The sequence below is a fragment of the Copadichromis virginalis genome, linkage group LG22 (assembly GCF_057382275.1).
Source record: "Copadichromis virginalis isolate Kocher_CV1m ecotype Utaka linkage group LG22, C_Virginalis_male_GT1.1, whole genome shotgun sequence".
Classification (NCBI taxonomy): Eukaryota; Metazoa; Chordata; class Actinopteri; order Cichliformes; family Cichlidae; genus Copadichromis; species Copadichromis virginalis.
Window position 1 is genome coordinate 24,733,609 of NC_140638.1, and position 121,896 is coordinate 24,855,504.

General features: G+C 41.5%; 7 protein-coding genes, 1 long non-coding RNA gene and 1 pseudogene across 13 annotated transcripts in view; all 9 read right to left on the reverse strand.

Annotated features, from left to right (window-relative positions):
- The window catches only part of LOC146683412 (glutathione S-transferase A-like), a 2,617-nt gene extending 1,463 nt beyond the window's left edge, over positions 1-1,154 (reverse strand). Inside the window, exons 1-3 of the mRNA XM_085445076.1 lie at positions 911-1,154; positions 762-827; positions 476-581 (exon numbers count right to left, since the gene is read on the reverse strand). Coding sequence (XP_085301202.1) covers positions 476-581; positions 762-827; positions 911-1,078 — 340 coding nt within the window. The 5' untranslated portion in view covers positions 1,079-1,154. The remainder of the gene's footprint in view (positions 1-475; positions 582-761; positions 828-910) is intronic.
- A 582-nt stretch (positions 1,155-1,736) lies between these two features.
- LOC146683413 (uncharacterized) lies at positions 1,737-2,949 on the reverse strand. Of its 2 annotated transcripts, none has more exons than XR_014917506.1 (2): positions 2,657-2,949; positions 1,737-2,576 (listed from the first exon to the last, which is right to left on the reverse strand). It is a non-coding gene; the product is annotated as an uncharacterized LOC146683413 (long non-coding RNA). The 2 variants fall into 2 exon arrangements; XR_014917505.1 differs by having other exon boundaries at positions 1,737-2,581.
- Positions 2,950-5,111: 2,162 nt separating this feature from the next.
- On the reverse strand, positions 5,112-7,593 carry LOC146683414 (glutathione S-transferase A-like; annotated as a pseudogene). The gene is made up of 6 exons (XR_014917360.1): positions 7,405-7,593; positions 7,196-7,261; positions 6,894-7,017; positions 6,175-6,293; positions 5,492-5,577; positions 5,112-5,398 (listed from the first exon to the last, which is right to left on the reverse strand). The product of XR_014917360.1 is annotated as a glutathione S-transferase A-like (transcript).
- A 2,208-nt stretch (positions 7,594-9,801) lies between these two features.
- Positions 9,802-16,782, reverse strand: LOC146683415 (glutathione S-transferase A-like). Its single transcript, XM_085446068.1, has 6 exons — positions 16,456-16,782; positions 12,074-12,139; positions 11,859-11,964; positions 10,725-10,843; positions 10,502-10,590; positions 9,802-10,373 (listed from the first exon to the last, which is right to left on the reverse strand). Exons 1-6 carry the CDS (start codon positions 16,621-16,623, stop codon positions 10,241-10,243), a joined length of 681 nt encoding a protein of 226 aa, XP_085302194.1. The 5' UTR covers positions 16,624-16,782; the 3' UTR covers positions 9,802-10,240.
- A 2,835-nt stretch (positions 16,783-19,617) lies between these two features.
- Positions 19,618-23,451, reverse strand: LOC146683416 (glutathione S-transferase A-like). The gene is made up of 6 exons (XM_085446065.1): positions 23,225-23,451; positions 20,725-20,790; positions 20,522-20,627; positions 20,198-20,322; positions 20,033-20,121; positions 19,618-19,928 (listed from the first exon to the last, which is right to left on the reverse strand). The coding sequence occupies exons 1-6, from the start codon at positions 23,390-23,392 to the stop codon at positions 19,796-19,798; spliced, it is 687 nt and encodes a 228-aa protein (XP_085302191.1). The 5' UTR covers positions 23,393-23,451; the 3' UTR covers positions 19,618-19,795.
- A 3,036-nt stretch (positions 23,452-26,487) lies between these two features.
- On the reverse strand, positions 26,488-31,717 carry LOC146683417 (glutathione S-transferase A-like). The gene is made up of 6 exons (XM_085446067.1): positions 31,452-31,717; positions 28,964-29,029; positions 28,761-28,866; positions 27,187-27,305; positions 27,014-27,102; positions 26,488-26,909 (listed from the first exon to the last, which is right to left on the reverse strand). The coding sequence occupies exons 1-6, from the start codon at positions 31,617-31,619 to the stop codon at positions 26,777-26,779; spliced, it is 681 nt and encodes a 226-aa protein (XP_085302193.1). The 5' UTR covers positions 31,620-31,717; the 3' UTR covers positions 26,488-26,776.
- A 7,909-nt stretch (positions 31,718-39,626) lies between these two features.
- On the reverse strand, positions 39,627-42,721 carry LOC146683418 (glutathione S-transferase A-like). The gene is made up of 6 exons (XM_085445656.1): positions 42,442-42,721; positions 41,384-41,449; positions 41,181-41,286; positions 40,415-40,533; positions 40,242-40,330; positions 39,627-40,138 (listed from the first exon to the last, which is right to left on the reverse strand). Exons 1-6 carry the CDS (start codon positions 42,607-42,609, stop codon positions 39,994-39,996), a joined length of 693 nt encoding a protein of 230 aa, XP_085301782.1. The 5' UTR covers positions 42,610-42,721; the 3' UTR covers positions 39,627-39,993.
- A 1,324-nt stretch (positions 42,722-44,045) lies between these two features.
- LOC146683419 (glutathione S-transferase A-like) lies at positions 44,046-45,649 on the reverse strand. Its single transcript, XM_085445210.1, has 6 exons — positions 45,362-45,649; positions 44,917-44,982; positions 44,708-44,813; positions 44,498-44,616; positions 44,325-44,410; positions 44,046-44,244 (listed from the first exon to the last, which is right to left on the reverse strand). The coding sequence occupies exons 1-6, from the start codon at positions 45,527-45,529 to the stop codon at positions 44,112-44,114; spliced, it is 678 nt and encodes a 225-aa protein (XP_085301336.1). The 5' UTR covers positions 45,530-45,649; the 3' UTR covers positions 44,046-44,111.
- Positions 45,650-45,750: 101 nt separating this feature from the next.
- fhod3a (formin homology 2 domain containing 3a) lies at positions 45,751-115,731 on the reverse strand. Of its 4 annotated transcripts, none has more exons than XM_085445400.1 (30): positions 115,280-115,731; positions 108,668-108,777; positions 103,321-103,388; positions 73,659-73,726; positions 72,745-72,850; positions 71,676-71,770; positions 70,370-70,481; positions 70,161-70,255; positions 69,702-69,845; positions 67,184-67,419; positions 66,995-67,021; positions 65,713-65,829; positions 65,106-65,525; positions 64,133-64,192; positions 63,016-63,150; positions 62,652-62,702; positions 58,927-59,150; positions 56,855-57,163; positions 55,999-56,687; positions 54,697-54,837; positions 53,225-53,383; positions 52,938-53,120; positions 51,949-52,068; positions 51,696-51,857; positions 50,271-50,461; positions 49,889-50,093; positions 49,661-49,684; positions 49,258-49,465; positions 49,009-49,173; positions 45,751-47,498 (listed from the first exon to the last, which is right to left on the reverse strand). In XM_085445400.1, exons 1-30 carry the CDS (start codon positions 115,442-115,444, stop codon positions 47,416-47,418), a joined length of 4,872 nt encoding a protein of 1,623 aa, XP_085301526.1. In that variant the 5' UTR covers positions 115,445-115,731; the 3' UTR covers positions 45,751-47,415. The 4 variants fall into 4 exon arrangements, with proteins under 4 accessions (XP_085301526.1, XP_085301525.1, XP_085301527.1 ...); XM_085445399.1 differs by having other exon boundaries at positions 56,855-57,166; XM_085445401.1 differs by lacking the exon at positions 66,995-67,021 and having other exon boundaries at positions 56,855-57,166.
- Between the last annotated feature and the right edge of the window lie 6,165 nt (positions 115,732-121,896).

Here is a 121,896-nt window from a genome sequence, read left to right on the forward strand (position 1 = left end):
TTCCATATTTTGTATTTTTGGTATGTCTGTGCATTGCTGTGTAACATCAGGCTGTAAATGCTTGCTTTGATAAACGGAGATTAACATCCTGTTGTGAGGGTTACTCCCAAGGAAATAGTGCATTATGCCAGAGCCTAATTATGTGAACACACAACTTATTTTGGGTGGCATGTTTTTTGAACAACGCTGACCTCGGGAAGAGCAGGGGAACCAACTCTGAGGAGGTTTGCTGAACGCATGAAGTATCAGTGGTTTAAAGGTGACAGGTTCGTGCGTGATGTTGCCAATCATTGACTCAAAATCCCAAAAGGCAGATCTTTTAATGGCAACAACAACAGATAAGTCATGTAGAGAGTGAGCATGTCCCACTAAAACCTCACTAAATGTAATTTGGGGGATCGGACGTGAAAGTGCAGGAACTCAACAGTTATGTCTTTGTGGTTCAAAACCAGAGAGAAGATTTAAGCTAACATACCCATTTTCTGGTGAAGCGTGTTACCCTCAAAGGTACGCTGGAGCACCAGGGCTTTCTCGCTGGAGTTCACAGGGATCAGTTTGGTTCCCTGGGACATGTACTCACACTGTTGGTCGAGACAGGAAAACAGTAAGTGTTATAAAGAGCAGCAAAAAGCTCTGGTTTCTTTTACTCTGCAGTGTAGGGTGCATGTCCAAACAATCATGGTAAACCTAGTAATCCCTCAACTTGACCTCCAACAACCTATCTCCTTGACAACAAGGCAGTAGCTTGCTCGAGTTCTCACCTCCAGGAAGAAGCATGCACCGTAGGACTCGTTGATGATTTTGTCCCCACATTTGAAGGCAGGAAGCTTTAAGACAAAGTGGAAAAAATATGAATAGGTTCAATTTCAAGCATTCAAAGTCCAGATTGAAACCTGTGATGCAAGCCTACCTGACCCCTGGGGTTTACATCCATGACTTCCTTTGACTTGTGCTCTCCTTTCTCGAAGGAGAGCAGTTTTTGGTTGTATCCCTGCAGTTTCTTCTCCTCCAGAGCGATCATTACCCGCCAGCAGGGAGGAGAGCCGGAGCCCCACCAGAGAGTCATGTCCTTGGCCATGGTTTCAGAGTGAACAGCTTAGTATGGCAGCTGAAATTACTGAAGGTTAGAGATAAGAAGACTGAAGCCACAACGACTGAAACAGTCTCGTTTTATAGCAAAACTCCAGCCCTCCACATCCGGATTGGTGGATTTAGGTACCGTCCCATTTTGGTCTTCTGACAAGAGATCTCTTACCCTCTTACATCACAACCCCACAGTTTATATGACATGATAATGAAAGTCAGAGATTTCTGCAGCAGCACAGTTAAATTTATTGACTGTGATTTAATCTAAAGCTGCTCGTATTCACAGGTGTGCAAAACTGTCATTTTTATGTTGAAAAGCATTTGGAAATGCAAATGTGACCAAGTGGTCGGCGGGGTTATGCACAAAATAAATAAACTTGACAACGCCACCTAGGGGAATTACACCCCCAGGAAATATATTTAAGAAAAATAAATAAAAGGAATAAAAGAAGACCGCACAGATTCAAGGATGCACACTGAGGCAGGTTGGCTTCCAATATTAAAACAGTTTTATTTATAGAAATAAATAAAATATTATAAATAATATTTTATAAATAAAATATTAAAAGTCAAGATGTAGCGTCATTATTGACAGTGTCCTACAGTAAAAATAAACAATCGTGGAACTTGGACTTACCAGCAGCCGTGGAACAAAAAAAAAAAAAAAAAAAAAAAAAAAAAAAAAAAAAAAAAAAAAAAAAAAATCACACCAAAAGAATCACTGCAGACCACCCAGTGCTGTACAAAAGAAAGTGTGAAAACGACCCACCACCTGAGGTCCCAGGGCCACTGGCTCGTCCTCCTTCACTGAAATAAAACACAGAAAAGTATGTTAAAAGAATAAAAGGACACTGAGCGTCAGGCTCGCTACAAATCATAAAAAGACAAACACACTTTAATAAAAGAAATCACACACACACACACACACACACACACACACACACACACACACACACACACACACGAAAGGCTTATTCCCCACGGGTCAAACTACCACTCATGCTGGTAATAATTATTCTCAGGCGTAGGCCGGTCTGGCTCCCCACCGGCTGAGACCGGCCACCCAGGCGATTTAGAGTCCCAGCACGACACTCGGGCAGAGAATCACTTCAGCCCGATCACAGAAGTGTGGGTACGAGCAACAGTCCAGGGTAAAATAGAACACCAGGCGAACCCAAAAAAAAGGTAAGCCTACTTAATAAAAACAAGATAAGACAAAACGAGACAAGACAGCAGACTCCACCAAGGAGGAGTTCACAACAGCAACTGAGAAGGCAGTCCACTCTTCCAATTTAGGTTGGACAATTTACCATGGAGAGGTGAGTACAGCAGTGAACCCTGAAACAGATAAGTGTAACCTTAAACTCTTATAGCTATGAATGCTAATAAAAGTAGTTCTAACAGCTTACCCCAGGACCGGAGGCACTATACTCTCATTGGTGGAGATACCACGAACACCTCTCTCCGCAATGGCAGAATTAAACAGACTGCTGCGCTACAACAGGCCGGAAAAGGATATTAACACCAATTCCAGTATTCGGAGGGAATCCAAGGTTAAGCGAGAGCATACCTGTAGCTGTCGTATAATCGGCTCTTGCTGATCAGTCCGTCGCAGTACGCCAGCATTTACTGCTGTATCGTACCAGAAGCTCGGGAGGAATTAATCCAACAAGACATCGGCTTAGCTTTATACAGGCTAGCGCCACCCTGCAATCAATGTGCAGGTGGGTTCCCAATTAACCCGATCACCTGATACAAGGAGCGAGTGCAGTGGAAAGAGAGCGAGGGTGGTAGAGCGAGCGAGAGAGAGAGAATGAGAGAAGAAAAACAACGGAAGGCGAGTAGCCCATCTGGCTACACAAACAAAACAATTCACCTTCAGATCAAATCAAGTGCACAGAGTAAAGTGACACTGGGCGCTTTGCTGCCGTGCTCCCGTGCAGTTCGTTCAGATGTCATCATTCCTGCACGTTACTTGTGTGTGCTTCATTAATACGGTTGCATGTCAACAGTCACAATCTTGGTATCCATCTAATGTGCATATGTTAAACCCTTAAAGATCGTTCTTCATGCATTCATATATTCTTACAAGTAATGCTGTTGATTTGTTGAAACTCACGGTGACTTAGCACTTTGTTTTCACCCCCTGTACACACATGCACACAATGCACACACGATTCTGGCACGTCTCTCACGTCCATCAATCGCATTAGTTCTGAATGTGTCTAATATCAACTATTTTATGTATCTTTGTACTTGAAATACAAATTTCATTTAGCACTAAAATATACACAATATAATACTAGTTGCTTTGTGCTTCATTCTGTAAGCCTTTGAATTCTTGTCAAAGTGCACTTGAACAATTGCCAATGTCACATAGCGGTGAAATAAGCTACAGTGGACACATTTGCTGCGATCACTATCTCTGCTCTTCTGGGTCAGTGGACTGTTTCCTGAGTGAATGATTGCTAGAGGAAAGGCAAAACTCGTGGTTTTTACTGAAGTCCCTTTGTCCAAGTAACACACACACACACAGCTGCAGCCCTGCAATATTATTACATGCAAGTTTCAACAGTAATAGGCTGCATCGGGATTTCTCTACACCTAAAAGGAAAGAAAAGGCATATGCCGAGAATTTAATTTGAAAATGTGCTTTCCTGTGTTTCCATTAATTCAGTATTTTCATTTTGCAGACGTAGCATGACACACTCCTTTTTTGAGCAAGCGTATATTCAGACGGACCATGCAGCAATGTTTCAAACAAGTCAGAATTGTTGTGGGTTCCCAACACACACACTCAGAAACAATTGTGCTTTTTGGTCTTTGTACTCTCCTTGTTCCTGTTGGTCACCTCCATACTCCATTCAGCCTGTTTTAAACTGCTGCCAGCTCTCCTTCTCATTGTAAGCCCGCTTCCGTCTGGTGTGCTACTGAATAAATAATGGAGGCAGGTTAGACAATGTGTAACAGGTGTCTCACACAGCCTCTATCCCATAGCCTTGCAGCCTGAATCACCTGCTCTCTCCCTCTTCAAACAGCTGAGCCAAAAAACACACCCCACCGAAAGACAACCAAATGGGCCTATGAGGTTTTAAACTGTGATCACAGCAAACTTGGTGGACAGATTTGGACACCTCATCCAAATAATATTGCAAATGCATTTTCAAACTGAGCTTTCACTGATCCTTAATAAGGAGAATGTGCATTTAACATAGCAGTGAAAATTCACAAATGACATAAAAAGGATTAATGCAAAGTGCCTCATGTATGCAACCTCATGCTGTCACGGGCCATTTGAGTTACCTTTGTGCAGAGAAAAGTGGTTGCACCACACCCAATAGATAAAGGACTCTTTTGATATGATGACCTTTCATTGCACTTTATTTGTTTAAGCTTGTAAATGCTATAAAAAGGAATTTTACTATAAAGTTAGGCTATTCAAGCTTTTCTGCTGAAGCAAGCCTGTTTATATTTTAGCAGCACAACACCACTGAAATTATCGTAGCTTTAGTAACAATAACTTCAACAATCACTAGAGGGTTTTATTGATTTTTTTTGATCAGCTGAAGGCATAATAGTGTTATTGCACATGAATGCCTAAAATGTAGGCATTAATATGCATTCATATCAAAAGAGTGGGTGAGAAAAGAAATTACTATGACTTCTACTGCAAAATGAATGCAAAAGCAGTTTCTGCACCACTGCAATGTAAGCAAAGGCCTGGCCACCCCAACAAAAAATCTGATGGCTTTGCCACTGCTCTGATTGTGACACGGCAGCATAATTATAGAAATGTTTTCGTAAACATGACTGTGCGATGTTTTCAGAGAAAACAAAGCAAAAAGTTTAATTTAAAGTTTCTGTTTGGTGATCTCTCCTGTCAAGACTACGCAGCACTAATGTGAGTGGTACCTCGTTAAAAATAGCATCAAAACTTTAAATTTACATTGACGGGCCAGGTTTGACGCCAAAGGTCAAATTTTATTGGTGGAAATTTAACTTGAAAATAATGAAGCAAACAAAAATAAAACTTAGTTTTTATTGCTTTTACTCACAGCACAACAGAAATAAGATGGCATGTTCAGTAACAAATGTTCAAATATCCACTGCAGAGCAGCACAGGGTAACAAATTAAAAATGCAACAGGAAAAATGTGCTCGCCAGCTGATGGGTTTCTCAGTCTCAGATATCTTTTAAAAGTTCCTGTCCTGGGGTCTCCTTCCAAGTAGGAGGCCAGGTGGCTTTGACGCTTGGTCTGCCCTGCAGCTTTTTGTAGTATTCTGCCAGTTTGGGGTATTTATCCTCGCTTAGCCTGCAAGAAAGACGAAAGTTGGTGTGAGTTTGTTGCTGTTTGTTATTCAATCCAGGCAGCTACAAGTCAGTTTTGCAAATTTAGCTTACTTACCCCATGCGTAAGAGAAGAGCAACACTTGGAAAAACAATCACATCAGCCATGGAGAAGTTCTCCCCTGCCAGGAAACCGCCTGGTGTCTTAAAAAAGAAGACAAAGAAAAAAAGATTTTGGATGGAAGCTAAAAAAATCTTTTAAATAGTTGGTGAAACTTGGCTTACTAATTCTTCTACATATATTGTCTCCTTAACAGCAGCTGCTGAGCATATCTCAACAAAAGACTTCAGACAATCAGCTCGTCATCATCCAAGCATCGGCCAACTGTCAACATTCGGTACTTGTTTTTTTGACTTGCCTCTATTTCCTCTTGAGGCAGTCTGGCCACTATTGTAAATAGGAAGGTTTTGCCAATGACTTGCTTAGTTAAATAAACATTACACTGACTTCCTGCACAATCTTGTACTGTGAGTTGGTGTTTTCAGGAACGTAAACATCAAATGTTCAACATCAATTGATATCTCTGTGAACAGATGTTTTGGACATTTTTTTCCCCTTTAAATCATTATAATGAGTCAAAATACCGAGGGGATAAAAAGAAAAGAAAATAGACAAAGTGCTTTTACACGGTAGCACCCATTACATCCAACAGCTTATAACTTCCTGCTAGGGTTATTGCCTGTTTCTGCAGCTTTGTAGCTGTCGTGCTCTGGGTGCTTGTGAGTGCATGCGCATCATACCTTCTTCAGGTGTCCCTCCCACATCTGCAGCTCAGTAGTCAGCGTCTCCTTGAGTCTCTTAAAGGCAGATTCGTGCCTCTCATTCTCCGGGACCCTCCGGTTGTACATAAAAACATCCGCTGCAAAATATCAGAACAGACAATTACTGTCTAACATCAGGCTGAAGACTATAAAAAGGTACCCAAATAACATCTATAGCAGCTTATTTAAAAATGAGTGATCATGTTAAGCAAATGTTCATTTTGGTTACATGGGATTTTCTGGTGTCATTTCTACACTGTCTCAGGAATTTACTTGCAAGGCTAATTTGAGCAGAGATTAACATCCCAGCATGTTGTGAGGGTTACTCCCCAGAGAAATAATGCATTATGTAACACTCTTAAGTGAAGGCACAGCTCTTTTGTGTGTTGCATGTGTTTTGAACACCTCGGACCACGTCGGTGAAAGTTGATGTCAAAGCCTCTGAGGAGGTTTGCTGAAGACATGAAGTCTCAGCGGGTTAAAGGTTGCAGGTTTGTGCGTGATGTTGCCAAGCATTGTTTAAAATCCCAAAAGGCAAATCTCTGAATGGCAACAACAACAGCTAAGTTATACAGAAAGAACTTTATAAGATTTTCTTTATAAACTCTGTAAATCCCCTGGTTTCAGTGTCCACATCAGCATACAGGGATATCGAGCTCAACAGGTATGTTCAGAAGGCCATGACAGAGTTAACGTACCCATTTTCTGGTGAAGTGTGTTGCCCTCAAACACACGCTGCATTATTAAAGCTATCAAAGCGCAATTGTTGTCGGAGCCGGCGCAGTCAGGAATCAGCTTGGTTCCCTGGGACTTGAACTTGGACTGAAAACAACACATGAAAGCACACGGAAACACATGAAACGAGCAACTGTTCTGAGGTGCAGTGCACCCTGCGGTGTAGGGTGTCTGCTTATACAAAGCATTGCAGAGCATGCAATCACCAGTCGCCCTCCAACTTAACAACTTCTCAGTGACATGAAATTTTAAGTAAGGTTCTCACCTCCAGGAAGAAGCATGCACCGTACGACTCATTGATCACTATGTCCCCAAATTTGAAGGCAGGAAGCTTTAAGATAAAGTAGAATGAATGTTATTAATATATACTTCAAAATTAGGCATTATTATTTGTAATTGCACAGTGAATATAAAGTACTTCAGGAGGTGGGGGTTTGAGTGCAGTTTAAAGGTATGAATGTGATGCAAGCCTACCTGTCCCCTGGGGTTTACATCCATGACTTCCTTCGACTTGTGCTCTCCTTTCTCGAAGGAGAGCAGTTTTTGGTTGTATCCCTGCAGGTTCTTCTCCTCCAGAGCAATCAGCACCCTCCAGCAGGGGGGAGAGCCGGAGCCCCACCACAGTCATGTCCTTGGCCATGGTTTCAGAGGTTAACCTGGGAGCTGAAGTTAAAGGGAGGTTAAAGATGAGAAGACTGAAGCTAGAGCAGGTAAAGAGCCTCATTATATAGCAAAACTCCAGCCCTCAACATCCGGATTGGTGGCTTTAAGTCCCGTCCCATTTTGATGCTCTGACAAGAGATTTCTCACAGATAGCGGGGTGTGAATTATTTTTTGAGCGAGATCACGCACCTGCATTTTACCTGACATGCTGCTGTCGGAACATTTTTGTAGCAGCACAGTTTGAAACATTTTGTTTGATAAAGATTGTTGTATTCACAGCTATTGCAAAACCGCACCAATATTCTGAATTTCAGTGAATAATAATGTTTATAACGTTAAAATCAGGTGTAGAAACTAAAGTGAAAGTGAAAGTCTCTGTGGGGTTTATCAGAACCCAACTTTATTCCTGTGGGCTTTATTATTACGGTTGCATGTCAACAATCACAGCTGTAGTTGACATCCATCTGTTATACGTATGTTAAAAACTGTTATCATCCTTGTTCGTGCTTTATAGATTCTTGCAGTGTTGTTGCTGATATTTTGAAACTCACAGTGACTCAGCAGTCGTGTATTTACAACTTCACACGCAGGCACTTACGCAACACTGGCACAGTTTTCACATCTCTCTGTCTGATACCCCTGATTTTAATGCATTCTTTCATTTGACATCCACATTTCTAGCTTCACCAAATCCCTGCTTCTGTTTTTATTTTCTTCTTTTGTGCTTCTTTCTCATGTTAGTGTGCACTTGGCAGCATGGACTTCTGCATGAACAGCGGTGAAGAGAACTGCATGTTTGCTGCGATCGCTGTCTCTGTTATCTTGGGCTGTTTTTCAAAGAAGAGCTCGCTGTGGGATAAACTTCTGCAAGATTTCCCCATACATGTCAGAATAAGAAGCACGTTTTTCTTCTTGCCTTTGACTGATACATACATACACATATATTGTGTTTGTGCATTACTTTCAGTGTTTTCATTTTGCTTAGTTGGCATGATGTAAGCATTTTTTGCTGACTACAGCAACAGTTTGTTTCTGATGTTTTTATCAGGTCCACTGATAACCTGGCAACCTGGTTGCATGCCACACGCATTACTTGTCCATTAGTGGAATTTTATATCCGTTCTTTTGTTTTCTTTGTCACACAAGGCTCCCATTGAAAATAGAGGAACTCCTTAGTGTACCACCTTATATGAATAAAGGTTAACTGAGAGGCTAAAGAGAGGGCAAAGTCACTAGGTGGAAGTATTTTCTGATCGACTGTACATCTGAACATTTCAAATTCATGTGTATGCGCTCTCCTACTCGGCAGAGGCTTTCGGGCAGGTTTGTGCAGCTCCATGATAGTTACTTTAACCTTTCCAAGCAAGTACAAAACCAGGTGAAGCTCCAAGAACTGAGTACCTGACTCAACTCAATTCAACAGGTACAGCAGAGGCACATACTATGAAACATGTTTAGCATAGTAGTGATATCTTGGGCCTTATCTGGCTTCATTTAACCATAACAACTGCATTCAGGATAAGCGGTCACACGCAGTGTTTACCAGCTTGGTAATCCAGCCCAGGCTTTTTCCAGCACGTTCACATGAAAGGGGCAGAGCTGGCAGCATATAACCAGTCACAAACTGCTTCCTACAGGAAGACGGGAGGTTTTTTTTGTTTTGTTTTTTACAAAGAAAATCAAAAAATATTAAGAGATTAAATGAACAATAAAGGCTATAAGCAACACAGCTGCTGCTGCTGCTGCTGCTGCTGGGTGTGATAGGAGAAGCACTAGTGTAGCATTGTACAGTATAGTATTAAAACATGCTGCATGAATGTGTGGAGACTTGAAAATGCCGTGGTTACGACTGGAAGGCTATCGTATACAGACTTTATTCTGCGTGACACCAGGCGAAAAACAAAACTGCTGATGTCAGAATGAGTGAAATGACGTTGGTGTGCGACAAAAAAGCAAACAAAATGCTGCAAAGCAAAAGAGAAATAAAACCTGTGTGAGCTGACATTAACTGTGTCCCTCTCATACAAGTTCCCTGATAAGAAGTTGACCAACTTTATAAAACTAAAAAGGCTGGGTTCATCCTGAAATTACCTCACTCAGCTTCTGATCATGCTTTGCAAAAAAACCCTCACGTAAAAGGGTTTTAGTGGTGCCTAGATGTGCAGGATCTGAGTTCATGTTCACAAGCATAATGAAATACGTCAACAATGCTGATTGACACAAGTTTATTTTTAACTGAAGTGACAATGGCCAAAATACAGTACACTCAGTGGGTATACATGAGGCTGTGAATTTAACGTAGCAATGTAAAATCATGCAAATGATATCAAATTGAAGCATGAGGCATTGGAGTTCCCTTTGTGTACAGAAAACTAGTTCTTAGTCCTTTTCTTCTTTAGCAAAAAATGTTCTGACTCCAGTTCACTGATATAAATTTATTAAAGGTTAAAAAAAAAGTGTAGATTTAATTTTTTTGACTGTTGGTTGATGCTACATGACATCTCATATTAAAAACAAACAAACAACAAAAAAAACTGCTGTTAATGGAACCTGAACTTGTATCAGTCAACAGAAACTGTTGTTCGATATACACACAAACAAAAGCTGCAATATTATTATGTGACATTCATTCACGTCTGCATGAATGTCAGATGTCTTTCAGTGTGTCTTGTCCCTCAGGGTTCTCCAGCCAATGAGGAGGCCAGCTGGCTTTGACACTGGGTCTATCCTTCAGCAGATTGTAATACTCTCCCAGTTTAGGATAACGCTTTGCAGACAGCCTACAGATCAGAGCAGAAGGTAGAATATAGAATATAAAGTTCAGTGACTACAGATCATCACTTATTATACTGATGAAACATGAAGGAGAAGCAGCTGTCATTTCTATTTCCTTCTCTGCCACTCTTACCCAAATCTGAAAAGATAAGCAACTGTAGGAAAAATGACCACATCTGCCAGTGTGAAGGACGGTCCTGCCACATGAGAGCCTGAGCCCAGCTTGGATAAAAGAAATGCAAATTACAGCACAGTTTGAATAAACCAAAGCAGGCGATGTCAGCTTGTGTTTCTGTGTGTGTGTGTGTGTTTGTGTGTGTGTGTGCGTGTGTTTGTGTGTGTGTGCCTTCACATACCTTCTGCAGGTAACCCTCCCAGAGTTTGAGTTCAGTGGTCAGAGCCTCTTTGTTTCTATTCAGAGCCGATTCATGTCTCTCACCTTCAGGAACAAACCAGTCGTAGTAGATAACCGCATCTGAAAATAAACAAAACTCAATCACATGATGCTAAAAACATTTTTTACTGTAAAGGCATCGCAGCACTATTTTTATCAAGCACTATTTTTGGTAAAAGACTACCCACTCTCCAAGAGCCCACACTGTGATTTTGAGTTCACTGTTCTTTACAATATTGATGTTGATTTTATTGGGCAGCTGTAGCTGAGGAGATAGAGCAAGTCATCTACCAACTGGAAGGTCACTGAATTTTATCCCCTGACTACTCCAGACTCCAGTTTTCTCGAGCAAAATCCTGATGATGACCACCTGATGCATCTGTATGTGCGCACAAAAGCATTTAGGTACAGGAAAAAAGTGCTTTTGTGTGACTGGGTGATGAATGAGGCTTGTAGTAAAAAGCACTCTCTGTGCTTTGTTAGTGTTATATAAGCAACACTCCATTTACTATTGTACCATTTCTTTTATCAACTCAGAGTCATTGCCAAGATAAAGTCCGGACTTCCTCAAAAGGGCCTGGAAAACCCTTTTATCACTTCCCACCTGGACGACTTTCTACTTTGGTACAGAATAACTATCTCTGTGCCACCTGCTGTAAGTCAAGAATACAGCAGTTCATCTTTTCACTGGTATTGGAAATCATGAACACGTCCCTTCATTGGTTCCCTGTCCATTTTGGAATTGACGTTAAGATTTTATTGCTAATGTTTAAGATTTTTAAGTGGACTGCGACCTTTGTATCTGTCTGAGCTGCAATCATAAAACACATTCATAAACCTGTAAGAGCTAGGATATAAATGGCTTTCAAATACATACAAAATCCACTGCTCATAAACTGTCTAAAATGTTTTGTTTTGGGTCTGGACTTATTTCAGTTACTTATCTCCATCATCATCTAACGTGATGGAACACCAGTCTAGTAAGTTTGGCAGGCTCTGAAGGGAAGAGACTGCTTCCTCAAAGTTCACCCATATCTCCTCAAGCTGCTACTGCTAAGTCAACTGTAAAACTGTGTAGGCAAAGTTTTCGTCTTACTGAGTTTCTCGTAGAATGTGAGACCCTCAAACATGCGTTGGTACATCAGAGCTTGTTCTTCTTGGCTGTCCGGGATCAGTTTGTTTCCTTGGGACTTAAACTGGCTCTGCCATTGAGGAAAGAAAAAAACGCGCACACATATGAGCTTGTTACTGTTTGTGATGTTGAATTTAGTTTTAGGGTCAGTATAATTCTTAATGAATTAGAATCCTCACCTCCAGGTAAAAACAGACTGCATAGGAGTCGTTCACAATAGTGTTTCCATGTTTGAATGTTGGAAGCTGTGGAAAAAAAATTAGAACGTGAGCAAGACAAACTATCAAAGCTGCCATTTGAATCACTTGGATACCCGAAGTTTGCTATGTTAATTGCACTGAGAGCCGCCAGTAGCAGATTGCTATGATTACATGTTGTAGTGCATCACAAAGTGCAACATATAACATATTGTAGTTTGTTTTTGCCTAAGTTAGCTGCTAAAGCTGTAGCAGGCGTGTCACCCCTCCAATCTGCAGAACAGGTCAATATACAGTACTGTCATGCTAATAACGTCTTGCTAACCTTTAGCTTCACAAAGTATTTGGCCCTGTTGTAAAAAACAAAAATCCTCGTGACTTTGACAGCTTTAACTACACTCCAGGTTCTTGGTGCTAACCCGCGTGTGCTGAGCAACTTTTAATCCGTTATGCCCAAGGAGAAATCAGGTGAAGTAAGTAAGTAAGTAAAATTTTATTTATATAGCACATTTCTAGATAGAGATCACAAAGTGCTTTACAAGATATAACAGATTAAAAAGACAAAATACAAACAAAGTTAGCAAAAGGCAGTTTTAAAAAGATGTGTTTTTAGCTGTTTTTTAAAAGTAATCAATGAATCAGCGGATCGTAAGTCCTGAGGAAGGGAATTCCACAGTCTGGCGGCCACAGTAGCAAAAGCTCTATCACCCCTAGTTTTCAGTCTCGTATACTGAATGACAAGTAGGCCCTGACTACTCGACCTCAGAGACCTACTAGGGGCATAGGGCTGTAAAAGTTCAATGATATATGGTGGTGCTTGTTGTTGAAGAGCCTTGAAAGTTAAAACCAAAATCTTAAACTGGACTCTAAATTCAACAGGAAGCCAATGTAACTGCATGAGCAACGGTGTTATATGTGAAAATTTCGAAGCTTTCGTCAAAAGTCTTGCTGCAGCATTCTGAACGATCTGCAGACGCTCCAAAGAACCTTTATTTAAACAAGTAAACAGGGAATTGCAATAGTCCAGTCGTGAAGAGATAAAAGCATGAATAACAATCTCCAGTTCGGTATAGGATATAATAGAGCTCAATTTAGAAATATTTCTTAAATGATAAAAGCAAGACCGAACAAGAGATTTAACATGACTATCTAACGTAAGAGCAGGATCAAGGATAATCCCTAAGTTCCTGACAGATGGTTTTACAAACGTTGAAAGAGGACCAAGAGCATTTATTATACTGGGTATATGTCTATCTGGGGCACATAAGAGGACTTCGGTTTTACTTTCATTTAGTTGGAGGAAGTTTTCAGCCATCCAGCCTTTAATGGTTTCCAAGCACACATTTAAAAGCCGCAGCTTAGAAGCCTCTTCCGGTTTAAAAGATATATAGAGTTGGATATCGTCCGCATAACAATGGTAACAAATATCCTCAAAAGGGCTCAAAATGTGCTGAAGAGGGAGTAAATAAACTAAAAACAGTAATGGCCCTAGCACAGAGCCTTGTGGCACACCAAAAGACAGGGACGCAGAAGATGATCTATACTTAGAAACTGCCACAGAAGAATATCGTTCAGAGAGATACGAGGAGAACCATTTCAATGCAGTCCCAGAGACACCAACCCAGTGTTTCAGCCTGTTAAGTAAAATATAGTGGTCAACAGTATCAAAGGCCGACGTAAGATCCAACATTAAGAGAACAGAACATTTACCTGCATCGCTTTGTAACAAAATGTCATTAGAAACTCTAAGAAGGGCTGTTTCAGTGGAATGAACTTTACGAAAGCCAGATTGAAATTTGTCGAAAATACTATATTTATCTAAAACTGCTGTAAGCTGCTTAGCCACGATCTTCTCTAGAATCTTAGCAATTAACAGAATTTTTGAGATCGGTCTATAATTGCTAGTGAGAGATGGGTCCAGCATAGGCTTTTTTAACAAGGGATGTATAACAGCAGTTTTAAAATAGGCAGGGACTATGCCCGAGGCCAAGGAGGTATTAATTATAGTAAGAATACAGGGACCAGTAGAGTAAAAGACATTTTTAAATAATGATGCAGGTAAAAAATCAAGAGAGCAAGAGGATAATTTTGTTGCACTAACTATTTTTCCCAGCTCTGGTAGTGAAACAGGTGAAAAACCTTCTAAAACAACAGGCCGAGCTGGCGTGGGAACAGACAGCGCAGACGCTGAAAAAGACAGGTTTTTCCTTATGTTGCTAATTTTTTCTAAAAAGAAAGCAAGAAAAGTTTCACAATCTTCAACAGAAGAAATAATAGCAGCAGGTGGAGCAGGAGTAATAATATTAGTAATAGTATCAAATAAAACTTTAGGATTACCTCTGCTCCTTGCAACCAACTGAGAAAAGTAAGCAGCCCTCGCAACTCTAATAGCATTGTTAAAGGAGGCTAAAAGATCCTTTAAATAGAGGAGATGAACATTTAAGTGAGTTTTCCTCCATAACCGCTCGGCTTTACGGCAATTACGTTTTATAAGACGAATGTTGTCATTTAACCAGGGTACAGACTTGGAAACAGGCACAGGTCTCATTTTAATCGGACAGATTTCATCTAAGATCGAAAGACAATGATAATTGAATAGATCTATAGAAAAATCAACATCGTTTTGTGGGGATAATGTTAAATTAAAAACATCAGAGAACTTCTGTGCTGTGGAGGAGTCTAAAGTGCGGGAAATAACTGTCCGATGAACAGGAGACATAGGCTCATAAAAAGACATATTAAAAAAGACACAATAATGGTCAGAAATAAAAATGTCCTTAGAACAGATATAATCAATATTCAGACCCAAAGAAAAAACAAGGTCCAGTGTATGGCCTTTGTTATGTGTGGGGCCAGATACATGTTGGATAAAATGAAAAGAGTCCATGATACTGGTAAAACTCCTAGCAAAGCGGTCGGACTCATCATCAATATGTATATTAAAATCTCCCACAAGAAGCAATTTAGACAACCTCATAGTAGAGGACAGAAAATCACTAAACTCGGCTAAAAACGAGTTGTTTGGGCCAGGAGGGCGATAGACCAACGCACAGTAAAAAGGATCCTTCTTTCCAATTTTGATGAGCTGCAGTTCAAAAGACAGAAAGTGTCCAACTTTCACTGAACGGCAGTTAAAACGGCTCCGATATGCCACCGCGAGGCCTCCTCCACAACCAGATCCTCGAGGCTGGCTAATGACAGAGAAGCCATTTGGGCACATTTCAATAGTAGACGAATAATCCGACCCCCGTTGCCAGGTCTCAGTCAAGAACAGGAAGTCCAGATTTTTAGAAACAATAAAATCGTTAAGCACAAACGATTTATTCGTCAAAGATCGGGCATTAAAGAGCGCCATAGACAGCGGGGTGAAAACATTGTTGTTGGAAGAAGCTAGAGTTTCTCGAATTAAAGGGCGTAAATTCTCGGGATCAGACCCTTCACGTTCATATATTCCACTCACCGAGGGGATGAAAAGCCAGTCGGCAGGAGAGTCTGGATGAACCCTTCTGAGATAACACGGCCTTGGAAAGCCGGGCCCCCTATATCCAAGTAGGGCCTTGGGAGACAGATTCCTCTCCATATAGCTGTCATGTGCGTAGGCAACGGAAAACGCCCGACATCGCTTTCCAATTCGTCCCCGCCGCCAGAGGAGCCTAAGCTTCACCTGGATGCCCGATCTCTTTCCTCTTCTTCTCCGTAGTCTACGGGGAACGCTGAAAGCGCTGGCCGAAGATCCAGTCACAGGCAGAGGGTGGAAGGTACCAAAGGAGTGCGGAGAAAAGTGTGGAGAATGGAAAGTCCCACAAAAGGAAGGAGAAAAAACATCTTTGGCCGTCATTGACGAACGGATGGATAGCAGCGTCAGACGATCGTAGACCAAGGCAGCCAGTACATCATTAAAACAGTTAAAAAACAGCAGAGTAGAAAGAAAAAACACGACAATAGAGCGAGACCAACTACACCCGGCAGCGGCGAAGCCAAACACAGGCGCCATCATGCCGGAAGTCTTTCTGAAAAGCCAGGCCAGTATGTTAAGATCTACATTGGATAAGATTTTGTAATATACCAACAATCAGTGTTGACAGAAGGGCACTGAACTGAAACAGCTGCTCTTGGGACACAGCCCACCATTGGCCAAAGGTCAACTTTCACAGCTGCCTTTCTAAAACTTAAAAAAAACTAAGATGGGCGGGCTGAATAATGTTGTGTAACCAGCTTTACTTAGCTAGTAGAGCAACAATACATATATCATGTTGATGAGGATGAGGTTGTTGAGGTTATTATGCAAAGTGTTTTTAAGCATTAGACTTAATGATAATATTGTATGGTACATTAGCTAAGGTGAAATTTTCTTAAGGCCCTACCTGTCCCCTGGGATTTATATCTAACACTTCTTTGGACTTGTGCTCCATTTTATCGAAGGACAGCAGTTTTTGGTTGTAGCCCTGCAGGTTCTTCTCCTCCAGAGCGATCATCACCCTCCAACAGGGAGGCGATCCGGCCCCCCACAGGAGAGTCATTGCCTTAGCCATGGTTTCAGAGGGAATTCTTACAACTGAGAGTGAAGTTGTGGAGGGATGATGAAATGAAGACAGCAGCTAGAGGAGCACAGACAGATTTATAGCAAGCTACAGCCCTTCCCATTTTATTGTTACGTAAAAAGATCGGTGCCTCAACACAAGACAGATCAAACACGAGCAGCCCCCTTAGTAACAGCACTGCTGATTAACTATTAACTACATCTGTGTGGATTATGAGTCGCCATGGAGACATTGTGGCTCCCTCTTTACAACGTTGCTTCAGTTCATTGTGGTTTTCAAGCATTCATTCATGGACAGCTTTGTTTTAAAAGGCCTGCGACAGCATTTCAAGGTTGAATCCAAGTTTCTGACTGGGACTCTGCAACACATTAAGTTTTTTCTTTTTCTGTTATAGATTTGCTGTCTTGTCATCTTGTTGCTTGAACCAGATTCAGCCAGGCTTTAGCTGTTGGACAGATGGATTCATTTCACCCTAGAGGACTTTGGGATCCAGAGGAGTTCATGGTTGACTCAACATTTAACATGCTAGCTGAGGTCCTGTGGGTACAAAACAAATCCTCCTCAACCGAGCTGTACAGCTGGTGTGAGGTATTTGTGCTAATATGCTGCATTTGGATTTTGCTACATGTGGCGTTGTGCATTACATCGACTGTACAATTTGGTCTTGTCTGTTTAAAGGACACTGTTCCCGAAGTCTTGTGTTTTGTTGCAGTCTCTCTGAGCATTTCCAGTCTGACCTAGGGATGAAATTACTGGGATGTCCACTGCTAAGAAGATTGTGGCGTTGTGTTAACACAGTGTGTGACCAGCACACTGCCAAAACCTTCCTTTTTATAGTGGTGCTCAAAAATATAATTAAACATTTAATTACCAACACTTGGCTGTGACTTATCCTCTCAGTTTCTATGGAAGCAGAAAGTTTGAACTTAGTTTTTCATAGGACTGCATAGAAGACTTTTTTTTCACATGACTATATAAACTGTATTTTTTTAAAGTGACAAAACCTGTAAAATATAACACAAAAGTTTAGTGAGTGTTTCACTGTGCACATTGGTGGCTAATTTCAGGTTTATAGAGCCCTCGAGTTGTTTTATTTGCAGTTCCTGATACCTCTCAAAATAGTCCTTGATCATGGTTTACATTTTAACAACCTGCTGTTTTCACGTTGCACATCCACTGGTGATATCGCTGGATGATTACAACTGATAAAGGTTATACGGGGGGGCAGATAACATTCACAACTCACGTGATCATCTCTTAATATCTGTTGAAAACTCACGATGACTTAGCATGTCATGTACATGGAAACTGTCCAATGCATGTCTCTGATGCCACCTATGTAAAAGCAACCCCAGTTTCTCTGTGATGCTTCCTCACAAAACTCAGAGTAAATGTCCACCTGAGCAGTTCCAGAATCAGTGTGGCAGTGGAAAAAAACGCAATCACTCTCCACTACTCTAGGTCTGTTGTGGCTTCCAGATGATAATCTACCACAACAAAAGCACGTGGTTTTCCTCCAACACACTCCTGCAAAGTATTATTTTCATGTTTTTAATGGGTTTGACATTATAATTAAAATTTTCTCCATAATAAGAACTTTTGCACAAGTCTTCTTTAGCACGTCATGTTTATTTATTTATTTTTTATTGGATCAAAATGCAAGATTGCGTAACACTGAACTATGTGATTTATGCAAAGTCATGACAACACATGCTTTCCTGTACTATTGTATGACTGAGGGGATGAGCCTGGATAGCTACTATACGACTAACTTTTGTTAAAATGCAAAATCATGCAAATGGTGCACTACTGAACTATCAGCCTAAAGAAATGTTAGCACAATGGATTTGATCAACTGTTGAACAGGAAAAGCCAGTTCTAGTCACGTAGCAGAATTCCTTTACTGTGGTGTGACTGGGAGGATGAAACTGGATAACTACATGGGTTACTATTGAAGTAACCTGAACATGGTTAGATCACAGATTGTCTATTAGGGTAACAAAAGCTGCTGTGATATTACATTAAGTGTGAGGAACTCCCAGCATGAATGTGTGACTGTCTTCATTGCTTCTGCTTGAATTTGTGCAAGTCTAGCATACAGTGTTTCCCGTAAGGGTGAGACCTTCCGTCATGCATCGGTACATTAGTGCTTGTTTCTCAGAACTGAAAATATTCAACATTTTCCATGTTTTAATTCTTGCTGTTTACATCGAGGTGTAAACATGCTGCACGTGGGTGAATGCAGGGAGCTAATAGAAAGAAACTGACAGAAGAAGTCAGGCTGTCCGGCTCAACATTGTGTTCCATAAGCATCTTAAGACTTTTGTTCATTTCAGAAAAACAGAGAAAGCTTTGCACTACACAAAGAGTACTGACAGTAAGAGTGCAATGCCTGAGAACGGATCAGTCAGCAGTTTCCTATATCTGTGATGCCCGAGATGTGAAAAGAGAAGCAGACACACCAAAACGGCTTCAAATATGCGCTACAGTTTTTTATAGAAGTTCATAGATTCACAATAAATCGACAGCTGTTAATGAAAAAAATCATTTAAATTATTTAAGGTGATAATTTATTTTGCCACTCTTTCCTACTTCCAATATTACAGTACATTTTAAAACTAGAAACAAGCTTCAGTCTATTCTCTGAAAGCAGCAACAATAAAGCCAGGAGGTGTAAAAAGAAGCAGTGATTTCTGGAAGTGATCCTGGGCCCACGCAGTGATTTCCATGACAGAATCATGCCAGTTTTTAATGCATTGCCGCTTGAGGCAAAACATCCTATAATGATTTTTGGTCTGGGTGCTCGCACACAGAGCTTTCTCCAGATTCACTGAACCTTTTGATGACATAATGTGCTGTTTTTTAGGCTTTTTGTTCTCTCCTTCTTTTTAAGATACATGGTAACTTGTATGGAAGCACAAGAGTTACATTGTTTTAAATGTGAAAATCCTAATAAAAAAGAAATAACTCCACAAAACTAGTGAATGTTTTTGTTTCTTGGAAGGTTTTTTATTGACAGGATAGAAAAAGATGCAAAGTCATGACTTCTGCGGTGAAGTTAAACTGCTGTCAGAAAAAACGGAATACGTATGAGTTACCAAAAGCTGCAAGCAAAAAAACAAGAGCCGCTCTGTCATTATGCAGCATCATCTATGGATGAATATCAGATGTCTTTCAGTGTATCTAGCCTCTTGGGGTTCTCCAACCAATGAGGAGGCCAGCTGGCTTTGACACTGGGTCTCTCCTTCAGCAGATTGTAGTACTCTCCCAGTTTAGGATAACGCTCTGGAGACAACCTACGAATCAGAATTAAGAAGACTTTCAAGTCCCATGTCTACAGATCATCTTTCATTTTACTGATGAGACCACGTGGAAATGCAAACAGCCTCTGCGTGCTTACCCAAACCTGAAGAGTGCGCCAACTGTTGGAAAAACGACCACGTCTGCTAGCGTGAAAGACGGTCCTGCCAGGTAAGAGCCTGAGCCCAGCTTGGAAAAAGAAAATACAGTTGGAACAAATCAAAGCAGGCCGAGTCTGTCTGAGTTTGTGTGTTCATGCACATACCTTCTGCAGGTAACTCTCCCAGAGTCTGAGTTCACTGACCAGAGCTTCTTTGTTTCTCTTCAGAGCCGATTCATGTCTCTCACCTTCAGGGACAAACCAGTTGAAGGTGTAGTAGATAACAACGTCTAAAAAACAAAACATTAAAAGATGGCACATTCATCTGTTAGCAGGTTCACATGATGTGAGAATCTTTCCATTTTAAAACATAAGTTATCCAAAGAGGCATTATTTTGGAAGTTGATCCAAAGGTTTTCTGTGTAATAACTTAATTTTTTTCCTTGAAATTTCCTGAGAGACGAGGCTCAGAGGAATAATAACACTTACTGAGTTTCTCGTAGAATGTGAGACCCTCAAACATGCGCTGGTACATCAGAGCTTGTTCTGCTGGGCCATCTGGGATCAGTTTGGTTCCCTGGGATTTAAACTGGCTCTGCAAGACATTAGGAAAAGACACACATTTAACTGGTGCACATTTTGTGATGTTGCATTCAGTGTGAGTGAATATTTTGTCAAAATGACGTTCTCACCTCCAGGTAAAAACAGGCTGCATAAGATTCATTGATGACATTGTCTCCATGTTTGAAAGTGGGAAGCTGAAAAATAAATAAAGAAATGAATAACAATAATCATAATAATGACAAGTTATAAAAGTGTGTTAGAGTCAATAAGCTGCTGTGCTGGATCAAACAGGAATCCTTAATAATAATTACAAGAACAAGTGAGATTACACACAACGTGTCACATATTCAGACACCAAACCTCACATTTCTGTGTTTTATTTAACGCTGTTCCCTAAACAAACTAAACCCAGTAACACATTTTTAAAAATGGGCCAGTCTGGCCATTCGATTAAACCTGCTCGTCAAGTTCAAACTGGTTCTTTGGCAGTACTGGAAATCATCATGGTACTTGTGGGCAGGGCGCTTCAACTCCAAGCTCTTATTCATTATTATATAACCAAGTGTGAGAAAAAGAAAGAAAAAGTTTGAAACCCAGCTGCAAACACAAGAGCTCAGTTATCTCTACACCCATATTCACTACGTGTCAGCTCACGATAAGTGCTCGTCCAATCAGGTGCTGCAAGGCGTCTCTTGGAGCGTCTTAAAAAAAATAAAAAATAAAAATAAAAAAAAGTCTACTTGAATAACGGAATCTTTTCCGCCAGAGCAACAACCCATATTTCAATGTTAATTAATGACCGTGATGTCGTCAAGGTTATTGTGCAATGTATTATGCAAAAGGATCAGATTCAAGGATATTCGTCAGTGTTGTGTTAGTAACAAGCAGAGGTGTGGACTCGAGTCACATGACTTGGACTCGAGTCAGACTCGAGTCATTAATTTTATGACTTTAGACTTGACTTGAAAAAATGTTCTAAGACTTGTGACTTGACTTGGACTTTTACACCAATGACTTGGGACTTGAATTGGACTTGAACCGGTTTACTTGAAAAGACTTGATATTTTACCCCAAATATAAAATTTAACATGCATATTATATGGAGATTGAAAATGTGACGTCATTCACGGGTAGAACCGCAAAGGATTCTGGGAACTCGTGGCAAGAGGTACTAGCGCACGCAGGCTTTCAATTAAAATCAGTCACACAGCCATAAAAAGAAACACAAAAATGTCAAGAAGCTGTTGTATTATTAACTGCAATAGCCGGTCGCATGACAGCCACGGGAAGCCGACGGGTAAAGAGATCGGTTGTTATCGGATTACGTCGTTGAAGAGAAATTGTTCGAGCCATGTTTCCGAAGTAACAAAGAGGCGACTGGATTGCAGCCATTCAAAGATCAAATATAACGTCCCAGAACCCTCCAGCTCACAGGTTAGTCTGCTCCAAGCATTTACACAAAGGTCAGTCTGCTGTTGTAGTTAATGCGTCATTTTCATAACATAATTGGTGATATAGGTTACAAGCAAGTCTGGCGCTGAACAGAAATGGTCGCGCTATGCTCCTTTGTTTATTGTGCATAAATAGTGAATTGTCCTGACACAATATTGCGTTTCGCTTCTGTTATTACCATGGTACATTGACAAAAACATATACTTTTATTCACAGGATAAAACAGGTTTTTTGTATCACTAATTGCCCAGTACTATTACAGCATACAATATTATTGTCACTGCTACATTTCTGTGATGCTACCAGAAATTATTTCCACTACTAATTAATTACCGTTGAGCTCAAAGGTCCTATTAATAAACGGTTAAGGAATGTGTATTTATGACGACGATTTGTGAGACTGGTAAACTTATGATATGTACGATGGTCTTTCGTTCTACACGGTGCATTTCAAGGTCCTGCACCCATCCGTCGGTAAACTGTACCTGGGCTTGTTGCAGTGACCTGAAGTTACTAAACTTCATGAGTGTATGCGCTCACTCCAAGAACCGTATGATTATAAATATGCATATAAATATGCTAAGATGAGATAGCTGACTTCATCTAACTAGCAAATGTTTTCCAGGCTACGTTGGTGATGCAGTTTTTTTTTTAAAATGATATTTAAAAAAAAAAAATCATTTATTTATGTATGATATTTTTGTCATGCGATTTCAAAGCCAGTCCTACAACCGCATCCAAGAATAACATGCAGCTTATCTCAGAACTGTCGGTGAAAATTATTCTTGGAGCTAGGTTTAATTGAGCTGCATTTTAAAGAGGTGCAATTTCACAATTTGTGTATATTTTCTAAGTTCACTATTTTGTCATGTGTTGAGAAAAACACAGATTAAAAAATTACATGGTCTAATATTTACATTTAGCATAACTGCAACATGCTTTTTTTCGTTTTTTTTTAAAGACTCGAAAGGACTTGAAATTCAAAGTTTCAGACTTGTGACTTGACTCGGACTTTTACACCAGTGACTTGAGACTCGACTCTGACTTGCCTGACATTACTTGAGACTTGACTTGAGACTTGAGGATAAAGACTTGAGACTTACTTGAGACTTGCAAAACAATGACTTGGTCCCACCTCTGGTAACAAGGGCTTGTTTGCAAAATAGCTCACCCTACCTGTCCCCTGGGATTTATATCTAACACTTCTTTGAACTTGTGCTCCAGTTTTTCTAAGGAGAACAATTTTTGGTTGTATCCTTGCAGGCTCTTCTCCTCCAGAGCGATCAGCACCCTCCAACAGGGAGGAGAGCCGCTTCCCCACAGCAGAGTCATGTCCTTGGCCATGGCTTTAACTTGAGATTCACGGCGTCACGCAAAACACAACAGCACATTTGAACTTCTCTTAACAAGTGTGTCGCTGTCCAGCTTTTAAAAAAGCGCGTATTGCCACCTACTGGTTGGAGAAAGTAACTGCAATTGTCACGAATCCATTTGACTTTTTCGTAGGGTGCACTGCAGTGGTCACTTATACTTAGGAAGGTCATCCTTAGGAGACCCGGATGAACCTGCGTGGCGGCCATAATACGAGCTATACTTATTCTCTAAGGCAGGGATCTCAAACTTAACTGAGCTGTGGGCCACTGCTGGAGCTGTCACCTTGTTTGAGGGACACTTTAGTGTTCAAGTAGTACAACCCCCAAACAAACAAACAAGAAAACAATGCCAAATATTTACAAAAATGTAGTGTAGTGTTTGCTTTTCAAATTTTCAAAAATATTTTTTTAAATATTGTATAACAAGACATAACTGCAGAAGTTTCTCACTCTTAACTACCTGAAGCCTTTCATTGAACCAAATAAACAAACTGGTACTCTCTATCGGGCCACACGCGTGGCAGCACTTCTGCTATAATTTTGTTTGTATTTAACAGAATAAAAATGCAGACATAAGTACACACATTAGTTTTTGACTGCTAGTGAAAACTCTTTTAGTGAAAACATTGCACTCAACAACAAACAAATCCTCCCTAACAAAAAAAGTAACTTTAGGGGCCAATTTGCATTATATTTCTTCACGTCAACATAAAAGGGGTGATGTGGGCTTAGTGGACTTTTTTAAGCATACTGTAAAAATCATTATGTAGTTTTAATAACAATTCATTACAATGTAAGCACTCACAAAGCTACTTTGTAAGATACTATAGCTCCCTCTTAAAGTTGTCAGTAAAACCTTCTTCCCAGGATTGCTTTTTGAACTCTCTGAGCTAACAAGCTAAAATAGGCTCATGCTGAGACATGAGATGGAAAAAATTCTTAATTTTATGTATTGATTACATGTTTTAAAATAGTAATCATCATCATCAGTAAAAGAAATAATTTTATGGTTTGAAGGTTCCAAATCAAAGAAACCATTGCCTCAAGTTATTTTAAGAGAAAACCCCCAAAATTGAGTAATGATGATGTAAATTTGGTTTCTTATTTGGAAATGTTCTTTTGCAGCAAAGATCTCAGACTGTTTTTAACACTGAATGTAGTCAGCTGTATGAAGCTGCATGAAGCTGCATGAGATTTTCTCTGACAACACTAATCTGTCTGATGACAGATAAAAGATCTTCATTTGTATGATAAACTAGAAACTTTAATCTGAAATTATTTAACACTGTGTTAATGTTGCTAATGTTGTGTTAGCAGCTATAAAGTAATTGAGACTCATGCAATTCATACAAGACTAACCAGAGAGGATCATTTCACGTTGAAATATATAAAGTGATACAGGACTGAATATAACATCATTGTGTAAAAGTCCAGAGCCTCTGAGCTTCTAACATTACACAGAGCAAAGGTCACTATCATGAAGTCCTCTGAGGGAGCTGCTGGTGAAGATGGAGAGTCCTGCTTGTTCCCTGCGATGAGCTTACAGATGATGTTCCTGAAAGGACAGCTCAGCTGTGATGAAAGAAAGTTTCTCCAAACCTCTGAACCCCAGAATTCAGACCCATCCCTGTCCTGTCCTCACAGTAAATGTAGCTGTTTATAATAATGTGGGCTCAGGGGGCTCTGTGTTGCATGCCGTCACTGGTTCAAAGCAAAATAAAAAAAGAACACTTGTTATCACACTTTGTCTCTGCTTGTGTACCTTCTATATTTTGTTGTCGGTGATAAAACAATCGTATTTGACAGGAGACACTCCCTGCCCCCCCCCTCCATATTCAAATGTGGTCACCCTCTATCACAATATAATATATTTAAATATTACTAGAATGGAAAGTTATCTCAATATTTAATGTATAAGGCCAGTGAATAAAATAATTTAAGACAGAAGAAATGTTCCCAAATTGTTTTTTGCATATTTTATATTGCCTATAACATATTGAGTTTGTAGGTTTGTGGCTCGCTTTCAGCTATACAACGTACATCATGTACAGAGGAGAGAAGGGGGTCACAGCTCCTGCGACAGATGAAATGTAGACAAAATGCTCAAAGAATTCTGAATTGAAATCATCATCATTGTCACTTTGTCTTCTGTGGTTTTCAGGCGTTTTGTGCATTCCTTCTTTTTAAGAATGTGCCAGACTGGATTTGGCCACTCGTAGTTTAACACGGCACGGTGGTTAGCACCGTTGCCGCACAGCAAGAAGGTCCTGAGCTCAATTCCAACATCAGGCCGGGGTCTTTCAAATCAAATCACTTTTATTGTCACATCACATGTGCAGGTACATTGGTACAGCACATGCGAGTGAAATTCTTGTGTGCGAGCTTCACAAGCAACAGAGTTGTGCAAAATACAATAACATAAACAGGCAAAATATACGAATGGATAAATCTGAAACTAATAAATATATGCACAATGTATAATAGTATATGCAAAAAAAAAATAAAAAAATTTCTGGATGTGTATACTAAATGTTTTTCTACGTGTGTGTGTGTATACACATATTTTACAAATTAAATAGTCAACAATAAATAAAATATATAAACTTTCTGTGTGGAGTTTGCATGTTCTCCCCGTGTTTGCGTGGGTTCCCTCCGGGTACTCCGGCTTCCTCCCACCGTCCAAAGACATGCAGCTTGTGGGGATAGGTTGATTGGATAATCCAAATTGTCACTAGGTGTGAATGTGAGAGCGAATGGTTGTCTGTCCCTGTGTGTTAGCCCTGTGACAGACTGGCGACCTGTCCAGGGTGTACCCCGCCTCTCGCCCTATGACAGCTGGGATAGGCTCCAGCACCCCCCGCGACCCTGAAAAGGATAAGCGGAAGCGAATGGATGGATGGATAGTTTATCACAGCAAGTTCAGGAAAATGTCTAAAAAGCTCAAGAAATTGATCCAACAAAGAATAAAACATGAGGTGACTTTGTATGTGTATGGATTTTTTGTTACAAATGTGCAAGTCTTGAATCAGTGCTCAAACATACAAAAGAAAAACATCTCTACAAAGCTAATGCACATTTTTTTTATTGACAAGACAAAAAAAAAGATGCCAAATTGTGGAAAGGATGCATTATTGAACTATGCAAAGTCATGGAAACACAAAGCATTTGAGCTAGCTTTGAGCAGGGAAAACTAGTTCTTTACTTTACGATAGTGTGACTGAGTTATTCTGCTATTAGACAAAGCTGAACATGTATGAGTAACCAGAAACTGTTGTTAGATATACACAGAATGCATAAGGGCAACAAAAGCTGCTCTGTCATTATGCAGCATCATGTTTACATCTGTGTATGAATATCAGATGTCTTTCAGTGTATCTTGGCCCTTGGGGTTCTCCAACCAATGAGGAGGCCAGCTGGCTTTGACACTGGGTCTCTCCTTCAGCAGATTGTAGTACTCTCCCAGTTTAGGATAACGCTCTGGAGACAACCTACGAATCAGAATTAAGAAGACTTTCAAGTCCCGTGTCTACAGATCATCTTTCATTTTACTGATGAGACCACATGGAAATGCAAAAAGCCTCTGCGTGCTTACCCAAACCTGAAGAGAGTGCCAACTGTTGGAAAAACGACCACGTCTGCTAGCGTGAAAGACGGTCCTGCCAGGTAAGAGCCTGAGCCCAGCTTGAAAAAATAAAAAACAAAAATACAGTTGGAACAAATCAAAGCAGGCCGAGTCTGTCTGAGTTTGTGTGTTCATGCACATACCTTCTGCAGGTAACTCTCCCAGAGTTTGAGTTCAGTGACCAGAGCTTCTTTGTTCCTCTTCAGAGCCGATTCATGTCTCTCACCTTCAGGGACAAACCACTCATAGTAGATAACTGCATCTGAGAAAACACAAAACTTTATACGTAAAATATTAGCGTTACAGATGCAAAATGTTACCACTAGATGTCAGATTGCAACTGAAAACTGTTCTCGTACCCCTCCCAATTCAAGTGCATAATCGTCCCTATGGTGGCCGCTGTAGGACAAAAATACTTCAGTGAGCCGACAGAGATCATAATAATTACATTTAGACGGTTTCACATCAGAGCTACAGCACTGTTTCTAGTGCTGTTTGTGTAACAAAAGATTGTTGTGCACACTTGACTTTAACATATTCACATAATATCAGCACTTAGTGATAAATCTGGAAATTTAAAAAAAACATATGGTCAATGAAATACACTGCTCAAAAATTACAGGAACACTTTGAAAACACCTCAGTCTCAATGGGAAAAACATGCTTGATATCTACACTGATAGGGAGGAAAATGTGTCAGAAATTAAAATCACCAAGCTACAAAGGGCTGAATTCAAAGATGCCCTGAAAACCAAAGTGAAAACGACGATGTAGCAGGTTAGTCCATTTTACTGAAATGTCAAAGCAGCAACTCAAAATGGTGTGCAGAGGTGCTGAAATGGATTTAGGTCAGATGAGTGTGAGGGCAAGCTGATGTATCAATTCCTTGATCCTCCATGAACTCCCTGCATACTCTCATCATATGAGGCCGGGCACAGTTGTGCTTCTCTAGACCCTTTCCACGTCTGTTACACGTGCTCAGGGTGAACCTGCTCTCATCTGTGAAAAGCACAGAGCACCAGTGATGAACCTGCCAATTCTGCTAGTCTATGGCAAAAGCAAATCTGGCTCCATGGCGTCAGGCAGTGAGGACAGGGGCCACCCTCATGAAGTCAGTTTCTGATTGTTTAGTCAGACATTCATGCCAGTGTCCTGCTGGAGGTCATATTCAAGTTCTGGCAGTGTTTGCCCTGTTCCTTCTTGCACAAAGGAGCAGATACTGGTCCTGTTGATGGGTTAAGGACCATCTACAGCCTTGTACAGGCCTCCTACAGCAACTTCCTGTCTCCTGGAATCTCCTCCATGCTCTTGAGATTGTGCTAGGAGACACAGCAAACCTTCTGTCAATGTTTTGCATTGATGTGCTATCCTGGAGGAGTTGGGCTACCTCTAGGGTCCAGGTATCAGCTCATACTAGCAGTAGTGATAATGACCCCAGCGAAATGCAAAACTAGTGAAAAAAAAACCAGTGAACAGTTAAATTCATCAACAGCAAAGCAGCTGAAACTGATTTAAAAAAAACCTTCTGCTACTAAACTGACCAGATCAATATCCTACAAGTGTAACTGACTTTATGCAATACTCTGATTAAAAATGGTTCCTTTAAAATTTGAGATATGCATTTTGCAGCATTCCTAAGTTCCTTGAGAGAATTGAGGCTCAAAGGAATAATTTATAAAAGGAGAAATCAGGATTTGAAAATACAGATAACACTTACTGAGTTTCTCGTAGAATGTGAGACCCTCAAACATGCGCTGGTACATCAGAGCTTGTTCTGCTGGGCCATCTGGGATCAGTTTGGTTCCCTGGGATTTAAACTGGCTCTGCAAGACATTAGGAAAAGACACACATTTAACTGGGGCACATTTTGTGATGTTGCATTCAGTGTGAGTGAATATTTTGTCAAAATGACGTTCTCACCTCCAGGTAAAAACAGGCTGCGTAAGATTCATTGATGACATTGTCTCCATGTTTGAAAGTGGGAAGCTGAAAAAGAAATTATAATAGTGTCAGCAAGAAAACTGTCATTAGGTACTGTATAACAGGTTTTAATGCTAAGGCTACTGGGTGTTAATTAGGTTAACCGTTTGTATATCAAACAAATACAATTTAAAAAAATTGATTACTTATTTTAACAGAACTTTACTGGGATAAAATAACACTCTGCAGTGTTTCCCGTATTTATGGTTAAAGGCCAGTTTCCAGTCTGAGATTTGGAAAGTGTAAAGATGTAAATTAAACTGCTTATTTTACTACACTTAGTCAGCTGCAGGTTATATTCAAGAGCCCATATTCAACGATACAACCCCTCATTTCTACATTTTATTTAACACTGTCCTGCTTTTGTGCTGTTCCCTAATAAATTCAATAAGACGCATTTAAAGTCTGATGGAAATGTGCTAGTATATGCTAGTCAAGTTCAAACTGGTTATCTTAAAGCTTTAATATGCATTTAAACATTTTAAACTAGTCGGTTTTTATGATAAATGAAGACAGCTACACGGTGCATTTCTCGCCTAAGATGCTTTCATAAACACATTTCCGTTAACTTTTCTCTAACGTAAACGAGCCGCCATGTTGGTGCAGTTCGGCTTCAAACTCGTGTGCTCATTTCTACACGTGTCAGCTCACGAGAAATGTTCGTCCAATCAGGTGCAGCAGGGCGTGTCCTGAAGTGTTTTCCTGCACATCTTTAATAAAGATGTGCGATACCACTGATTTCCTTTCCGATCCGATACCAAGTAATATTCAGGGTGGTATCGACGATACTGATACCGATACCGATACTTTGTACAAAACGGATTTTATTTATTGTATCTCAAATTATAGCGTCATAATGATTACAGGACATCAGAATACCTTCTTCTTATCACTTAATAATGCAGAGTTCATCATATAGAAATAAAAAAAACTAAAGTTGTGTGCTATTTGAACACCTTGCCTGCCTGGAGGACTAAAGGACTCCGTGAGAGACTCTCACCCTAGCAGCACCTGTCCCTCTCCTCCTCTTCAGTTCGCCTCAACATACGCTCGTCATATTTTGTGATATGATTTACTCTGAGGTGTTTGACAAGGTTAGTGATGTTGCCACAACCATACATGCCAACCCTCCCGATTTTTCCGGGAGAATCCCACCTTTCTCCAGATTTTCCACCCGGACAACAAAGTTGAAAAACCATATCGCAGAATTCATAGCGCGGCCCAGCCAATTCCAGTTTCCAACAATGACGGCAGCGACTTAGTTTTAATATCACTCTTATTTCTCTTTCTGGGTCGCAAAAAAACTTTTAACATATTTTCAGGTGAGAATGTAGCTGTGTAAACTTCAAATATCTGAGCCGACCGACACATCGTCTTCAAACCCCCGCGGTCTTTCACCACTCGGGTTAAACATGATGTACAAGTCACTTTGATAACTTAAAAATGTTCTTGTTTGGCTTTTTCAGTGTTTTATTTGTTCGTGAGTAAATCGGTTTGGCTGAGATTAAAGTTATTAGATTAGATTAAATTAAATTAAACTTTATTATTCCCTCAGGAGGGTTCCTCCGGGGTTTTCACACAGCTGAATAAACGTCAAACAGAAAACTGATTAAACAGAAGAGTTTACGTCAGTGTCCGGTTATATTTTAGACAGCAAGGAGCAGACGGCAGAGTTTCACTCCACCGAGGGAGCTCGTGACGTACTACCCGGCTTTCTTTAGACCGCGAAGGCCGGTCCTCAGGTGGAAGCAGCCTCTGAATTTGGACACCCCCGCTGTTTCCGGGCCGGCCAATAATAACGGTGACATTTAACGTATTTTATCCGATAAATAAACCCTGTAAAATATATTTATCCGCCCAAACAGCCCTTTTGAATGTCTCCCTAATTCTGAGGTCTCAAGGTTGGCAAGTATGGCCACAACACCTCACTTTTTTTGCCACATTTATTGCAAACCACGGCTCAGCTGTTTGTGGAGGTAAAATACATCCGCACAATTACGCTCAGCCATTGTTGTGAGTGCGCACGCCAAGGGGCTGCGAGACATTTATACAGCCGTATTTCGCACATGACTATGAAAGGCGGAAGAGGAAGTAGTTCCTTTGAATGTAGGCAATCCGAATGTTATAGTTTCTTTCCACTGTGTTCCTGTTAATGATGAACTACAAATTTACTCTAAATTACTAAAATATCGATATTTTAATGTGAGAATCGATTCTAGAACATAAATGATTGGTATCGCAGGAATCGATATTTCAGGATCGATCCGCACATCACTAATCTTTATCCGTTAACCGTCCTGCAGCACAAAAGCGCCGATATCAGCGTTTATAACCGTGACGTTAACGTGAGATTGTTATATAATATTATGGCGCAAAGTCAAGTGTTGTGTCAGTTATAAGGGGTGGTGTGCTAAAAGCTCCTCCCTACCTGTCCCCTGGGGTTTATATCTAACACTTCTTGGGACTTGTGCTCCATTTTCTCGAAGGACAGCAGTTTTTGGTTGTAGCCCTGCAGGCTCTTCTCCTCCAGAGCGATCATCACCCTCCAACAGGGAGGAGAGCCGGTCCCCCACAGCAGAGTCATGTCCTTGGCCATGGCTTTAACTTGAGATTCACAGTTTGGACGGTCACTGAACTGGACGCACAAAGCAAATGCGCAGACGACAAACTCAACTTACTTTTCTTATGGTTTGTAGGAGGGGATGTCAAGCTTTTATAAGAGCGTGATTGCCATCTACTGGCTGGAAGAAAAAACTACAACTCTATCATCATCTTTCATTTGCCTTCTTCATATTTTTGATAGTCACCACTGAATGATTTGTTGAAATAATAATAATAATAATAATAAAATAGGTTTGTTTGTACCTTCTGCACTTTGTGTAGTCGATGACAAGATGGTAGTCACATTGTACACTTCCTCCCCCAAATATTCACATATGCTCTGCCTCTATCCCAATACAATATAGTATTATATAGTATTTTAGCATAATTAGAAAGGTGACTGACCTGAAATAAACAAGCTGTTTTTATGAAAAATAACTGATGGAAGCTGTGTCAACATTTAATGCTATAAAACTTAATTCTGTTCCCGAACATTACTTTAAGTCATTTTATTTGTAAGCAAATATATAAACAACAAGCATCAGCCCCGGTGATGTAAAACAAAAATTTAAGTTGGTTTTGAAGACAATGGTCAGGTCCTGATGTGAAGCAGCAAGCAGGTCCAAAGTTCAGTGGCAGCTACAGCAAAGGCCCGATCTCAGGTATATGCAGAAGCATCTGGTCAGATGACCTCAGTGATATTTTGGGAGAGTGTGTAGTTAAAAGATCAAGAAGGTTGAGATGATGATGTATTCGATGACTCAGAAACAATAAATAGTCATAAAATTTTTTAAATCACCTCTTAAACACATCAAAAAAGCCAAAGCAATGGGACTATGGTCTTATGTGGTGACTGGCAAAAAAAAAAATCCAAAAACATAGCAAAGCCTGGCCGATGCCAAAATAAAGCCTATTTTAGTAGTCAACCCTGGATAAAATACAAACATGAAATACTTTCTCAAAGCCAGCAAAAAAGAGAAAGGGCTTAGCATTTGTAAGGAACCTCAGTTTGAAGAAACTAGCTCTGATTTGTTTATCAACAGCTTTATTAACAGCTTTTATTTGTTTATCAAACTTGAAGCTTCCACCTTTAGAGGAGGGTCAGGAGGCCCGAATACTACCACTTGTGTTTTTTGCTCATTCAGGTTTCAAAATGATTATTTATTTAATTTTGAGAGGGAGATGGATCAATGAGTCATCAGCATAACAGTGAAATGAAATTTCATATTCTTTGAAAATTGATCTTAATGAGAGAATATAAAGGGAATTAAGTCATCCTAGAAATGACCCTTCCAGGACCCTACGTGTCAGTGAAGGAGGTGAGGATGAAAACCACCCAACGTCATGGAAAGATTTCTCCTCAAACTACAAAAAGGTCATATTGCCACCCACTACATGGGACAAGGACCCATGACTAAAGTGCTGTATCAAAGCTTTACCTCTTATAACGTGATTTGCTGCTGCTGTGGTCAAGTTTTAAGAATAAAAAAATTAATAAAAAGAAAATCTCGCGAAAAATTAAGTTTACAATAAGCAAGCTGTTAAAATAAAAAAAACGGCCATAAAACGAGCTGTTCTAATCCCTCAACATGTTTGTGCTCTCTGCTCGTATTACCTTCATATTAAATCATTTTTTGGATTTTTTTCTTTTTTTTTGCCTGTCCCGTTTGGATCTTTAGCCATCAGAATTGTTTTCTGAAGGCCAAGAAAGATGCCAAGTGGATTTACTTTACCAAGTGGATCATCATGGCCTTGCCATATTGGTCCATTTGATTGACCTTTATTATAATTATGTATTTATTTGATTTGATTTTAGGTTGTTACAGACGGGACAGACATGACTGGGGGATAGGACAAGGAGAAAGAATGAAAGAAAGAGAGGGAGAGGAAGAAAAAACAGGGGAGAAGAGATGGTGAGAAAGGGAGGAAGAAGAAAAAAAAGAAAAGCAAACAAAACACCTGGATCACCTGTATGGAGATAATTTAAAAAAACAGAAGAGAAAACAAACAAAAAAGAGCAACATAACAAATACAACACCATCGCAATAAACTAGCTAACAGTAGATACTAAATATTAATTATTGTGCAGCACGTAAGATCGACAGCACACAGTGTGCTTTGAGGTAGGAGCCAAAAAGGGTGTAGTTTGTGTGTGTGAGCACCTGTGTGTACACCTGTGACCATGAGCGCGCTTGTATTCAAAAGGTTCCTTCATGTGATGATCTGCTAGAGGGTGTGGGGAGCCATAGCCCCGTCCTCCAGGGCATGAAGAGACATCCAGACATCCAGAGACCCTCAGAGCACGAGAGACCAAGGAAGACCAACGGAGGGAAAAGAGCTGAGGAGAGCCCCAGATGAGGGGTCACTCAACAGCCGTGGAGCAGAAGCCAGGGGGGGTTGCAGTGACGGCAGCCAGCTGTGCCAGAGTGACCGAGCCCCAGGCCCAGAGGCCGAGGGCACCCCACTCCCCGAAGGGGCCCAAGCTAGCCCCAGGCTCCAGGCCCCGACAAGCAGCCACCAGGAGTGAGCTGGTGAGTACCTGAACGCCCATCCCCGGACACCAAGAACCACCAATGCACTGATGTCTGAGGGCATCTGCCACTGGCAGGGGGAGTGGTGGGGGAATGCCTCCCCTGCACCCTGGTGACACACTTTCACCCCAAGGCCCTGCATGCGTGGGTCATTGTGGTGGAGCGGGAAGAGGGAGGCAGCTAGAGATGGGGAGGGAAGGAAGGGAGGGGCAAGTGGCAAGTGGTTTTAGCCATCCAGAGATAAATTGAAGCCTGTTGGCTAAGAAGTAGTGCTGAAAGTTAGGTAGATCTAATCCTCCTTTATCCTTGGTCTTTTGTAGTGTTTTTAAGCTTATACGTGGGGGTTTATCTTTCCAAAGGAATTTAGACATATATGAATCTAGAGATCTGAACCAATCTTGTGGCGGTTTCGTTGGGATCATTGAGAATAAATAATTTATTTTTGGTAAGACCATCATTTTTATAGCGGCAACCCTTCCCATGAGTGATATGGGTAAACATTTCCATCTAGCCAGATCACCTTCTACTTTCTTTAAAAGTGGGATATGGTTTAATTTAGTTAGATCTGCAAGCTTGGGAGAAACATTAATACCTAAATATTTTATATTTCCAGATTGCAGGGGAGTAGAAGAATAATTATGGAAGCAGCAATTAATCGGAAGGACTGTAGATTTTAACCAGTTAATTGAGTAATCTGATATTCTTGCAAAAGGGTTTATCAATGCAATTACCCCAGAGGGATTGGTTTGTGAGTTTTGGAGAAAAAGTAACATGTTCTTGCATTTTTTGATTTTTAAAGAATTTAGTTTAACATTGCACTCAACAACAAACAAATCCTCCCTAACAAAAACAGTAACTTCAATGCCAATTTGCATTATATTTCTTCATGTCAACATAGAAGCGGTGATATGGGCTTAGTGGACTTTTTAATAACAATTCATTACAATGTAAGCACTTACAAAGCTACTTTGTAAGATACCATAGCTCCCTCTTAAAGTTGTCAGTAAAACCTTCTTCCCAGGATTGCTTTTTTGTAACTCTCTCAGCTAACAAGCTCAAATAGGTTCATGCTGAGACATGAGATGGAAAAATTCCTTAATTTTATGTATTGATTACATGTTTTAACAATATCACTCTAGTAATTGAAATATCACTTTTGTGTCATTTAGTTAATTGGAACCCCAATTTGTTTATGCAAAAATATGAATAATCACTGCTGCAGATTAAAAGGAATAGTTATATGGTTTAAAGGTTCTAAATCAAAGAAACCATTGCCTCAAGTTATTATAAGAGAAAACCCCGAAAATTAGAGAATCCCCTGTGAGCAAGCACTTGGCGACAGTGGGAAGGAAAAACTCTTAACAGGAAGAAACCTCAGACAGAACCAGGCTCAGGGAGGGCTTCAGCCATCTGCCGTGGCTGGTTGGGATGTCTCTTTCACAACTGAGGAATGATGATGTAAATTTGGTTTCTTATTTGGAATTGTTCTTTTGCAGCAAAGGTGCCAAACAGTTAAATTCTTTACACTCAGGAGCATAAATAGTTTGCTGTTTAAGAAAGCTGCTGATCTCAGACTGTTTTTAACACTGAATGTAGTCAGCTGCATGAAGCTGCATGAAGAGGGCATGAGACAACATTAACAAAAAAAGTAACAGACAAAAGGTCTTCATTTGTATGCTGAACCAAAAACTTTAATCTGGAATTATTTAACACTGTGTTAACATTGCTAATGTTGTGTTAGCAGCCATGAAGTAATTAAGACTCATTCATACAAGACTAACCAGAGAGGATCATTTCAAATTGAAATATATAACATGATACAGGACTGAATATAACATCATTGTGTAAAAGTCCAGAGCCTCTGAGGTTCTAACATTGCACAAAGCAAAGGTCACAATCATGAAGTCCAGGGGTTGTTCATCTTCTGGGGTGGAGCTGTAAAGATTTCCCTCTGAGGGAGCTGCTGGTGAAGATGGAGAGTCCTGCTTGTTCCCTGCGATGAGCTTACAGATGATGTTCCTGAAAGGACAGCTCAGCTGTGATGAAAGAGAGAAAGTTTCTCCAAACCTCTGAACCCCAGAATTCAGATCCATCCCTGTCCTGATGATCTCAATGTTTTTTTTCTACCAAGAGTAAATGTAGCTGTTTATAATAATGTGGACTCAGGGGGCCACCGTGTTGCATACCATCACAGGTTCAAAGCAAATACAGAAGGACACTTCTGTTATCACACTTTGTTTGCTTGTGTACCATCGATGTTGTTGGTGATAAGACATATTTGATATTTGACAAGCAACCCCCCCTCCATATTCAAATATGGTCACCCTCTATGTCAATATAAAATATTTAGACATTAGTATAATTACAGTGGTTTTCATTAAGGATAACTGATGGAAGGTTATCACAACATTTAATGTATAAGGCCAGTGAGTAAAAAGAACATTTACAACAGAAGAAATGTTCCCAGTTTTTTTTTTCCCCCTATTTTATATTGCCTATTACTGACTTCAAAGGTCTGTGGCTCGCCTTCAGCTATACCACGCACAACATGTGCAGAGAAGGGGTCACAGCTCCGGCAACGGATGAAATGTAGACAAAATGCTCAAAGAATTCTGAATTGAAATCATCATCATTGTCACTTTGTCTTCTGTGGTTTTCAGACTTTTGTGCATTCCTTCTTTTTAAGAATGTGCCAGACTGGATTTGGCCACTCGTAGTTTAACACAGGAAGTTCAGGAAAATGTCTGAAAAGCTCAGGAAATGGATCCAACAAAGAATAAAACATGAGGTGATGTTATGACCCGGCTCAAAGGAGGCAACAAAAAAAAAAAAAAAAAAAAAAGAGAAAACAAAAAAAGATGAATACCAGAGTGTTAGTGAGAAGAGGTTTTTTTTTTTTTTTTTCTTAAAATGGAATGCCTGGTTGGCTAAAATGGCTGGTGCCACCAAGGCAAAGACAAGTGATCTCCCTAGAAGCTTGCCTCAGGTATGCTTTTATCCACACCTGACTAGGTGTGGCCAATTAGCACCAGCTGAAAACATTGAGATTAGGGGCTGCAGAGGGACGTAACACATCCTCCCTCAAAAGGGTTCCTCTAGGACCCCTAAATTTATTAAAAGCCCCTCTGAAGCCTTCAGGTCCTTGACCCACAAACCTGAAATAAAACTAAAAGCTAACAGAAGCACAGTGTTCACATTATAGTTGGCATCTTTAAGCATGGATGCCCCTGCATGAGGATTTGAAGTTGCCACACTGAACACACAAAAAGGAACATGTGACCAACACAAAGGAGCACAACAGTCAAACCCAAAATGATTACCTGACCTGCTACAACACAAAACCAAAAGTAGCAACCAGAGATGGGCAGTAACGCGTTACTGTAATCAGATTACTTTTTTCAAGTAACGAGTAAAGGGATTACTATTGCAAAACGGTAATTAGATTACCGTTACTTTCCCGTAGGAACACTGCGTTACTAAAACTGTGATTTTTTGCGAGAATGTCTCACGACAGTGACGTAAGCGAGTGCGCCGTTGGTGACAACAGCTGTGTGCAGATCAACAATGGATCACATATCGATTGTGGGAGAGAGTATGAGCGTGCAGCGTTTAAAGCGTGGAAGTACTGACCTTACTTTGAGTTTGATTCCATAAAAAGTGACAAAAACATTAGCGTCCATCGTGCGTGGGAAGACAACTTCTTTTTACAGCGAAAAAAAACCCTAAACTTCCGAGCAAGCACCGAGTGCGCAACGACGTAATGGGAAACTCACAGAGAAACTCGCGGATCCTTCCACTGACCGCTGCGGCACACCTGCACCAGGGTAAACCTCCGCCTACCCCAGTCCTGCTTTACAGGTGAAAATAGAGCAACAGGACCGCTGAGTCTTTGACTTTATTGATTTTCTGCTGTGTTTTACTTTCATCTATTTGAAAGAGTGAGTGTAAACACAAAAAATATTTTATTTTATGTGCTGGAATGTGCAGAAAATAGCTTTAAATGTTAAACTAATTTATTCAAGTCAGAGAATGTTGCATATAGTTAAATTTTTGCTTGATGCATAAAGTTAAAAGATTAAAACTAATAAAACAAGTTTTAAAAAGATACTTTTCCATTTGATTACATTTTGTATGATGGATTATGCAGAAAAAGTAGAATTGGGCTGAAATATCTATCACTTTATCACCTATTCAGGTTGTAAATCATGTTTTTAAAAAGTAACTAAGTAATTAATTACTTTTGAAAATAAGTAATCAGTAAAGTAACGGGATTACTTTTTTGGGGAAGTAATCAGTAATTAGTTACTGATTACTTTTTTCAAGTAACTTGACCAACACTGGTAGCAACAAATAATCACAACCAATTGATCGGTTGTCTCCACCACACATACAAGTGGCCTCATACCACAACAAGTTACTTTAATCCACAAGGTTCAGTAAAGCAAGCATACTAGTGACCAACCACAAAATGGAGAGCTATGGCCACACAATGATCACATCAAGGGTGGCTCAGCACCCCACAGTGTTATTGCCATCACCTGGCCAACAACACTCACAAGTGATCCAACAAAAGTAGCTAAATTCCCCACAACACTAAAGGTCACAGCACAAAACACTCACCTCACAAGGATCTCATTAGCATCCATCAACACTGACATTAGATGCACACACAGTGTACACACTACGCCAACTTAAAAATGCCCTACCTGCCTCAGCTGCAGACCATAATTAATGGTCTCAAACCTCTTGCCAAGTTTGGTGCCACTGGTTTACTATGTGCAACTCCCAGCCTAAAATGCTTTAAAAAAATAAATAAATAAATAAAACTTTACCCGTCTAGTCTTCAGTGGTGCACCGGGCTCAAGGCAACTTTAAACGCAAACTCAAGGGTAGGCAGCAGACCGGGGTACAGTCTCCCACCAAACCCTGAAGCGTACCCCCACCCAGGATAACCACCAAACACAATAAACTAAAACAACAAAGCAAAATAACAAACAAGTGCTTTGATGGAAGGGCAGCACAGCCACCCAGCTGAAACACACTTACTAAAGGGACGTTGCTCAATCACAGTGAACACTTTCACTCACCCACTTAAAAGTAAAACAAACTGATATTTAGTCTCCACAAAAATGTTCAAACAATCCTGGACGAGCCCCCACTTATGTTACGACCCGGCTCAAAAGCCGCGACATATAAATTTTTTTTTAAAAAAGATGAATACCAGAGTGTTAGTGAGAAGAGGTTTTTTTTTGTTTTTTTTCTTAAAATGGAATACCTGGTTGGCTAAAAAGGCTGGTGCCACCAAGGCAAAGACAAGTGATCTCCCTGGAAACTTGCCTCAGGTATGCTTTCATCCACACCTGACTAGGTGTGGCCAATAAGCACCATCTGAAAACATTGAGGAGATTAGAGGCTGCAGGGGGCCAACCGCCAATATAACTGTAAGAAAGAAAGAAGGCTGCAGAGGGATGTAACAGGTGACTTTGTATGTGTATTGCAAATAGAAGATTTTTGTTACAAATGTGCAAGTCTTGAATCAGTGCATGTCTACAAAGCTAACGCACTTTTTTTAATTATCTGGAAAAAGATGCAAAGTTGTGGAAAGGATGCATTATTGAACTATGCAAAGTCATGGAAACACAAAGCATTTGAGCTAGCTTTGAGCAGGGAAAACTAGTTCTTTACTTTACGATAGTGTGACTGAGTTATTCTGCTATTAGACAAAGCTGAACATGTATGAGTAACCAGAAACTGTTGTTAGATATACACAGAATGCATAAGGGCAACAAAAGCTGCTCTGTCATTATGCAGCATCATGTTTACATCTGTGTATGAATATCAGATGTCTTTCAGTGCATCTTTCAGTTTATCTTCGTCTTTGGGGTTCTCCAACCAATGAGGAGGCCAGCTGGCTTTGACACTGGGTCTCTCCTTCAGCAGATTGTAGTACTCTCCCAGTTTAGGATAACGCTCTGGAGACAACCTACGAATCAGAATAAGGAGACTTTCAAGTCCCATGTCTACAAATCATCCTTCATTTTACTGATGAGACCACATGGAAATGCAAACAGCCTCTGTGTGCTTACCCAAACCCAAAGAGTGCGCCAACTGTTGGAAAAACGACCACGTCTGCTAGCGTGAAAGACGGTCCTGCCAGGTAAGAGCCTGAGCCCAGCTTGGAAAAATAAAAAACAAAAATACAGTTGGAACAAATCAAAGCAGGCCGAGTCTGTCTGAGTTTGTGTGTTCATGCACATACCTTCTGCAGGTAACTCTCCCAGAGTTTGAGTTCAGTGACCAGAGCTTCTTTGTTCCTCTTCAGAGCCGACTCATGTCTCTCACCTTCAGGGACATACCACTCATAGTAGGCAACTGTAGCTGAAAAACAAAACATACGTAAAATATTAACGTTACAGATGCAAAATGTTACCACTAGATGTCAGATTGCAGACACAGAGCACCAGTGATGAACCTGCCAATTCTGCTAGTCTATGGCAAAAGCAAATCTGGCTCCATGGCGTCAGGCAGTGAGGACAGGGGCCACCCTCATGAAGTCAGTTTCTGATTGTTTAGTCAGACATTCATGCCAGTGTCCTGCTGGGGGTCATATTCAAGTTCTGGCAGTGTTTGCCCTGTTCCTTCTTGCACAAAGAAGATGGGTTAAGGACCATCTACAGCCCTGTACAGGCCTCCTACAGCAACTTCCTGTCTCCTGGAATCTCCTCCATGCTCTTGAGATTGTGCTAGGAGACACAGCAAACCTTCTGTCAATGGTTCGTATCCTGGAGGAGTTGGAATACCTCTAGGGTCCAGGTATCGCCTCATGCTACCATCTGCTACTAAACTGACCAGATCAATATCCTACAAGTGTAACTGACTTTATGCAATACTCTGATTAAAAATGGTTCCTTTAAAATCTGAGATATGCATTTTGCAGCATTCCTAAGTTCCTTGAGAGAATTGAGGCTCAAAGGAATAATTTATAAAAGGAGATATCAGGATTTGAAAATACAGATAACACTTACTGAGTTTCTCGTAGAATGTGAGACCCTCAAACATGCGCTGGTACATCAGAGCTTGTTCTGCTGGGCCATCTGGGATCAGTTTGGTTCCCTGGGATTTAAACTGGCTCTGCAAGACATTAGGAAAAGACACACATTTAACTGGGGCACATTTTGTGATGTTGCATTCAGTGTGAGTGAATATTTTGTCAAAATGACGTTCTCACCTCCAGGTAAAAACAGGCTGCGTAAGATTCATTGATGACATTGTCTCCATGTTTGAAAGTGGGAATCTGAAAAAGAAATTATAATAGTGTCAGCAAGAAAACTGTCATTAGGTACTGTATAACAGGTTTTAATGCTAAGGCTACTGGGTGTTAATTAGGTTAACCGTTTGTATATCAAACAAATACAATTAAAAAAAATTGATTACTTATTTTAACAGAACTTTACTGGGATAAAATAACACTCTGCAGTGTTTCCCGTATTTATGGTTAAAGGCCAGTTTCCAGTCTGAGATTTGGAAAGTGTAAAGAAAGATGTAAATTAAACTGCTTATTTTACTACACTTAGTCAGCTGCAGGTTATATTCAAGAGCCCATATTCAACGATACAACCCCTCATTTCTACATTTTATTTAACACTGTCCTGCTTTTGTGCTGTTCCCTAATAAATTCAATAAGACGCATTTAAAGTCTGATGGAAATGTGCTAGTATATGCTAGTCAAGTTCAAACTGGTTATCTTAAAGCTTTAATATGCATTTAAACATTTTAAACTAGTCGGTTTTTATGATAAATGAAGACAGCTACACGGTGCATTTCTCGCCTCAGATGCTTTCATAAACACATTTCAGTTAACTTGTCTCTAACGTAAACGAGCCGCCATGTTGGTGCAGTTCGAAACACGGCTGCAAACTCGCGTGCTCATCTCTACAGCCCATATTTTTTCGAGCACGTGTCAGCTCCCGAGAAATGCTCATCCAATCAGGTGCAGCAGGGCGTGTCCTGAAGCGTCTTCCTTGAAGAAAAAAATCTCCTTGAGTAAATGAATATACGCTAAATGAAACGTTCAGTTTTTATGATTTTGTAAAAGCATTAATCAGAGTTGACACTATTTGCCGCCGTTACTGCAACTCTTTATCCGTTAACCGTCCTGCAGAGCAACAGCGCAGATATCAGTGTTTATGACCGTGACGTTAACGTGAGGCTATTATATAATATTACGGTGCAAAGTCAAGTGTTTTGTTAGTTATACGGGGTGATTTGATAAAAGATCGTTTCTACCTGTCCCCTGGGGTTTATATCTAACACTTCTTTGGACTTGTGCTCCATTTTATCGAAGGACAGCAGTTTTTGGTTGTAGCCCTGCAGGTTCTTCTCCTCCAGAGCGATCATCACCCTCCAACAGGGACAAGAGCCGGTCGCCCACAGCAGAGTCATTGCCTTGGCCATGGCTTTAACTTGAGATTCACAGTTTGGACGGTCACTGAACTGGACGCACAAAGCAAATGCGCAGACGACAAACTCAACTTACTTTTCTTATGGTTTGTAGGAGGGGATGTCAAGCTTTTATAAGAGCGTGATTGCCATCTACTGGCTGGAAGAAAAAACTACAACTCAGTCATCTTCTATCAGTTTGCCTCCTTTATATTTTTGATAGTCACCACTGAATGATTTGTTGAAATAAATAAAATGAATTAATAAAAAAAATAAAATATTTGTTTCTTTGTTTACCTTCTGCACTTTGTGTAGTCGATGACAAGATGTACATTGTACACATCCTCCTCCAAATATTCACATATGCCTCTATCCCAATACAATATAGTATTATATAGTATTTAAGCATAATTAGAAAGGTGACTGACCTGAAATAAATAAGCTGTTTTTATGAAGAATAACTGATGGAAGCTGTGTTAATATTTATTGCAAATTGCAACATTAAGTCATTTTATTTTTAAACAAATATATAAACAGCAAGCGTCAGCCTGAGTGATGTAAAAATAAAATAAGCCAGTAAAAGCAATAAAAAAAAACACAATACACACAAATAACGAATGTTAAGACTCAGAGAAAAAGCCAAGGAATAAAAAATATGTTTTAAAAGACAGTGGTCAGGTCCTGATGTGAAGCAGCAAGCAGGTCCAAAGTTCCGAGTCAGCTACAGCAAAGGCCCGATCTGAGATATATGCAGAAGCATCTGGTCAGACGACCTCAGTGATATTTTGGGAGAGTGTGTAGTTAAAAGCTCAGGAAGGTAGAGACATGCTGATTTTAAAATCACTTCTCAAACACAACAAAGAAGCCAAAGCAGGGGGAATATGGTCTTATATGGTGACTGTCAAAACAACCCAAAACCAAAGCAGAGCCTCAGAACCTCAGTTTGTAGAAACTAGCTCTAACAACAGCTTTTATTTGTTTATCAAACATGAAGCTTTCACCTTTCGAGTAGGAGTGAGGGTCAGGAGGCCCGAATACTACCACTTGTGTTTTATGCTCATTCAGGTTCAAAATTCACTGCATTCATTTATTTATTTGAGAGGGAGATAGATCACTAAGTCATCAGCATAATAGTTAAATGAAATTCCATATTCTTTGACAATTGATCTTAATTGGAGCATATAAAGAGAACAAAGTCATCCTAGAAATGACCCTTCTAGGATCCTACATGTGAATGGAGGAGGTGACTCTGAAAGCCGCCCAACATGATGGAAAACTTTCTCCTCACACTACAAAAAGGTCATATTGCCACTCACTACATGGGAGAAGGACCCAAAACCAAAGTGCTCTAACAAAGCTTTATCTATAAGGTGATTTGTTGCTGCTGTGGTCAAGTTTTAAGAATAAAAAAAAATCTTGTGAAAAATTAAGAGTACAGTAAGCAAGCTGTTTAAATGTTTTTATTTCACAGACTTACAGGAATTCTCTAAAATGACAAAGGGAGGATTCTTTGTGTTTCAGAGGTCCTTCAGGATGTCATAACCCTGTGGACTGGCCACCCAGTGTGGGGGCCACGTGGTTTTAATGCTGGCTCTGTTCTTCAGCAGGCTGTAATATTTGGCCAATTTAGGATAACGCCCCACAGACAGCCTAAAGAGAAAACACATCATGTTACTGGAAAAAGGCGATTGGACTGCAGCTTCACACAAATCAACTGCTTAGCTACCCACCCGAAACGAAATGCACAAGCGATGCTTGGAAAGACGATCACATCGGCTAGGGAGAAGGCCCCTGCTAGGTATGAGCCAGCAGCCACCTAGATGGAGAAGTGAAAGACGCAGTACTGTCAACACAGTGTGTGAGTGCCTGCAAGTGTACACAAGTGTGTGCGTATTGTTCGTACATTCTCCAGGTAACCCTCCCACAGTTTGAGTTCAGCAGTCAGAGCCTCTTTGTTTCTCTTTACAGCAAAGTCGTGCCTCTCCTCTTCAGGGACGGAGCAGTCGTAGTAGATAACTGAATCTGAAGCAGAACGCACATTAATGTGTGACTGTTTTCATGGCTTCTGTCCCCTCTGTAACTCAGCGCTCAGACTTGTGCAAGTGTAACTTACTGAGTTTATCAGTGAGGGCAAGGCCCTCCATCATGTGTTGGTACATCGCGGCTTGGTCATCAGCACTGTCAGGAATCAGCTTGATGCCCTGAGACTTAAACTGATTCTGTTTCAACAGTGAGAAAACAATAATCAAAGCAGTGTACTAAAAGCTAAACAAATTATAAATACAATAAATTCAAGTAATCAATTAAAATATTGCCGTTTACCTCGAGGTATAAGCATGTTGCACAGGACTCATTCAGGATGATGTCTCCGTGCTTGAACGCGGGAAGCTGACAGAAAAAAATTGGCAGAAGACGTCAGGTTTTGAGGCTCATCATTGTGTAGTGCACCTTGTATCTGTGCTGTTAGTGCCTTTGAGAGCACGTTATTTAGGACGAATTAGCAGATGCCCCTGTTTGTGTGTTGTACCCATAGTTTGAAAAACAAGCTTACAGACACACCTGAACTGGGACTCTACAGACATCTTTTACATACAGTCTATGTGTTAGCTGCTCCCACATTGTGCCTTCATCTCTGTCAGTAAGAGACTGGTCTTCTATCCAGACGCTACCGCTGTTGATATGTGTTAAAATAACTATAATACTTTTTTTTTTTAAAGGCTGTTATGTCATGGTTGTACACTTTGCTGTGATCATTATGTGCACCTACCTGTCCTCTTGGGTTGACTTCCAAGACTTCCTGAGATTTGTGCTCTCCTTTCTCAAAGGACAGCAGTTTGCGTTTGTAACCCTGCAGCTTCTTCTCCTCCAGAGTGATCATAACACGCCAGCAGGGAGGTGATCCAGCCCCCCACAGCAGACTCATTAACTTTGCCATGGACGCAGGGACCAAAGACGCAGCGCTGAGCACTGATTAACAAAACCATGAATGAATGCAGAGCTGCACAAACTGGACAAACACCGTAAAGCGAGCAGCAGCAGCAGCAGCAGCAGCGCATTTTACGGCACCTGATTATTCCAAAGGTTATCAAGTAGAACCACACCACGTGGCTCACAATCACAGAGGTGAACGCTGGGGGAAGGAATGACACGCAGATCCAAGTTTGCACTCTATGGTTTTTATTTTATTGCAGAATGTGTATACACGGCATTTCAAGTGAAAGTGTTTATAAGAACGTTCAGCTCACTACATGGCATTCATGCAGTGGTGTTTCCCAGTTTCTTGCGTCTAGACTGTTCAAGTTGGTACGTGACAGAGTGTGACCACAGAGCTCAAATCAAACGTCCAGATAATGCTCCTCCCTCTGTTTCTCTCTCTCTCTCTTAGCAGGGAGCAACACATTTCTTCAATTCACAAAAAGAAAAAACAAGCCACAATTGATCCTTTGTCTCAGACTATAATACACGTTTCTACAGCAATTACAAAAATACACAATGTGAAATGCACTAAACATGCACACTGTAGAGTTTACAGTATTTAGGACCTGGCAGCTGACAAGGGCATTTACACATATCATGCAGAACTGTCTGCATGTTCCTCAAAATAGATTATTAAAATGTTTTTGTTTTGTTTTTTTAAAAAAAAGTCCATTTTTTTTTCTTTTTACACTTTACAAACAGTTCCTCTGAGATAAAAACTATTTTTTGTGTTTTCAGTCGTTCATTTCAGCATGAGACTATTAAAGTGGACTTATTATGCTCTTCCTCGTTTTCTGGCAAATATGCACTGTTACACTGGCGTATGCAGTTTCAAGTAAGCGTGTCAGCATATATGCAGTAACCCCGTGAGCCACACACTTCAAAACTGAGCCTTTTTTCTTTCCTACTCATGGCACTGTATGATCGATGAGAGCAGATATCCCTAATACGATCAAATCTTTTGTTTTTAAGAGAAAGCCAATCAGAAAAGAGTTGGCTTAAAGGGCGGGGGGGGGGGGGGAGTTAAAACGGCTTGTGTTAAGATTAAAGAAGATTCTTTTTAAACTAGCGGAGCCAAAAAACTAAAAATATGGAGTGGGAAATGAGCACAATGGGTCCACTTTAATGTTATTTAAGGTGCAAGACGTCAGAGCTTTGCAAATAAATACTGAAAAAAAACAAAAAACAAACAAAACAGAGAAGATTTTCAACAGTAATACTCATGAGAACCATGCCTTAGGAAGTGAAATTTAGGACGTGAATACGTTAACGAAGAGAGAACGGAGGTACAGCATCGCCCCTTTGAAGTGAAAGGCACTCATCAGCTTGATAACCTTTCGCGTCCCTACAAAAGCACAGCCACGCTCATTACTTTTCAGATGTGTAGATGCTCTCACTGATAATCTTTGTTTTTTCTCCAGGGAACAAATTCAAATTCATCCTCAGCCTGGCAAACTTCACAACCAAAATTCACAGTTTAAACAAATGAAGAAAAAAAAAAACACAAACCCCAAAAACGGTGACGTCACAGCTGCTGACACTCACAAGCGAAAATCATCCCAGCATTCAAATCGTTTTCAGATAAATAAATAATTCAGTGTAGAGGCAGCGTCACTTGAATACATTTTCCTTTTCCTTGCCTAACTGAACAGAATCAGTCCTTATGAGAAGCATTCCCTCGTGACCTCCACTGTTTCTTCTGGAAGGTGAAAATGTCGTAATGCCGCCTCTTCACTCAGAAACATCAGGCAGAAAGAGCCGCTGGGAAAAACCTAAAAGGACAAAGGCTGACAGAGATTTCACACAGACATCTGAAGCTGAGTTTTCACGGCGAGAGGTGGATGATCACATCTGTGGCTCTGGGGAATCAGTTAGCCCTAAAGCGAGAGCTTCTTCTGGCGTCAGGCCGTTTTTCAGCGTCCGCCTCACTGTGAAGAGAAGACGCGGAGAGTCACCGTGCAGTCGTGTGATGTTTTCATGTTCTCCAGTTCTGCACTACGTACTAACTGAATGCATGCTCCAGGATTTATAATATACTGTAATTAACCTGCTGAGACTTACATCTGCTCTGCATGGGGTTTATTACAATCCATATCTCGGCTTTGGTAACAATCAACAAATAACAGTCATATTTACTTGGTTTTAAACAGAGAAATTAATGGTGAACATGTAATTAAGAGGCCATAAATAACCATTAAACTTATGCAGTTGAGTGCTTACATTAGAAATCTATTTTTTGACGTGAATAGGTTTTTTGAAATTGCATGTTTAAACATGCAGATGAGCTCCTAGCCATCTAAATTACCACCTCGGTATTTGCAAAGAGATGTCTAAGTATGAGATAAAGCCAAATTTCACTTTGTTGACTAATAGAAAAAATAAACTGTTTACACACGGAGGATTCTGAATATTACGTTTTATGACTTTATTTCCTATCAATGTGCTGCTAGAAAAAAAATCAGGATCTGAAAGGTTCCAACACACAGGACCTGAGCTGGAAAGTCTGGTATGTAAAAACTTATATGTAAAAGCTGCTGAAGTAATGATTTCTGGCTCAGAGTATGTGGAAAACATATCTTCTACTCTGAGCACATTTAATGGAGACATTGGAGAGAAACGTGTATATTTGGCATGCAGAGTGGAGCAGCTGGGGGTTTATGAGAGCCTTTGACTCAAGCATGGGTTAGACTCCTTGATCCGAATGAGCGAATGAAATATACTCTCATTAAATATGCAACAACTTTCTGAAATTTCCAACAAATAAAATACTAAAATATACATCTAAGCAGACATTTACTAGTATGAAATAAAACATGTTTGGGAAGCAAAAAATAACTATATATGTGTGTGTGTGTGTGTGTGTGTGTGTGTGTGTGTGTGTGTGTGTGTGTGTGTGTGTGCGTGTGAAAACTCGGTTTCATGTTAGACCCACCAGGCACCAGGTAGGTAATGTTTGGTTTTAGAAAGATAAGACAGATAAAACACCATGCTTGTGGTTTCAGCAGCAGGACTTTAATAACCACAGTGTGTCATTTAAGGATCTGTATAGAGTCCATCTTTTATATACAGTCTACAAACTGTACTCTACCTCATGTAGAAACAATTATGTTTTTGCCTGTGGTGACTTTAAGGTGCTTAATTTCCCTTCGCTTTCAGCTACTCTGATTGCTGTATTTAGCTTTATATTTATATGAAAGCAGTGTCATGATTTTGAAGTGTTTTTTTTTTCTTTTTTGAAAAATCTCAAACTATATTTCACATATTTTTTCTTATGCTTGTTTCCTGATGTCTTCTTGGAGGTGTTACTCATCATCCACGGTGCAGTCAGCTTCTTAGATTAGATACATTTTCATGGTCATGCTTTCAGTTTGAAAACCTGATATATTCAGAACTTAAATTAGCGTGACATGTGCAGTTGGGACAGAGGTGAGCTCGTACATGACTTGCGGTTGGCCCTGGATCTCCTCCTCTCTCTGGGCTGGGTTCTGGTTCCTGGACCCTGAGTGGCTGACCTCACTATGCGCTCCATGATTTCGTCTGCAGCATCATCTCCACAGATCTGAGGGTCCTCCACAGGCGGAGTCCATGCCTGCATGCTGCGTCCTGCATAAACAGGTGAGAAAATCTTTAGTAGGGAAATCCTTTCGAGTGACCCAACTCCAGAAATCTTCTTTCTCCCTTCCCCACCTCCTCGTCCAGGCCGTGACCTGGTCCGTGTCCGCAGTCCCGGCACGCCGCTGCCCTCCTTGTCACTGCCACTGAGGCTGGTTCTCAGCACCGCTTTCATGTGCTCGTGCTCTGCAGCATCCTCGGCATGCTCCAAACCCTGAGGCTGCTCAATTTCCTGACCCCCACTGGGGGCGCTGTTGTTGCTCCCTGCGCTACTCCGACCACACTGTTGGAGCGAGACGGAATCAAAGAGGATCAGAATTTAGCAGCTGAGTATTCTGAACTTTAACACGGCAAAGTGGAAGCACCAAGAAAAACATCCAACTGCAAACAGTACAGTGCCTGGTGCCTTTGACGTATCGTTTAGTCGTTTAGATGCAGTTAGTGGATTCATGCACACAAACACACAGACAGTTGATACCTCACGCTCCTCTTCATCATCAGACTATGGGAGAAATAAAGAGTGAAAGTCAAAGAATAGTTGCGGATAGAATAGAATGAAGCGAGAAAGATGAAAAAGCAGCACTTCAGTTTGAAGAACAAAAAGGGGTTGGAAGTGTGTGTGTGTGTGTGTGTGTGTGTGTGTGTGTGTGTGTGTGTGTGTGTGTGTGTGTGTGTGCGTGCGTGTTTGAGAGAGAGAAATACTCACAGCAGTGTTTACGTCCATGATCATCTTTCCTCGGGTCTTGTTGCGCTCGCGATGGTCGGCTCGTTTCTGTTTCTGCTGCAGCACACGCTCTCGGGTGGTCCGGTACTCCAGCGCAAACTCGCTGAGGATTTTACTGAACCTGTGGACGCTGATCTCTCTCACACTGTAGGCCGGGTGACCAAGGAACAGCAGGAAGGAGTGGAACCTGAAAGGAAGAAGATGAGGGTGATGGCAACTCTTCCTACCTCCTGTTTTATGTGTTGCACTACACAGATTTCCTCATTCACACAGCACAGTGTTGGTTTTAGTAGACTAATTAGTTTTTTGTTTTTTTTTGTGGTAAACATCAATAATACATGATTCAAACTGTGAGACGAGCTACCTGTTGATGATCCTGCGGTGAACAATCTTAAGGATGATGATTCGCTCTGCGCAATCTTTGAGGAAGTCGGACATCTTCTGCTTCAGCTGGGGCTTCATCTCGTGCTTGGCAATCACCTTCAGGTGGTCCCACGAGGCTTTGCAGCGCCGCTCCATTTGACACAAGTTCTCCTGCAGCTGGTCAAAATCCACCTGTTGAAAATAACGTTTATACAATCCAATTCAAATTACTCAAACACAGGATATCTTAGTGCCCAGGGGCGTAATTTCCAGGGAGATTTGGGGTTTATGGCCCCTCCAATAATCAGACCCAACCAATATAACCCCCCAATAAAATTAGGAATTATCTTGCATAAATAGGCTGTTGATTTTCTTTACTTATTTCAGTTATTACCAGCAAAATAGTTGCACTTTTAATCATCTGGGAATTTACGCAGATTTATTTATTTATTTAGACAGAGATCTTGACCTCCCCAATGTTCAGCACAAAGTTATGCCGATGTTAGTGCCCATTTACAAGATTTATGTAAAATGATACTAAAGATTTAAAGAATGTCTATATGTGTGTTCATCTTTATGTCCTCGGCTTATATTGAATTTTACTTCAAAAATGATTCTCAGTTGTCTGGATGAACAGCCCCTCTAATGGTTTCAGGTCCATTTTAAAGTCCACTTACCATTTATATAGGTGTTCCACAGGGATCTATTCTTGGACCTCTTTTATTCACTCTCTATATAAGCAACTTTATCTCAGCCACTCAAAACTGCAATGTAGAATTTACATGCTGATGACACTATTCTATATGCCACTGGCTCTTGCCTTGATCTGGCCATTGCAAATCTACAGTTTAATCTACAGTGGGTCAAAATCCTCTGGTCATACATAAATTTATTTTAAGCACTAATAAATCAAAATGCATGGTATTTATAAGGTCACCTAAAAGTATCCAACCACATTCAAAACTTTCATGGTGATAGAAGTGAAACTTTTAATTGTTATAAATATTTAGGACAACTACTCTTGCACATACATTTTTTTAAATGTGTGTCTAATAATTCATCCTAAACAACACCAATTTTAAACCAAAAACCACGTCTCAACCTTCAAAAAGGCCCTGGGATCACACACACACATTCAACCAACAACTAACCAGGGATACACTTTTCCTCAACAGCTTTTGTTTGCATGTTTAACAGGTAAGGTTCCTTTCCCCTTCTGCTCTGAAATTTAAATGATTATTGGCTGCGGGTTGATAATTTGATTGTGGCGTGAGGTGCTTCCAACTTCAGTTCAGTCAGGGGAAAAAAATTATGTTTTATCTTTTTAGGTTTTTGGACTTATTTTGACAAAATTCAAGCAAATGTAAGTCTTGATCTTTTACAGTGTAGAGATGCAGAATAGGTTAGCAGTGAATGCACAGCATACTTTTGCAGAGCGCGTGATGGCTCCTATCTCTGAGTAGAGGTCGGTGCTCTGAGGGAAGTTTTCCACCACCACAGAGCAAACGTGATGGAGCAGTGACTGCTTATGGACCGTGTCCTTTACTTCTGGAACCTTCTCCAAATAGGTCAGCTCGAAGCCTTTAGCCTGGAACAGGAATGTTGTGTTTATTTTGAGAAACAAACTCAGATTCTACTGACTTGTCTCCCAGTAATCTGATGTAATAGTCATGACTCACATTGGTGCCGTTGAGGAAGTTTCCGATGGAGAGCAGCGTAGAGAGGACGTAGCGGATAGTTTTGTTCTTCTCCAGCTGATCCATACCCTCCTTCAGATCCTGCAGTGGCTCTGCTACTTCCTAGTAGGAAAACACACACACACACACACACACACACACACACACACACACACACACACACACACACACACACACACACAGTTATACAAGTTAATTAAGACTCCCAAAGACATGTGTTTCATTAGTCTGCCATTAAATAAACAGCGAACAGGTGCATGTTGTCTGCCACCTAAAATCATCTGCTCTTGTTTAAGGTCGCGAGAGGTTGCCACAGAGGTTGCTGCTTCAGTCAAACTTCAGCACGAAACATGTTTCTGATTAAGTCGACCTCTTGTTTCTGTGCAGCCGGTTCTCTTGAGTGCATGTGTCTGTGTGCCTGCATGCTGTGCTTCCCTCCATTAAAGCTTCCACTTCCAAAGCGGAGCCGGGAGCACGGCTCTGCCGAATATGCGGTGGGGGGAATCGTGCCTTACATGGAGATTAAAGACAACAACATCCCGCTGGATGCTGTAAAATTTACAGGGCGGTAACAGAGGGGCAGCATGTTTCTCATACTCCAGGCTTTGGCTTTGAACTTCTCCTCCTGGATGCATTCTTCGCTCGAATAAAACACGACGCCGTGCCAGAAGAAGACGAGGTGCCGCTAATAAGCGTGCATATTTTGTCATGATGTAACTATGTTGATGCTTTGCGGATGTTCTTTGTACTAAAAGGATGTTGATACTTAGTGATACGGGTTTAAAGAGTACACACAATAAGCACACATGCTGAGCACATTTGCTCAAACCTCTGTGGTCTGTTTCTGCTTTAAGGAAACCACTTTTACTTGCTAAGTATCATTTCAAATGTGGATGTAGTGATGGTGTTGGTTCCCTCCCCTTATGGAAAGTACATTTTTCTTAACACTCTTAAGGTTTTTGTTGTTTCACCTTCTCCGTTGCCTCGTAGTCCATTTTAAAGGCCCAGAGCTGGAGTCTGGCAGAGAGCTCACTGATGGAGGACAGGGTGAGGAGAAACTGCTCTGCAGAGCCCAGCGGGACATCAGGGTTGGCCAGCTGAGCCTCCTGAATCTTCTGCTTCTCCTCCTCTGTGGGGATCATCGTCAGGATTTTCTGCGAGGGGAAAAATGAAATTGTGGGATTAGAGAGGACAGCAAAGTGCAGATGTGATCTGTTTATCACTCCCTTTCTTTTTTACCATTGTTTGAATCTCTCACCTCTATGCCCTCCTTGTTGAGAGCATACTCGTCAAAGTTGAGGATGGCTGTCTTGATGGTGCGAGGTGGAGGCAGGACTGTCAGACCAATATTGATGGCGTTGCTCCTTTTGGAATCCAAAACGATGATCTCTTGGCGTTTGCCATCGGCCGCTGTTTTCTGGAGCATAAAAATACAGACGGGGGGAGGGGGGGTCACTGCTGGATCTCTGTTTTGCTCCCTCCTGTATTTTCTGCGTCTCGTTTCTCAGTGTGGTCTGGTTTATGGGCTTGTAAGGATTAGAAATTTCAACAACGTGGAGCTGCACTCCCAGAAGGAAGGAAAAGTTAATATACTGTGTAGGAATTTAAGTACAACACAATGTGAGTTTGTACAAAGACCACAAGACCTTTTTGCCATCCAAACAGAAACTTGTGACTGTTTTTTTATTAGAACAAGACGAGGATTAACATGTGTCTTTTTGTAACTATGCAATGTGTAAATACAGTTTATATGTTTGATGTTTCCTTCCAATAGCTTTAAGCTACCTGGAGACAGAGGGGTTGCATGTCTACTCTGCTGGCGGTATGCAATTGCAACAATATTGGGAATAAATAAGCATGTTCATAGCATGTTTTTGTGTGTTAGAGCAGCGGTCTCCAACCTTTTTTGCGCCACGGACCGGTTTATGCCCGACAATATTTTCACGGACCGGCCTTTAAGGTGTCGCGGATAAATACAACAAAATAAAACTAGTACCGGTACCGAAAAAAAGAAGATGTATTCATAACACACGTGAAAAGACCCAGGAAAACCGAGTGAACGATCAAAATGATAACAAAATAACGCTGAAAACCGATAAAAACCCTGAAAACCATACTTTTCACACCTGAGCCTCAACTCTCGCGGCCCGGTACCAAATGACTCACGGACCGGTACCGGTCCGAGGCCCGGGGGTTGGGGACCCTGTGTTAGAGCGCTGAAATCAATTCAAGAGATTTTTTTCAGATAGTGGTTGTGTTTTGTTTTTTTCACTCCATTTTTCCTTCTTTGATGAACAGGACCCCTCTCAGATGATAAAAAAATGGTATGATCCTTCATATTCAGAGTCGGAACGTGCAGACATGAATTAAAATTTGCCTCCACAGGAAGCAGTGGATCAGGAGTTCAAAGTGCGAGAGGCCTGGCTTTATCTTCCCTTCTTTGCAGATCATATTTTTCTTATTTTGAGGCTTTGTGAGAATTACAACCGACTGCACCGTTTGATCAGGATCAAGACACACATGACCTTGTTTAACCTGTGAAAAATCTGCCTTCAAAGTAAAAAAATAATGGACAAAAACTTTTAACTGCTTGACAAAGATTTGATAATTTATATAAAAAGCAAATTTTGAACTAGTTCTATTTATTGTTATTAAATGGATAATCTCGCGGCACTTCTCTTAGATGCTGCTAGAAGTAGTTTTTGGAGTCAGTATCGTACAGTTACATACCTTTGTAACTGGTATTTCCTTTGACTTTGTCTCAAACAGGTGTTCCAGTTTGGCTGTGTCCAACTTCACCGGTTCCAGTTTGGACCAGAATGACTCTCCACTCCTCTTGTAGTCCCTGTACTGACAGTCTGTCGGACGCACCTGATCACAAACAAAACAAGCATGAGTGCATCAGATGGAGACATGTGTCAGACTCCCACTTCCTACAATAAAAGAGGTAAATGAGAGACTCTGAACTCAACGAACCACAAATACCAGCGGCCAAAGGAACATGTTGAGTGAGTCATTGTTTCTGGTGACTGTTTCATCTTAACTGGCTAATGGAAACATGCAGTTAAAAAAAAAAAATCAACTTGGTATTTTGGCCCATAGCATCTTCGGCAATAGAGAATACGGACATAGTCGAATAAATCTTAAATGCTTATATTGTTTAGGCCCTCGAGCAGTATTAAAAATCACCACTGAAAGTGATTATACTTCACTGTTGCACAGACGGATCCAAGTTATAAATCTACCGTGCAAGAAATAGAAAACACTCGAAAGACTTCCAGACAAACTAACACATACTCTAGGACTGGACACCTCAGGTCCTGAATGCTCACAATGTGTAACACAGTAGGAATATATTTTTCAAAATGTAATAACAACGTCCTGTTGCCTGTATTTGATGTGTTATTGTCGGTTGAATAAGGGATTTAAATGATGTGCGAATTATAGCATACTATAATGCCGTGCAAAAGTCTTCACCCGCCCCTCATTTCTATATATTTTGCTAGCAAATATATAGAAATAGGGAAACATGCACAGCAATTTGTTTCAACGTCAGCAAACACACTTGGAAATATAGTATAAAAAGGTAAAAACAAGAGTAAGTACAATTATAACAAGCTTCAAAGTCCGTATTCAGTACGACCACCTTTATTCTGCCTGAACACTTTTAGGTAAACTTTCCTGTATTTTCCTTTCAGGCTTCAGGAATAGTTCTCCGGGCTTCTTAAAGGACTTTCAAAGCTCTTCTTTGGATATTGACTGTCTTTTATCCTGTTCTCTGTCAGGATGATTCCACGCTGCCTCGATAATGTTGAGGTCTGAGCTCTGGGGAGTCCAATCCATGACTGATTGTTCCATTGTGTGTTTTCCTATCCTATGCTTTTGCTGCACTGACAGTGTGTTTTAGGCAGCTGTCACGCTGTAAAATGAAGCCAATCAGATGCTTTCCAGGTGGTATTTTATTACACTGTATCTGTTGGTACTTTTCTGCATTCATAATTAAAATTATAACGTGAGTGTTTTTTTTCTCACCTCACTCCAGAAGAGTCTGATCGTCTTCTTCTTTTTGTTAAAGAGAGGCGGCTCTGGGGGAGGAGGCACTGGAATTAGGGCGTTAAATGAAGGAGGAGGTGGAGGCCTCATGCTGCCAAATAAGGGTGGTGGCGGAGGGCAACTGCCCAACATGGGTGGGGGTGGAGGGAAGCGGGGGATGCAGGGCGGAGGCGGAGGCAGGGGCGGGAGCTCGCCGCAGCCCCCCATCAAAACGGCATCGAGGATGTCCTTGTCGTCTTCCTCTGTCAGGTCGGTGAAGTTGATGTCCCCGATGCGCAGCTCTCGAGGGCTGGCCAGCAGCTGGTCCCAGATCGTGTCCGATTCCTTTTTGGGCGGGGGAGGAGGGGGCTCGTTGGCTGGGCTGTCCAAATGAGCGTGAGTCGTGCTGATGTCCTTGATCAAGTCTCCGAACCGCTCGGCGATCGGTCGGATGCTGCCGCGATGGTCCGACTTCTCGTCCCTGCTGTTCTTCTCTTGGTCTTCCCCAGGTTGCCTGTTTGCATCCTGCTGAGCCTCTTTGTCCTCCCCTTCCCCCTTCTCCTTGTCCACATCTTCCTCTTCCTCCTCATCGCTGGGCTTCTTGTTCTGGGAGTACAGCATGTCGAGCATAAAGAGTTTGCTGTTGAGGAGTTTGTTGCAGTTCTCATTCACCTCTGCCTCCTTAAAGCCTGGAAAGAGGGCGATGTGGTTAAAGACGGAAAGGAACAAAACGCACACTGCAGCTCAGTGACTTTCTAGTTTCATTAGAGTGAAATGAATCATAAATGCAGGTTCTTGAAACCAAATCTAAATCATAAAAATTTATTAATTTCCACTTTTTCCTTTTAAAACCCACCGCTCTCATTGCTGCCCCTCTCCTCTCTTTCCAGAGTGCTGCTGGCGGAGGAGATGCTGGAGGCTGAGCAGTTGTCCTTTTCATTTACTTCCTCATTCTGCCGTTCCTTGTCGCTCAGGATGCCACTGTCCTCCTCTGCCTCCTCTCTCTCCTTCTCTGGTTCCTCTGCCTGTTCCTCAACTTCTTCCTCTTCCCTTTCTGCTGTCACTTCCTCCTCTATTTCCACATCTTTCCGTCCTTCCTCTTCCTCAGCAGTGGCTTCTGCCTCTTTCTCCTCTGCGTCTACGCTGGCACTAAAGTTGTTGGCTTCTTCTGTCACAAAAACATCAGAGTTATTTACAGAGTTATTTACCTCCTCTCATGTTTTTTTACAACTTCCATTGAAGTTCAGTCACACAGAAACATACTGTATGGCACTACATGTGACATATCTATGACAAAATACTGTTTGAAAGATGTATTTTAAAGGCACCTGTGTTGCTCGTGACAAGAAAAGCAAAAACACAGAATGTAAATAATACAGCACATACACAAAGCCAGGCTGTGGCAGGACCAGGATATGAGCAGGAAATGAAGAATTAAGTTCCTGTTTACACCGAAACACACACGTGTACACGGTAGACACCCATAACTCAACAGCACAGTCCACGCACTGAGACCGGCAGGGTTAGAATAACACGGCAGCGCGAGGCCTCAAACACCAGCCTGTGTGAGCGACACAACTTCAGTTTGCGTGCACTCCCAAAACGAGGCTGTTTCCTTGCATGGATGTTTTGGCACGGCACATTCAAAAACGTCTTTCAAAAGTTCATTTCACCCCTTCACCCATATCCCCTCACTCTTTTCCAAAAGTATCCTCTCCTCTTACTACTTTCCACAATCTGTCTCCCTCTTGCTGCTTCTTTTCCCTCGCGTCTGTATGTTAATTTAAATGGTGAGCTGCAAAGTAAAAACCATGCAAGGTTGAGAATAAGTGCCGTAGGCCCCTCAGATAGGAACTGAACAGGACATCCTGTGTTTTTAACTATTAGTTTTCAAAGTATTTGCCAGCAGCACTGGACACCTTTCACACATCATTGCAACCGTCTGTACACACAGTCTATGGTTACAGGTAACATTAAAACTGTTACTAACATTAAAATAAATCCATATTAATCTTGGCAACTGTCTGACAAGCACCACGCAGACAAAAGAAACTAGCTTTTTAGTTAGAACTGAATCAGGTGACCACAAAACCTTCTTTAGTTACACTGCAATAGGCCTAGGCTGCGTTGGACTTCCCATGATTCACTGGGTGTTTCTACTTCACTCATTTTTTTCCCCTCTGTGTTTATACACCATTATGCATTTAATCATTAGTTGTTATTAATATTTGCCTCTCTTCCACAGTGTGATTTCTGTGGAAGTGGACCCTCCCCTCGGGAACAGCTAGTCATGACAGATGGCTTCCTGCTAAAAAGTAGTTTTTCCCTCCCACTGTCGCCAAAGTGCTTGTTCACAGGGGGTTGTCTCATTGTTCGTTTTTTTTTTTCTGTATCGTTTTAAGGTCTTTCCTTTACAATATAAAGCAGCTCTAGGCAATAAAATGAACTGAATTGAAGGCTGTTTTTTTTCTCTTTTGGTACGTTGCACTCGGTACTGAGAAGCGGATGCTCCCAACCTTGATCCCGTTAACGCCTAAAACTTTACATGTATCATAGTAGATCCATGTTGCCTTTGCATGCACTAAGGAGCTGTAACTCAATTTATGTTTGAAATCTTGCAGAAAGCAATGGCATTTTCAATTCAGTTTTATTGATATAGTGCGAAATCACAACAACAGTTGCCCCAAGGTGCATTATATAGTAAGGTAAAGACTGTAAAATAGTAGGTAGGTATGAACCTAAACATTGCTCTGATATTGTTGTGTGCAGGATCCATACCAGTCTGCGGTAGCAGTAATATTTTAGAATACATATCGGTGCCAACTGGCTACAGTTTTGTAACAAGAGACGATTATATCTCCTAATAATCGATCATCCACGTCCTCATTGACAGATCGATGCATCGAACATGATTCTCAGCAATCCTACCAGTCTCAGGTGGAGTGCAGGGAACGGCAGTTGGGGTCTCTGCTTCAAGCTCAGCCTCTGCGTCCTCCTGGGAGGCGAAGGAAGACGGCGTGCTGCTGCGTGATGATGACGGAGGCCAGGCTTCCGAGGGTTCAAAGTTCAGGTCGACGGCAGGTTGATTCCTCGACACCCTTACGCGCTCCCTCTCGTACTCTTCCGCTGCCAGACGTTCCACGTTCTTATACCTGAAAGAGGAAGAGAGGAAAAGGATGGATGTAAAAAACAAGAAAAAAACAGAGAGAGCTTTAGACAATGTCTGTCTCGGCTCTCACAGCAGCGCCATTCTCAGTGTTAGTCTTTGCCAAATCACCCCAAACTAAACCACTTGTCACTGCTCTCTGCCAAAGTACCTGAGTTCATTAAAAAAATACAAAAAAACCCAAACTCCCACCCGGCCTTTTTTCCCCTCTGCAGCTGCCATGCCACTTTACCTCTTCAGAATTTAATCCCACCTCTCTCCTCTACCTCGCCCCATTAATCGTTCACAAAGCGTTCGGTGCGTTCATCACTCATTTCCTGCAGCACAACGGTTCACTGTCTTGCTCCCCACTAGCCTCTTGTCCTCTCTATCCAAATGCTCAGCTTTCAGCAGCAGTTGAAACATGCAGCAACAGGGAGGTTAAAGAAGAGGAGGAGGAGGAGGAGGGGGGAGTGCAAGGAGAAGGACAGGAGAGAAGAATGAGAGAGATGCGGAGAAGTTAATGTTAGTTTGGCTTCTCTAAAGGCTAAACATCAGAAGTGAATCAGAGTAAACCTGTTCAACATGTGCCTCCATCAGCTCTGCTCTCAGGTCCATTTCCCCTCCCTCTCTCTCTCCTCTTCTCCTCTTCCTCCCTTTCTCCTCCTACCAAATGTTGCCATTCTGCGAGCCAGAATGGAGATTTATGGGCATTGATTCAACCTTCTCTCTCTCTCTCTCTTTATAACTCCTCCTCTTTCCCACCGAACCACGAATGTGTGGAGCTTCTGTTCAGGGTTCATTAGCATCAGTCCACTTCAGAGGTCTGAAGAAAGAAGATACTAGCATGTGTTGGTTTGCATTTGCACGCTGGAGTGAGTGAGCTGAATGTACACGAGGTGCCCGAACCAACAGGCAAACTCATAAAAGCTCCAGCTGTTTATGCCAACAAATCACTTTTAAATAAACTGTATCCATCTTTAAAGGGGGACCTGCTCATTTCCAACTCTGGGCCTTTACTGGAGCAGATTTACACAACAATTAGTTTAAAATAATCCTTATGTTATGCTGGGCCACGTTGAAGCCCCACAGTACATCGTCTGTCTGGAAAAAGCTGTTGTAGCTTTTTTTAAACCATTCTTTTCTACTGATTGGCTGCCCCTCACAGCTCAAAGACTTAACAGCAGGTGGGTGGGGCTTTTACTTACACCCAGAGCTGTGCACCTGACATGACCATATTAGGGATATCTGTGCTCCCCAATATAAAGACATAGAAAACAAAAACAGAATGTGAGCATTTAGAGTGCTTGAAGCCTGAGCTTGTTTAGAAAAGCACTTAGCCTAACTCTATAATAACTCACACACGCATTGTTCTTGTTCCCTATGTTACCTGACTTATCTGCAGTCATCTATGACTGTCACCTGTATTATTTAAACTGTGTTTCTGTTAAAAAATATATTCTCTAAAAAACGTACGCACAAGAGCTTAAAGTGCTCTTTAACAAAGTTTTTTGTTATCAGTGCTATAGCTAATCATAATGCGATCATGTTTAACTTTTGTATTTTAGCTACCAAACTAATTTTTTCTTTGTTTTGATGTTAAAATGTTGCCGATATTTTAATTTCAATTAAAACAAAAAACAAAAAACAGTCCAAACATAATATGTGCAAGAAATTTATTTAAAGATGATCTACTCGACTAAGTTGTGCTTTTCAGGTGTGTGTTTATGTTGCTTTTTTTTTTTTATTCTGCCAGTTTTCATCATGTTTTAGAAAAATAAAGACATAATGTTTCTACAGACAGTTTTGGAAACAGGGAATCGGACCACCAGAGCCTCCACTTCTGACCTCCACACAATCCACTATGCACTGGACCCCTGCAGCCCTTCCTGCATGTGGTTGTGCCCACAGGAAGGTGGGCCCATGTTGGTCTTTCAGGCTGCACCAGGCCTCAGTCACTGGGTGGTCTCCCTCGAGCAACTCACACACCCACCCATCCTTAAACCCTCTAATCAGTATACAGGGTGGGCCATTTATATGGATACACCGTAATAACATGGGAATGGTTGGTGATACCATTCAAGTTACATTGAAACCAAGCACACCATTGTTTTTCTTGTGACATTACCAATACGTTTGATGTGTCACATGGCCCTCTTCATATTGAAAAAACAAAAGTTGTATCCAAGATGGCCGACTTCTAAATGGCCACCATGGTCACCACCCATCTTGAGGAGTTTGCCCCCTCACATATACTAATGTGCCCCAAACAGGACTTTAATATCACCAACCATTCCCATCTTATTAGGGTGTATCCATATAAATGGCCCACCCTGTACATTAAGGAAATGCTAGCAAAAGAAAAAAGAATGAAAAAAAGAAAAAATTCAAAAGGATGTTTTTATTTTTATGGTGTTTCTATGAAATAAACGTAGTTAAATACAGGCTTATTTGTTTGTCCAGAAGCAGGTGTAATAGTATAATTATTTTAACCATATCGCTCTATTCGCTCATTTTAATTGCATCAATTTGGTGTAAACTGACTCTTTTAGATGAGCTGAGGTATGTTGTTGTTGCTCTGTCTGTTGTCTGTTATTAAAGCCATTGGATTTTATGCACGTCCTTCGTGACCAGGTGTTCCAGTGCTGTTTGGCAGCTAAACGCTAAGCTGGGGAATTTAAAAAAAAAAAGGTCATGTTTTTTCTGATGACCATGACACCGTAAATAAATCAGAGTGAAGTCGTGGATAAATCTCCCACATGTTCACTCAGCAGCTCATCTGCAGCTCTGGCTTCTGTCTGTCTCTGCCTTATTTCTTCTGTTCATAGTTGAATCCAACCTTTACCTTTTTTTTTCGCTCTGTCTTATTGACTCTGTGTGCTATTGCATTAACTGAGCTTTAAATGGAGGGTGAAACAAGCCTGGGGTAAAAAGAAAAGCAATAGTGCTCGGCACACACTCTCAGAGAGTGGAGAAGATGAAGAAGAACAATAAGAAGGCGCAAATGTCAATGATGACCAGCGTAGAGGATATGGCATTTACCCAGCTGTCATCAGCCCTTATTATATGATCGTGACCTCCTTAACCCTTCTGAGTAAATCTCTTTCTTCCTGTGATTCCCATCTGCACACAAACACAGATTTATTAGCCTCGTGAAAATTCTTCTGGTGTGTGTGTGTGTGTGTTTGTGGCCGTGCACGTCCATTCATTGTGAGAGGCTTGACAAATCCAGGAACCTGATTTTCTCACAGCACACAGCCAAAACAATCAGGCCCTTGGCAGAGAGCCGCAGTTAAAATACAGCTTCTTAAGGAAACGAAAGGCGGACGGAGCAAAGAAAATCAGCTCAGTACTCCCCCCACCCGTCCAGCCTCTGGCAGGCAATGGTCACCTTTTAACCTGCGAACAATTACGCTATTACCGAGCTTCCCAAACCAGCGGCTCAAACATAATCCCAACTGATTCAGCGGCTCTGTGCTGTTTTGATTTAGTGTACACACACACTCACCTCTCCTCCCGCGCGAGCCGGGCCTCTTCCATTTTATCCACATAGCCGCGGCTGTGAGAGGAACAACAAACTGTTTCAAAAGGTAGCAATCATATCACGCACACTGTGCTCTGTAGATCTGTCTAACAAGTTTAACCCACAGTCCCACACCTTTGTCTTATGTATGATATGATCTATTCTTGTCAGACTGTTGAGTAATTTAGGAAATTAGGTCAACACACACACACACACACACACACACACACACACACACACACACACGTTTTCGGTGTTTGGAAACATAATTACTCATTCTACAAACTAAAACAGCTTTTATTCATTTATTGTTCTCGCATAAAGCATTTTATGACCAAAGATGCCTCACCTGTGCTTGTTCCTCTCCTCTCTTTCTATTTTCTGTAGCCTCTCTTCTCTCTCCACACGGCGGCGCTCTCGCTCAGCTGCCAAAGATTCTTGGTGCTGGCGGTAGGACGAGGACAGAAGGCCTCCCAGAGCAGGTCTGAAGGAGCAGAGACAGAGTGAGGAAAAGGAGGTTTCTGTTAGGATGCCTGGGTCGTTGACCCAGGATGTTTGAGTTTATGTTATTATTTATACTTTCTAGTTTTTGGTTTCTTTGAGTTCCGTCTTATGGCTTATGTCTCCCCTATCACCTGCATCCCCTTGTCTAGTTCGCGTCTGTGTATCCTAAGTTCCTATATCCCCGTGTTCAGTCAGTGTTTGTGTCTGCCCTGTTCCCACGTCTCTGTTCCCTTTGTAGTGCCTGCATATGAGTCTGTGTCTTTGTTCAGTCTGTGTTATGTGTTTCCTGTTTTACTTTGAAAGTCCATGTCTGATGTTAATGTGTCTGGTTTTGCTTCCTCTTGTCTCGTTAGGCCTGATTTGCCCCAGCTGTGTTTCCCTCCTGTTACCCATTCCCTGATTGCTCCCTCTGTGTATTTAAGCCCAGTGTTTCTCTGTGTCTGGGTCGTGATCTACCGTTTATTTTGCCTGTCCACCGGTGTAAGTTTATTTTGAGTTTTTCTAGTTATGTCATGTTGCGTTCAGCATTAAAGCCTTTTTGAGTTCACGTCTGTCTCCGGAGTCTGCACCTTGGGTCCTATTCCTGACTGCACACAGCCTCACCTAACAGTTTCCTTCATTTATTGATTTTTATTTCTCTATTCCCTGTCATCCTGATTTCTGCAGCAGAGTTTTAATCTGCTGCTCTCTTCTGATAAAGCAGCCATAACACAACATACGCCCCTTACATAAGACCAGCCTCTATGTGTTTAGGTTTACCAGAGAGTTTAGTAAATCTGGAACCAACTAGCTTAGATCACATTCACTTTAGTATGTCATCGGCACGAAAACACGGTGGGGCCGCACATGCTCCGTATTTTTTACACACATGACTCTGTTCCTGTGTGTGAACCTGTTTACAGTCTGGCGGTGCGTAGTTTAAGGATGTTTCCACACCTCATGTTATTGCTGTGGCTTCTCACCTTGAGCTAGTAGGTGTACTCGGGGTACTGAGAGAGGAGTAGGACGTCAGGGCTCCGTTCCTGAGGGAGAAAAACAGGGAGAGTGACCTCTCAGGGTTGCACAACACGGCATGGACTAACTGGCGAGTGCAAAACTCGTACCCAGAAATGAATGTGACCCTAATTGCTAACTGCTGTCGTGTTTATTCTATTATGCCCCTGGAAATTTTCAGGCAAGGCGTCTGTCCTCACTAAGAGTCTGCTAAAAAGACCTTTGGCCTTGTCAAGCTATTATGCCGGAGCAGACAAGAGCTTTCTTTTTTAAGCTTACGTTATATTATTTAAGGTTCTGTTGCTGCGTGTGCAATACAAAGCAAAAAAACATCTGATTCTTGTTATCTATAACTTGATGCATGTAATTCAACTTCTGATTGGGAACACTTGATTACTCATGCAGCGTTCTCATGACAAATTTGGTACAGATTAAGTGTGAATCTTTTGGAAATCTAGTTTTAACCACAAAGAGAGAAATCTAACAGCTAATCTTTGCCTGACGGTAAAGGTAAGGAAATGCAAAGTTTCAGCAAAAAGCAAAGAGAGACTAGTGAGAAAGGGTTAAAGAAAAGAAAACAGTGGTTGTGCTGTTTTAGAAAAGAGGGGAAAGGAAATGCTACTGGGAGGCCAAGTGGGGATTGCACATTAAAAAAAAATTGCAGTGCATCGAGGTCGTGGAGGAACTAAGAAAAGACGTGAAGGAACGAAAAGTGACAATAAGAGTCGAGAAACTCAAGGTGAGATGCTGTGAGGTGAAAGAACTGAAAAGAAGGGAAGTGATGAATAACAAAAGAGATGCAAAGTGGCTCCAAACTGGTGCCTACACACACACACAAAAAAAGCCAGAAGCAGAAGTGGAAACTGGCAAAGTAAAAAGCAGGACATCTGAAGAGAAGGAAAGCTTCTTGAATTCATTGGTGAGCTTTACTGCCCATCTGACCTGGGAGTCGTTGGTTTGGGTGACTCCTCGCTTGGCTTTCCCAGAGCCGGGGGCGACGGCTCCTCATCGAGATCGTACGAGAAGAGGTGGAAGGGCGAGTGGGGCAGGTAGGGCAGGCGGTCGGGGGAGGGGCGCAACGGCGGGCTCACCTCCTTGGTAGCTGGCACAGTGACGATAGACTTTTTTCTGGCCAGCAGTGTGGCCAGGAGCGAGGGCTGTCCTGGAGGACTGTGAGTGCAGGACACAGTGGGAGAAAGGGTTGGGGTAGAGGGGGAGGAAATGCTGCTGGTGGTAGTTGTTGCTGAGGTCGGTTCACTCCAATTCCTCTGCTCTGTCTCCTTTACAGACTCCTTTCTGGACGTGATGGTGATGGACTGAAGGGTTGTTCTTTGAACAGTGGATGGAAGATGTCTAGCGGGGCTAGGAACAGAGGAATGGATCGAGAGGAATAAATGGGTAAAAGCAGAACTGAGCAGACCGGCAGGCAAATCTACAACAACATGGGCCACCAGAGCAAACCAGCTGGACAGGCAGGGACTAAAGAGACATTCGAGACCATTATGAAAGCATTATTTCATTGCTATGTTACCACTACGTCCTAAAATACCTGGAGGTGGTCTCATTAGCCCCCTCCTGCTCATCCGAATCAGACTCAGTCACAGGAGTCTCCTCTTCCTCTTCCTCCTTCTCCTCCTCAATGCTATCCTCCTCACATTCCTCCACTCTATCGAGGTGGATGGGGGGTGGGTGGGGGGGGGGGGGGGTGGACGAATGAATACACAGACAGGTGGACGATTTGAGGTAAGGATAGAGGAGAGATGAAGTGATACATAAGAAAAGCATGCAAATAGAAATCTCCACAGAAAAAAAGAGTGTTGGAGCAAAGGGATGGAATGGCTGAGGGGTCATGTGTGCAGAAGATGTTTAAGTCTACACTAAAAAGTCACAGTTAAGACACTCAAGGAAAACAAACAAAGACAAGGCAAGACAAGAGAAAACACACAAGAAATGAAAAGGGGAGAGATGGCAGATGAATGTTTCTGATTATACACTTCATGCCTCCAGTTAGGTTTTTACATGCGCATGAACACAGAACATGATAACAAGGAAAGAGGGAAAGGAATGCTGAGAGGAGAAACCGGCTGGGGGATCGCTGTCACCAAACTGCTGCGCTGTTTTATAGTGAAACCAGATGAGTCCTGTTGCAGTCAAGTCCGTCCGCGCTGCCAGGTGTTGTTCCACAAGACCACAGCCATGTGTGTGTGACGAATGGGATGGTCAATAAAACTTGGGTTTGTTTTTCTTGTGTGCGTGCATAATACGAAGCAGGATGCGGTCCCGGACGTAAACAGCTTTCACCCACTGATTAGATTCATTCAAAAATAAATCACGGGATAAAAATGTATCTTTTACAGTACAGCTGACCGCGTTTGAACCCGTTTTTCAGGATTCACAGGTATGCTCAGGTGTGCACGATTTAGCTCTTAAACCCCATTGTTTGTCTACTAATGTGACAAAAGCAGATTACATTTAATCCTTCATCTATTATTATATTCAAATCTAAAGAGGAGAAGAGGACCAATAGATGAAAGATTTGCCTTTAGTAAACAGTTAAAGTCCCATCCTGATCCCATTTTGTTGTGCTCTTACACACAGCGTTGAGAAAAGCCTGTGCTGGTTTAATATCGTGTTCGCCTCTATTAGAATTGCAAGCAAACCCCGAAGGCGTGCGCAGCTGCTGAAAACAATTATTTTTATTCCAGTGCAGCAGAAGTCTGCAGTGGGGTTTAGGTGCAGCAGGAAAACCCACGCTGTGAGTAGGGAGGACACATGGGTAGCTGTTACAGCAGGTCTGTGAGGAGCAGAGGCTCAGTGACGTTTGGACTTACATGGACTGAAGGTAACCTGACAGTGCTCTGGAGCAGAAAGCAGTAAAACAGTCAGAACTTCTCTGAAGAATGAGAACATATTAAAGAACTATCGCTTTTTTGTTTGCTTTGTCACCACACCTTTTGAGTAACCCTGCACCTAGATTTTAATAAGTGATACGTAACTGTTTTATTTTCCACCACCCTCACCTCTCGCTCACGTCCTCAGATCTGATTCCATTGAAAGGTTGGAAGCCGGCTCTCTGTGGGGACGCGGGGCTGCAGGGCGAGGCGTAACCGGATCGTCCAAGAGAAGCCCTGCGGCTCCGCCTCCTCTCCAGGCCATGTCTTTTGTCCCCGCCCCCAACACTGGCTCGCCTGCGGTCCCGGCGTACCATTGGTGGAGGCTGGCTGTCATCATCACCATCTTCATGCCGTAGGGTCGTCTGGGGAAAGACATGACAGGTTGTAAAGTGAGTGGTACTTAAAAAAAATGTTAGGGTTTAAATGAAGCAAAGTGGTCTGACCAAAATCTAAATCAAAAATTTGTAGATTTTTTGGTAAATGAAAAATGCTGGATCCTTTGGTCTAATGAGTGGAACTTGTTAGCAACACGCATTTCCAAAGCTAACATGCTGTGAGACTAAATTATGGCTTCTTATAGTTCTTGTTCTTCACTTTCTGTTTCATTTATTTATTTTTAGTTATCACCCGTGCCTTGTTTTTAGTTTTACTTCCCTCCCCTGCTTCCATGTCTAGATTGAGTGCAGCTGAGTCTTGTTACTGTTGTGTTTCCACTTCCCTGATTACCCTCGTGTATAAATAGCCCTGACATTCCCTTTACTCCTTGTCATAGCATCTGTTAACCTTCCATGCAGAGATGGGCAGTAACGCGTTACTGTAATCTGATTACTTTTTTTCAAGTAACGAGTAAAGTAAGGGATTACTATTGCAAAATCGGTAATTAGATTACCGTTACTTTCCCGTAGGAACGCTGCGTTACTGTGTTACTAAAACTGTGATTTTTTTGCAAGAATGTCTCAGGACAGTGAAGTAAGCGAGTGCGCCTTTGGTGACAACAGCTGTGTGCAGATCAACAATGGATCACATATCGATTGTGGGAGAGAGTATGAGCGTGCAGCGTTTAAAGCATGGAAGTACTGACCTTACTTTGAGTTTGATTCCATAAAAAGTGACAAAAACATTAGTGTCCGTTGTGCGTGGGAAGAAAACTTCTTTTTACAGCGATAAAACCCCTAAACTTCCAAGCAAGCACCAAGTGTGCTACGACGTAATGGGAAACTCACAGAGAAACTCGCGGATTCTTCAACTGACCGCGGCACACCTGCACCAGGGTAAACCTCCGCCTACCGCAGTCCTGCTTTACAGGTGAAAATAGAGCAACAGGACCGCTGAGTCTTTGACTTTATTGATTTTCTGCTGTGTTTTACTTGCATCTATTTGAAAGAGTGAGTGTAAACACAAAAAATATTTTATTTTATGTGCTGGAATGTGCAGAAAATAGGTTTAAATGTTAAACTAATTTATTCAAGTCAGAGAATGTTGCATATAATTACATTTTTGCTTGATGCATAAAGTTAAAAGATTAAAACTGATAAAACAAGTTAAAAAAAAGAGACTTTTCCATTTGATTACATTTTGTATGATGGATTATGTAGAAAAAGTAGAATTGGGCTGAAAGATCTATCACTTTATCACCTCTTCAGGTTGTAAATCGTCTTTTTAAAAAGTAACTAAGTAACTAAGTAATTAATTACTTTTGAAAATAAGTAATCAGTAAAGTAACAGGATTACTTTTTTGGGGAAGTAATCAGTAATTAGTTACTGATTACTTTTTTCAAGTAACTTGACCAACACTGCTTCCATGTATACTACAGCCATCTCAGTGTGTTCTTTGCTGAACTTACTCTTTAGGACTTTAGCATAAAACCAAAAATGTTTTTGTATTTGTTTATTCATTCCGCCTCCACGTCTGCATTTAGGTCCACTGTTCAACGCTGTGATTTTCAAACAATAACTGTGAAGGCACCGTTATTGCTGGAGGATGTATTTCACTAGCTGGGCCCACGTCCTCATTTTAGGTTTGACAGCGTTTTAGTAGGTGAAAAAGCTTTGACATGAAGTGAGCTGCGGTTTGTGGAAGGCCTTGAAGGAGACTGGCGATGGCTCCCGGGCCTTGCAGATCCCGATGCACTAAGTAGAAATGAAAAAGTTAAAGAATAGAGAAAAAGGAGGGAGGGTGGGGCACGTAAACGAGAATGAACAGCTTGCAGAACTGGGGGAACCTATATAGATTTCAACCGGAAGGAGCGTGTTTGGAGGGGTGGTCCTACTCCTGAAATTCCGACACATAATCTCCAAAGAAAGTTTTATGAGCAGCATATGCTCCCATCCAGATGACACGTTTTTATACCTTTTTTTTTTTCACAAGACAATGCCATCCTAAGCCTAAAAGAATGAGCGTTAAGAATAATGCCACCAATTTAAATAGACAAAAACTGGACTTTGATATAAAGTTTTGCACTATTTTCAGCTATTATGTTTGGTTTAAATGACTTACAAACCATAAGATTCTGTTTTTATTTTTATATTTTACATGGCACTCTGACCTTTATTTGGGCTATTAGTACAGCATTTACAAGCTGAAAAGGGATCAGTAATAACCCATTTTCAACCGCTTTTAATGTTTTGTTTGAGTGTCTCAGACCTCATATATATTAAGCTGCTCGACCAAGTCAAGATCGGTTCCTTTCCTCCCCAGATGTCTTTGGGAAACGGTCTCCATGCCCTGCTCCTCCAGACCATCCACCATATCATAAAATGAATCCTGGTCGGGCAGTGCTGCAAGAGTCTGCAAAAAGAAAGGAGACGTCGTCAAGATGTAACCAAGGTTTAAAACGCTTTGCACATTTAAACACTAATGACTAAAACACTGCTTTGATGCACATAATCATATATTTAAGTTTTTCATTTTGGGTTTTGAAGCTGCAGGACTAAAACTTTGCAATACAGTTTATATCTACATGCAAAATGATAAAACACAAAGTCAGTCAATCAACTGATCACTTACTGGAGAAAACCAAGATGCGTTTTCCATAAAACTGAAAATGTTCTATATCCACACAAGAAAGTACTCAGCAAAGCCATAAACTATAGCTTTGCAAACCTTATTGATGAGGGTCATTGCATAGACGAGAAGCTCCGTATCCACTCCATCCTTCTCATGCAAGATCTCCATAGCATTGGACCATGGCTTGCTGCCTAGAAGTCAGTCGATTAAATTCCATTACTTCAAAAATATTATCATGCAGACAAACTACAGTATCTTTCTACTTTAAGCCCTCAGCACATGGTGGCATGTTAAGCTTTTAGTACCTCTCTTCATGTCCACAGAGGTGATGGCTTGGATCAGCAGTGGCGCGTTGGATTCTGAGTACTCCACAAACACCAGCAACAGCTTCAAAGCTGTTTTCACCACCAAACGAAACTAGGGTGGAAATATAAAGAAACTTGCATAAAGTATGGACAACTGTGTTCCTATTGCTCTCTTCATCCACTCTAAACATTTAGAATTCAAATGTTTAGCATTAGTGGCAACCAAAACATACGAGCAGATGCTATTTCATTATTTGTGTGTGTTGTGCTTGTCATCATGCTGCAGGGACATAATCTATTTATACAGTTATACTGTGAGCCTCTGTTTTAGGGATGCTGGTCTGGGGAAACTTCATAATATAAATTACATTTTACAGGATTTGGTTTAAAATTTAGGCAACGTGACATTTTGGTTAATTTTATTGTAACGGACATCATCAGGCAACTAGGAATTATGGTTTTGGTTTGGGTTAGGAAGGAATTTCATGAACTCGTTAACAAAGATGGCTGCAGATGCTGCAGAACCGTAGTTGTTGCGTATACTGCTTATATGATCCAGACCATGGACTCTCACATACCCATCTATGATAAAAATACAGCACTACCAAAAAATCTCAAGGAAGTAAATGCTGATCAACATACTCACTTTAGTACTGCGGCGCAATTTATCCCACCTAAGATAGTCTGATAGTATGCCAATGTCTAGGGCAAGACATGGGGCAATGTCTTGTTGGCGAGCAACTCCCTTTACTCATGGTGGGACCATCATCCTACGGGCCTGTAGTCTGCAGGAAGAGCAACAGGGGTCTAGCACATTGTTTTGAGGAAATAATCGCAGGCCAAATTCCACTAGAACTGCCCTGGATGAAAGGGAGAGTGCAGGGTGGCTACGCCTACAGCCCTGTGGTTCATCTGCTGTGAACTAGAAGATCGCTTCAAGTCGAAGAAGGGGTTTTGAATGCTTTTACTCCAGCGTTCGACACGGAAAGCGCCTCCTCTGGAGATTTTATTGCTATATATTCTCACGCTGGCGACAACAGTGAAACCTGGGGGGTGGTAGTGTAGGGAAAACAGTCCCAGCATGAGTGTCTTGGTGCCTAGTGCACGAGGACACCACAAAACCAACAGAAGCCGCCACCCACAGCTGGAAACACACAACACAATCATTAGGGTATGTGTTTGTGTGTGTTTCTTTGGATAAACGCTAAAAATAATGTTCTGCAAACAATGGCTGGTTAACCAACGTCAGGGTGGTGTGTGTGTGTGTGTCCTCTGAGTTTTTTAGGATGCACGCTTGACTTGATACCTTCGAGCCAACGAGAGTGTAGAGCCACTGGATTGTCTCAGGATGGCCAATGACGCCATTCATCCCGTCCACGTAGAGCATGATCTGCCCGAGAGCTGAGGAAGAAAGGAAAAGTCAGAAAAGTATACGGAAAGATGACTGAGAACTTGTTGTAAAATAAAATAAAATAAAATAAGATGAAATAAATAAAAAAAGAACCAAAATGAATTAAATAACAGCAATAAAATCAGTTACAGTGACAGCAATGATTCTGATTATGCTGAGAAAATCAATCAGTCATGACAACGATGGCACAACCATGACTAACAGCTCCATAGAAAACCTCTGAGTGACAAACATGACTTAATTCCATTACATTGCTCTTTTTGTATTGCCATCTTATAATAATATTCAGCAGAAATAATAATAGGGTTAAAAACTCTGTTTAAAGCACTCGAAATGCAGTTTTTCTGCATTTGTTTCTCATTTTTACAATTTTATTTTTCATGCATATCTTCTAAGTAACATGTCCAAATCAGTCGTGACATGCCGTCATGACCACATGTGCCTAGACTAGCTGAGAAACACAAAGGAAAAGCTGATGCTGAATGCAGGCTATTTCAAGAGAAGTGGAACTCTGAAAAGCCCACATCTCGACAGGGTAAGGAAAGATCCTGTGTCTCCGTAATTATTGTCTTCACTTGGATGCTTCTGTCCACACGCCGGCAAAGATGTAGAGCCATAAAGACTGAGTGTTTGCTTTAAAAAGTCACTGAGCCACAGAGGCACACGACTACAGCACGGTAAATTTCTCAGAGGCCAGTCCTTTCACTGAGAACTACGGGCAAATTTTATTTTTATGTGCAGACAATTTCAGGCAATAGAATCATCAGATATCATTTGATCTTGTTTGTTAATTGTTATACAGGATTTCAAAACATGTTAAAATAAATGTCTGGCCCTTGATGTGAGTCCCATTTCACAGTGTTGCCCCAGAGAAAGATAGAATGACCCCCCTGATCTAAGCATGTAGTATATTATTGTTATTATTCTTAGCATATATCATTATGCAGCATGCAGGAGACCATACCTCTTAATATGTAGTTCTGGTAGTTTTGGTCAGCTTCTGCTCCCACCTTGATGAGACACGTCAGACCTTCAGCCATCACAAACTCATGGACCAGGTCTTTGTCATCCTGAAGGAAAATGAGCACAAATAGAGGAAGCACGGGATAACCAGAACCGAGCTCGTAATTTCGTGGATGCAGTTAATGCATTTTCTTGTGTTGCCACTTGATGTCAGTGATGTGGAGGTTTAAGATTTAAGTTGACACAACACAGATTTTCAAACCCTCCTCTGGGATCAGACCAGCTGGTATACACACTCACACTTGTCAGCAGACATGATTTTTTACAGTTTTCTGCTTTTTATGTGTCATTTCTTAAAGAAACAAAAACACCTTCATGTGCACCGTTAAAGCTCCAGGTTCAGGCATCCTCTGAGGAGAAGGTGGTAGGAAATAAGCATGGAGCTTGCATGGAGGGTTTTTTATGTAGTGTTTAGTTGCAAAAAAAGGGCCACTTTTAATAGCTTGAATGCTGCACTTTTTTGAACAATCTGGAAGTTTGCACAGTGCTGCTCCGTTTGCTGAATCACTGTCTTTTTACATACGGAGTGCTTCTGTTCTGTTTGTGCTGCAGAGCTCTTCTTTTTTTTAAAGTGGCTAACTCTTCTCCACTTAAAATAAAAGATTCCCACACAAATTTCAATGCAAACACACACACACGCGCGCACATGCACACACAAAGACAGAGAGAGAAATGCCACGTTGATGGAGATCCTGTCATCACAGAAGCACACAGTGGCCACAATAACCGACTGTATTCTGCAACAATGTACTCACGGTAATTGCATTGAAAAATGTGTGTGTGTGTGTGTGTGTGTGTGTGTGTGTGTGTGTGTGTGTGTGTGTGTTTGTGTGTGTGTGTGAGAGAGTGTGTTACCTGAAAAATTTGCTTTAGAGAGAAGAGTGCTCTTCTCAAGTCACGTCCATTGGAGTTATATAGTCTTTCTGCAGAGGGACAGACAGAAAAAGACACATAGATGGTTATCTGAGGTTAAGTGAACAAACATGGGAACGTATGCATAACCATAACGAATAAAACGTCTCCACCTTAAAGCTCTCGCACTCGTTTTTGCTGCCTTTTATGTTTGCTTGTGCATCATTCATCTCTCGCCAGTCCTCATACTTCTCATTCCGATGAGTCGATCAATAAAACTTGTTAGCAAAACGAGCCTCAGCTGTGCAAAAAAGCTGCGCAACAGCATCCGAGATGTGAGAGGAGAGGTGCGATTCGATGGAACCAATCACCCCACGCGGCTGTAATCACCTGAGGCAGGCACTTCATCAAACACTTTCACCGCGTCCTCGCTCGCGGAGCAACACGTGCATGATCTCTCTTTTCCCTTTTCCCCTCTCTCTGACTCTCTCTCTCTCTCTCTCACTCACACACACACACACACACACACACACACACACACACACACACACACACACACACACACACACACACACACTTGCAGTGGTGATTAGGGCTGTATTGGAATGTTAATGAGCTGCTGGCTTGGCTTCATCGCTGAGGTATTCAGGTCACGACACGGAAACCACTCAGAACTAAAGGCTCGTATATCATGATGCTGATATTATTGTTATTTCTATCCATGAACACAAAGACGTTATCGCTGTACTTCTACAACAGGCCTTAAAATGACTGGCAACAGTCTTTAATAACCATTGTTTAAGGTCATATGATTATATAACATATTAGTTATTATATAATAGTTGATTAGGAACAAGTTTTACAGCAATAATGGTTAGTTAAGATTACTAACTTTCATCTAGTTATTTCTTAAAAGTGAAATAACTAAACTTAAAAATAACACAAATTTGGGTAATTAAAACCTAAGATGAATGACAAAACATGACATGTTACATCTGTGTCATTATTTAACAAAAATTAAGCCAAAATGCAGAGACGGTGTGTGGAAAAACTAAGTGCACTCTTACTGTTTCCATAGGAATTAAGAAGGTAAATAGCAGCCAGGTGCTGCTAATCAAATGAACTTGATTAACTGATTATCAGCAAGTACCTCTGTAAAAGCAGTATTTTGGCAGTTTGCTGTTTTGGAGCATTCAGATGTGCGTCAACATAACGCCAAGTAAGGACAACATCAGCAATGATCTTACAGAAACAGTTGCTGCTGCCAATTAATCTGAGAAGAGTTACAAAGTAATTTCCAAACTGTTTGAAGTCTAATAAGAAAAAATATTGAAAAGTGGAAAAACATTCAAGACAGTTGCAGATCTCCCCCAGGAGTTAATGTGCCAGGAAAATGCAGTTCAACACCTACGTCTCAGACTCTACAGGCTTTACTTAACATGTTAACATTTTTAAATGTAAAAATTCTTGACAGTACAAATAGAAAAAGACTGAAAAAGTATGGCTTGTTTTTAAAAATTGGCAAGAGGAAATCTCTTCTCTTTAAAAGAACATATGTACACATTTGTAAAGGTGTATCCGAACAAATCGCAAGACTTCTGGAGCAATGTCCTTTGAACAGATGTGAAAATGTTTGGTTATAATGCACAACACCACGTTTGGAGTAAACCGAAACGCAGCATATCATCACAAACATACCAGCTATCAAGTACTGTGGTGCAGGGGTGGTGAGCTTGTTTTTTGCAGCCATAGGACCTGGACACCTCGCAGTTATTGTGAATTCTAACCATCCGTCTAGCACTTAACGGTTGGCTGACATTGGTTAATGCAACAAGACAATGAACCCAAGAAGAGCAGCAAATCTACATCAGACTGGTTGAACAAGACAAGCTCCAGAAATGATTGTCGTACACAGAACAGCTTTATTACGAAACAAAAGCGCTCTCTGCCTGTGAGCAAAAACAAAACCAACAAACCCCCCAGCCTTTCCTATTGGTCGAAAAATGTATCATGTTGACCAATCAAAAAAATGATATGGCAACATGGCATTTAGATGTTTAGGAAGGGGGGAAGTTTTAGGAGTGACGGCGGTGTTTTGAGATGTGAGAGATTTGCAACGTTTAGCGCAAATCTTGTGTAGTTAGTGTGTAGTGTAGTCAATAGTTTTGTTGTGTGTGTCAGAACAACGAGGCGACTGCTGAATGTTATAGGAGTTACAGGAGTGATACATCTCCTGTTGTCAGGCCTGCAGGTATCAGGCTGTTGTTCTCCTTTATCTCATAGTGGACAGAAATTATTTTTTGGAGTGGCACAAATAATTTGTGTGGCATCAAACTTGATGCAGAACAGCTGATTGTTCTGTAAATAGTTTGAAATGTTTATTAAAAAAAAAACGCCTTGGCTGTATTTTTAGGTAAACAGCTGCAAAAAACTTTGTTGTTTGCATAACTCAGTTACTTTTTTTGAAGAAGTAACTATATAATTAATTGCCCAACAGTGGCCGTTATATTCTGTTACAGGACTCTCTCCCAGACCACAGACTCATACTCATAATACAAGTCAGAGCTTTATTTAAAAAAAGAAAAGAAAAAGAAATAAAAACAAAATAAAGTTTTGTTTTCAAAATTGGAGTTCAAGTTCTTTTTACTTCCAATAGTGTTAACATACTACACAGGTCATGAACAAGATTCTTTTTTTAATTTTCAGTGTAAGCAGTTAATTAAAAGTAAATGTAAATGCTGTAATTTGATTATTTTAATAAACCATGTAACTTGGATGGATTCGATGCTGGCGTTGATCACAGTGCACACGTCTGCTGTCGCTCACAGTGGTACTCAGGGAGTATGTGTGTTCGCTCAGACACATGAAAAATTAGAGGGAACATTGGGTGGGACATCAAAAAAGCTGTCCATAAATGATGCCTGTAAACTTCAAAGAACTTTCTTTTTCATATAATTTGACATAGCAAAACAACAAAAACATTTGTTTTTACCAAATAAAGGGCCAAAGATGGGCAGTTAAATTCAAAACATGGCACACTTAGTCCTGACTTATACTAAACTCCAGAAATTAGAATGTTTTAGATAATGTTACCATTTTTTTTTTACAAAGTTCCAGATGTATCTGAAGTTGCAGTACCGTCTTTTTTATTACTTTTGCATTGACTGTATCATCACTGGATTACAGACCTGTAACAATGAATGAAGAAGAGATTAAACTAACATTTACTTTCTGTGAACAATCACACTGTCATTGACAGCCTCTCTTTGGAAGGTCATGCATGATGATGAAATAAGCACCACGGAGGCCAGATGTCAGTGGAAATCTGTTGTAGTCCCCTGTTGTAGACTGGACAAAGATAGATGTACCCACAGTGACTTCATCCGTTGATTAGTGAAATCTGGTTATGAAGCCTTGAGATGAGTATGTTTGTGCCCTGATAGGCATTTAAAAAGATGTTTTAAGAACTTTTATGTTAACCTCACTTTTCAGACTTGGATTCATCATTTACACTTCTATGGCTGCAGTTCATCACAGAAAAATGTTTGTTTGCACAGGTAAGCAGAGTACCCTCTGTAGTGGAATAACAGTACAGACATATTACAGTCTAATATTCCTTGTGATTCATTAGGGATTTTGGGGGGAGGGGGTTCTTCTCAGGGCATTATGTGCTGGGATTGAGTTTTCATGTGTGCTTTATACTGTCTGTATGCTAAAGGGTTGAGAAACAACAAATACTACTGATGAAAACAATAAAGTTAAATATTTGGCAAGACCATGCCATAAAGATGCTTTGCTAAATGTTACTCTTGATTTTCCACCTCTTATGACTACAGACTGCAAGAATAATTTTCCTAAGTGCTCTGTATTAAGCCCAACATCTGTTTATCTGGGTGTCCATACTGTCCCTTTGTGTGCATAAACAGTTGTGCATTCCACTGTGTGTCAGCAGGGGGTTTGGAAACCCGTGCGTGTGTGTTTGTGTGTTGATGACAAATCCTCCAATTCCCTTCTTTGGGGGGAGGCTGGGTAAAAAGGTATAGATGTAAGAGCAGGGACAGACAGGGTGCACGCCCCCTGATGTGGGACCGCATGTGGGCCAGCCTGGCTCCGGAGCCTTCCAGTCTGCCCTGCTGTCTGGAGCTCAGTGGTAACCGTTGCTAAGCTAGGCAAGGCTAACCCAAGGCCAGGGTCAGAATCATTATCATTCCTCACGCAGGCGAAGAATTACAGGCCTGTGTCTCTTTTCTGTGAGATCAGCATTCATGAAATACTATATATCTGTGATAGTCTGCAGCAGAAATACTCAAGTCAAATCATCCAGCGATTAGTGCTAAGAGGCAGTCAACATACAACAATAAAAGCATGCGAGAGAACTGAGTACACATATACAAGTGAATGTTTTTATACATAAGAAATCACATGCATGGGTCTGCTGTAAGTTTAGCCAGTTTAGACTGATTTCCTGGTTCTCCCTTCTCTAGGTTTCCCTGGAAATCAAGTGGCCACTTGATGTAAAAATGTCTGACTCTTGAGTGTCACGGTTCATTCAGACAGTCACATGTAATTTTTGTCATCAGGCCACTAATGGGCCTGTTGGTGTAACCTTTACCAAATGTCTGCCATGCATCAGGAGCATGTCAGCAGCACTGATAGGACTGGACTTGTTTTGAACTATTCTGGTGTTTTGCAAAAACGAACGTTGGCTGTTCCAAATCAAGCAAGAGCATAGATACATGGACGGTGTCTGAGTGTGGGTCTGACACATTACTATATTAAAATATCAAACTTTCATTCAGTCATTTAGAAACAGGGAATACAGGTTTTACAATATGAGCTGACTTTATGTTAAATGACTTTCCTGATCCTAAAGTTAGCTAATGCATAAGGGTGAAGTACAGGAAACCAGAATGTCAGTGACGTAGTAGCTCTTCCAGCTCATGACTCAAATCCAATTCATAGTTTACATTAATGTGTGAAGTACAGAAAAAACTGGTTGGCTGCACTGGACAAACTAATGAGAATTAAACTCTAGAAGGCTCGAACAGTCATCCGGGACAAATCATTTCATTAAAATCTGATCTGCTGCCAGATCAAATTTTAGTATGAATGCATAATTTAGCTAATACGTTTCACCTCCTTAAGAATGGCTTCTTGACAGCCACCCTTCTAATGAGACCATTTCTGATGAGGTGAACAGTAGATGGAAAAACTAAAGGTCTTTGCTGAATTTTTAGTGTTCATCTCTGTATTTTGTTTCTTTCAAGCCTTTCACAATTTCTTTGTTTTCCAGATGTAAGATGGCAAGCATACGGTGGCCCTGAGAGGCCAAACAGACTGCAACTTAAGAAGCAATAAGAAAAACGCTGCAAAAGCACACAAAACGCAACTGAAATAGGAAAAAAGAAAACAGAAATAGGAAAAAACAGATTTCCAAAAGCACTAGTGAAGTGTTTCTGGGGAGACAATAACTCGACGGACCAGTTGCAAGAACCAAAATACGCTAAGAATTGCGCTGGGAGACACTTAAAAGAAGTGGAGGATCTATCGGTTTTGTGAGGAAAGAAAAGATGAGAGGTAAATGTGTTAGCCTAACTATTAGCCTAAAAATCCATCACCAGTATTATATGAATCATGAGATTAAAACACACTTACCTAGCATGTTTTGGTTCCTGCAACTGGTCCGTCGGGTTATTGTCTCCCCAGAAACACTTCCCTTGTGCTTTTGGAAATCTGTTTTTTCCTATTTCTTTTTCATTTTTCCTATTTCCATTGTGTTTTGTGTGCTTTTGCAGCGTTTTTCTTAAATTGCAGTCCGTTTGGCCTCTTAGGGCCACCGTATAAATATGAGGTGGCAAAGTGTTCCACATTTTTTGACCAGTGAGAATACACCGTCTGGGCATTCGCTTACAAGTATGAATGCATTTATACAATCAAAGTAACAAGTGTAAGAAAGGAAACACATGATTGGAGAAGCACTGGTTGAGTCTCAGCTGTGCACAGGTGAAACAACAGCCTCAGCCTACATACCTATTACATCACTCGTGCAGTCACAGCAATCACCTGATTTTAACTAAGTCTTGTCACCATAATTACTCCTTCTCTCCAGAGTAAATAGAGTTTGACATGCTAAATATAAATAGACCCATTTCTGAAAAAGGCCTCCAGCTGTCTTAACACCGCTGACAAGCTGAAAATAATTCAAACGTGAACCTCTCTTACGTTTAACTACCTTAACCAGACAACATGGCTTCAGTGCCTGCATCGTTTTAATGGAAGAATTAACTAAATGCCATTTGTCCAAAAAGACACAGACCCAGGAAAACTTAGGAAGGTAAGAAAAATGATGATTTCCACGTCTCTTTTACTGGTCATTCTCTTTTTTTCCTGGCACTGGGTTTTATTACTGTCTCAAGAAAAGCTAAAAGACTCACTGGGATGTGCCATTGTGGCTTGTGCGTGTGCTTGTGAGTGACCGTGTGTGTGTGCCCACGTGTAAGCCTTTGCTTGTGTTTGCTGAGTGAAGAGAGGCAGATGAAGCAAAGACAGAAAGGCACATTTCATTTATAGGTCCGCTTGGAGTTTTACTGTTTTGTTTTGGAGGACTTGCAGTTCTCGTCCACGCTATTTCACCATGACCTCACATGCACTGCAGTATGTCAGACCATTTAGCGCCAGTTCTCCATCTTAAAATCTTAATTTTCTTGAAGTAAGTGGAAAGAAGGAATTATTTCTGCTCCTGAACTAGTCGCCCCCTGTTTACGACTCTCTGTCTCAACTTAAAAATCAGCCTTTGCCCTTTCACTGTTGTAAATCTTGCACTGATGGATGCTTGTGTTAAATACAGCAAAACATCAGGCTTTTTTTTTCTCTATTGGATCTTTATGATGAGGCAGAGTGCTGTCATCCTTAATATGATCATCTCAGGCGTTGTTGTGTCCACACATACTATTGCATTTGTTCTGTAGATGCATTTACCAGAAGCGCTAGAGGGCGCTAGTGAGTATGTTGTTCTGGTTGTGGTTTTAAAGAAGAAAAAAGAAAAATAAAGAAAGGAGTCAACTCCGGTAATCCTCTGTTCCTACCTGCGTGTGTGTGTAATGCTTGCTGAACTAACACCACACAACAAGTGGCGACGAGAGTAGTGGTGATTAAGTTATGGCTCTGCTCTCTTTGCAACCCCCGGCTGTGTTCCTGGATTGCCCGGGCGAACCGAAAATTCCATTTGCTACGTGGAAAAAGTTGTTCGATAACTACTTGCTGGCGATCGGGGGTAATGACTTTGCTACGGAGAGGAAGAGGGCCCTGCTCATTCACTGCTTGGGAACGGAGGGACAACGAATCTACAGCGCCTTACCACTCGCTACGGATGATTACGAGGGATCCGTAAAGGCTTTGGAAACGTACTTTCATCCTAAAGTCAATGTTGTCGCCGAGAGATACCGTTTCAGGCAACGAGCCCAAGCTGTCGGTGAGTCTACAGATCACTACGTTGCAGCACTGCGTGAGCTCGTGAAACAATGTAAGTTCGGGGCTATGGAGAATGAAATGTTGCGGGATCAACTTGTAGAGAAGACAAATAATGCTCGTATACGTGAAAGACTGCTAACGGAGGAGGATTTGACGCTCGATCGAGCTTTGGAAATTGCTAGGCGTACAGAGGCTGCAATAGCTGATGCAAAGGCCATTGCTGTCGGTAAAACAAAGCCTGTTGCCGCTGTTCAAGTACAAAAGAAGATGCGCAAGCCAAAATACAAAGCAGCTAAAAAAACGGATACAGCTCCGACGTGCTACCGTTGTGGTTCAGCTGATCACAAAGCCAATGATAAATCCTGCCCCGCAAAAGACTGCAAATGTAATACGTGTGGGAAAATCGGACATCTTTCGAGAGTGTGTAAATCTTCTCATAAGCTTGTTAATGAAGTGACTGTTCCTGAAATGTGTGTTTTAACTGTTGACAATTGTGTCAGTGGTGATCCGGCTAAATTGATGTGCACTGTTGCTGTCACTGTACCAAATACTGCACAGGCATGCACTGTTAAGCTACTAGTAGACACAGGGTCTGGTGTTTCCATACTGCCTGAACATGTTTACAGCACAAATTTTGGCTCAGTTAAGTTAAGTAATCCAGCTGTTCAGCTTATTACATATTCAAAAGAGAAACTGGATGTATTAGGGTGTCTTAGAGCTGACATTACTTACAATGGCAAGAGTGCCTCCACAGATCTCTACATTGTGAGAACAGGAACACCCATACTGGGAATGGACTTGGTGACTGCCCTCCAGCTACACATAAAAGGGGGACAATTAGTTCTTGACAGTCCCAAGGTCTGTGCTGCACTCCAGCAAACCTCGGCTCTGCCCACTCAATGTAAACAGGAATGTGAGTCTCCAGTTGCATTCGGATGTGCAAAGGACTTTGTACATAAAGTGAAGGTGCGACCTGAAGTGAAGCCAATACAGCAGAAACTTCGACGCTTACCCCTGTCAGTCCGTGATGCTGTTTCCGCAGAACTCAAGAACCTTGAGGAACATGGCATCATAGAGAAAATTGATGCATCTGAATGGGTCTCCCCGATTGTAGTCACTAGAAGGAAGACTGGTGGCATACGCATGTGCGTTGATTTGAGAGAACCTAACAAAGCGGTGGTCGCTGACAGTCATCCCTTGCCACTGATAGAGGACATACTGTCTGAGCTGCGTGGGGCTGTCATGTTCTCCACCCTGGATCTTAAATCCGCCTACCATCAGCTGAAACTACATGAAGAGAGTAGAGGGCTCACTGCTTTCATTACACATGAAGGACTGTACCAGTACTGCAGAGTTCCCTATGGGTTGAGTTCAGCACCTGCAGCCTTCCAAAAGATGATGACACAAATCCTACGCAGCCAGAAAGGGGTGCAATGCTACCTTGATGATGTCATCATATACGGAACGTCAGAAGCTGAACATGAGGCCAACTTGCGTGCTGTGTTACACAGAATCAACAATGCAGGACTGAAACTCAATGTTGACAAATGTCAACTCCGTCAAACTACTCTGAGCTTTTTGGGTCAAAAGATCGGTCCAGAAGGTCTGCTGCCAGATGACTCTCATGTCACTGCCATCCTGCATGCTCCGCCCCCTACTGATCCTGCAACCCTGCGCTCATTTCTTGGCTTGAGTGCATGGTACAGCAAGTTTGTGCCAAATTACGCAACTGTTGTTGAACCTATGAGAGCTCTTCTGCGAAAGGACTGTTCATTCCACTGGAACGAAGCAGCTCAAGCAGCGTTTGATCAAGTCAAGCGGTTAATCGTGCACAGCCCTGCCCTGGTGATGTTCGACCCCAGTAAGCCAACCATAGTCTCAACAGATGCCTCAGACTACGGTGTAGGTGCTGTTTTGACTCAACTTGACGGTAATGATGCAGAACATACTGTTGCATTTGCATCTCGCAGCTTGTCTGATGCAGAGAGGAAATACTCAATCGTTGAGAAGGAAGCTCTAGCTTGCGTCTGGGCTGCTGAAAAATGGCGCACATGGCTCTGGGGCAGAAAATTCCTCCTATGAACAGATCACCAAGCACTGACAACACTGCTGACTACTAAGGGCAATAACAGAGCTGGTCTACGCATAGCCAGATGGTCAGCTCGCCTGTTGGAGTTTGATTATGAAGTGGAATATAGAACTGGGTCACTGAACCATGTTGCTGATTGTCTTTCTAGGCTCCCACTTTCCGAGACAGACATGGCATGTGCAGAGGATGTGGAGTCAGTTGCAGCCATCCTCACTGATCTGAGTGCTGTGTCTGAGGATGACTTCCAGTCAGGGTGCAAAGACTGTCCAGTGTTCACAAAGCTCCGTGTGCAGATACAGAAAGGCTAGCCTGCTAGGAAGACGTCACTGGATCCTGACTTAAAGCCGTACTTCCCAATCCGCCATGAACTCGCGGTCTTGAACGAGTGCATCATCAGAGGTACACATCGATTGCTAGTGCCTGAGTCGTTGCAGAAAAAACTCACTGATATAGCTCATGAAACTCACCAAGGCATCGTCCGTACCAAACAACGCCTGAGGGAAATGTACTGGTGGCCCAAAATGGATTGTCATATAGAGACACTGATAAAGAACTGTGCAACGTGCAGACAGAATGACAAGTCCGCTGTCACCCATGATGCTCCACTCCAACCCATTCCTTTACCAGCTGCTGCTTGGGAAAAGGTGTCTGTGGACATCATAGGCCCTTTTGAAATAGCCCCTTCTGACTGTAGATTTGCCATCACATTGGTAGACTACTTTAGCAAGTGGCCTGAAGTAGCTTTTGCTCCCCGAGCTGATGCGGCTACTATCATTCAATTCCTTTCTGTAGTTTTCTCTCGTGAAGGGAATCCAAAGACACTGATAAGTGACAATGGCTCTCAATTTCTCTCTGCTGAGTTCACTGACTTCCTGAAAAGCAGGGGAATCCAACACCTGAGATCCTCAGTGTATTACCCAAGAGCTATTGGGGAAGTTGAGAGATTCAATAGATGCGTTAAAGACTGCCTAGAGACTGCCTCGATTCAAGGACAACCCTGGAAATCGTTCCTGAGAACTTACCTGATGGACTACAGAGCAACCCCTCATTCAACAACTGGAGTTTCCCCTTCAGAACTGCTCCATGGACGACGAATGAGAACAAAGTTACAGGTAATGGATATGCCTGTTCCTCAGACAGAGAGGCATACCATGTGCGAAAGAGTTAAGAATAAGCAAATGAAAATGAAAGAATACACTGATGCTCGCAGACACGCCAAACCATCCAACTTTCAGCCTGGTGACAAGGTACGGGTTAGGAAGCCGTGGAAGGTAAAGAAAGGCGAGTTAAAGTTTTCCAAACCAAGGACTGTCATGACAAGGAAAGGACCAAACACTTATTTGCTGGATGATGGACGGACCTGGAACGCCTCACACTTATCGGCTCTGTCAGAGCTGAACGCAGGTACTGATTCTGACACAACAATGGACTGTCATAAACCAGGAACTGATCTAGCATCTAACTCTGAGTCTGATAGTAGGCTTAGGCCCACCAGGATGAGGAACCCACCTTGCTGGACCCAAGACTTTGTCATGGGAAAGTGAATGTTACTGAGTAATGTGAAATATGTTAAACGTGTATTAGGTGACATACATCAGAATGATGAAGTCAGGTTCACATAAGAAATCCTTGTTCAAAGGGGGAGATGTTGTGTCCACACATACTATTGCATTTGTTCTGTAGATGCATTTACCAGAAGCGCTAGAGGGCGCTAGTGAGTATGTTGTTCTGGTTGTGGTTTTAAAGAAGAAAAAAGAAAAATAAAGAAAGGAGTCAACTCCGGTAATCCTCTGTTCCTACCTGCGTGTGTGTGTAATGCTTGCTGAACTAACACCACACAACAGGCGTACCGAAGGTCTACCAGCTTTGAAACCTGTTTGCTAAGGGTTAGCTAATCCAAACACGGAGGGTGGCCTTAAAGGAAGACACCAATGTAAAATATTGAACTGAAAATGAACATTCATCCCCGTTAATTATGGTGCACAACGTATAAAAATCCTCCACCATGTGCAGAGTCTATAACTTAATAAGAACTAACTGTTACTGCTACTGTTGGAGCTCAGTTTACATTTTAAAATTTCTTAAATACCACAAATGAGAGCAAACAGAAGAAGATCTTAAGATAAGATATCTGCTGTGTGTTAAAGTCAGTCCTTGTTTTTCCCATCCAGTAACACAACACATTGTATTTTGAAGTGAGTATATAATAGCAGATAATGTAATGGAAGAGCCTTGACTGTCGCACGCGTCCGTGTTGTCAGCGGGGAAGCAGGGATTCCCCTGGTGCCCAGGCTGCCTGTTAAGTTGTTCAGGAGTGGTCAGATCGCTCCTTCTATTCCGGCCATAATAAGATTAGCGCTGTGACCCTTTAGCTTTGACTAATCCCTCAACATTTCCTGCGCCATCTACACATCTCCAAACAGAAAAACACACAGGCCAGCTCAGGCTACGCTAGACCTAATCCTCTGCAGTTACACTCAAACTGCATGGTTTTTGTGGCACTTGTTACACAAGGTCTGTGTTCTACTTGCGCTTAATTGGCATTAGCAAGGGAAAACAACAATCTGCTACTATCATAAGACAGAAAGACAATCACAAGAATCAAATAAGATACTGGATTTACTCTGTGCACTTCTTTTTTTAGCCACAGCAGATACTTCATTGTAGAAAAAGTGCTCTAAAATGAGCTTCCTCCTAACATAAACAGGAAACAGGCAAAGTCATTGACTAGTTAGCATAGTAGAGCATGTGGGAGCTAACTGATGCTCTTATGGGTTGCTAGACAGAACCCAGATTAGACATGCTAACAATTTTATGCTAGCTAGTTTGCTCAACGACTAAAGTGGCAATATGTCAGCAGTGGCTTAGATCATCCTGTCCCCAGGTGGATCTATTATATTTATTCAGTGTTATATGTGTGTTATATATCCTGTTATAGAGCAGTAAATGCACATGAACATGGCCAAAGTTTTAAATAGTAAGTATGTAAGAGTTTATTTAAATATCATTAAATATCACAAAGTGGTTCACAACAAAAAATGTTAAAAAAGAAAAAGAACTTAACTAAAAGCAAGTTTAAAAAGATAAGCTTTTAGCTACTTTTAAAAGAAACCACCCATCTCAGGCTTAGACCACAGTCTGGGGCCCAGTGTGGTAAAACCTCTGTCTCCTGTAGTTCTTAGCCTTGTATGATTCATAGCCAGCAGGCCATGATCACAAGACCTCAGGGACCTGCTGAGGATGTATGGATGTAAAAGTTCACTGATGTATGGCAGTGCTTGCCCATGCAGAGCCCTAAAAGTCAAAAAGCAGAATCCTAAAAAGGACTCTGAAGTTGATGGGGAGGCAGAAGACTTTGTTAGTAGCTTTCTGCAACAACTTGCAGATTTTCCAATGATGCTTTGTTGAGACAAATGATGGAGGAATTACAACAATTTAGATGAATATTTAAAAAAAAAAAGGCATGAACAATAATTTTTAATTCAGAGTGTGATACAACAGAGATCATCTTGGCAATATTTCTTATATGAAAAAATCAAGTGCCAACTAGAGATATCTTGAGGTCAGCACATGTGGAAATAATCCCTACAAGCCAAAAGCTCAGGCTTCAGACTGCTCTGAACACTTAGTGTCAGACAGGTTTTTTTCTACTTTTGTATCTTTCTGATGCCATAGAACCTGTATATTCCTTATATGGTCATTCCATATGGTTTATGTGAGATCAATAATTTTTCCAAACTGTAAATATTGAAAAGCTCCCAGTAGCTCCCGAGGCTAAAAATATATGACCATTAAACAATTCTGCAAATTGATGAGTAGACTAAAAACCTGCTGCTCCTTTTACAGCCATAAGGTGCTGGCTCTAAGCTCAGCGTCAAACTTGTCAAACTTGAAATTTCCAGTAACTAAATATTTAGCCCTCACTCGGGGGGGGATCTTACTGTACCAACCCTAGCTCCGCCCACCATAAATCCCGTTGGCACCACAGATTGACATAGTGCTGACGGTAAACCCCTATGATACATATGCTACCTCTGCGATCCTTCTGCTTCCCTTTTCTGATCCTTTTCAAGTCACTCTGTAGCTTAAATACTGAACATAATTAAGCTCAGCTATAGCCATTCATTGGAAAAGGAAAAAAAAAAGAGGAAGAGTGTCTACAAAGGAAATACATGCAGGCTAAGGGGAAACCCCATTACAATCCCCGATACACCAAATAAACAAATGTAACCTCTCTACCAACAAAGAGTACACATAAACCATTTCTTCTACTGTATGTGCTTTGAGCGGGGGGGTCAGTGTGACACGTCATTATTAGGCATGGGATATTTACAGATAACTATGCACTGAGGTCAACCAAGGGTAATATTTTTCTGCAGGGTATAACTGTCTACTGGCCAGCCAAGAGAAGGGTCACAGCTGGTAGCCCTACATTTAATCTCAGTTATAACCGCTGACTCGTGTTTCTGGTGGATTTCATTGCACCCCTTAAAAAAAAAAAAAAAGCCCCCATGCGGCTGTCTGGGCCGATCAGTCAGCTGGCTTTAAACTAGGTCTGATCAGTGTGATCTAAAATAAAGAAGTGCGAGGAGGATGAAGTGTAATGGCACGCTGGAGAGCTTGATTTAATCCCAGGAAGTCTTTCCCTCTCTGTGCCGGTGTCACGCTAAATATAGGAGAGCAGGGTATCAAGCATACTGTAACAGCCCCGGACACTAGGTTCAAGCTTTGTTCAGGTCAGGAGGTGCACTCTGTGTGCGTGCTGCCCTGTAACACTTTACATTCAGTCAAATTAAACAACAATCAACTAGATGAGATGTTGTTTTTGTTTTCACTTCACTTTAAATCGAGTAAAATTCTATAATATTAATAGAATAGAATAGCCTTTATTGTCATTGTACAGAGACAAACGAAATTGGAGTGCCACTCCCTTGGTGCAAGTTTCAATAATAAATATAAATGTAAAATATAAAAAGTACAAAAAAACAATCGTAAGTACTCAAACAATAGTATGTACAATAGGGCTGCCACAAACGATTATTTTGATAGTTGACTAGTCACCGATTATTTTTACGATTAGTCGACTAATCAGATCATCATCCACTGGACGTAAAACTACAGCTTATTGCACCAGCAGCATCTGCTCTTATATAACTATCATTAGCTTACAGCTTTAAGTGTTTAAGGTCTGTGCTAACTAAAAATAAAGACAAGATGATAGTTTATTAAATTTTAATGAAATTTGCAGATTGTTTCGGTGAAGTTTAATAAACTCCTTGCTATCTAAAATATAACAGGACACTGGAGTATATTCTGGAGCATCTCACACTTCTGATAATCAGTTGTCTGCTTGACATTTATTCAGCTGTGTAAAAACTATAACTTTAATCTCAGACAAACTGATTTACTCAGGAACAAATAAAATACTAAAAAAAAAAGCCAAACAATAACATTTTAAGTTATCTAAGTGACTCATATATATTTAACCTGAGTAGCGAAAGACGGCGGTTGGTTTGAAAACGATTTGCGGGGAGTCCGGTGTTCTCACGGTGCTAGTGAGCCTAGCCCCCGGCTCGCTAACGAGCTAGTGGGTAACAGATGTCTCCGAAAACGTCGGAGCGCTTTTGAAAATATGTGGTGTCCTGATAAACTGAGCAGATATTTGAGGTTTACACAGCTACATTCTCGCCTGAAAATATGTTAAACGTTTATTTTGTGACCCAGAAAGAATAATAAGAGTAACATTAAAACTAACTAGCTGCCGCCATTGTTGGAAACTGCGCTGGGCCGCGCTATGAATTCTGGGACACAGCTGCTTCTTCTTCTTCTTCGGGGTTTAACGGTAGCTGGCATCCTTGTACATGCAATGCTGCCATCTTCTGTTTCAGTCCGTTATTACACTCTTAAATCCTGCCACTTATTCCTGCGTCTTTTGTGATCTTACAAAGCTTCAAACGACGCGTCGACTATTAAATCAGTCGTCGACGATTTTGATAGTCGACGTAATCGCGACTAGTCGACAAATCGTGGCAGCCCTAATGTACAATATATACAGGATAGCAGCATTAATATAATGACAGTATGAATAGCAGCATAATATAATGACAGTGACGGTATGGAATAGGTTCAGTTGTTTTTGTGCTTATTTACTACGGTGATAGCTCTGGGAAAGAAGCTATCCCTGAATCTGTTTGTCCTGGTTTTATGTGACCTGTACCGTCGGCCTGACGGTAATAGTTCAAACAGTTGGTTGCTGGGGTGAGAGTGGTCCTTGATGATATTGCCAGCTCTGCTGAGGTACCGAGAGTTTGCAGTGACCTCCAGGCTGGGCAGAGAGCAGCCAGTGATCTTCTGGGCTGTGTTGATGACCCTCTGCAGTACTTTCCTGTCTGCAGCTGAGCACCCTGCATACCATGTTGTTATGCCGTACGTTAGGATGCTCTCTATGGTGGCTTTGTAAAATGTCACCAGCAGCCTCTCCTCCAGGTTGTTCCTCCTGAGCACTCTCAGAAAGTGGAGACGCTGCTGGGCCTTTTTAACCACCGCCGTAGTATTTGCAGTCCAGGAGAGGTCATCAGATATCTGCACGCCCAGAAACCTCATGGAGTGTACCCTCTCCACACAGTTCCCATGAATGTAAAGTGGGGCCGGGTCTGCTCTGCCCTTCCTGAAGTCCAAGATAAGTTCTTTAGTTTTCGTGGTGTTCAGTTGGAGGTTGTTAACTGAACACCACTCAGTCAGTCTGTTGACCTCATCTCTGTAGTCCGACTCATCCCCCCTTGAGATGAGTCCAACCACTGTGGTGTCATCCGCGAACTTTATGATGGTGTTTGAGAGATGGGTAGGGGAGCAGTCGGATGTGTAGAGCGTAAACAGGAGGGGACTGACAGGAGTCTGACAGATTGTGGTCTATTTGTCAGGAAGTCCTTGATCCAGAGGCAGATGGGGTGGAGAGTCCCAGGTGAGACAGTTTCTGGACCAGGATCTCCGGGATGATATGATTGAATGCTGAGCTGAAGTCCAGAATAACAATAATAATAATAACAATAAAAAAGTTTATACACAAATTGAAGATTTGTTTAATTCATTTAATTCAGTTATTGATATTTCAGGTAACTGAACTCTCAATCTAAGGTAAAAGCCAGTGAAAGATTAGCAATTACATAACTGTAACCCTGCTTTTGTTTACCGCACATTTCTCACCATTTACGTGAATGTATGCATCTGCAGAGTGGCATAAAAGATTAAATACTCCATCTGCTGTAACCTCATGTTTGGACAATAATGCGTGCTTTCAGTCACATGTCAAGTGAAGTGAAAAGGAAAAGTTGGCAGACAGAAAAGGTCAGACTGCTGAGGACAACTCGGTTATTTTGCGACTGTCTATTTTTTGTCTGTTGGTCTTGGCCTGCAGTACAAGCACTGGAGGCTGCTGATGGTACAGATAGAGAACTCATAGGCCCTGGCTATGGGTTTGTGTTTGAGAGGGAATGAAAGGAAAACACATATAAACAGCATGTGCAGTTTAATACAATTCCCATAAATTCGTCCCCAGAGAAACCATTCGTGATCATACAACAGCAAACACAGAACTTTGTAGTAAACGACGTGCTTAAATATCTGTGCCGTAAAAGAGCTACATACTACAACCTTGAACCGTGATGAAGGCTATCAGCTGTGAAAGAAGCTCAAAAGCAGATGTCTTCAGTGAAGGAACTCATGACCACATAAACACATTCGAACAACTAAAAATATGCATGCTCACAAAGGCATTCAGTCCCCACACACTGCACTGCAAGACCACACTGTGCCCTGTGCCCTTCACATGCCCCTGGCACCTCTGAATTAGTCCAAACACTCACACATAAATAGTCCCTCACAACACAAACAGAAATATAGCCAGCGTCTCCTACAGGCGCCCTGTGTTACCAGAGCAGTAGCTAACAGACTGTATATAAAAGATGGATGCAGTCACAGTGATGTTTGTTGGTGAGTGAAGCCCTGAAACCTTGAGCTGAGCAATTTATTGTAATGTTTTGAAACTGGATGAGACAAATAAAGGGTGCATTACCCTGTCTGATTATCCTTTTTGTCTCTAATGGGACAATAATTTACAAAATGAATGTTACATTGTATCCAGCGAGGTCTAGAAATAGCGAAGGAGCTGATAAAGTCATACGTGGGCTAATTTTCCAATAAGATTTTGCTGATTTCTGACCGTAACAGAAAAAAAACAGGTTTAAGGGTCTTCCACACTGGTTCATAAGCTAGGCCCATCTTTAATATACAGTTTGTGAGCATCCTTGTCATAGTGCTTTGTAAGTGTGATGTTTTCTCCTAATTAACCACATATTTTTCATAAATACACTTCTGCTACACCAAACAATCCGGTTTCATCAACTTCTTTACATTTTTTCTTTTACAAAGCATTGCTGTTTAACTGCTGATGAGTTGGTCTGTAATAATGCTTTCATATGAAGTGTAATATGTCTTTTTCTCTGGTGTGCAGTCAGACACAACAGCTGGTTGTGGGAAATACTCTGGTGTCCGGGCCCACATGCAAATGTGCACACGTGAAACAAGTGCCCAGTGTTTTCCCTTGCACTTCCCCCACCCTTTGTCATTGTGACTTACGCATTCTCACGCTCCATGACGACATCGCTGCAAGTGACTGGATTCACTGGGCATGTGCAGTGACAATGCGTGTCATAATTAAGGCAAAGAGCAAAGAAACTAGGTTTTGCAGAGCTGCGTATTCAGTTTTGTTGTTAGTTCACAGTGAGTGCTGATGGTCATATAGTGCCAAGTGACACTGTTCCAAAAAAGCCAACACATGATTCTTTAAAGGAGGTTCAAATGGCTGCAAAACTCTTTTGCTGGCTTTGAAAAATTACTTCTCAACAAATGTTCTTGGAAACAGACGTATATATATATATATATATATATATATATATATATATATATATATATATATATATATATAAAGCTATGAATACCTAGCTTCCTCCAAGAAAGAGGAGGGAGACGAGGAGACGAGGAACCATCATGGAAGGACAGGCCCCTGCACGGTATGTACCACCGGCAGATAGAGGAGGTGGCTGATATCCAGAAATCCTACCAGTGGCTGGACAAAGCTGGACTGAAAGACAGCACAGAGGCACTAATCATGGCAGCACAAGAACAAGCTCTGAGCACAAGATCCATAGAGGCTGGGGTCTATCACACCAGGCAAGACCCCAGGTGCAGGCTGTGTAAAGATGCCCCAGAGACAATCCAGCACATAACAGCAGGGTGCAAGATGCTAGCAGGCAAGGCATACATGGAACGCCATAACCAAGTGGCCGGCATAGTGTACAGGAACATCTGTGCGGAGTATAACCTGGAAGTCCCGAGGTCAAAATGGGAGATGCCCCCAAGGGTGGTGGAGAATGACCGAGCTAAGATCCTGTGGGACTTCCAGATACAGACGGACAAAATGGTGGTGGCTAACCAACCGGACATAGTGGTGGTAGACAAACAGAAGAAGACGGCCGTAGTGATCGATGTAGCGGTTCCGAATGACAGCAATATCAGGAAGAAGGAACACGAGAAGCTGGAGAAATACCAAGGGCTCAGAGAAGAGCTCGAGAGGATGTGGAGGGTGAAGGTAACGGTGGTCCCCGTGGTAATCGGAGCACTAGGTGCGGTGACTCCCAAGCTAGGCGAGTGGCTCCAGCAGATCCCGGGAACAACATCGGAGATCTCTGTCCAGAAGAGCGCAGTCCTGGGAACAGCTAAGATACTGCGCAGGACCCTCAAGCTCCCAGGCCTCTGGTAGAGGACCCGAGCTTGAAGGATAAACCGCCCGCAGGGGCGTGCTGGGTGTTTTTTTTTTTTTTTTATATATATATATATGAACAGTAGACAAAAAGAGCATGGACAGCAGACATCAAAGGAAAAGGGAAAACAGATGCAGAGAGTGTGAGCACGTTAAACACAGAGGGTGAATCCAGCAAAAGTCTAACAGCAGTGAGGATGAGTAAACAGAGAGGATATTGGAGGAAGCGTCCTGCTCGCTGAGTGGATTAGCTGGTTGAAATCTTGCTCTGACTCATCACGCTATTGCTTGTTATTACGCCTCCCTTATGTGTATGTGCATATTGTGTTTCCCTTTGTGTGTCCCTAATAGAGATGCCAATGTGGTGTATAAGCACAATCACATCTTCCTGAAACTATTTCCCCTCTTGTTCTCATGACCCACTGTATGAGTACTAGTGGCTGCTAATGGTGTGTGCCTGTGTGTAATTCTGAGAAGGAAAGAGTTTGTGTACCTGAAGCAGTGTTACAGAATTTCTCTGTGTTGGCTTTATAGAAGTAACTAACATGAACTCAAATCATATTAGAAGCAGTCCAGCCAAATCCAGTCACTCTATTAAAGAAGCCCAGTATAACCAACAGATAACCTCAATATGGTTAGTTACTTACTAACTAGTTACTAACTAGTAACTAAGTTTGCGTGAATAGCTGAGCTTCTCTACACAATACAGTATTTGGTACATAATATTGTAGTTCATAAATGTTAACAGGCAGCTAGTGCTAGCTAATACTCAGAAGTGAGTGCGCTGAAACCTCCATGAATCAGGTGACCTGCTGATGTTGGCTATTTTCACCAACAATGGTCAAAGGACTTTTTCAGCTGTCATTCTTCTAGCTAATGTTAGCTAACCTTAGGTCATCTGCTAAAATAAATAAATTGCTTAATACCCAAGGTAGCAGCTAACTGGCTAAGCTTAGCTTGCGGGAACCTGCTATCAATCAAAGCAATCACTATAGCACCTATTTGCAACCACTGATCAGGGTTGTTGCTTGCAAAGGCAGGGGAATTTGGATTTTACTTAATCTTAGACACTTAGAAATTGTCATTGGCAATTATAAAGTTTTAAAACATAAAAAAGTTGCACAGCAGCCAGAAATTCTCAGCCTTTGTTAACTCCAACGCAGGTTCACATTATTGAACAAGAAAGCCACAATATATACTAAATCTAGAAAACAGTGCCATATTGGCTTTACTCTTCTTCACCTGTAAGTCAGCAAACCGTTGAGCTGTGACGTTCAGAGATCCTGGCTCGCTGCTTCAGCTCTGTCTGGCAGGTGCATTTCCTCCTTGCTTTGTTTTTCCCTTGTGTTTCTTTCCCTAAGTGCTTTACCATTTCCCTGGAAATCATCCCTCGCCCCGTCTCTTTCCACACATCCCCTAAACCCATCATCTCTGAAACCCTACGGCTGGATAAGATCCCAAGCCCGCAGATTCTCCTGATTCTGGATGTTTAGCTCGGGGTAATTGTAATGTTTTATTGCATTATGTAATACCTTCAAAATGATTAAAACAGACCAGCCAGAGCTTTTTGCCGGCACACTTGGGTGCATATACGAACAAGTCCAGACATAACACTCACAAGAGCGTACAGCCACACACACATACTCTATGTCAATATATATTTCTTACTTTCTTCCATTAAGCCCACAGAGGTTTTGGAGAGCTAACCCCAAAAAGCAGTATGTTGTGCCACAGCGCAACAGTTGGCCTTCTAATGTTTGTCAGCATGACTGGAGCGTAGGGAAAACCCTGCCACATCCACAGAAAACACAGCGTTATAACACACACCACACCACATCAGCGGATCAATAAGGAGACACACAGCTGGAAAGCAAGACCAGATTACACAGAAAAACCATAAAAGCTATGAATACCTAGCTTCCCTGTATGTTCAGCGGATGGCTTAAAGCTAGAGAGAAGGAATAAGCAAGTAAAACCTAAGAGTTTAAGGACTTTTCATTGCCTCTGCAAAATACATTTAAGACCTTACTGTGAGGGAAACGCACTTTAAAAATGAAAATATACTCTGATGTAAGTTCAAACTTAACAGTGAGGTCAAATGAAACTGCATCCAAATGTTAAATTATAAACTGTAAATGGTCTGGTACTAATATGGCCCATTTCTGTTCAGTTGAGCACCAACAGCGCTTTCTATTGCAAGTCATGTTCACCCAAAACACACACAAACAGATACAGCGCGTTTATGATGGATGTGATATTGCCCAAGGGCACTTCGACACACGAATTAGAGGATAAACCTTTAGACTGACCTGACTGGTAGACAGCGTGCTCTACCACATGAGACACAGCTGTATTCTAATAAAGAGACAACAATACACTGTAGCTGTTGTCAAACAGGCCAAGAGACCTATTGTTAACCCCTCTGGCAACCTCTGGTTGCTAGGGAAATTAGTAATTCCCTGACTAGTTGGCGGACTGGAGGTTGATGGCTGTCACCTGGTCCGAGCAGTCATAAAAACAGTGCTGTTGCAGAGCAGCGACCTGCTATTGCAGCTCTTCAGATTCGGTTTCACCCAGCGACTGCCAGCACCCTCCTGCAACAACCCACCAACCAGTGAGAGAACACACATTTTTCCCTAGCAACCTGTGGTTGTCAGGAGGTCACTGACCGCTCTCTTGGGATGCATGACTGGGACTAGGCTTTAGCAATACATTTTACAGCCAGCAACCTTCAGTAATCATTCGCCAGCTGTTTGGGGAATGTACATTTTCCCTGTAGGCCTGTAGTTGCCAGTGAGACTGGACTGGAGACCCGTCCTCAACCACTTGTCCCTAACCACTTACCAACTGGTTGGCAAATGCGCAGTTTCCCCAAGTGACCTGTACAGTAGTTGCCAAAGGGTTGCTTTAGGGTTGCCTAAGCCACAAGTTGGAAACATCGACAAGATAAAGCCTTGCAATTCTTTCCAGAAACCAACATTAACCACCAAAAATCATAAATGCGAATCTCTTTGTCATTAAACTCGCACCTTCCCTCTCTCTAAAAGGCTAGCTAGCAAGCTCTTTTTCATTATCATCAATTTGAACATTTCCATAAGTGCACCACAAGCTGGAAAATCTGGCGCCAATGCAACTATAAACATTTAATCCCTTCAAACTGGATTCTCCTTCATTGCCTGCACATGTGCTTTTTCCAGAGGTTCCAATTTTAGCAATAGATGCAACATAATCTACTACTGAAGTGTAAATAAAGTCAAACAGCATTAGTGCAGCAGGAGAAGAGAACGACTACAGAAAAGATAAATGCTGGTGGCTTTTCTACAGCAGCCACTGCTGGAAAGTTTTTCACCACTACACCTCCATCGCTAATGCCTCATCTGCACATCTCTCCATCTCTAACAGCAGTAACTAAAGCATGACTCATGTGGGCTCTCCTCAGGGTCTCAGCTGCTGGTGAGGGTAGAGGGGAAACTATTTGAGTGATTTTTTTTTTTTTTTGATTTTTTTCAAATTTCATTCCTTCCTTCTCTCTGTGAAACACACATTAAAATAAGAGCACAGTGTTCTGTATTTGGAATGCAGAAGTGCTGATTTTAGGTGGTGGTGGTGCAGAAAAAAAAATGGACACATAAACATACATTTTCACAGAAGGTGCTCTGGTTGTGCATAGATGAAGCAGACTGAGCGGCAGGACTAAACTTGTCTAACCCTTTGCACACAGTTCATAAGCATAGCGAAATATCTTTGTTGACTCAGAAGTTAGCAGGAGGATAGTGCACAACTTCTTGAGCCAAAGCCACAGGTGTCTATCAGAACAATGAAGCATGAAGATTATATGGAGCTGAGCTGAGTAAATATAGATTCAGAGGAAAAACAATGCAACCCAGGAAAAGTAAGAAATGTTGAGGTTAAACAACTGCAGCTGAGTCTTTTTGAATAATATAATTCAAGATATGGTGGGAAACATCAACAGGGGACAAATGGACGGTGGATTAAAAAGTAGGGTAGCACAGTTATTAGAGGGCACCATGCCAACAACTTGACTGCTCAGTCACAGATGTCCTGCAGCAATACCCCCTCCCAGCTTACCCATTAGCAAGCATTATCTCCATGCCACACCATGCCATTACCCGGCCTTATCTCCCACAGCAGGGGGACACCAATGAAGTAAATCGTTGTCAGAACCAGCTGTAGTCATTTCTTTTTATATAGCATCTTATAGCCAGAGTGAACAGAGGTCCTGTCAGGAAATCTAGCCTAAGTAGCGACTACTCATTTATCACTCAAGACCACCCTGTTGGCAAGCTTAAAAAGATTGTAATTTCTCTAACTCTCACTGATGCCATGAAATCCTTAAAATATCTGTAGTAAACCCTCGTTTGTTTGTTTTTTTCTTGTTGTTTTTTGCATAGGGCCCTGTTTTATTCAGTAAAGGCAGGATCAAATTATAAAACTGAAACTGAAATGAAGATTCTGATGTGTGAATCCTGCAGTGAGCCGAAGATAAGACAGATACAGACACAATCTTCAAGTTTTCAACGAGTTGCTAGTTTGTTATGTAACAGTAGAACCCGCGAAAATCAAAGCGAGTTAAACTTCCCTCCACCCTAACCTCTGGCCTCCACCTCTTCTTGACAATACGATGGGGGGTGATTAGAGACAGATAATTGGCGCGCAGAAATCCAAGCCAATTTTTTTAAAGGGCTAAATTCCAGAGCTCAGTGCTAAGGGATTGAAAAGGGTCCAAAACACATGCAAGGCCTTTTGTTCTGCACTCCGACTCTTTTGTTTCACCTGCTGTACCACTCATTACAGGGAGCTTTACCTGTCAGAGAACATACCCTCGCTGTTTTTGATCACTTGAATTACTGCATATCCTTTGACTTGAGGAGAGGCTGGGAAATGAGGCCGCATGGGAAACAAAAGCTTTGGGAATCTAAAACCATTTACTTCCTCAAGCTCAGGTCCAGAGCCCTGGGAGTTGGAAGGTTCTGCTCATAGACAGCGTAAAAAGAAGGATGTAGCTTTCAGAGGTGGGGCATCGATAAAGGATAGTATTGTAATATTTTTCTTGGCAATATTGTATCGATACTGGGGCACTAAACATCAATTTTTAAAAAAAATTAAATACATCAAATAAGATAAGATAACCTTTATTAGTCCCACACGTGGGAAATTTGTTTTGTTACAGCAGAAAGTGGACAGTGCAAAGCTATTTAGCAAAAATTAGAGAACACTGGAATAGAATAAGAATAAGATACTGTACACAACTGTACAGAATAGAATAAAATAAAATACTATATACAATACAATAATATATACAATAGGATAAAATAGAATTCAAATGCTATATACGACTGAGTAAAAATACAACTTTGTCAGAAAAAGACAATTGCACTTAGTCTCATTGCACATGTGTGGGTTTGTGTGTTTGATCAGCTGCAAATATATTCTGGGAATACTACAAAATGGCTAATCTTCTGCACCAACATCCTAAGATAACATTAGCCGAGCAAACTTACATTAAATCAGCTCAGCTGAAAAACCAACGTCGCACTTAGCTTATTATTGCACATGCACAATCACTTTTGACTGTAAGGCGATTACACAGGGCATCTAAAAGGAGGCAACCTTTCTGCAAACAGTTGCAGTCTGACTTGGACTGACTGCAATCACTCTCAGAGAGATGATCAGAAAAGTCTGCAAATAATTGCTAATTTTTAAATTAGACAGATCGGCAACATGTTGCCATCGGTCTTGATTACTCTTTGTCAATGAGCACAACATGAGGGAACTCGACTCAACTGGCTGCAAGCCGATTGCATTGTGAGTGTATTTAATAGTAGACTGTCTTATGGCAGGAGTTCAGTGACAGTGTTGGCAGGTTTGACCATCTCATTCAGCAAAAAAAACCCCAAAAAACAAAACTAAGGTGCGAGAATGTTATCTTACTGGATAAATCAGAGTTTGAGAACATAGTGAAAGAAAGACGACAAAATGCAATATATGTTATTTGCAATACTTAGCATATCACAAAATGTTAAAAACGGAAGTATACTGTATTGTACAAGTATTGTGATAATATCGTATCGTGGGGTGATTCCCGCCTCTAGTAGCTTCCAGGTTTGGTGAAGCCACCAATGCAAAACTGCCTTGAGTCTGCACTTAGTGGACACTTTCCTGATGGCTTCATGGACTCATCGCTTGATTCATGTTATTCAGAGAACAACATTAAATCCATATTGTGAATTTTGATCATTCTAAGCGTCTGAAAGGAGTATTATCTACGGTATGCTCACTGGCTTGTGACTGACCAGTTCTTAGCCACTCGGAATATTGATTTCACAATCATATCCATCCTTTATTAGTAACATCTGGTTTAAAAACATCAAGATGACCACGGTGAAAACAGTCATCCCTAGAAACTGATGAGTTACATGACAGCAACTACGTCCATCTTACTGTCTATGTTTCTGCACGGGAAACGGGAAACCGCCAAAAACTGCAGTTCCTTGAATTGCCACTAGGGGCTAGTTCAAAAAGCGAGTCAATCACCAATAATTCTAATATTAAAATTTCCAACTTTAACAGGAGAAATAAACAGGTTTGCAGCCTGGTACGATTTTTTACAAAGAGTGGATTTACAGATTGACTGGCTTTAGTCCATATGTAAAATTCCTGCAGTCAGAAAAATCCATCAGAAGTACAACAAGAGGTAAACTTCACATCATCCTTTCCCTTCCTACCTCTAAACTTTTAATACCCCCAGTTCTCCCTGATCTCCATCAATCAACCCCTTTGCTTCCTTTAACTCTCACATTTAGTGCAAAGAGGCTCCACTGTGCTGCCTCCCTCACGTGTTTCTGTGCTGTCAACACTTTCTAAAGATAACACCTCAACTTCACCCCCACCCCAGAACCGCCGCTCTGTACTCATCAGCCACGATCCACAGCAACTCTTCGACTGTGACAGAGGCAGCTAAAATTAACCCTTAAACAAAGGGTTCTGGGCAGGCCGCGTGATGGACCGATAGAAGGGATGTGAGTGTAGGTGGAAGTCTGCACAAGCAGATATTAAAAGTTAAAAGAACAACTGAAAGAGACAGTGCAGCAGTTGAAAGTATAAATAATGAGGTTCGGGCCACAACTTCTTAACCTGAAGCTGAGGACAGTGAGGACACCCACAATGCATAAAAAATGAACAAAACAGCCTGATTTCCCAGCGGGGTTCAGGCTGGAGACGTTCAGAAGACCTGGATCATTAAAATGCCACAAGGGCCTCTCGAGCGCAGACAGAGTGCCTTCACCAGCAGTCAAAGTCATGGCCTTGCTGACCATGTCAGTGTGTGTTTCTGTTCATGTACCAGGGAAAAATTCATTAACTCACAAACATAATCACACTCTGACTCACACAAACTCCCACCGTAGAGCTGCTTTAATCCCAACCGGAACGCCTGCATGTAATTCAATCTATCTGCAGAAAAGCCAAGAAATGCCCAAGAATGCTGCGTTTCTCTTAGTCATTCAAACTTTTCTAATCCCTGCAATCTTGAAAGAAGATCACTGGATGACTGAAGGAGATGTATCCAACATTTAGCCTCAATACAATGATGTTTAGATCTTTGCTAATTGAACCTAGAAGGTCACGAGACCAGTAAGATTAGGAAAATCTGTAAGAAATGGAGCATTTCATGCATTTTAATCATAATAAACGCACAGCTTTTCAGTCACAAACATTTCATTAATGTGCATCCTTGAATGCAACGTGATTTTTCATTTAGCGGACAGTTTGCTGTCCACCACTCGGAGGATTTGAAGGTTAAGGCCTAGAAAGATTAGAGAACGTTAAACGGGTGGATGAGTGGACAGCTGAAGCGACACTGAGTGATGGGGGGTGGACAGCAGATCTTTAAAGTGAATAGACTGCTGTGACACGCTTAAGCTATCTGCTTGCATGTCTGTTTAATGCGGCAGAATTACACACTGCCACTTCCAAATATCAAGTCCCGTGCAGATTTAGTCGTTGCCCTGCATCTGTGCCGTGCTAACTGAAATCTGGATTGCGGTCAGCATAGTAAACAAACTCTATCATCGCACGTTGGCACTGGATAAAAATAAGCGATGCCCTTCAAAAGAAAATGTCTCTGCGTTGATGATGGCGATGCAACTTTTTCTAATAAGAAGCTGTTTTTCATTTTATGCGTAAAGGGACAAATAAATATAGCCCGGCGCTGTTTTTTCTCCAAACCATGGGAAGATCCCTCATAACGGCTGGATGTGTGGGTGTGTGTATTACATGGTCATGGGTGTGAGAGAAAGATTTAGCTTACATCAATCCTCAGTGCATTCACTCAGGCCCATCAGAGGATGAAGAAAAACACTGTAGCAGTTTTACATCTGTAAGCAAACAGCAGTTTATATGTTTGCAGCAGATGGCTGCAGATCCGGGTCAGTCCTCATCCCTTTCAGAATGAGCCCGTCTGTTTCCAACAGCCCTCGAGCCTAAAACTTTCTTTAGAGGACAGCAACTATACATCCATCATAATCTACTGAAAGGAAGTGGTTTAAGGGAAAGTGGGAGGATGAAAACTGCCGTTTGCAAAAAGAAAACTTCATCTAATTACAATCTAATCACTATAAAAGGTGATCAAATGCAGCCAAATCTCTAACAGGTCCATTTCAGAATACTTTTTTTAAACTATTTTTAAGACAGCAAAAAAAATGCCCCATATATACAAGAACTATATTTTTTGTACCCTTCCTAAGCACTGCTTAGACTGACCTTTCACCTCATTAACATCTCGGCCGGTCTTGATTCTAGGATCCAGAATTAGCTCTGCTATCACTGGCATGAAGAGTGTTGACCAAGTAGGAAAAAGTCATGGAGGAAATGGGTGAAGAAGGACACACCCCGGGGAGAGAAAGCATGATAGAGTGGGATAATTTTAATGGAGGGTTTTCCCTAACAAAATGTAACCACAGCGCTAAAGTGTTTCAGTGCAGTGCCTCAGCCAAGTGAAAGGAAAAAACACAATCCCAAGAGTTCTCCACTGCTGTGGACAGAAAAGACACTGATAGGGTACAAACTACTGACTAGGAAATTGCACATTATTCATCTCTATACTCTCTTGCTGCCTTATAAGTTTCTTATAACAGCGGTCCTCAACCCCCGGGCCACAGGCGGGTACCGGTCCGTGAGTTGTTTGGTACTTGAGCTACAGTACCAAGATTTGTAACATTTATAAGGTGATTGTTTAAAAGCCTGAACTCAAGAAGTGTTGATCTGATGAGCAGGAAAACTGAAAAATAGGCCAGAAACAGCCTGTTAGGTGTAACTCCACAATACCTCAGTTAGCAGGTGTGTAGCTACACCCAGATCTATCAATGTCTACAGATGGATGACTAAGCAGAAATTTAACACTGTCAAAAAAGCTGTTTTCTTCTGTTTGAGACCCTAATCACAAGTGATCGTCAGCGGAATTCATGTTCATAAAAAATTAAGCTGAAATCCATTCAATAGTTCTCAAGAGATTCAAATAATGACCTGGTAGCATTAAACAAGTTAGCTCTCAAGATCTAACATAAATTATGTGCACGGTCCTTGTCAGCAACACAGAAGATCCAGGTTTGTAGGCTCATCTTAGCTGCCTCTGCCACAGAGTTGTCCCTGTGCTTACTCTCCTCTCATGCCCCTCCTTTGCGTTTAATCTCATAAACGGCTGTGGCTACAACTGTAGCTGCCTCCACCAGTGTGTGAATGCGAGAGTAAATGAATAGTGGAATTGTAAAGCGCTTTGGGTGCCTTGAAAAGCGCTATATAAATCCAATCCATTATTATTAATATTAGAACTTTCTCTTCAGACTTATCACTAAATACTTGAACTTTACTGCTGTTATCTTTTTTCCACCCTCTCACATAAAGTGAAAGTCACACCTCTCTCCCTGTTGTTTTTCTCCCCGTATAGCAAAGATGAGTCAGGAGCATCACACTGTGACGGCTTCACCAGAAACCAGAAGCTTCTCTGCAAAAAGGCTCACACACGGCAATGGTTTTTTTCTCAGTGTGTCAAAAGATGTGGCAAAAACATGAAATTGCCACGTTAAATTTAGAGAAGTTTCACACACACCAGTCAATCCAGCTTCCAAGTGGGCGGTTTCGGGTTTGAAGTGTACCACTTGGAAAACCCTGGGACGGCCATTTAAAGGGGGGTTACAATGTGCTCTTAGGCTCGCTGGTGCATCTGTGTTTCCAGGGAGAAATGTGTTACAAACATGTGGCACAGTACTCACCAATGCAGGCGTGGACGCGGACTGTCAGCTGGGTCCGTAAAATAACGCTGTGCTTCTTCCCTCTGGACCTGAGAGACATTGGAGGGAGGAAACAAGAGAATTAAATTTGAGTCAAAACTAAATTGTCTAAGTTTTGTCTCTTCTATCATAGCCAAAAACAGCTGACATGATGAGACTGATGCACACAAACGTGGGCGTGCATTACATTTATACCCCCATATTGATACACATCTGATTCTTTTCAGACAGCAGAACGGCAGCAGACATAACAGGCATTTTCACAAGTGCGCACCTCCGCGTGGCATCGTTCCCATGAGCAAACACTCATGGAAACCCTATTTTCAGTGGGAAGGCACACAAATGTCAAGATAAAGTACAATATTATGTTACGCTATCTGTTATACCCTTACGTCCTAATCGCTAGGAACTAATCAGCGACTTCAATCACTAACAAACTGATACCATCCAGCCCACGCAGGGAAAGCATGACTCTGATAGCATTTACCGCTGGAATTATGCATAACATGCTCTTAGGAAAAAACAGTCAAACAAGAGAGCACCTGGCCTCTAATCCTTCTATTACAATGTTATCAGATTTGCTAGGAAATAGAGCAAAATGTTAACACAATCTTTGAGATGCGAACAAACACAAATTCATTTTTCTTTCTTTTCTGGTAGTCTGTTGTGTAAGAATGGCAGTCAAAGCAACTGAACTGTGGGAGGAAAGTTAGGCTAGCATGAAACACATAGTGGTGTGGGCACACAGTTTAACTATATACTGACTTGTCAGTCACAAAGTAGGCCCACTCTAAAGTATTCCCATCATTAATTTTGTTGATTGAGCTTTAACATCAAGTTGCCATAAACAAGACGGTCGAGATGGTGAAGGCAGTTTCCAGAGGTTCTCTGTCAGAAGCTTCCACTTTCTGGACTTCCAGTTTCATTGGGGCATTGAGATAGTCCAGAATAAATGAGGCTCCTTTTTTGGGTCATTAATGGTCTTCTGGGGAAAAAATGTGGCAATAAAAAATCATCATGGAGTTGAAAGAAATGGAGTGACTGCAAAATATTGACTGAAAAGGTGTAGCCTGTAGCTTTAGCTTATTACATCCACCCTTTTTACATTGAAAAATCTAACTGGCAACACTTTTATAACTAGATTTGACCAAACAAAGACCAAATCACCAAAGAGAAACTAATGCTTCATAAACAATCGGTCCTTAATTTTATACCTAGTTAGCTTTATACCTAGTTAGCATATTATTTTCATTTTATGCAGTTGAAACAATAGATACAGTTCCAATTTTTGTTTTTTACTTTTTTTTTGTTTTTTACAGATTTCGATTGAAATAAAACACCTTTGGATAAGTATTAGGGACATCACAGTACCGTGGGCCACTTTGGGGCTGCTGCTACACACAGGCAGCAAAAGCAGAAACTTCAAGATTCTTGACCACAGTCACCTTCAGACACCACAACCAGCTGCGTCTTGTACGCACAGGTAAATAAGTGAATAAGCTACACTTGTAACGTCTGAGGTCTTTTTGCAACCACACACAATACACAAATTGGACATAAACAGCTTCAGGATCTGGAAAACGCAAAGCAACGCAAAGTGTGTTGAACCTGCCTTCTTCTTCATGGCCACCAGTGGGCAATACTCATGGTGGGACTTTCTTATTTCCCAATGAGTTCATGGGCTCAGTCACTCATTTATGTCTTTTATGTAAATCTCGGCCATAATACGTTTCAGAAATATCATCCAGGGTGCAGTCATTGGCTAATGATTTGTGATTAATGAGACGTTAGCCAATGAGCTAATGTTTCAAAACAGCAAGATGACAACATCTAAAACATTCATCTTGCGACTTCACAGACCAACATTTGATGTCATGGCAACCATGTCCACTTTTTATACCGCCTATCTTTGCAACCAGGGAACTCGCCCCCTGTTGGATGTTAGAAGAATGTAGATTTAAGGCACTTCTATATTGCCTTTTCAGACTCATGGAAGCTACAGTTAGAACAGAAGCAAAAGTTATGGGCCTAACTGTACATCCTTCTTTTATACACAGTGGATGCCTGTGATTGACATAAGTATGATATGTTGAAGTCAGGCGTAAAGGGTTCAAAGGGAGATTCCTTTGCATCACAAGCTACAGCCATCTACAGTGACTTCCAGTGGAAGCAGAGCAATTATTGTCACCCGAGGGCTTTGTTTACTGTAAGCTGTGGAGAGCACTGTCCTGCCATAGCTGCAATCACAACACTGTGTTTGATGTGTGGAAGCATAAATTCAGCTAACACCAATGTGCTCTTTAGAAACCTGCAGATATTTTTAGTGATAGAGAAGTTTCCGCTTTCTGGATCAGTTATTTAGTAAAAACTACAGGGAAAAAAACCCTTTTCTCATTATTCTATAAAAGATATTGTATGTGTGTGACCAGCAGACTTTATGGTTATTTATAAATTAAAACTGTTATTGTGGGATTATAGAGGTTGTGGCTGATAACTATTTTAAATGGATCCATCTAGTCAATCCTGATATCCACTGCTTAAAGTTTTTATTTCCCAGATGCTGTTAAAGGGAACCATTGTGTTATCATTATGCTTACAGCTCTTGAATTCTACTGCAGGAGTTTTCTGTGATTCATAATTGCACTTTTTTATCCCATGCTGGGCCTTAATGCAAGTAATGTTCAACGTCGGATCAAATGCAACTTAACCAAGTTTATTCTGATTGGCTGCCCCTCACAAACAGAAGGTTTGAACAAGAAGTGGGCAGGGCTTCTTGCCTAAGATGACCATATTAGGGGTATCAACCCTCATTGACATCATACAGCTGTCTGAAGATTGACCTTTTTGCTCACAGATATCATTTGCATGTACTGACCTCATTATTTGAAACTCATTCAGCAATGTAACAGTATATACTTAGTATGACAGAAAAATACGTTAACGCATCACCGAGCCTATTAAAGCACATGTTAAAGGTACGTTCTGACATTGGTTGGGATTAATTTAGTCTTTTATAACACTATATAGACAGCTTTCATTGTGCAGAATGAATTTAGAAAGAATTCATCCTCACCCTTTGTGACATTTTGCCAAGACGAGGTCAAACCCAAACCAAAAACGCATGATTCATTTCTTACTGTCAGCTCATTATGACCTCGGTTAAAGCCACAGTTTGATAGAATGACTGACAGAACTGTCCAATCCAACCAGTTCCTCAACACAAACGAGCCTTTCTTCGCCTATCTGTCATCTGTCATATGGCTTACCGAGCGCACAAGAAAGATACACACATTTGAAAACAAATAGATAGATATGCACATGGAAACAACCACTTATAATAAACACAGAGACTAACAAGGCTCTGGGGTCTGCCATCACTTATCAGGCAGCCGCCCCCAGTCCTAAACAGACTGACATACCTACACAAACGTACATTGTCACACACATGTGCTGCTGCTTAACAGCTGCCTTCTCCGTGTGGCGGTCAGAGCTCTTTGTGTATAAACAGCTTTGAGCCAATGTTTGCCCGTTTGTGTTACAGCTAATTAGCTAAAGTTACAAGGACTGATCAGCTAAGCAACTGTTTATACTCGTTTTTTTAGATGAGTCTTGGGCAATCAGATCACAAATGAACAGCGCTAAAGGCAAGTATAAAGACGAGACCACCAAGACACATTGCAATTGTTCAAACCACTTCCCGAGGTGGTCTGGGGAGCTTTTGACCACATATCCTGTGTGCTAAAGTGTCCTGATCAATCCCCAACTCTGGCATAACGGGAAATTTATTCGTGGTGGTCCTGTTTGGTCTGGTTCTGCACCTTCTTGGGTGCCACAAATGACTTTGTCCTAACAAAATAACCAGGAGGAAGAGCTAGGACAAACGTATCAGTTCTTGAAATACTTTGTTTTCTTTGCTAGCCCTTTCTTAAACCAATTTAGAGCTTATCTGGCAACAGATTGACGTAATAACTCCCACATAATCACTTCTGTTAGTGAGAGAGTAGGGAAATCTGACCACAACAGACACTTGAAAGCCCCCAACGGTTACCAGTGAGCCAGCGAACGTGGAGTAATCATGCTACAATAATGGTATAGCATTGACAGCATTCCTAACTTTAATTTGTTCTATTACCTAATTTCAGGATTTTCCAATTTAACTAGCTCTATTAATTGATATTAACAAAATATAGTCACCGTTTACATTTTTTTGAGTTACTTTTGCCTTCATATCAACTCAAAGCAGTTTGGCCGTTCTACTCAAAGTCACTTAAATCTTCTTCATCCCCATTCTAAAGCTCAGTTTTCATTTCAGCAGGTCACGTTGACCATCTCTACTTGTCTAAATGGGCTGACTAATGAGAAGTTGAACAGCGTGTGTAGCTGGAAGCCACAAAGACAGGATTGCATAATAATGTTGGACTCAAATTCAGGTTTTGGTTGTAACTTGAATCCTATACAAATGTATCCGACGTTGAACCTTAGTTGCTGGTGCTAATATGCTAGCCTCAGGCCCTGAGGTTTTCTCACAGTTTTTAATTGCAGACACTGGCCACCTATCAGAGAAGAAAACTGTTTCCATTTGCAATATAAAAATTAGCACACTTACATGACCTAAAACAATACCATTCAGAGGAATAGGCGGAGAGATGCTAGAGTGCCAGGAAAATTACATGTTATGGGATTTACAACAGATCCAGGGTAGGGTTGCTGTAGCCTAAGTGACACGCTAACACAGTTTAAGGAATAAAAAGAAAATCAGGTTCACCAGGGACTGAAGTAACATTCACTATAATGGAAATCATATGCTTGTCAACACTGATGAGCCACATACGAGTTTATGAGTTTTGAACAATAGCCAAAGCACATAATCTAAGGTGATTAACATATTAAATATTCAATTTTCTGGGTGTAATCCTAATCCTGATTTACTGAGATGTCAATACAGCCAGGAGGTTTGATAGAGGTTTCAAAGCCCTTTTACAAAGTCATCACACCGTCGTCTCTACATTCAAGCTGTAAACTGTGAAATACTGTCACAAAGAAGACGAGAATATTAATCATACAATGGGAGAATAGCTGTTGCTGTGGAAGGGAGGGCACACGTGTCCTGCTTTCCAGAGTGCTTCATACTTTCCATGAACTTGCGCTTCCAAGAAATCCATATCCAACAGCTTGTGATTCTCCCCATTTTATAAGAATGAAGAAACTCAGAAAATATGTGTACGTGTATGAGGGGGGAGAGGGCGCGGGGGTCTCGCTGCTTTAGATATTTTCGAGTGGTGAAGAGAGAGAGACTGTTTGGTATAAAGGGTACATGAGTCACTCTCACCCTGTGTCGTCCTGCTGAAAGCCCTCCAGCTCGTCCCTTTGCTCAGCCAGCGAGGACTCCAGATCCAGATAGGTTCCATTGTGGGACAGCTGAAGTGCACAGTCATCAAGCTACGGGATGGCAGAAACAAAATATACAAAGTTAAAGTAATAAAGGAAATACAACAAACATGTCACTCTGCACACAGGGATGACCCATTGGGCTTCCTTTGTCTAGCGTCCCTTTACTATGTATATCCATGATTCACACCCCCTTTAAAAAAATAAAACAAGAAAGAACAACACTTTGAGCCTGTAAAATAAAGCCAGTTTATGGGGCAGGGGTTTGAACACAAGTGCACACAGTGGTCTGTGAAGGGGTGAGAAGCATTTGCAGGGTGCCTCTGCTTTCTGCATTAAAAAGCTGTTAAGGGAGTTAACTCGTAATAAAGGCCGCAGAACATGAAACCAAAACCAGAGTGGAACACAGCGACGGAACGGCACATTTTATTGCATTAAATACTAGCTGTGAAAAATATAACTCTCAGCTCGGCTCTATATGTTCGTTGAGCGAGCACAGCCTTGCACATGTCCAAGTTTTCGCGCTGGCGATTGATGACTTTCTGAGTTTTTTCACTTCTCATCCACCTCGCCTTCATGCATTTGCATGATCTAAGGTAACACTGCAGAGGGGCCTTTGTCAGAACTGACCCCCTGTGCTGTGTAAGAAGAAACCCAGCTGAGTTTGCGACCAGGTGCACAGTAATATATCAACCCGCCACTGGCACCAATGTTTATGAGTACGGTCACGGGTCGATAGCAGGTGGGAGCATCCGTCCCAGAGACAACTCTTAAAAAGCAACTTACGTCATTAGCTCGCAACAATCGGCTCTGTTTTTGCAACTGCTTCCTGAAGCTGCTGAAGTACGAATAAGTGAATGAGATCAGAGTCGCGCATTGGTATGTAGCAGCTCGGTGGCATCAGTGGGTTTAACTTAGATTGGCCTCTGGTGTGCTGCCAAATCCACACCCACCCACCCGGACAATCCATTCAGGCTGTGTGACGACAATTTCTGACCACCGATCACAAGACCTGCTGCTGCTTTCTGTCCATTCCTCCCTTTCAATCCTAAACAGAGAGACGGACTGTCGCATGGACTCACAGCATAAATATAACCTTGCTATATTTACTCTCCTCTGAGGCAGCATGAACACTGGAGCTCAAGAGTGGGTGTGTCTATGGGGGCAGGCAGTACTGCCTGAGCTGAAGTATTGGAAAGGGGAACCTAAGAAGCAGCAGGTTAGCATTATTTAGGTAATCCCAGAAACATGACAGTTGATAAGGACACAATGAATCATCTGTGTCAAACCTTCTAAGGCTGAAGGATGACATCAGTGTGGAAGTGCCAAACGCTGCAGTTCCTCTAATGGCCATTCAAGGCTGCCTCCCAAAGCAAGTACACTCATGTGATAAAATATTTATAATAGTATTCTACGGATAGTTTCCCCCTTCATGACAATTCTGCATTTTTTGGGGGTTTTTTTCTCATCTATCTGGATATTTGAGTTAGGGGCGTGGCCACATTGATTGACAAGTGTGCCAGAGCCTGCCTGGCCTCATCCAGCACTCCAAGGCACTGGGTTGGAGTTCTTCACTGCGTGCAGGCTGTTGGTCCCTCTTGGAGGATTTTCAAACAGAATACGTAACTTATATTAAGGCTTGTTGTGCGATGTACAAAGAAACAGTTTGCCCACTCTACCCTCTCATCCACCCTTTCATCCGGTGGTGGAAAACAGTGCTAATGCTAACAAAATCCAAAACCAGGGACTGATATCATGGTGGCTATGTCCCTGTTTTATACTGTCCATGACAGAAGCACATACTGTTTCTTCAAAGTTTAAAAAAAAGTTAACTCTAGCACAGGCACCATGCTAACAATAGGTTGGCATGGTAACGTGCTACTTAGCAAACAATGCATTACTTTGACAGAGTTTAACCACTGTGTGGAAATGTTTAATACCAACGCTGGTGTTGGTATTGGGTCGATACTTTGCTTCTATCCTTCTATTCTAGCCCACTGAACTGTGTTAAAAAAATGTAAAGGTAATTTTTTTGGAAATGAAAAAAAATATAAATAAACTTTTAGACAGGTACATTTAGATTCCAGGTATGAAAAAAATCAAAAAACACATAACTAGCTGAAAGGTATGTTTTTTTTCGATTGAATAATTATTATGAACAGTAAAAAATCAGTGATTTATTGTGCTCCCCTAAATATACTCCCTGTATAGGTTTAAAGTATCAATGTTGGTATTTATTTATTCACTTGGTTTTGGATCGATACCAACATTTGCAATATTGCACAGGAAAGATGGTGAAAAATCAGAATATCATCCAAAAATGGGTGTCATGTTTGCATGCCCTATGTTATTTCCATCCATCCTGAGGCTGTTAAGACATTTCACTGAAAAGCACAGATGTCGTCCTCACAGTGGAAAAAGTCAGGGGATCAGAAACCTCACAGGGATACATTGTCTTTGAAGCAAACACACCAGACCACACTGTGATCCCTCAAAACCTGTGAGGCTGCCACCGTGGCTCAAAATGTTAACCAGCTGAAAAGGAAATGCAAACACTTTAAAGGTAATCTCTGCGCTCCATAAATAGTTTCCCCAGCTGTTAAAGTCAAGCGCGATGCTACTGTCCGTCACACTTTTCATGCACGTGAGATTTGGTAAATCTCAAACCGAAAGAGAGGGGGTGGAGACAGTGGGCAGGTGAGGGTGGGGTTAATCACCCTTTGTCCCAGTGGCCTGGTTTTTCATGGAGGGACTAAAACAAAACAACAAAACATTTCTTGTGTCTAATCTGCTGCCATTATCAGCATTTATTTTCTTTTCAGCAACATCCCAGGCACGCTGTCTGACCCACGCTGCCCTCCTTTACCTCCACACAAGCACACTAACACTGCTTCAGCAGCGAGGAGTAAGCTTGGTCGTCCAAATGATGTCTCTTTTTTCTAAAACACGTAGTAATAACACAACACATCACGCTGCATGAGGCCGAGAGCAGCGGTGGCTCCAAAGAGGAACCGCAGGCTCTTCACAAGTCAAGTCTCTGGGGACTTGCTAGAGCAACACTTATTGGCTTGTATATACTTCGCGCTCGTTTTAATCAAATTCTCCCTCAAGAGCAAAGCAGGAGAAAATAGGGGAGAGTAGAGGGAGTGGGGGGGAGGAGGTGTAATTACTTCCATGTTAAAACAACACCGGGTCTGGTGGTGGTGATCGCATTTAACAACACTCTTACATAACTTACAAGACAACTTTCTTTAAAAAAAACTTTTTTCTTGCATCAAAATCAAAGCCTCAGAGGCTCTTTGAAGAGCGAGGGGGAGGGCGTGTTCAGCGTCGGCCATTAAACCTCCAATGCTGCTTTACTGGGAACCTTTTGGTAGTGGAATAAAAGTCGAGCTGTGAAGTCTGAGCTTGTTTGTGGCAGAAGCTGTAGCTGGTCGACTGATAGCGACCTGAATATCTGATATATTATTTTTATAATTTTTTTTTGTCTCATTGCCTAAATTAAGTTGGGAATGTCTACAATCTAGCCTTTAGACTGCCTTTATCATCCACTTTAAGTTGACTTCCTTTAAAGCAGGAAGAGGTCAGTGATGATCTCTGCTGCCAGAATCCAAACTTCTGTTTAGCAGCTGGGACAAAGTGACACATCCCCGTGCACACCAAACCAGCAATACACTAATTTAGCTTTGGCAAGAGGTTCTAACCTTGTGTGTCTGTGTTTGTGTGTTTGAGAGTACGAACTGCTGCATGGCCATAGAGGTGGAGGAAGAGATGGAGGAAGAGGTCAGGAAAACCGCGGCACCCAAAGTGAGGAGAACAAAGTGTCGCAGGGATCCAGGCCCCGGCCGCAGGAATTCTGGGACAAGTGACCTATACTTTACATGCAGCCCAGCCAGCCGTGCACAGAGCTCTACCATCATCACAGCATAATAACACAGCAGGCTTTTTTTTCTTCCCCTTAGAGGAGAGCACAGGAGGTTAAAACAAAAATCAGGGAAAGGCTGTTTAAACAAAGACTAACTGAGAAAGCAAAGAGAACTGTCAGAAACAACTGAGCGCTTTTGACATTTTCCAATTATATAATAACACTCGAGCATTATAAGCACCAAGTTTTAGATCTGGACGGTCTGACGGGCAAATTTGCAACCACTCAAATTCATCCCTATAATCTAAGTGCAATATCCATTTGCCATTGCGCACAGCCTTCCTGGTGATGCGAGCGAAATTGCAAACACAAATGCAGGCTGTGCCATCTGTCCGACTATAGGTTGTAATCATAAGCTTTGCTGTGCCGTGGGCCATTTTTCATTTGTTTCGCGGTTTTTAAAGATGGGGGCAGCTAAAGATCGTCTGGTTCGGAAAACCGCTTCTGCTGCTTTGCTCTCAGGTCTGTGTGCCAGCAGCTAAAACTCCCCATTTTTTCCAGACTGTGCCAGTTTTTGTTTTTTTGTTTTCAACTCTGTTTAATCTACACTTTCAGCTTTAACTGTGTAGCAGCCACATAAATCATAAAAAACAAGGTCACATCTGCTGCACTTGTGCAGCCTCTGTGGGTGTGTTTGTGTGTCTGAGTCAACCTTGTCTGTAAGGAATGTGTTGCTTTTTCCTTCTTTTTTTGGTGGGGGGGTTGCTTAAACACTGAAATTGACTGAAAATGGTATCTCTTCTTCTCCGTCACACCCACCGTGTCCCATCGCATGTAGGTGAATGAGGCACCTCGGGATAAATCTGGCTGAACTAATGCCTCTGTGCAGCCACCTGTCACTGCCGCATGCAAAGCAGAGAGCAAAAAATACAGTGGGAAGCTTTATTCAGTGTATTTGGGACTCCAGGGAGGTGGGGTGTCCGTTTGTGCGTAGACTTCTCAGCAGAGAAGTTCCATTTTAGAGATTTCCTCAAGCTGGTGGAGATCCAAAGCCTTCCTCTGTGGCACTTTAGTGTCAGAGTGCCCACATTTACGAGTCATCAGGGGCATTTAGAGAAGTTGGTGTGAGGCAGGATGCCATAATAGGACCTGTGATGGAATGTAATTTACTTAGGTACTTTGCTGAAACACACTTTTTCTCAGGTTTTGCAGTTGAAACTGAAGACCCCACCAGTGAGAAGCAGGTATAGCTACTTCAATTCAGCCTTGAGGTGTTTGATGTTGTAAAGTAAAGACCCTACAATGATAAAGTGAAAACCATGACAATTAAATTACCCCCTATTAGCAAGGCTTTGAGCAACAGTGGAAAGGAAAAACTCCCTTTTAACAGGAAGAAACCAATGGCAGAGCCCGGCTCAGGGAGGGGTGTGACCGGTTGGAGGTGATGGAAGGAAAACAGGACAAAACACGCTGTGGAAGAGAGTCAGAGTGATAACAACTAATGATTTTATGCAAATTGTGTATAAACACAAAGTGAATGAAAAAAGGGGTGTGACTAAGAAACAGAGTGCATCATGGGAAGCTCCGAGCAGCTTATATCTATGGCAGCGTAACTAAGGGAGGATTCAGGGTCATCTGATCCAGCCCTATCTATATGCTTTATCAAAAAGGAAGTTTTAAGCCTAATGAAATGAGGGAGAGCCTTCCCTCCCATTCTACTTTTATTTTCTAGGAACCACGAGTGAGCCCGCAGTCTGAAAAAACAGAACTTAAAAAAGCATATTCACTGAAAATTGCAAATGAGCTAAAGGTGCTGCTCAGTATACGCAGGAAAAAGAGAAGCTTAAAGACTAAATGTGCCCAGAGAGGTTGACTGGGATGGGAGACACAGGTGGTGAGGGCAGACATGATGGAAATGAGGGAAAGAAACAAAGACCAGAAATTTAAAAAACAAACATAATGCAGAAAACAAACTTTCAAAGATAACCGAAAATAACTGATAGTTTCTAAACAAAAAGGACCACGACAGTTTTAATGTACTTGTATCTACTCAGCAGTATATTATTGATCAGTAAATAATGGGACAGACACTTACATGTAATCAGTGAATCATTATGATGTCATAATGTGATATATATGATTCTGAAAAGGCCTATTCTGCATAAGTTAACTTTGGATGTAATTTAACTATTAAGCATAATTGTGATTCCAAATAACTAAATTGTGCCAAATTTTCTCCTTTAAAAAACCCCCACTGTATTCATTTGTAATCAAACACAATGTTTTCCCCTCCTCTTGTTTTTGGTACCCTATGCCACCCCAATTTTTAAAATTCCGGAAACGCCCCTGTTAATCAATGTGAAGTGAAGTCCCCTTCTTCAGGAAGCTCCGCGCTTCAAGGCGAACACTTTATTTCAAACCCAGCGAGTTGTGCTTCCATGTGTTCTTTAAATAGCCTCTGGTGGATGGTGGCTCTGGAAGTTTACTTACAAGAGGCTTGAGCATAAAACCAGCATGCGTAAACTGAATGGAGTACGCATGTTCATCTATAAGTGTGTTTGAGTCAAAACATTAAAATAAATAACTAAATAAAGAGCTCCTCAGTGACATTGTTAGTTGTCTCTAAGTCCAGAGTCATCTCCTAGCTTTGTGTGCAGCATGACTTGTTTACTACCCTGTTAATCCTACCTTGTGCGGAGCTTTGAGGAGCCGGTGGACTCCTGCGAGCTGGTTGATGAGGGGGATATCCTCTCTGAAGGAGTACAGGGGGGGTCTGGTCGGCTCTGGAAAGTTGGTGCTGTTGAAAGGATCGGTATCATCTAAAAACTGAACCCTGCAGACGAACGTGGCCATGGTGCATCCATGCAAGTGGTTCCTCTGTGAGGGCAGCCCGGCTTAATCAGAAGCGGAGCAGCTTTCTCTCCTGGTAACGACAACAAACCGCGGTCTCCAAGCAGCGCAGCAGCCTGTCCTCCCGCAGGACGGAGTGGATGGCACAGAGCGGTCCTCGCTTTGGTTCTGCTCCCTGAGCCTCCTCCTGCTGCCGCTGTGTTATTCTCGGAGAGGCAGGTGTCTGCAGGCGGACTTCAGCTCGGTGCCGGAGAGTGAAGGATCAGCGCAGCTTGGGACAGCCGGTCTGCTGTCTGAGTCCCAGTAAATCCACCCCCACCCCTCCGGTGTCTATTTTCCCCTCAGCCTCATCTCCCCCTCCTCCCCCTCCTCAGATCACTGTCTCCGACTTAGCTGTGGCTTTCTATCTGAAGAGGAACGACACTAATCCTGTGGTACGTTTATGTAGACCAATGCAAATATTGAAATATTAATGCATGACCCAGAAGACCTTAGAAACATTACAGACGAAGCAAACCACCGGCTGAATACAGAGAAGTACATATATAAATACATATAAGAATGAATGTAATTTCCTCCTTAATGAGAGTTTACTTTACTTTATTTCAATACTGTGACACCTTTATTGAATAATGTATCAAATGAAACTATACAGGCATCTACAGTGAAAAGTGTGTTTGATGGAGTTTGAGGTTAGAAAACAATTCAGGTCAATTGTGACCTCTTTTGGCCAAACGCAGAATTGCAAGTGAAGACGTCTTGACACCTGCAATAGACAAACAGCTACCGCAGCTCTCCTTTCTTCTCCTCAGGTTGGCGACCGTTGCCTACCGATTACAGCACCTCATGGCCGTAAACTGGAGAAATGATTTTAAAAATGGATGAATAAAATCCAGACTAGTCTCATTTTTATTTGTTTATTTGATTTATTAACAATTTGACATTGGAGCTGCGTTATTAACCCCTATGTGGACTTACAACTACAAGGTTATTCATCATTTAAATGGTAATCAGCCTCTTGAGAAATACTTCAGTTTAGATGAGGTGCGTGGAGGGGTCAGTGGTTATCGGCTGCTGTTAATTTTAAGTGGGGTCATGAAATAGGAGACAAATTATACCTCACAGCTCCACGTTGTTTTGTGTGTGTGTGGACAGGGCCTCAAACCTGAAACACCCATGCACATTTACAGATATGTTTTGTGGGTTTATTTATGATAGGCTAATGGCAGAGAAGGCCATCTGATATCACCCTGGGTCAACACACAAATGATGATTTCATTACCAGGCCTCTGGAGAACTTCAAGACATATTGAGGAGGTAATTTAGCCATTTGAATCAGCTGTGTTGGATCAAGGTTACATCTAAAGCCTGCAGGACACCAGCCCTTGAGGCCTGGAGTTCCCCCACCCAGGGTTTCCCGTTTTTATCCCCGGCTGTTTTTATTCACATCTCTAACTATAGGCAGGACAATGGAGGCCTCTTGCATAGATGATCAGGTAAGTGCGTCAGGCTACAGTCACACTAAGCCAAACGGTGGTTTGAGACCACATAGTGCAACCAAAATTATTGCCACCATGTGCACCTCACAATGAAAACTAGTTGCCCTGAGGTTGAGGGTGCTGCAAGCTCAGCCTCTGGGTGGCCTTTTGATTGCTGCAACCAAGAGCAATTGATCTTAGACAGCAAAGAAAGTGCAGTCAGTCACCGACCAGAGGTTTTCCTCAACGTCAACCTGTTTTTCGTCTGATCTGACTGGAACCTTAAAGTGGACCTCTTAATGTTTCCCTTATTCTCTACCATTTATCTGCCATCGCTCATATTAAACAATAAGTTCCAAACACTGAGAATTGTGTAAGTGATCCATGAGAGCCAAAAGCTGAGTGCGCACACTGCTCTGTCGCAACAAGGCCCTTTATAAATGGAAATATAAACAATTAACTCATGCAGTCACAGATGAACTTAACAGATAGAGTTGTATATAACAGATTTGAGCATAAGTTTGCTACCACAGTGAGTGGGTGACGTGTCTTAGTCTGTTTAACACACCTGTCACCTGTGTACACCGCAAGCACTGTAGTGCAGTGGGCGAAATACCTCTTTATTACCACCAGAGGGCAGAAGGCCAGTCTCTTTATTTATTTATTTTTTGTTTTAACTGCGAATGAAACAGTGAAAAAGTAGAAGGACGTTCAGGAAGCACTTCCACGCTGGGATATACAGTACTTTCCAGAGTCTAAAGTACCACGAAGGAGAGATAAAGGAAAATAAACATCAAGGACAATTATGCAAAACACACGTTTGCGTTATAGCAGCGACCCCAAGTGGTCTAATGAAGCTGTGCCGCTTGTGCTTCCTCAAAACAGGGTCCCAAGTCCATGTTCAAGGTTGGTGATAGATTCTAACTGCTCTACTGTGTGATGCAATCACAGACAACCACCAATCACAGCAAAGCACTGAGTCTATGTATGGGGCCATATACCGAGCGACCTCCTGTTTGTCGCTGAACTGGTTTGACAGACACATTTCTACAAAACAAAAGAATAAATTACAATTTGAAAAATCAAATCCAACCAAGAAAAATCCAAATATGACAATCTGATTTAAAGTTTACATGCAGAAACACTCATCTAGTTGCCATGCACCGATGGCACCATGGTGCTCGAAGGCCAGACTGTGCTCCACCTCTTCAACAAATAAACATAGGATACTCAAAGGCAACTTCCTCAGCAGAGATAAGACTCCACGCAGCATACATCTTATGTTGATTACTGGTTGTAAATAAAGCGTAAAGGGCATAAAGAGTTTCCCACACGCATCGAAAATCACAATTTTACGGCTGTTATCTTATCTGTAGTCTTGGTACATAAGGATTAGGAAACATCACCTTGTCTAAATGTGGGCTTGATCACCTCCCAACCACGCCTTTACACCGTGCATGGAAGTCATCATGAATAAGATCATTTGCAGCACCTTAGTCATTGGGTGGATGGCATTAGCTGCAGGTTATAATACAATCTTTTTGATGGATTATCAAAATTGTACAACTAAAATTATATATATATATATATATATATATATATATATATATATATATATATATATATATATATATATCTGACCACCACCAGTAGGCAAACATGGGGTTAGTATCTTGCCCAAGGATATTTGGCATGCAGGCAGGAGGCAGCCTGGGATCAAACCACCAACCTTCTGATTAGTGGCTGACCTGCTCTGCCACCTGAGCTACAGCCACCTCATATAAATAGCTGCCTATGGACCTGCACATGTGTCTATACAAGGGGGCTAAATTTGTAAGTTTGTTTGCTTACAAAGAAATGAACAGTCTCTAATTTTTATGATAGTTTTATTTTAATAGAGAGAGAGAATATCAACCAACACATTACATGAAAGTGATTAAATAATTTGGTCCATTCCTCTTGGCTGCTGCTGGGCAACTCAAAGTTTCGGCTCCTTCCACACATTTCCTGTAGGACGGAGGCCTGAAGACTGGTAAGGCCAGTACATGACCTTAATGTGCTTCTTCTGCAGACACTGTTTTGTTGTTTTTGGGATATTTTTTCAGTCATTGTCATCCCAGAAGACCCTTCTTTGAGCTGGTTGTAGGAAGGCGTTTCTCAACCAAGATTTTACAGTACACGGCCCCATACCGTGGCCCCTCAGTCTTGTCTGTTATGATGGAGAGGTTGAAATGGAAGAAACAGATCCTATGTGCTTCATACATATAATGAGTTGAGATCTATCTGTAATTAATCGATTGATTGTAGAATGTCACAGAATTCTGCTGTGGTGAGCTAGAATTCTGTGACATTCAAATCAATGTGTAACCTCTATGTAATGTGTTTTTTCTGTATTTTTAGTTATTCTGTCAATCTCAATTAAAATGAAACCACCACAGAAATGAGGAACTCTTCATTGTTTTGCAATAGGGCAAACTTACAGATATAACAGGGGATGAAAGAAGTGTTCCCCCCACCTCACATCTCTATGCAAATATGTGCATTTCAAACTGTTATACATATGGATGCCACTGTATTGAATCAAAATACATTAAGAGGATGAACAAACAGAAAGGGATGTCATGTACCGAATACAATGTGTGTGTATTTATTGTTTCTTTTGTGTGTCTTTTTTTTTTTTCAGATCAGAAAACGCAACAAGTGAAATGACCCACACCAAATGTAAGACGGCTCACTAACTGACCCTCGCTGTTTTTTTCACCTGGCATAACAAAACTGCTCAGGGTTTGCAGATTCGTGCTGGCTGACAGACTCTCGAGTGACCTTTGAATGCATCGCTTGAGCAGGCATTGCAGAATTTTTAAAGGTCCACTGAATCTAGCCGGGCTGATACTTTCCCTGAAAACGATCATTGCTTTCTGGTAATGCCTGACTCTGTATGGATGTGTTTGGTTCTGTGAAGTGTCCCCCTGTGTCAGCATTGTTACATAAACGTGTGCTCCATTTGACAGTCTGGGTATGCAACTACTTTTATTACACAATCACTTTGATTCCTACAGCTGAAGTAGACTGAGTGACAAAGCCAGTATGCAGGGATGTTGTAGTTTTCCATATAAAGGACTATGGGTTAAAATTTATTTACCTCCAATCTTCTGCCTGTAGTCACACATATGCAGTTCTCAGTTATTTACCAATAACGCTAAGCTCTGAAGAACAGAGGTTTTTTTTTATCTGAAATGGTAACATCTCATCCTGTTCCTTGAAGACGACATGAGTGTGTGCAAACTATGCAAACACACTGATGGCCAATCCAGCAGGACCTGGAATTGCACAGACACCTACGAAGAAGTGGAACATGGGGCAGTGGCAGAGTGGAGATCTGCTCTATGTGCTTTCATGGCTTCACTCCAGCTTCCTCGTGCAGTCCAAAGACATGCGTGTTAGGGTCACTGGTAATTCTACACCAAGAGTTTAAACAAAAATAGACATACTGTAAGGAAATAAAGGTGATTATGATTGTTGACTGATGGTCTGATAGACAGTATTTGCACCATAAACTCCAAATACACTGAATTGGATTTTTCAAAGGAATCATTATCCAGTGTAATCTATTACCTTAAATTATCACATGGAAACTGCATGAACCTTGACCAGTATGCCATAAATAGAGGTGTGTTGCAAGTAATGCAGATTAAATGTTTTCATGATTCAATTTCATGGTCACATGTCTGAACCTCGAGTATTAGTAACAGCCTAGATATGTAAGAGAGGGAGAAGGTGATTTCAGATTGACATCGAACATTAAAAATGGTATTAATTCCTCCCTACTTCAAATTACACCGACTAAAACACATCAGCATGAAATAAAATAATTAAAAAAAACAGTAGGAGGGTTTACATCAGTGAAGAACTGATTTTATTTCACTTGTGTATCTTATTGAAAATGCAGTAAAGTGCAAGTAACTATGCTAGAATCACTTTTGATGATTTTTATCTCAACCTCATTGAACAGCTGTAATTCTGTTTCTGTGAATAAGAAATCTGGTGGGAGAATATAAATACCGGAGATAAAAAAAAAACTGAGCATGCATAATCTAAAATGCTAGAGACACAATAAAAAGCCTGATGCGTCATTATGGGTTTAATATCCTGGCTCAAAGTAATTTGTGTTAAACATTAACTTACAGGTGAATGGAAATCGCTTCAAAAAGCTAAAACATCCATTTGAGAGCAAAGACCCACCGAAGCGTTAACGCACTGTACATAAAAATTTGTGTCCATAGAGTTGATGTTGTTTTGCTGCAGGGACAGTGGTTGTGACACGATGCTATCAGCACATGCAAACATCAGTTAACAGACACGTCATTCAGAGGAGCATGGAGCCAACATAAACTGGTCAATCTATCACTTTGGCATATTAGCATCAGCTAATTAAGGGCTAAATGCGAATGACTTATTTGTAAATCTAAAAAGTATATACATTTTTATTTACTATTGTAAAAAACCCCAAAAACAAATATATAAGAATATATTTTTAAAAATGCTCATGAAGTCCAAACTTCCCATATGAGCAAGTTTAGCAGCTTTGAGATCTGTGTAATATTGGGCTGTACTTTTGTTTAGCTGATCGGTGCTTGTATACAGTGATTAACGTTTAGTTTGTGTTACTATCGGACAAAAAGTAAGAGCCAGAAGTTCAATGGGACAGCCACCTTTCCCTATAGAGGCCCAATCATGTCGAAAATGAAGGCTCAAAACCCGATGTGTCATACAGCTTCTCCATATCAGCTGATTGAAATCTCTGTTATCTGAAAAAGATGCTCGACCAAGAAGCGAACTTTCAACCCTGACCCCACTCCACCTGCATTGTCACGCGTGATAATGAAGACAGTAAAAGCTCTGATTGGTGCATTTTCTTACTTCGCATGTTTAACAGTTTCTGAAAGACTTACGTGTCAAGTTCTGAAATATGTAACT

Coding starts and splice junctions, on each gene's coding strand:
- LOC146683415 (XM_085446068.1), bottom strand. CDS start 16,623: ATGGCTAAGGCAATGACTCTCCTGTGGGGGGCCGGATCGCCTCCCTGT. Junction 11,965..12,073: donor CAGTCTGTTTTTACCTGGAG/GTGAGGATTCTA, acceptor CCTCAATGGCAG/AGCCAGTTTAAGTCCCAAGG. Junction 10,591..10,724: donor GGGAGGGTTACCTGCAGAAG/GTATGTGAAGGC, acceptor CTTTTATCCAAG/CTGGGCTCAGGCTCTCATGT.
- fhod3a (XM_085445399.1), bottom strand. CDS start 115,444: ATGGCCACGTTCGTCTGCAGGGTTCAGTTTTTAGATGATACCGATCCT. Junction 53,121..53,224: donor TCAACAAGGAGGGCATAGAG/GTGAGAGATTCA, acceptor TTCCCCTCGCAG/AAAATCCTGACGATGATCCC. Junction 51,858..51,948: donor ACTTCCTCAACGGCACCAAT/GTGAGTCATGAC, acceptor TTCCTGTTCCAG/GCTAAAGGCTTCGAGCTGAC.
- LOC146683416 (XM_085446065.1), bottom strand. CDS start 23,392: ATGGCCAAGGACATGACTCTGCTGTGGGGAAGCGGCTCTCCTCCCTGT. Junction 20,122..20,197: donor GGGAGAGTTACCTGCAGAAG/GTATGTGCATGA, acceptor TCTTTTTCCAAG/CTGGGCTCAGGCTCTTACCT. Junction 19,929..20,032: donor GGCGCACTCTTCAGGTTTGG/GTAAGCACGCAG, acceptor TCTGATTCGTAG/GTTGTCTCCAGAGCGTTATC.
- LOC146683417 (XM_085446067.1), bottom strand. CDS start 31,619: ATGGCCAAGGACATGACTCTGCTGTGGGGGACCGGCTCTCCTCCCTGT. Junction 27,103..27,186: donor GGGAGAGTTACCTGCAGAAG/GTATGTGCATGA, acceptor TATTTTTTCAAG/CTGGGCTCAGGCTCTTACCT. Junction 26,910..27,013: donor GGCACTCTCTTCAGGTTTGG/GTAAGCACGCAG, acceptor TCTGATTCGTAG/GTTGTCTCCAGAGCGTTATC.
- LOC146683418 (XM_085445656.1), bottom strand. CDS start 42,609: ATGGCCAAGGCAATGACTCTGCTGTGGGCGACCGGCTCTTGTCCCTGT. Junction 41,287..41,383: donor CAGCCTGTTTTTACCTGGAG/GTGAGAACGTCA, acceptor AATGTCTTGCAG/AGCCAGTTTAAATCCCAGGG. Junction 40,331..40,414: donor GGGAGAGTTACCTGCAGAAG/GTATGTGCATGA, acceptor TATTTTTCCAAG/CTGGGCTCAGGCTCTTACCT.
- LOC146683419 (XM_085445210.1), bottom strand. CDS start 45,529: ATGGCAAAGTTAATGAGTCTGCTGTGGGGGGCTGGATCACCTCCCTGC. Junction 44,983..45,361: donor AAGTCAACCCAAGAGGACAG/GTAGGTGCACAT, acceptor TTTTTCTGTCAG/CTTCCCGCGTTCAAGCACGG. Junction 44,617..44,707: donor TGCCCTCACTGATAAACTCA/GTAAGTTACACT, acceptor GTTCTGCTTCAG/ATTCAGTTATCTACTACGAC.